We start from the raw sequence: 119,864 nt of genomic DNA, 5'->3' as shown, positions 1-119,864 counted from the left end.
TTTCAGGTGCTACCAACTCCCCCCCCACAACTGGAACAATTTGCCCCCCTGTGCAGCAAAGATGGCCAACTGGTTTTCATAACTTAAGTAGCCCACATGCTCCGAAACCCCATGAGGTACCGTCTGCTTCACAAAACTTGAGCAGCATGCCGGCTAATATGCCTTTCGAGATGCCTACTCCTACGCATAGCTTGAATAGCATGCGCCCCTTTGTGCTGCAACAGACACCGTTAGCTCCTCATGATCCGAAGAGTATGTATGCTCCTGCTCCACCAAGAAAGCCGTCAACTGCCCACAGCATGGAAAGTATGCCCTCTACAACGCCTCATTTTATGTCACCGAACCCGCATTTTCCGAGTAATACGCACTGCCCTGTTTATCAGGAGATGCCGGTACCTCCGCACAATTTGAACGGAAAGCCAGGGACTACTCACAATTGGTCCAGAATGCTTGCTCCAACGCCTTATACTAACCCGGCGATACCGCACTTCCAAACCAGCTGGAACTTGCCTATGTCTCAAGGGTTGCCGATGTCTTCATTCAATCCAAAGAGTATGCCTCCTCCCTGGTTGCTACAAACAACTCCACCACCGTCTCTGAACTTGAATTATATCAATTCTCCTATACCTCGCCAAATGCCGCTGGTCCCTCAATTGCGGGTGGATCATCATGAAACTAACGGCTCTCAAACCAGCGTGACCCAGCAGTTTCGTGAGCCCTATGGCAGTACTGCTCCACACCATGTGGATTATCACGGAAGACCTAGTGCTCAGCAGTCAATCAACCATCTGCACAGGGATGCCCCCGTCCACAACCAAGGTCCCCTGAACATAAGTCGGACTGCGGAAGCTGCCGGTGCGACATCTCCAGATACGAGGAGTGGTGTTCCTTCAGCACATAGGAGGTCATGTCCGAGTACCAATACACATGCCCAGGTAGATATGATAAATGGCAATGGAGTTGTTTTAAACACTAAGCCACACCCTATTTCACAAACTTCCGCCAGACAAGAGGTAACAGCAGAAGTCGAGAGAGCGGCATGTGAAGGGCCAGTGTTTATATCTGGCAGCAGTAAAGTTGATGCGAGTACATCTGCAGCTGACATAACCTGCAAGGCTGCGTCGAGCTCCTATGGACTTACTACAGCTGGTACCGACTTGCCGATGATTCTTACTGGTATGGAAACTCAAATAGCAAAAAACAACACAAAAAGGACTGCTTTAACACACCAACTGTATAGCCAGAGCAGTGCCAGCAGTGCGGATGGCCAGACCATAATAGACACAATTAACGGTACCCATCCTGATGCTCAGAAACCTCATCATAGTGAACATGCTTTCTCTGATTATGAGGGAGTTGTCACCCCTGTTAAGATCGGCTCTGATGGTGAAACCAGGAATGACCAGTCTTTTTAGACATGCCAAGCCTCTTCAAAGACCGTTGGAAATTGGAGGCGCCGCCCCAAGACCAAGCGCCGCAGAAGATCGTCTCAATAAACATTCAGAATGCAAGAACCAATAAGATCTGTTTACTCGAGATCCTTCGTACCCATGACATTGTGTGTGTTCAGGAGCATTGGCTCTTTAACTTTGAAGCCAAATTTCTCCATGAACTCTCCCCTTCACATGCATGCTTTGTGAAATGTGTTGATGATGATGACCCAATTGACCCTAGCCATAAACCTAGAGGTCATGGAGGGGTGGCGGTCTTCTGGCCGCAAGATTGGAACTGTGATGTCACAAAGCATAAGGACGGAGACTCAAGGTTTGCGGTTTTAACAGTGAAAGGAAGAAATGAAAACTTCTGCGTTGTTACAGCCTATATGCCATGCCGTGGTAAAGGTCACTCCAGTGCAGAGTATGCGCAGTGTTTGGATACGTTATGGGAAATTGTCAGCAAGTACTGTACTGATTATACCATCATCATCTGCGGTGATATGAATGCTCGTCCAGATGCACCCAAACACTCTCGGGACCAAATGCTCCACAGGTTTTGTATGGATATTGGTCTTAACACTCCTACCAACTACTACTCAGGTGACTCTTTCGTCCACGCTGGCGGTATGGGATCTTCAAAGATAGACCACTTCTTGACTCTTGTCTGGCAAACGGACACTATCCTAAAAGTAAACATGTTGAAGGATTTCCCAAGTAACACATCGGATCACTCGCCAATCGTGGCTACTGTAAGGAATATTCACTCCACTGTCTCCAAGAATGCCCCTGTGAAAGTTTCGATCAAAAAGTATGACTGGACGAATATGGACCAGGCCGGCTACAATATGAGCCTTCAATATGAGCTAGCTAACTTGAATGATCTCGCCCTCACTCAGCCCCACGAAATTGATAGCATGTTAGCCCACATCAATGGTGCTATAAAGAAGGCATCTCAGGATGGTGTACCCACAAAGACGTTCACCTGTAGAGGACGGAAACTCAGACCCTGGTCCCCTGCTATTAGCAGACTGGTTAAGGAGAGCAAAGATATCCATAGACAATACAAGTATGCTACCACAGAGACGGATAGAGCCTTTTTGCAGACTAGATGCAAGGAAGCAAAATCAAAGCTTCGTAGCGAGCAACGTAAAGAGGCAGCAATCAGGAAGTTGAACCAGTACAATAAAATCATGCAGGCTTCATCAGAAGATGACCAACTTTTTTACAGCATTATTAGAACACACAGGAAAACTGTTGTCAAAATGCTGAGCTCCTCGTCAATGGGGTTCTACTAGCCAAACCAGAGGACATCGCGTTCAGAATGGGCAGATCACTTTGAGGGACTAGCAACACCACATCAACACCCTGCTTTCGATCATAGCTTCAAGAGCGAAATTGACGATGGTGTTCAGGCGATTAAAGATATCATCCAGCTGATGCCTGATACTGATGACAATCCTATTTCCCATGATGAAGTCAGGAAAGCAATTTCAAGGCTGAACAAAAAGAAAGCAGCTGACCTTGACGAGTTGTGTGCGGAGCACATAATCCATGGTAAAGATCAGCTCACCCCCTACTTAGCTACTCTCTTCAATTCCATCATTGCCTGTTCATATGTTCCTGCTGCCTTCAAGAAAGGCATGGTGATTCCTGTCCCAAAAAAGGGAAAAGATGCTAGAGTCACAGACAACTATAGAGGGATAACTGTCACCTCCATCATTGGCAAGGTACTGGAGCATGTTGTGCAACGTCGTCTCCGTGCTCAGATTGACCAGGAGCAGAGTAAGCTTCAAAGAGGGTTTACCGAGGGTGCTTCCTCAGCAAACGCTGCATTGCTGGTGTCAGAGATTATCTCTGAAGCTGATGACGCCAAAAAGGAGCTCTTTGTGGCTTCCCTCGATGCCAGGAAGGCTTTCGATGTAGTTTACCAAAATGCGATGCTGCACAAGCTATACTACTGCGGTCTGCATTCATCGTTGTGGCAACTGCTATTTGAACTTTACCAGGATGCCTCCAGTCAAGTGAAGTGGGATGGTGCTCTTTCAAGGGCCTTTAACCTCACGCAGGGTGTTAGACAGGGTAGCGTGGTTTCCACTGATTGCTACAAGATTTTCATCAATGGGCTCCTGAAGACTCTTGAGAGCTCTAGTATTGGCACTAAGATTGGCGACATTTATGTGGGAGCGCCGACCTGTGCGGACGATGTACTTCTTGCAGCAGAGTCCATGACCGACCTTCAATTCATGCTCCAAGTTGCAGCAAATTATGCTTCCGAGCACCGTTATATTATCCATCCGGAGAAGAGTACTGTCATGATCTACAACTCTCAAACTCCCTCAACGTCTGGCAAGAGTCACAACCTTTCAAACTGGGAAATGATCCTCTCAATGTTTCCACTGAGTGCACACATCTTGGCCTGTTGAGATCTACCACCAAAGGTCAGGCACAGCTTGTTGATGCACGTGTTCAGCTTGCAAGGCGGACAACATACTCGCTGATGGGTGCAGGCTTGCACGGCAACAATGGGGTGCACCCTCTCCTCTCGGCTAAGATGCTTTCTACCTTTGTCATCCCAAGATACACTCATGGGCTGGAGACTACCATCATCAAACAAACTGACTTGGACAAGCTAGACAAATACCACAAGGGTGTGCTTAAGAAAATCCAGCACTTGCCGGATCGTACTGCGGATGAGGCTGTGTATCTATTACTTGGACAGCTCCCTATTGAGGGTGTTATTAGCAAACGCCGCTTAACCATGTTTGGAGCCGTTGCTAGGGGCTGCAGTATTGAGAAAGAAATTGCCCAAAGACAGCTTGCAGTGAAAGACCACAAATCCAGTAGCTGGTTTGTCAAAGCAAATGCGGAACTGCAGAGGTACAGTCTGCCAGATGGACACTCCATCCTTGCCGACCCACCATCGAAAACCAAGTGGAAAGAAAGTGTTGACAGTGCAGTCAACTCTTTCTGGTTCAACAGGCTTCGTGACGGTGCTGCAAGAAAATCTACCCTTAAGTATGTTAACTGGGACCTCCATCCTACTATGGCCCCACATCATGTCTGGTCAACCACTAGCCCAGATGTCATGGACACCCAGAGAGCAGCTGTCAAGGCACGTCTGCTAACCGGAACATACACTCTCCAAGAAAGCGAAGGCAAAATACTACCCTGGCACAGAGGCCACATGTCAGATGTGCAAGACTGAGCCCGAATCTATGGGTCATTTCCTGCTCTCATGTAAATGTCTGGAGCAAACAAGAGACTTTCACATGCAACACCTGCGTCAAGCAGTAATTGATGAATACTCCAGCTTAACATGGCATGACATCACAAGAGAGGAAGGCACCTTGACGCAACTCATTCTTGATTGCACCTGTGATGGAGTTCTGCCCTACCCCCCAGATAATAAGAGTCTTGAAGCCATAGAAAGCGAAACAAGGAGGCTTTGTTTCGCTCTCCACCGGAAGAGAAAGTTCATCATGGAAGAATAAACGCCTTTTAACTTCAGCCTGGGGCTGATCACCTACGTACTTTTCGTCTAGTCTACAAGTGTGATGGTAGCGGGCAAGATGATGTATAATTTTTCGTGGCGGTATTTTGGTGTTTTAGCTAGTCACCTAGATGTTTGTTGGTGGAGGTTTTGTGTGCTGTGTCGTCGCTTCTGTGGATTTTATGTAATTGTTTCGACCCCCCCCCTATTACCCTGTGATTCAGGGGTGCGCCTACATAAAGGCGGGAACTACGATCTACTACTACTACTGGTGGTAAACTCGTGGCCCGGGACTCATGGCAGATCACAAATCACAAATCACAAATCACGTAAGAAAATCAAAACACAAACGAGGTAATTGTAGTAATTAACAGTCATTAAGTTAGACAGATCATATGCGACATATTAAAATCGGATAAACATGATAAATGTGACGTGTCATGTCAAAAGGAGACACTTTTGGGCAGGATCTTCTTCTTTTTGGATACTATGCAACATCCCTCGTACTCTTCTTCTTCTTCTTCTTCCTTAGTAGTACCAACTTCAGAATCCTGAATAATATCGTACTCGTAGGAACAAGACGCAATAGGAATAGTGGTGTGCGCTGTTTGGATTTTTTTAGTCCCTAATGTCATGAATGTTTCGATCCTGTACTCGGACGAAGGGCAATGTGATCTTAAAGTGTTCAGGATCTGGGATGTTGGTAATGTTCGATGGAATGCTATTCCAGTCCCTTACAGTTTTGGGGACAAAAGAGTACTTATAACTGTCGATTCTGGTTTGGTGTTCAATATATGCTCCTTGTGCTGATCTGCGAGTGAGCCTCTGGGTCGGCCGTAAGTAGTTTTGCACTGGTAATGCTATTAGTGCCCTAGATACAGACTTTAAGGTACATATTTCGAGGTGCATAACAGACACAAAATTTGTGTCATAACAAACACCAAATTGGTGTCGATGACCTGACATGCATGCATTCTTTTGTGATGGTCTTTCAATTTGTGCCGAGTGTCCTTGGGAGACTTGACTATGCTTCAGTGGTCATGAAAGGATTCAATAGATAACCTCTGCCCCACTAATCCCCAGCTATTGTCTGAAATTGCACCTCGGAAGATATATTATAACAACTCAGTCCCTCAAATGATAGTCATATAACGACCAAAAGATAAATGACTGACTATCATTGAGGACTGAGTTCCGCAGTCTATTAGTGCCCCCCTATGCCATGGCCTTGTGTAGAATACAGTCTTGATATTTTACGTCTTGTTGATAACATGTCCAATTCGGATTTACGCATGAGTTCAGTAACACTCTCCTTCCAATCGTAGTTGTTGTGTATAAAACGGGCTGATCTACGTTGGATTTTCCCCACCTTCTGTATGAGTTCTTTTGAATATGGATCCCATATTGTAGGTAACCCAGGCAAACCTTAGTTAACACATTTGCTAGTCAGCCAAATTCGCCGACAATGTCAATGCATTTTTACATAGAAATTTAAAACAAGTGCCCGAAGAAAGAAACCTACATAAATATGTTTTCTATACTTCACTTGACCCAAATATGTGATTTTTATGGTGATAAGTCACCGCACATGGAATTTTAGAGGATTTGGATAGCAGTTCCATTAAAAAAAGCTGCTATCATAATGAGACTTAAGATCTAGAAACACCCCCGAAATGCCGTTTTGGGGAATTTTGCTAGCTGAAACTTTTTGATGAAAGTCAATCTTTGACAAGATGTAACTTTGCTATGGAAAGTGCTATGAAAAAAGGTTTTCAGTTTTGGCTTTGTTTACTCAAGGGCTTTAATTTGATATATGAAATGATGCAGTTTGATGGCAAATTTGAATTCACCTAGCATACCTACATAAGTACATATTGCCGAGCAATATTCTAGTGTTGGTCTGATTAAAGCTGTATATGCAGCTTTCTTAGTATCTCTCGTGCATGCCCCTATATGTAGGTTTCTACGCACAAACCAAGTGTTCTACTAGCGGAGGATGTTATCTTATTTATGTGTGAGTTCCATTTCAGGTCTTGCTGAATCTCTACCCCCAGGTAATTGTGTTGAGTGGTTTCTTGAAGAATGGTAGACCCAAGTTTGTATTTGGTAATTATCGGAGCTCTAGATGCTGGTATTCTTAAAACAAAGCACTTGTCTGGATTGAAGCTCATTTGCCAACGGCTCTCCCATGATGATAGTGTCTCCAGATCATTTTGGAGACTATGGGCATCTTGCGACGACTTGATATTTTTGTAAATCACACAATCGTCCGCAAAGAGGCGACTGGTAGAGTGTAGATTATCCGCAGATCATTGATGTAAATAAGGAACAAGAGTGGGCCCAGGACCGTTCCTTGCGGGACCCCAGACTCCACTCTTGCCCAGCCGGAAAAATCTCCTCCCACAGCGACACGTTGGTTGCGATTTTTAAAAATGCAGACAACCAATCCATTACTTTTCCATTAACACCATATTGAGAGCATTTGAGTAGTAAACGATTGTGCGGTACCATATCAAACGCTTTGGAAAAATCCATGATTATGGCATCAGTTTGAGTTTTGTTGTTAAGAGAATATGAAAAATCATGGATGGTCTGAATCAACTGTGTCTCACAGGAGTGGCCCTTTCTGAAACCGTGTTGCGATGTTGTAAGAATGCTATGCTTATCTAAGAAACTCATGATATGCGAATGAACGATGTGTTCTAATACCTTACATGGAACTGAGGTGAGAGAAACAGGCCTATAATTGCTTGCCTTGGTTCTCTCCCCTTTCTTGTGATTTGGTGAGATGTTTGCATTTTTCCAGTCATTGGGCAAGACCCGTGAATCAAGGGATGCTTGATAAATAAAGGCAAGGATGGGCGAAATTTCAGGAGCAAACTCCTTCAAAACACGCGGTGAAATCCCATCAGGTCCTGTGGCCTTATTGGGATTTAAATTTGCAAGTAATTTTGTAATGCCATTCACTGAGACCACAATATTGGAAATAGAGGAAGTGTTTTTGGATTCAAACTCAGGCATCGTGGTCATGTTTTCCTTTGTGAAACCGGATTTGAATTGAGCGTTCAAAAGCTCAGCCTTTTTGGTATTATCAGTCTCCATGACACCCTGGTTTTTGAGGGTGTGAATACCAGTAGTATCATTGCGCAAGTTCTTAAAACGAAGGACCAAAATTGTTTTTTTGATTCCATGCAAAAATCTCTGATATATGTCTGTTGACATATTTCTTTTTGTACAAATCCAATAAAAATGAAGATGTTAAACTCACATTTTAGTGACGTTTCACCACTACACTAGTGGTTTCATCAGACTGGAAAAGACACTCTAAACAAGGACGAGGGGGCCTACTCACTCAACAACATCTTTGACCAACTCATCACGCCCTCTATAGCGGTTCCTGTTGCCTATAAAAGGAAGCAGTCAGATGTGATGAGTTGCCAGTCTGATGAAACCACTAGTGTAGTGGTGAAACGTCACTAAAATGTGAGTTTAACATCTTCATTTTTATTGGATTTGTACAAAAAGAAATATGTCAACAGTGAAATCTAACAATCCAAATGAACTTGTTCAAAGATCTCTGATATATCTTCTATGGGAGGTTCTTGTCACCCGGTGTGTGTCCTTACGTTTTTATGCCTCCACCGGAGGTATTATGTTTCCTGGTTGTCCGTCTGTCTGTCTGTCTGTCTGTCTCTCTGTCCGTCCGAGCTTGCGAGTCCAATTTCTCAGAACTGGTAAGACGTATAGTGATGCAAGTTGGTGGAGGGATGGCCATTGGGGGTCTTCAAATTATAGGAGGTTTTCGTCGCAAAATATGGTAATTAAGTACCTAATTTGCATAATTTATGCGTAATATGCGTAATAAGCAAAATACCTTGTGAACAGATTATCTGGAGATCCGTATGGGGTACAGTGACGTAACTTGGTGGGAAGTAGCGTGGCCAGATGTTCTCGACCTGATTAGATTTTCAGCGCAAAATATGCTAATTAAGTACCTAATTTGCATAATTTATGCGTATTTGATGCGTATCAAGCAAAAAAACCTTGTGAACAGATTATCTGGAGACCCGTATGGGTTACAGTGACGTAACTTGGTGGGGAGTAGCGGGGCCAGAGGTTCTTGACCTGATTAGATTTTCAGCACAAAATATGGTAATTAAGTACCTAATTTGCATAATTTATGCGTAACAAGCAAATTACCATTTTCTCGGAGACTAGGGGTCGCACGTTCCACAAACTTGGTGGGTGGGTGCATCTTGACCCTAGACAGAACAAGTTTGTATTGGTCAGTGGGTCAAGGTCATCCAGGGGTCATCTGAGGTCAAATTACTAAAAATTGTCATATGGGCATGAAACTGGGTGAGTACAGTCAACATTTAGAGCCAAAATTTTGGAAGGTCATTTTGGCGTCATCCGGGGTCATCTGAGGTCAAGTTACTAAAAACTGTCGTATGGGCATGAAACTTGGTGGGTACAGTCAACATTTAGAGTCAAATTTTTGGAAGGTCATTCCAGGGTCATCCAAGGTCACCCAGGGGTCATCTAAGGTCAAGTTACTAAACTGTTGTATGGGCATGAAACTTGGTGGGTACAGTCCACATTTAGGGATGGCCAGCTCCTAGTGAAATTGCACCGGTTAAAATGATACGCCTCAAGGTGGAGGCATTGCGGCCGACGCTTTGCGTCGAGAACCGCGCAAGTCGAGAACCGCTCTAGTTCTTTAAATAAGTCCCAATCCTCTTGATTATTACTCTTTCTGGCTTTATTATAAGCTCTTTGCTTTTGTTTCTGAGATCTTTTCACCATACTATTGATCCAAGGTACTTTATTCCGGCTGGTTACCTCTTTGGATGGAATGAACTTGTCCATGGTGGACGACAGATTTTCTTTGAACTGTGACCAGAGAATTTCTACTGACTCTTTGTGTGTGTTCTTTTTCACAAATTCATCACCAAATTCTCTGAGCTCACATTTCATTCCTTCTAAGTTGGCTTTATGAAACAGGTATATTTTTTTAGGTTTTTGCTTACATCTTTTAGGGCTAAGGTTCATGGTGATAATGGGGATTCCGTCATGATCACTAATACCAGGGAAAACACATGACTTCTCAACAAGAGTTTCATTATTGACAAAGAAGAGATCCAAGATGTTTTGATTACGGGTAGGCTTGTTCACAACTTGTTCCAGGTTAAAATTATTAGCAATGTCAATTAATTGCTGACATACACTCCTGGGGTTTGGACCAGGTCTGATCGATTGATCGGTCCAATTGATATCACCGAGATTAAAATCTCCTCCCAACCAGAGTATCCCTTCATTAGGATTTTCTATCTTTGCCAATGAATCATGTAACTCTTGCAGGTACTGGGACTCCTTCTTATCTGGTGGCCTATAGAAGGAGCATATGGTTAATGTTTTGCAACCTACCAATTGCACTTGAGCCCATAAGATTTCACAATTTGCATCAAGGTCCGGTTTATGGGTAAATACAAGGTCGTTTTTCAGTGCAATTAAAACTCCACCGTGTGAGTCCTTACGGTCTTTTCTGATCACTGTGTAGTTACCTGGAAATAGTTCTTTACTACCCACATCTGGGTTTAACCAAGTTTCAGACCCTAAGACAATATCGGGTTCATGGATATCTAAACATGCTGCCAGCCCGGCAACTTTGTTTTTCACACTCTGAAAGTTTACCACCATGACCTTCAATTGCCTTTTGGGTTGGGGCTTTTTACACTTACGGATGGTGGGTTTCTGTTTCTTCGGCAGAGAGCACTTGGGAGATGATGAGGCTACAGGTGGACTAAGAGGCCCAACATCATCTTCAGAAACATTACTCAAACTTGAGAAACTATTTGATGTTTCAAGAGTCCATTGTGAGAAAAGTGAGGTGGAAAAATTGGGGAGGCCACAATTACAACAGGTCCAGGAGATGCTGCAATTTCCTAACACTTCGTAATTGAGTGTGTTCATTCCCATACAACTTGAGTGGTACCAACCCTCGCATTCATCACATTGAATAGCCCTTTGTTCCCAGGTACATGGTAAATTACAAACAACACATGGAAACTTTGAGCAGGAGTCATCAAAGGGCCCTGGGTTTAACTCACAATCTCCTGCTTGCATAAGCAAGAGAATGGCCAAATACATAATGCCTGATCTGCTCAAATTTTCGACAAGAGGTTTACTACGTCTAGTTATGAACAATTGTGTAGGTAGGTGATTAAATTTAAACACTGTGTGCATGTTCGGTTTCAGACTGTCAACTCCTTGAATCCAGTTTAACAGTAAAATACTCCAGTGTGTATGCTTAAGATTCAGATCATTTAACCATATTGATTTACAACTGTATGCCTGCTCAAGCAGGAGAAAGCTCATGTATGTATAATTTACATTACTACTATCTACACAAGGCTCGTGTGAGATAAACACATCCACTGATGTTGCTAAATTCACACGCAGATTGAGGCTCAATGATAAATAAAATTATCGCAATACTCACAAAGATCCTTGGTAACATGGTGAATGAATAACAGGGCACGTGCCATAGGGGAAGACACTGGGAAATACCAGCGCTAATCCTACTCACAGCACGACCCGTGGAGGCAACTTAGCACGCCATATTGGAATCCATTACCATTGCGCAATTACACTGACTGCAGCGATGACGTGTGAATCAAGATGGCCGACTCACGCTGGACCAGGATGATTTATGAAGTCCAAATTTCACCGTCTAAAGCAATATATCGCAAAACTAATGTTCCCAGTATGATCCAGGATGTTAAAAGCTTCAGAATGTCAGTTTTTGGATGGATATGTGACAAAAAGCCTGACTTTGAGCGGTACAATTTCGGAGCGATGTTGAGGTCCGACCGTACCCCTTCAAGGGCGCACACCACACATCTTCTAAAAGCCAAGCCTAAAAGCTAAAAGCCAAGCCTAAAAGTACACGATCATGTCAGAAATTAATATTTTGTTCTGGGTCTAATTATTCGGACTAGCCTAAATTATTCTCCTAAAGTCTTATTCAGATTTCATTTGACAGCTTAACCATCACGTATACGCGTGCGACGTCAAGCGTGTGCATTTGGACCAGGGCTATGCTACTCAGCTCATTTGCATAGCAAAATGACCCGTCTCCTCTGCAGCCAATTTGGTTTTGCTCCATCGAAATCAAGCTGGTCACGGAGGAGACTACCCTACTTTGTGTTTGTTCATTTGTGTATGGAGAGCCCTTCTTGGAGTCCGTTTGGACTTAGGCTACGCTCTCAGCTAGAGTCCGACGCTGCATTGTACTAGAAACACCTTCTCTGTGAACTCGCTAGAGCAAGGAAAATAAAAACTGGTTTCATTACTATCCTGTTTTTGCAGGTCTGCGACCATGGTGTTACCACAACTGTCTTTGCGTCATAAACATTAACATGTGCTGGAGTCATACATGTGTATAGGCCTACACTATCATACTTGTGTGCCCCCCCGTGTGAAATTTGGGAGATTTGGTCACCGTCCTAAGCGTCCTTACCCACACGAGTCGCCCAGGAGTAGGCCCTACCCGGCATTATTAATCATTAATTAGTTATTAAGTTATTAGTGGTTAGCCCCTAAATACAGTTGCGTATCGTGTTGTCAATTATTCTTGATTATTAACAGAATGTATACACTTCGTTACTTGTGTCCATGGATATGACCCCATGTATTAAGTAGTCTTCATAGAATTCACACAGTCTACGGATACAAAGAGGATAATAATGTTGAGGGCGCCCACAAAATCTTACACCGTCTTACACAATGTTCCAAGGCAAAGTTCAGTTTAATATTTACTAATCGTACAAATACAGACGTTTTATCATGTTATGATGTCGTCTGGATGGGTGGACAGTTGTCACACTGTGGAAAAACAACAACCGGGAATCCGCATTCATTTACAAATAGCATTAAATTAGTATCACCTAGTGGCCTCCGTGCAGTGGAAAACCTTAATTGTTTCATCAAAAAGAAATGAAAATGAAAAAAAAACCGGATCCACCTGTGCGCCTATAAAATGGGCACAGAAATTTGTCTCAAATATGAATGAATTTTAAGAAACATACGGGATATGATGAACCAATGACCTGACGCCATGATAGTAGGATCTATTAGTCGTTTTATATACAATGTATATACCGTGTTGTCATAATACCAATATTTGTCATAATATATAACAAGTAATATTTAGTATTGTAAATATGCAGTTCATATGCACAAACGAACACTGATCTTTGTGATATTCAGGTTGTTGTACATCTCATATAACATGTCATGTAGGAGGTCATATGTGTTGACCTTCTCCTATTGTATTTGTTCATCTGTGTATGGAGAGGATTAGCGCCATTAAACGCCATTAAAACTCCATCAGTATTAGGGTGTAGTTCAGTGAACTCACCAGATTGCTATTCCAAGTACTTTGATAATACAGATAATATGTAATGGGTCGAGGCGATTGCATTGAAAACCTAATAAATTATTCATAACAGTTACGTAATCGATCGATAGTGCGGACACTTTTCATTTGCAAACCACCAAAATTTGTGATCTTTTAGCGTTGGAAAAGAAACCACGTGAATAGAGTGCCCTCTCAAGAATAGGTTCTCTGTGATTTGGACCTTGTGCAAATAATTCGCGCTGGACGGCTAGCAGTACGCTTAATTTGTAGGTATCCCAGGCAAACCGTAGTTAACACATTTGCTAGTCAGCGAAATTCGAATTTTTTTCGAGAATAGGTCGGTGAAGGAAACCTACATAAATATGTTTTCTATACTTCACTTGACCCAAATATATGATTTTTTGTGGTGATAATCAAGTCGCACATGGAATTTTAGAGGGATTTTGATAGCAGTTCCATTAAAAAAACTGCTATCGCCATGAGACTAAGATCTAGAAACACCCCTAAATGCCATTTTGGGGAATTTTGCTAGCAGAATCTTTTTGATGAAAGTCAATCTTTGACAAGATATAACTTTGTTACGGAAAGTGCTATGACAAAAATGTTTTCAGTTTTGGCTTTCTTTACTCAAGGGCTTTAATTTGATATGTGAAATGATGCAGTTTGATGGCAAATTTGAATTCACCTAGCATACCTATAATTTGTATCTGAATAAGACTTTAGAAGAAACTGGGCTAGCTCGAGATACGTAAAATACAGGTTTACATTTACTATCTTACATTATCTTGCTGTATTTCAGCTAGAGCGCCAGACGACAAGCTTCCGGGTTTTTTGGAGAACAATACTGTTACGTACATGTAAGTAAGATGAAGAAGAAACCCCCTCGGAGCCCGCCCTACTCATTATTTCATTGTACTTATTGCAATTTGCCTCCACACATTACGTAATCAACACAAAGCTTTTGTGAGGATTAGTGAGTGGATAAGAAATTGACAGCGGAGGATACGAAGTAGCGCCAGTTGATTCATAGTTGTGTGCCCTTAAGGTGCACTGAGCCTGGATGGGCTCTCTCTCTCTGTCTCTGCACTCGTGGAAGCTACATGTGCCTGGTTGTGATTATCACATTAGATTAATCCCTAATCCTTTTATTGGCGTGGTGACAGCTTGGATTGAAACCAGTCATCTCTGAAGTCTCTCAGCTGACCTTCCTGACGAAATTGGTGGTCATCTTGAACCCTAAATGTGTGATCTTTCACAAGACTGTGAGCGACCAGTAAGCTTAAAACAGTAAGCTTAAGCCTGCAAGGCTGCATATTAGCTTTTATTCTGGTTCACATACACGAGTGTAAAAACAATCAGCAATGGCCACAACACATCGTGCACCGAAGCAATGGCCTCTAACAAAGAACGAAACAATAAACTCATTTGAAAGCTGGAAACATAACCTCCAGTATACACTGTCATTAGACCCAAGCTTTTCTCCCTACTTGGTTGAAGGAGCGGTATGGGGCAAAAAGTCAAAAACTTCCCCTCTGCGAGGTCTCACTAACGACGGTGAGGACATACAGGAAGCCCAAAGGAAAACAGCAGTCCAGAAAAATGCTGCATTGGAGCTTATGCTTGGACAAATAGCCAACTATTGTCCAATTATCTCACGAAATACAATACTCAAAAACTGCACCAGCCTGAAAAAGATATGGCAAGCCATCCGTCTCCATTTTGGCTTCCAAACAACAGGTGGCCACTTCCTAGAGTTCAACAATATTACCCTTGGCCCTGATGACGGCCAGAGGACTTGTACCAGCGTCTAGTAGCATTCACCGAAGACAACCTCATGCGTGAAGGAGGCGGCATCAGTCACCATGACCAAGTCATCGATGAAGATGAGGAGATTACGCCTACACTCGAAAACTTTGTAGTGTTAACGTGGTTGCGTCTTATAAACCCTGATCTGCCCCGATTAGTAAAGCAGCGATGCGGTACAGAGCTAAGATCCGCACCTTGGCTTCTATCAAAGCCGAAATTTCTCAAGCTCTGGATTCGCTCCTGGATGAGCTGAGCTCAAACGATGCTGCTCGCAGCATGCGCACTAGTAGTCAGCGTGAGACCGATGCCTGAATTGAAAGCTAAGAAATCATTTGGTAAATCCGGTCCTCTGTGTGAGCAAGCTGGTCGACATGACCATGCGCATTTCTTAAGCGAGTGCTCGTACCTCCCTGAAAAGGACAGAAAATACCTGGCCCAGCGCCGTCAGCTTAACATCCTTGATGATTGTGACAGCGACTCAGATTTAGCATGCGCCTTTGTTGATCAACCTGACCTTAGTGCGCAGCCCAATGTTCAGACAGCGCTGCGAATTCATGTTGATCAGTCTCCTTATGTAGATGCATTCCACAAGCACCATGCGGTCCGCATCACCATTGACAGTGGATCCACTGGTAATCTCATTCGCGAAAACACTGTCCAACGATTAGGATGCCCCATTCATCAGAGTTCGCAGTCTGCCCGTCAAGCTGATGGGTCATCCCCTCTTAAGGTAGTTGGGGAAACAACCCTCACCTTTACTCGTGACAGACACTCCTTTGTCTTTAAAGGTCTAGTTGTTAGAGACCTTGACGAAGAAATCCTTGCAGGTATTCCCTTCATGAAATGCAATGATGTCGCAATTCGCCCTGCTAAGAACCAAATCATCTTGACAGATGGTACAATTATCACTTATGGCGCCAACAAGAGCCCCAAATCCCAGCACACTGTTCGTCGTGCCCATATACTTCGTGGACCTTCTCAAAACACTACCATATGGCCAGGCTCATACGTTGAGGTAAATCTCCCTGCATACATCGTTGAATCAGATGCTACTTTTGCCATTGAGCCCCGTGTTGATACCCCGCTCGGTAGGTTCCTACCGCCCAAACAAGCCTGGCCCAAGCCTGATGTAATCACAAGTATTGCAGGCAGGGTTCGCATTCCCAACAATACTGGTGTGCCACTTGTCATCAGAAAGCATGAACATCTTGGCCAGATACACACTGTTTTTTCACCATCACTAACTTCTAAGCCATCACACACTGCTGCAGCAGCATCAGTCAGTGTCCCAAAGCCCAGTTCACCGGTTAACTACTCAGCTGCTGTTGCCCTTGACCCAGATGGTATACTTGGCACTTGTGAGCAATCCAACTTCCGCAGTCTTCTCGATGAGTACGATGAGGTTTTTGACCCTAGTTTCCCAGGTTACAATGGTGCTGTCGGCCCTTTCAAATCTGTGGTTAATATGGGACCGGTCCAACCCCCGCAACGCAAAGGTCGTCTCCCATTGTATGCACAGGATAAACTCCAAGAGTTGCAATCAAAGTTTGATCAGCTTGAAAAAGCAGGCGTCTTTGCTAGACCTGAAGATGTCGGTGTGTGTGTCGAATACCTTAACCCGTCCTTTCTTGTCAAGAAGCCTAATGGAGGCTTTCGTCTGGTTACTGCATTTGCTGATGTCGGTAGATATAGCAAGCCACAACCCTCTCTAATGCCCAATGTGGACTCAACATTGCGTTCAATTGCCAAATGGAAGTATTTGATTGCCACTGACTTGACTAGTGCTTTCTACCAAATCCCTTTATCCCATGAGTCCATGAAATACTGTGGTGTTGCAACTCCCTTTCGTGGCGTGCGTGTGTATACACGGGGTGCCATGGGTATGCCAGGTTCTGAAACAGCCCTTGAGGAACTGATGTGTCGTGTCCTTGGTGACCTCTTAGAGAAAGGTGTTGTAGCAAAACTCGCTGATGACTTGTACTGTGGTGGTAATACTGTGGATGAACTTGTTGAGAATTGGCGTCAAGTTTTGCAAGCTTTGTCTAAGTCTGGGTTACGTCTTTCTGCTTCCAAAACAGTCATTTGCCCCCAAAAGACAGTAATTCTGGGTTGGATTTGGTCAAATGGAACCCTTTGTGCCAGCCCCCATAGCATCGCCACACTTTCCAGCTGCTCGCCTCCAAGCAAAGTTGGTGGCATGCGGTCCTTCATCGGTGCATACAAGGTTCTGGCCCGTGTCATTCAGAATTGTGCCAGTCTGGTAGCCCCATTAGATGATGCTATTGCAGGGCACCAATCAACTGAAGAGCTTACATGGTCTGATAGTCTGCATACTGCTTTTCACAAGGCTCAAGCAGCACTGTCTTCCGCTAGGGCAGTCACACTTCCCCATCCCAATGATCAGCTTTGGATCATTACTGATGGATCCGTGAAGAAACATAGCATTGGGTCGACATTGTATATTTCCGCAATGACAAACTCTTCCTCGCCGGGTTCTTCAGTGCTAAATTGCGTGATCGACAGCCAACATGGTTACCCTCTGCGAAATTGAGGCGCTGTCTATTTCTGCCTCCACCAAGCACTTCAGTCCCTATGTTATTCAGTCCAAACACAAGACATGTATCCTCACTGACAGCAAACCTTGTGTTCAGGCATATGAAAAGCTCTGCGGGGTGAGTTTTCAGCCAGTCCTCGCGTGTCCACATTCCTCTCCACTGTCAGTCGTTTCCAAGCATCTGTTCGTCATCTTGCAGGATCAGCTAACACCCCTCAGACTTTGCTAGTCGTAATGCCCCTGACTGCACTGAGCCCACTTGTCAAATATGCTCCTTTATCAAGCGTGAAGAGGAAGCAACTGTCCTTCGTGTTTCCGCACATGACATTCTGTCCGGGAAAGCTAAGCTCCCCTTTGCCAGCAAAGCAGCCTGGCATGCTATTCAGCAGGAATGCCCGGATCTGCGGCGAACACATGCTCATCTAGTTCAGGGCACTCGCCCTTCAAAGAAAGCTACTTCTGTCAAAGATGTGAAGCGCTATTTGCAGGTTGCATCTATCGCTAGAGATGGCCTACTTGTTGTTCGTCGTGATCAACCATTGTCCCCAACTCGCGATTGTATTGTTGTTCCCAGACAGGTCTTAAATGGTCTTCTCACTGCCCTGCACATCCAACTTGACCATCCCTCCAAACATCAGCTCAGTTTGGTGACCCAGCGTTACTTTTATGCTCTTGATATGGACAAGGCTATTGATCAAGTGACATCAACTTGTCACCAGTGTGCTTCTCTGTCCAATGCTCCTAAGACATTGATCGAGCAGTCCTCAAGTGACCCTCCCGATGCAGTTGGCATTTCTTTTGCAGCTGATATCCTGAAGCGTAGCCGCCAGCTAGTCCTTGTGCTGCGCGAAACCTCAACGTCCTACACAGCTTCTTGCATTGTCGAGAATGAACAACATGGCACGTTGCGTGATGCCCTGATTCAATTGTGCATTGAACTTCGTCCACTTGATGGCCCTCCTGCAGTCATTCGTACTGACCCAGCACCAGGGTTTGTTCGACTCGCCAATGACAAACTTCTCACACGTTACCATCTATCGGTTGAGATCGGTCGTATTAAAAATAATAACAAGAATCCTGTTGCTGAGAAAGCCATTCGTGAGCTTGAAGATGAGTTGCTCAGACAAGATTCTACAGGTGGTCCGGCTACAGCATTATCACTTGCCATTGCTACTGCAGCCCTTAATACTCGCATCAGATCCCGAGGTCTTTCAGCCCGTGAGATGTGGTTTCAGCGAGACCAGTTTACCAATGAGCAGGTTCCTTTCACTGATTGTCAAATGATTCAGGCCCAGCATGCCTTGCGAAAAGCCAACCACCCACACAGTGCTCATTCAAAGGCCCCATTAGCCTCTGCCTCCCCAGCAGCAGAGTTGGAGGTTGGTGATCTTGTCTACCTCTACTCAGATCGCAAGAAATCTCATGCTAGAGATCGCTACTTAGTCACTACTATCGAAGGCCCATGGTGCAACATCCGCAAATTTGTGGGTTCTCAGCTTCGGAATACTTCTTATCGTATCAAGAAATCTGAGTGCTTTAAGGTCCAGTATTATCCTGACCTGGATTCTCGTCCCTTTCCCAAGTCGTCTCCACCCACCGAGGATTCGAGTTTGTTGAAGTGGTCCCTGAATGTACTCCTCCAGAGCCTCCTTTCATACCTGGCGAGTTGTCCACACCTGCTACTTGTGACCCCCTGCCCAGGAATGCTAATCACTCACACCCCAGTTCTGAGTCAGATCCTCGCGATCCCTTGCGCGATAGCGGTCATAGCTCCAGCAATACCTCCGGTTTGGTTGCACAGTCTAATCCATGTACCGGTAACAGCAGTGAGGTTAGTGAAAGTATCCACCAAGCTAGTATGGTTGGCCCTGAGATCATGCCACCATTGCTCACACAAAGGCGCAGCGCCTCACAAACTTCCTGAGCACCTGAAAGACTATGTGTTAAACTAAATGGACAGGTCACTGTGTACTATGACATTAATCCATCATCGGTGTCCTCCTATATGGTCACTTCATTGAACTTTGAACTGATTTACGTATGTCATTTGGAATTCTAAAAGAAAACTCTGGAACTGGCGTTTACTTCTTTGAACTTTGAACCATTTTACATTCATGTTGAATGTCAGTTTGTCATTGCAGACAAAAAGACTCTTGAACTGTTGATGTTATTGACTGTTGGCACATTGCCTATTTTGAGTGTTCTAACCAGCAGTGTCTTCATTCACATAAGCTGTTAGATTGGTTTCTGCAAGTCAGTTGTTAGTAGTAGTTGTTTAGTAGTGTTATCCTCACTTCCTTGTGAGGAAAGTGATCCTTTTTTTTCTTAAAAAAAAATAAAAAGAGAGAAAGAGGTATTACGCCAGTTGATTCATAGTTGTGTGCCCTTAAGGTGCACTGAGCCTGGATGGGCTCTCTCTCTCTGTCTCTGCACTCGTGGAAGCTACATGTGCCTGGTTGTGATTATCACATTAGATTAATCCCTAATCCTTTTATTGGCGTAGGTACATGTATGCCAGGCAAACCTTAATTAACACATTTGCTAGTCAACCAAATTCGCCTAGAACTCAATACATATTTTACATAGAAATTTAAAAGAACAGGCTGGTCAAGGAAACCTACATAAATATGTTTTCTATACTTCACTTGACCCAAATATATGATTTTTTATGGTGATAAGACAATCGCACATGGAATTTTAGAGGGATTTTGATAGCAGTTCCATTAAAAAAGGCTGCTATCATAATGAGACTAAGATCTAGAAACACCCCCGAAATGCCGTTTTCGGGAATTTTGCTAGCTGAATCTTTTTGATGAAAGTCAATCTTTGACAAGATGTAACTTTGCTACAGAAAATGCTATGAAAAGGTTTTCAGTTTTGGCTTTGTTTACTCAAGGGCTTTAATTTGATATATAAAATGATACAGTTTGATGGCAAATTTGAATTCACCTAGCATACCTATACGAAGGACTCGCCGATTGTTAGGTGTCAATCATGAATTGCCGCAACGTTTTAATATTTTACTGCATGGCATTCCGCAAGCACCAAGACAAACTATGCCGTATTTTTCCAAAGATCATCTCGTATGAAGTAAGCTGAATGCAATCTGTACTTTTGTAACATTCCGATCGCTTTTGATCACAGGTCTATTATCGTCGAATTTGCTTGAAAACATGTGGGTTCATGTTGTGTAAACATAATTAGCATAGACACAAATGAAACTAGAGCTACTGTGGCTCATGAGCCACGAATGTCAGGCGGTGATTGATTCTGATTAGTATCGTTTGACCTTAGGGCTTAGACCTCGGGTAAACTCATGCTATACTCTCCAAGTGTCAAGGATCATTTTCTGCAAGTTGCAGCTCGATTGGAGCAACTTTAAAATTGACCTGACCTTTGACCTCGGATGACCTTTGCGGTTTTATACTCCTGAGGTATAAGGGACTGTGCAAGGGCACGAGGTAAGTTAGGCGTATGACTGATGACATCATCACGCAGCAATACTGTGCAACGTTAAATTTGACCCGACCTTTGTCTTCGGTTGACCTTTTCGGTTTCATATTGGGAGCAACGTTAAATTTGACCTGACCTTTGACCTCGGATGACCTTTTCGGTTTTACACTCTTCAAGTGTTAGGGATCATTTGCCGCAAGTTGCAGCCTGACCGGAGCAACTTTAAATTTGACCTGACCTTTGAACTTGGATGACCTTTCCAGTTTCATACTTCTCAAGTATCAGGGATTATTTTCCCGAGTTGCAGCCCAATCAGAGCAACTTTAAATTTGACCTGACCTTTGACCTCGGATGACCTTTGTGGTTTAATACTTCCCAGGTGTCAGGGATCATTGTCCCCAAGTTACAGCCTGATCGGAGCAACTTCAAATTTGACCTGACCTTTGACCTCACATGACCTTTTGCGGTTTCATACTCCCCAAGTGTCAGGGATCATTTTCCCCGACTTACAGGCTAATTGGAGCAACTTCAAATTTGACCTGACCTTTGACCTCACATGATCTTTGTGGTTTTATACTCCCCAAGTGTCAAGGATCATTTTCCCGAGTTACAGCCCAATCGACAACTTCAAATTTGACCTGACCTTTGACCTCACATGACCTTTTGCGGTTTCATACTCCCCAAGTGCCAGTGATCATTTCCCCGACTTACCCCGGTACAGCCCAATTGGAGCAACTTTAAATTTGACCTGACCTTTGACCTCACATGACCTTTGTGGTTTTATACTCCCCAAGTGTCAGGGATCATTTTCCCCAAGTTACAGCTTGATCGGAGCAACTTCAAATTTGACCTGACCTTTGACCTCACATGACCTTTGCAGTTTTATGCGGTCATATTTCAACATTCGACTTACCCCCCCCCATCATTATTCACCATTATTGCGTCATCTGTAGAAACTATATAGTGGGAATTATTGATTTTCATAAATGCATCATGCATGGGAAGGCATGATGCAGTTTTAGCCAAGATATCACCCCCCCCCCACACACACACACACACACACACACCCCCCTATTAGCCATCAGTGAAAATTATATAGCTGTTTATATCTCACATACAGGCATCACATCACAAGTTACACTCAAGATATGTAACAAAATTGGCATCTGAACATACCTCAGTTTGTTTCGTGTGAATCACCCACTTGCGGTTTCATACGCCCCAACTGGGCTGTTCCAGTTGAAATTCATACAACCTCTCCGGAAGACATTATCTTAATCTCCCACACAGGGAGTGTGAATTTCGAATGGGCCTACCTGAATGGGTGACTCCGTTTGTAATATTCAATCCCTGTGTGGACGATTCAAGTCATGTCTTGCATGCAGGGTGTATGGATTGCAGTTGGAATAGCGCGCTAGACGACAGTTTCCACGTTTTGATGTATGGATTACGATTGCAGTTGCAATAGCCAGGCGGCGAGTGGCATGATAGAGCCGGCAACTTGTGAAACCGCCCGGCCGTATGACATTTTCCACACGGTTGACGATGGAAATTGACTGAATTTAGAGAATGCATGGCATTCACCACCTGGCAATAGACCAATTCTGACGAAACTTTACACGTTTTGAAGCACAGACAGCAGAACCATTGTCTGTGGTTATCTCTTGTTTATCAAAACACTAGACTAGATGTCTCCATGTTGTTACTGCCCCTAACTGCCTATCAGCCAAATTGCTGCCTCTAATGATAGCTGCTTCATTACATTTCACACAAATATTTTCACAAAATGACCCCTATCAAGCCTTACATGAACTTTGACCCCAATCTGTGGTACAACTTATTTGAAGCTTGGGCCAGCGGTTCTTGGTGACCATGTTTGGTGGTCATAGCATGTCATTTAAAGGAGCAGTAGCATTTTAAAGATTTTCACAAAATGACCACTAATAACCCTTATGTGACCTTTGACCCCTATCCGTGTAGAAGTTATATTAAGCTTGGGTCGGTGCTTCTTGTGGCCAAGTTTGGTCAAAATTGGTGCAAGCGTCTGGCACTAGTAGCAATTTTTGGTTTTACTAAAGAAGAAAGAAGATTTGAGAGCTTCACAGTATATCAGGCGGATAAATCCGCCTGACATAATTACGATGCAATACAATGCAATTTGAATGCGCAGCAGATCTATAGAAATAAGGCTGCCCGGTTTTATGCAGAATTAGACCACGTCTGAACTGGGCTCTATCCAATCACTGTAGCATACATGTAGTAAAGGTTTATTCAGATTTCCTTTTACAAATTAAGCGACTAAGCGTACTGCTAGCCGTCCAGCACGTATTATTTGCACAAGGTCCAATGCATACGCTTGACGTCGCGCACGTATACGCGATGGTTAAGCTGTCAAAGGAAATCTGAATAAAACTTTAGGTTGTGAAATAAGAAATCCACTTCGGACAAGACTGAATTGTGGTTGGAGAACCATCTTGTTTTGTGTGTAATTCCAGAACAATAATTTGGACGTTTTTATCAATTTATTGTTCACTTTCTTATTGCAGGTACTACACAGTGGAAAAGAAGTGTGCTTGAAGGACCAAGGAAAACAGGTTTGATGACAATGAGCTCCAGTGCCGATATTGAAATTCTGTGCAGTGCTCATGGTGACATGAAATATGCATCTGTTGATTATGGAAGTCGGTTACAGTGGAAAAAAGGCAATCTGCAGATTGGAGTGCAGAGACTAGGTGGGGGAACAAGCAGATACATCTGTATTTTGGACTACAAAATTGGACATCAACGGATATTTCCAGTAAGTTATAAGTTCAAATGTTAACTGAAACAAGTCAATTTGACTATTTTAAAATTAGATACGTCCCTTACTTGTCAAGTTGTCCTTGTAACAAATTGAGTCATAATAAAGGCCATTTTTCCATAAAGGTTTTGAACTACTCAAGGCATGACCAATGAAATAAAGGTCTCAGGTTCCAGCAAAACAGATTGAACCAAACAATGAACTTTTGGTTGAATAAATGAGCTATCAAGTTTTTGTTGTTTCTTACTATAATTAAAATTAAATTAGAATGAAAAATGTGTTACAAGTATGTTAATGCATACAAAAATCTAATGTAGAAAAGTGCAACTTTAGTTTAGACAAGTATGTATGTAATTCATGAAATTTCATAAATGGCTATGTTTCTCACTGAACCATATTAAAACATGTTTGGAATGTGTGAAAGATACTTTAACAAAACACGGTTTTCTTTTTGATTACTTTGCTTTTAGTAAAAGAGCCCTCAAACAAAAAGGGATGCATAACAAGCCTATATGATATAGAAAAATGGAACTTTTATTTGGCGGTAAATTTTATAAATTCCTGTTTTTCTCAGTGAAAATGGTAAAATATCTAGCAATAAAACCCACTCACTTGATGTATAACTTTAAAACAAGAGAATTTATCACTACAAGTAGAATCCAATGAGCCAAGTGATGGTCAGAATTCCTTTGGCCATTACTTGGGTCCCCTTCGCACCAAAATATATTGCTTACATCTTGTGAACCCTGTATTCGCTGTCGTAGTGCACATTAGAATATGGCCCTTGGTAGGTCAACTGGCTCATGCTTTTTTTGTTACGAACCACTGATCGAAATGATCACAACACAAAGCCTATAGCATATCAAAATTCGGAACAGATGTATGAGCCCAGGCTTGAACCAGTAACCAATGGTTTACTATTGTCTGTCCAAATAACTTAGACACCCGGTTTTTAGGATATATTTCGAAAAGTTTTCACTTTGGAAAAAAGTCATGAAAGAAAAGTTGCTAAACACGGTCAGACCTAACAGAAATTATTAGTAAAGCGATGAAAAATATTCTTCCTTGTCTACTTTTATTCAATTTTGACCGATTTACAGCAAGATATCTGGGTCCAGCCGAATATTCCTAATGACTTGAAACTTTTGATGGGATAATCTATTTACAGTAAGGGGTGTTTGAACATTGTAATCATGCATATTGATCAGTGATTCCACCCTTTTTTCTTTGATCCTTTTACTAATTCACAATAATGGCGGTCTACTCAAATGCATTCAACAAAAGCATGTTTGCAATCTACCGCGAGAGGTCGTCTCACACACATAATAAATACACTACGATCAAATAGGTTGATGACAATATTTGATTGAATGGACTGCACTGTGCCATGATTTCGGTGAAGGACACCTTTGTTTGGAGCCAATCAATAATTCCATGCACAACCTCTATAACTCAAAAGATGTCACAGTTGGTGCATTATAACAAATGATAGAGCAAGTTACTATGCGGCTGGAGTGTATTGTGAATTATACTCCTCACCAATAACATCAGAACATTTATAGTGCATACAATTGGTATTTTCTTAGAATTGGGCCAAGCCAAAAGCATGCACAGAAGAAGATTCAAATACCGCGCCGAATTGTTGTAATTGGTTGAGGAGGGACAGCTGGGATCACTTATAGTTAATACACTAAGAATAAATGCCAATTAGAAACACTGTCTGCATTTTATGAACTGAATTATATTTTTCATTTTTATAAAATGTTTTTGGTGAGGAGTATAATTAATTTACTATTCATCCATTCACTATCCAAAATCACCATACCTACAAATCTGTATAATGAGACCTTCCAAAATAATGGTACCCAACTTCTACCGGATTATTTTTAAAGTGTTGAGAAAAACATTCCAATTTCAATAGAATTTCTGGTAAACTCTCACTCAATGCTTTGGAAACACAAAAATCCCGTTAGGTCTCAGCGAATGTGACTTTTCTTTCATGACTTTCTTTAAAAGTGGATATTTTTTCAAATAAGTAACAAAAACTGGGTGTCTAAGTTAATTGGACAGACAATAACGTGCACTACGGAAGTGAATTAATTATACATGATTGATGTACAAGCTATGTAAACACAGCATGTTGTGCATTATACACATACCTGCCAACTACTCCGATTTTCGCGGGGTTACTCCGATTTCCCGAGTTTGAAACCCCCGAAAATCGGAGTATTCCGATTTTCTGGAGAAAAAAAATTTTTTTTTAAAAATTTAAAAAATTACAGTTTGTTATCCTTAAGGTTACGGAGAGTGAAAATTCCACTCAACTTGTCTTTTGTTTTTTAATTTTTATTTATGAAGTATATGTATATATTAAACATCTCAGAGATGTAGATTGAAAAAATTGTATCAACAAAGTATTTTTTAAATTATTTTGTGTATCAATATTTGCTCTAGATATCCCACAGCACTAATTCTTTTTTAAAGACAGTTCTTGTTTTAAGGGGACACTACACTAAATCCTTCCGCATTTGGTGTAACTCATGGCAGAAAGAGAAGGTGTGAGGGGCTATCATTTTCTTTGGAAGGGGAATCCCAAATATACATGGGGGCCCGTGGGTTAGATTTTAAAAGGTATGCCAACATTTCCTGTCATCCTCCCCTGGCCCTGCTCTCGGCCAGCCTAACTTTGCCAATGTGGAAACTTTAAATGGCCTAGATATTATGATGCAGATTTGAATGTTTCTGTAGTGTTTCCTAAGCCTTATAAAGATGCACTGTAAATGTTTGCCAAAAACTGCTCCCCCTCCCCATTCTACCCTCCCCAGGACTCATAATTATTATGCACCTAGTTACTTTATTGTATTTTCACATGTATTTCAATGGGACATTTATTTAGTGATGTGCCCCCTTATAGTGATTATTATTCCAGTGCATGAACTGGCAACCGTATCATTTTCATTTTATTGCTAAAATCACTGAAGCATAAGCACAGTGGAGCATGAGTATTCAACCAGCACTATACTAGACAAAATCAATAAAATAAGTACTATCACCTTGGCCCTGGCAACACTAACTAGCATTGTAAACAAGTTAGCACATGGTTTGAACATGACATAGATAGTGTGGAAGTTTTGGCAGAAATTGGTCAATTTCTGCAAGTTTTGTGAAAATCAATTGATACTTCCCATGCAGTAAGGATTATCGGTAGTAATACAGGAGCACTGCACCTGGAATATTATGGGATTGTGAATTGATACTGTAAAATAGCAGAAAATGTGAGTACTTGAAACTAAATGTGTGCATATCTCACAACTCCATTTTGGACCATTTGGCCTGATATGCTGAGATAAAATAAATTATTTTAATGTTTCCCGTAGCTGATTCATAAAATTTTGATATGCATGTGTTAGCTGATACTTCAAAGAAATAATGTAGGGAATAATTGTGTCAATATATTGGCACACTAAATTAATATTGTTATTGCAAAAAAGACGACATTTACCCCATCATTTTCATTGACATTCTGTGAACATGTAAGCTTACTGTTTTAAATCAGGAGGACCTATCGAAAGAATAAATAGGTACATTATTTCATTGGTTTGTTTGTAACACATATGAGAAATCGCAATGAAATCGGACCCTCTCCCCATATTTTCCTGGCCTCTTTCCCAAAAAACCTCATGCTCATGAAATTGAACACAAATTAAAACACTTACAAAGTACATTTGTGTATGAGCTATGACGTTAAAAGTATTACAATAATAATCATTAGAGTGTCAACTTTAAGATGAAGTATGATTTTTAGGCCTGCCATGTTTATTTTTTGAAAAACTAAATATTTTAGGTGGCTACGTGCAGCCAATTTGCCTACACAAAATTTCAAAATCCTGTATAACCTTAATATACAAACCACTAACTAATGTTTACCTCTTCATCTAGCACATATTATAAATGCATGGAAAACCAATGCATGTATAATAATGTGATAGATAAAGAAGGTAAACATTAGTTAGTGGTTTCATAATAAAGATAACAAACTGTATTTATTTGTAATTTTTTTCCAATTTTTTTCAAATTAACTGTGAATGATCCTAGCACTTCAGAATACGTCTAGTGGTTCTCCAAAGTCAACAAAAAATTTGACATTTTTTCTGAATTTTCAACTTTGTATTGTGCATCATATCAATGTCCTATCAGTCACGTAGGCCTTGTTATAAAGCCAAAAAATTACTCTAACGAATGATCGTTATGTACAAAAGTATAGGAAACTGCATTTTTAAAAGCACATTTTCTGTGTGAAGGAAGCATATTTTTCAAACTCATAAAAACAGGTCCCAGAATGTTTTTTCACATTTTTTTCAAAGGTTGTAGTCATCAAATACATGTATGTGTTGAAATTGTTGCTAGATATGGAGTATAAATCCCTCCTGAAAGTGTATAAAGCCTAGGGCTTCATTTTCACCTTGTTCTTTATTGTTGTTTTTCTATAAAATGTGTCTGCTGTGAAGGGGCTTATAAGGGTTTTTACAGTGTAGAAACCCTCTAGCTTTGGGGGGCTTCGCACCCTCAACCCCCACCGGGCCTTTGCCCCTGGACCCCACCAGGGGCCCTTGAGCGGGCCCCTGGACCCCCCACCGTCAGAGGCGATACTACGGGCGCTTCGCGCCCTACGTTCGCCATGTACTCTGTTTTCTAGGTTTTCAATGTTCGCAGGTATGTATATACAGAGCTGCCAACTCTCCCTCTTTTCGCAGGAGACTCCCTACTTTTAAACCTTCAGAACCCTTAATTTTTGGTCATCTCCCTGAAAAGGAAATGGTTTCATCCAAAGATGTACACATTTTGACAAATCTCCCTGATTGCAACAGGAAATCTCCCTTTTCTCAAGATTCAAATGTTGGCAGCTCTGATTATATAATAATCAAGATACCGTAACCACTCGGGTATAATCCTACCTTTGGCTATACATGTAAGCCCACCTCCTATTTTTCAAACTATTCTGGGAACAAGGGTGCTCTCGGGTATACGTCCAGTCTCGGTTCGGTTCCATCTCTGGATAATGTAACAATAAATAATTACATAATGCCCTATGAAAAAAATGCCAAAGTCCTGTAACCCCCCCCTTATTTTCTTCAATGCCAAAACCCATTCCTCTTCATCCACAAATCGGCGCGCCACTAATTACACCCACCACAGTCAACCATGCAGCAATATAGAAATATACTCGTATTATAAGTGACGCGAAAGTCCATTGAACGCTGATTCGAGACTGGTCCAATCTGTTAGAGATCTCCTTCCAAATATTCGTTCAACGAAGCACGTTGTTTCGATGTCAATTACGAAAGCCCGCCCAGTTTCAATTCAAATATGGTAGCACAAAGCTATGCGCGGGATGTGACGCAAGATCGGATGGGACACTTGTCAACTTGCTGAGAGGTATTGAGCTCAAGTGACACGCGTCTGATAGACCCATAGTACGCGCGCAATAATAAAAAGGCAACCACTCGACTCGGACTTAGGCCTATTGTCCATATTATGCGTATATTATCGCGTGCGGTTTGCAAATGTTTGCACATTATTTAGCTAGGAAGCCTTTTCAAATATCCCGCGCTGCCAAGCTGCGTTGATTGGTCGGATACAATATCGTTGTTTAGTCGCTTACACAAGCGTTAATGTAGTGAAAACATGGACGTGGTATATAGAAAGATTGCGTGACTCCAAATCCGTAAAAGTGAACTCCCAGCATTTTGTGGGAGCTGGAAGGCAAATTGCTTACAGACTGGGAGGGTCCATGTATTGGGTTGATTTTTAATGCTATGTAATCTACATTACCAGTCGTTCTCCATGGACCCGAGGGAGGGTCTATACATGTACGTCCAGTAGTAATTTTGGCCAAGTTCTTAAATCATATCAATGCTTTTCTTTCACATTAAGAACAAATATAAAAATATATCAGTTAAAAATGAACATTCCATACCGTACTTATAATTATAAAATTGTCATAGATGATAGAAAAATGGAACATCGGGCATACAAATGGAGAAGATTGTTTTTATTTTTATATTCAACTACCAGCCCACCCCCATTTTTGATGTGAAATTGCGCATATAGGGAGAGGGCTTAGGCCCCTAACAGTCAATTTTGGGTTCCCGTCACATAATTTCTGAAAACAAGTGAGGTAACTTTTTCATTATTCATTATTTTTCTGCCTTTCATTATATGACCAACAGCCAACACGCATGTAAAATGTGTTATTATTTGCCGCCCCGGTTTGCCTCTCACTCACTTGAAGATGGATGTTTAGCCCAAATGAGATTCAAAAGTGTATTAAAAAGAGTCTGCAAGGTTGACAGCAAAATGCATGTTTTAATTTTGATTTTTCCACCAAAAATAAAGGGATATTCATAATTTTATTTGCAAATATAACCAGTTTTTATCAGTATTTTTGGAAAATCACAATAATGAATTCAAGTGAGGTCAGAAAATGAAGTGAGGCGGGTGACGGAAACTCAAAATCGACTTTCCTTGGCCTTATATCCAAGTGGTTATGGTAATAGCATAATTGATTGTTAGCCAATTAAAATCACACTTCTGCCAGATCAGCGCTTCATAGCCCAAAAGGTCATGGGTACGAATCCCAGCTCCACCACATTTTGTTTTTCCTAGTAATTTATTTTTTGCGTGATCTGAGGTCATCTTTTCTAAATGTTGTTTCTGTTGTAGGGGTGTAAATTAACGGTTATTTGTCTAACCGTTTAAACGAACCACAATCCGGTCGGTTAACCGTGTAAACGTATGTAAAAAAAAAATCTTTAAAAAAAAGATTTGTTGGCGACTTTGGAGAACCACTGGACCTACCGTATTGTCTGTAATAAATACTCCCGATCTGATAAACGCCCCCTCCAATTTTTCAATGAAAAATTGACAAAAATGCTAAACATTTCCATGCCATATTGTTTGACTTTGAGTAAGCTTAAAACTTGCATCAGTCATGTCATTGCGATGACTAAATTCAATTGCATGGACAAAACCTACTACGACTCAAACTTCCATCCATTTCATTGCCTAATTATGGTAGAATTTCACCAGATTATTGCTTGATGATGTACAAGTACAGGTGTAAATTTGTTGTATTTACCACGAAAATATCATTAACACGCTGTTCTGTGGGCGCCGCCATTATTAGGTACTTGTGTAAATCCCTCCTTTCTACATGAGCACCTTCGGGAAATTTAACCAGATTTTAAAGGGGTTTTTTTTCACTTTTTTCAATTCATTTCCACTAAAAGGGGCCCCTTTTGGAAAAATACAATGCCTCTGGGGCATTTATTACACACAATACGGTAGGTCCAGTCGAAAAAACTTTTTTTTTTTAAACGTTTAAACAGTTAGTGATTTTCCTAAACTGCATTTTACGGTCGGTTAAACGTGAAACGTGTAAACGTAGACACCCTTATTCTGTTGTGGACTCACACACCTAAAATCGAACTGACAGACTCTTGATTAATGATTTTATTTCTGTTCATTTTTACAGTTGGCAAGCAACATTAAGAAAGTCTCCAGTATTAACACCAACCCTGGTAGAGTCACATTAGCCTTGAAAGACGGCACTAACATCACACTGAACAAGGGCAACATCCAAGAAGTACGCAGACTTATCAGCTGCTTAAGTGAAATCAAGTCTGTAAAACCAGGTACTATAAAGTTTGTTAATTATGTAGACAAAAAAAAACAGGTTCTGTGTAACGGTATTCAAGGAAGATTTTTTATAATATCCTAGAGTGAACAATAATGCACTGTATTTGCCCCAACCTAAGTCAATCACTTTTGAGGGGCACTTATTAAAATGATGAGGTGCAAGTCAAATTTGTAATGTGCACACATTTAATCAAGAAAAATACAGTGAACTGAAGGCAAATTCATCATAAATTCATAATCGCTGCCGGAAAGTTAAGTTGGTAAGACTCCATACACCGGACGATCTTACCGTTTCCGATGTTGATTAAGATACTTCTTGCATCGATCCCGAGATGTGGAAAAAACCAATAGTCATTTTGTCCCACATAAATGAATAAATAACAAAAAAACCCGATCCCCAGGTGGACTCACCCAATTGGTGACGTCACACCAGATGATCATCCCTTATCCAACTTGGTCTCCGACTGACACAGATGTGCCTATCGATTGTTCATAGCACTGAGTATCATTTTCTCGACCAAGGCGAGATAAACGGTTGTAGTTTCACACCTTAGGTAAAACCAAACCGGTATTGTTCAGCTGAGGATAGTTTTGACGACATTTTCTGGCGAAAAAGTGACAAAAACGATCCAAACTTAGCTACATATCGTGCCTCCGTTTGTATACGGGACACACGAGCAATTCAAAATGGCCGCTCGCTAGCATCATGCATTTTGTTTCCCACGTAAAACAACCATTGCAGCCTGTAAGTTACAATAGATGTTTGTACATGCACATTGTATATCATGTACGGTAGGTTATTGTTGCTATGTTTATGGTGATTACTCTATCGTTATGTCTTTCACACCCGTCCGATGACGAGTTAATCAGATATTCATATGGTGGGGCATGGTAGGGACCCGTCTGACATTTTTAGTAATAAAGTTAGCCAGTCCTTACTTTACCACTAACGTTAGCGACCAGCCTCCGTGCTACCACTAACGTTAGCGACCAGCCTCCGTGCTCAGGTTTGCTTACTGGGCTTGAGTCGTGTGTTGGGGGGTAGTGACCCTCTCCCTTTCTCCTCGCTATGCCTCGGCCCTGTCGGGCTTGCCCTTCCCTGGTAGCGGAGTGGGACCCACACCCGCTCTGTTTTTCCCACAGGGAGTGCTCACGGTCTTCTAGATGTCTTTCTTTTGCTTAGGACTCTCCGAGTTCCTGCTTGACGATTTGGACAGTCTCCGTCATCGGCATAAGACGAAGAAGAAATCTACCAAGGGCACTGGTAACGTCGGAGCAAGTAGCAGGCAGCAGAGCGGTAGCCACCTGCAAAAACCCTAGCGGGTTTGTAGCAGGAGGATACCAGTCCTTTGGCGAAAATCCTCACGGGTTTTTAGCAGGAGGACACCCGTCTGTTGCAAGCATATCTACGGGCTCAAAGACGCAGCCACAGTAGTAGCCAGCGACGGGCGGCATGCAAGGGTACCCCGGGCTTGCCTGGGTTGAAACCCTAGCATGCAGCGTGCCAATGGAACCCTGGGCTTGCCTGGGTTGATCCATAGCACGCAGGACGCCTCTCATTCCCTGAGCCTACAAGGGCACGGGTTGAGCGGGGGCGTACAAGGGTTCAGCATAAGGCGAAACTATGGTTAACACCGTGGTATTAGCCAGTGCAGAACCAACTGGGGTGTTCACACAGGGCTGTCCCGTAGCGGGAGCTCTGAGTGATACCCCGGGCCCCAGAGTAGATGCTGGCTGTCCTCCGGGACTGGCTAGCGATTATTCAGGGGTTGGGTCAGCAGTCTCTCACGGGACAGCGAACCCAGTGCATACTGTGGTAACAACCGAGGTAGGCCATGGCCATACTTCAGTAGTATCCACTATGCACGCACCGATATTTGCTGTTAGTGCCCCCCACAGACGGCGACCTTCGGCGCAATTCTCAAGAATAGAGAGGGTAGTGTGAACAGCTAGCCTTTTCACCGACCTCCTTTGTTCTCGAGAACCAGCCTTGCGTGGATGGTTAATTGACGCTGTCAATAGACCTATTATCCCGTTATGCTCAATTACCCTCTGATCAATGAGGTCTGTCCTCACAGATCAGTGCACCCTATTCACTGAATAGGCGTGACGAGGTTTTTGGCCGCGGGTATACACGACAGGCTGCCGGTGTTATAGCACGGCAGGTTTCCTCTAGCCAAGGAACAACCGGTAACACGGGGTACCCAAGCTCGCAGCTTGATCCCCTTGCGGGGAACGCAGTGAGGTAAGGGTACAGCGGTACACAGCTGGGAACCCTCACGAGTACCCACGCTGGTACCGCGCCGGTACCACGCCAGTACACAGATCCCCCAGCGGGGAACGCAGTGTGACGAGGGTACAGCGGTCCACAGCCGGGAACCCTCACGGTACCCACGCTGGTACCACACGGTACCACAGCACCGCCCTAGTCGCCACAGTCTGTGTGGCAACAGGGGCGGTGCTGGTACTGCAGTACCATGGGGTTACCCTGGTGGCGGATCCTTTCAGGGTCAGCTGCCGGCTGGGTATGCCCCGTGGTACCCGCGCAGGGTGTTTTCTTCCACGGTCTAGTACCGTGGAAAGTGTCGCCTAGCGATGGCCACGCAGTACCATCAGCTGTTGACCAGGCCGGCCGGCGTGGGGCTAACCCAGATCTTGATCAGCAGTCAATGCATTTTAAGGCGCGCGAGTGCGATGGCGCGCATAGAGCCCACCTTAAATCACTTTACCGAGTGCGATTTATAGCGCACCTTGTCACCTCAAGGAGTTTCCAAAGCAAGTTGCAGCGGTTCCCGAAAGTGATTTGCATAAAATAAATCGACGTCACGGCCTTTACAAAGGTGACGACCCAAACTATATCTTTTCTACTCGCTGATTGTCCGTTTTCGACAATTGAATATGTAAATTAGCTGACCTTTCTTGTGAGGTCACGCTACCGAAATATGATAACGTGCTGTTCATGTCACAACAAAGACGTGACATGCCATTGACCACCGTAGTAAATGAGGTAATGTTTATGCATTCAACTGAACTGTATAATTATTTAGAAGCTGAACAAGGCTGATTTAATATTTTGACATGACCTACACACGTGCGATCTGTCAGCGGTGAGTGTAGCGCTATGATAAAATTGTACCGAGGTTTGCCGATAGAAATATCAGTTTATACTACTCATCATGGCGGACAAAAAGAACAAATGGGTCCAGTATAAGACATGGAAAACCTACAAGCTTAATGATGTATGGGGTTTGAAAAAACCGAGGCAGACGGGACGATATTTGTGTCGAAAGTTTGGTGTTTGAGTTGTTTGAGTAAGCCCATCCCACGAACGAACTACCCCCATTCACGCTGTACGAAGTTAGAAAAAAAGGAGCCAGTTAGCACGCCAGGCACCACTAAGCATGCAAAGTGCATAGCATCGGACTTTTGGTGATCCCCGTTATCTTTTTTTACCGTGTCGGACAGGAGCGCGCTGCTCATTAAATATTCATGAACCCAACACGTCACAAACACGTGGTCTTATTCGGCCGATGAGCGCGCTGCTCATTAAATATTCATGAACCCAACACGTCACAAACACATGGTCTTATTCGGCCGATCAGAATCGTTGCAATTAACCCGACGTGGTTTTATGAATGAATTTTTGACCTTACTGGGCTCAGACATATGCATATTCATGTATTTTCTAATATTCAAGATGGCTGCTGGGTCCTGGCAAAGACGGAATAAAAATCAATGGTTCCGTTCGGAAAATATTGCCGTTTGAAAATTGACTTTTTTCTGGCGTCAAACGAGCAAAAATTTCGATGACTGAAGATACTCAAATTTCATTTATCTGTAATTTTGGTTATAATTTTTTGTTGGACATGGTATATTTTTTCTGACTTTGCTGGAAGCTTATTTCAAGTGGTCATGGTGGATTTTACTGCGGAGGATCCAGTTTTTCAACGGAGACGGACAATATGCACGAGGTGTTTCTTACCAACTGTTACAAAAATTTCACCGATCCTACGCACACGATTCGTCAGTTCTGTGCACGTGATGTCATGCAGTGGGTGCATGGGGCAGTGCTAGGAAATTTGCATAATTTTAACTTATTAAGAAGTTTGATTGCCCACCTATACATTGTAGTCCCACATTTAACACCAATGCTTCTTATCTGAATATCAAGTGCAATAATTCAAATAGCCCACCTAAACTTCTTACCGAGTGCAAATGATAGCACACCTAAAATCCTTACCGAGTGCAATTAACAGCACACCTGTAGCTCGCCTGACTATTTCCAGGAGTGCGATTTGTAGCACACCTACTTTTTTCAAAATTCATTGACTGGATCAGGGTAGGCCCCGTGCTGCTAGCGCTAGGGCGACGGCTGCGAGAGCATGCGGACCCAGTGGTGCCATGGCGGGTAACTCAGGGTCTTGCGGGAGTACTCCCTCTTCTGCTGGCAGGTAGTCGGCGAGCCACACGGTGGTTATGCCTTCTTACCCGCTTTCAGATGCCCGTCCCCAGTTACCGTCATCATCGGAGCATGATACGGATACTGTGGGCGAGGGAAAGGAGTCAGAAGCTGAGTCCGGTAGTGAGTCTGACGACATCACTACAATCTCCTTCCCCCGCGAGGGGAGCAAAAGCACTGATCTTCCTCCGGACACCCCCTAAGGGGGAGTCCATGGAGGAGGCCCAGGGGATCCTTTCAGTAGGATGCTCAGCTGCTGCTTCCTCACAGGGGACGCCTGCACTCTCATTCCCGGCAAACCTCAAGGGTAGATATCGTAGGGCTGTCGAGCTCAGTAGAGCTATGACGCCGCGTGTTTGCACGCTCCCTCTGCGTGTAACGCGGGAGGACCACTGAGGGAATCCGAGAGGGACCCAGATGTCGTCAAGCGTATGACGCTCAGGCAACATCTGAGCTCTTCCGCGAGGTGAGCCTATTAGCGGTGCTAACAGCTAGCCTCAACGAGAGCTCCATGGGCCTAGCCCATAGGGTGTCCACTCAGCGCCGGGGGCCTGCCACTCCAATCGCTCAACGCGATGGAAAGGCAGGGTCCTTTCTCTTTGGATGCTTTTAGCGCCACGGTGGAGGACCGTGCAAAGAAGCTACCAACGGGAGCACTCTGAAGAAGTCGGAGACTGCCCATACCATGGGTAGGAGCAGCAAGTCGAAGCGCAAGTGCAGGGAGACCAGGTCTTCTAGCGAGAATGCAGCTTCGAATACTCCGACTTCAGCAGGCCGTGCACCACCAACAGTACCCGAGCCCACTACCTCTGCAGCGCCCATTTCTGGGAGGCGCAAGGGTAGCACAGGAACAGCTGGCAAGCCCCGAAGAAGAGCAAGCGCTCTTCCAAGGGAGGCTAGGCGGAGCATTCCTGGGGGCTCGGCGGTCGACGGTCCATGCCGACAGGCACTGGACTTTTTCCACAGGGGGATCTCCCAGTGGACGACCGCTTATGGCTTTCGCCCAGAGGTGGGAAACCATCTCTTTGGGCGCCTGGGTATGGTCAGTGGTGAGTGGGGGTTACAGACTGGCAGCCCAGTCTCCCCACATTCGTCTGCACATTTCAGAGGTCCACAGTAGTGCCGTCAGACGGCCCCCAGCGTCGGGCACTACTGACAGGGATCACACAGCTTCTCACGAAGCGGGCGATTGTCCCGGTCTACTCCCCGTTCTACGGGTGATCTTGGAATCATTGGCTCCAAGGAAGACCGGCGACGGGAGTTCTTCAGGCCCAAGAGGTTCAAGGTGGAGACTCTCGCCTCGGTGCTAGCCTGCCCCATCAGGGGTATGGGAACAGCATCACTAGATCTCTCGGACGCCTATCTGCATATGCCAATCGCCTCTCAAGATCGGAGGTATCTGCGCTTCTAGGTACAGGATCAAAATTACCAATTTTGATACCGCCATCCGCCTGTCCATCTCTCCCTGAAGCACAGGGGTGTCAACATCAGTTGCTACCTGGACGTTTGGCTCATATACGGACGCACTCCACTGGAGACTACGGGTCTCGTGGGGTTGATAGTCCGTAGGGTGCGGGACCTTGGATTTTTTGATCAGCTCAAAAAGACCAGCATGGTCCCGACGCAGACACCACTATTTGTAGGGGCCCAGATCACCCTCACGGAGGGGATCGCGGTGCCCTCACCCGAGCGGGTGACGAACATGGTGCGGTGTGCCCGACTCTTGGCCGAGTCTCGGGCAGTACCCGCTGTGGCATGGATGAAGGTGCTAGGCCTAATGGCCAGTATGGTAGACCTCGTACCGTACTGCCGTTTCTACGTTAGGCTTACCCGACTGCACCTTCTAGCCTGCTTGCAGGCCCAGTCGTCACCCAATATCCCTCGCGGTTCCGATGTCGGAGATCGCGCTAGAGGAACTCTGGTGGTGGACCCATCAGCCCAATTGGCCCAGGGTGTCAGGTTTTCCTGCACCCCCGGTATGTCACGTAGTGACGACCATAGCTTCAAAACGGGGCTGGGGGGTCCACATCCACGGAGACTCTGTCGCGGGCCTATGATGGCCATAGAGACAGAGTTTCACATCTACCTCCTTCGCTTACGAGGAGGTGATCGTGGGATCACATATCGTTGTCCAGACGGACAACACAACCGTGGTAGCCTACCTCAACAGACAAGGGGACTCCAGGCCACCACGATTGTGCCTGCACGCACTGCACCTGATAGGGTGGTGCAAGTTCAGGCAGATTACGATGAGAGCGATACACATCGCGGGCGTCACCAGTATCCTCGCGGACGATCTGTCACGAGGAAGGGTGTCGGGACCAACAGAATGGTCCCTTGCTCCGCAGGTCGCTCAGATGATCTTCAAGGGGATGTACCACCCCTCGATAGATCTGTTCGCATCTCATCGCAATCATCCACTGCCGGTGTACTGCTCGAGGGTCGCGGACCCCCAACCATTCACCATGGACGCTCTGTCCATAGACTGGGGAGGGATGACAGCTTATGCATTCCCCCCGATCTCACTACTCACGAGGGTGGTGGCCAAGATCGGGTGGGAAGACTGCATTGTCATTCTGCTAGCGGCATTCCGCGGGCACTCCCCGAGGTACCAGATCTACTCCGGATGCCCGGAGGGGAGGTACCCAGTCTATCACTGGAGCACCTGCAGTTAGCTGCATGAACCTTACCAGGGAATGTGCAGCGGAGGGATACTTTTCATCAGAAGCTGTTTTTCTCATCGCCGGGGCTAGACGGAAGTCTACCCTCCGTACGTATAGCCAGCGTCTGGCTCCATACTACGCTTGGTGCGATGAGATAAATAGCTCTCCCGCTAGAGCCTATGTGCTGCTAGTTCCGGAGTTTCTGACAGAAAAGTTCCAAGCAAGACTTCAGCGGGCCACTGGGGCCAGCTATAAGTCAGCTATCCTCTCCATTCACTGAGGTTTCGAGACGGGTCGACTATCAAAACCGATGGTTACCTCAGTTTACGCCTCGACGGTATGTTCAACGAGTGTCCGCCGAAGAGGAAAGTGATCCTCCTAAAGGATCCCAGCACAGTCTTAGATCACTTTAAGGGTCACCCTTTTGAGCCTCCGTCAAAAGCGACGCTTAAATACGTAACTCTCAAGATGGCTTTCCGGTTTGGCGTTGGCTTCGGGACGGCGGTGCTGAGTTGCACGCGGTCTCGAAGTTGGCTTCCGTGTTCATAAACACTGGAGCGACACTGTTTCGGCGCTCTGTTCTCGTGACTACGAACGGGCGCGGTGCATACCGGCATTCGTCCCTCTCCATCCCCAGGGTTGGGCAAGGTTCGTCTGGAGCCGAATATGGGCTGGGGTGTCCGATAAGGGCGCTACAGCACTATTTCCTCCGAACACAAGCCTTGCGAGGGACTCACGACCGCATTTCATCACCCTTGCAGAGCCTCTCCGTCCAGCCGCTGTTGCGGTGGCTGGTCCAGGTGTTAGTGGAGTCTGGGCGATCGCGAAAGTTTCGCGCCCCACGGCCCACTCGACACGAGCAATCTCATCATCTTGGGCATACCGTATGGTTGTCCATTGAGGAGATCTGGCAGGCGGTGTCCCGGAAGCCACCATCGCCCTTCTCTTCTATATACTACCGTTTCGTTAGTAATCATAGACGGGGCGGGAGGTTTGCCAGGACATTGCTCGGGTGATCATAATACGGTGGTGTACGGGTACCAGGTTTTCAGACTATACAGAATACTCAGCATGGTAAGAACCAGTGTTTCTATTCTTAACCACCGAACTTAATAAGTAAGGAGGTTTATGTCTGTGATCACATTGTCTTTTTTGTTTTCCCGACCGTTGAGGAAAAATATTTTCTGACCTCGCGAAAACCATCGTTACCTGCTCCCGATCCCTGATCAGATGCTGACCAATCTTGTACCTCCATCCGTCGGTTACTTGCTAGATCGATCTTTCAGATGTTGATGCAAGAAGTATCTTAATCAACATCGGAACGGTAAGATCGTCCGGTGTATGGAGTCTAGTCCAAAACAGAAATGTTTTGTAGACTCCTAACCGAGCGATCTTACCTTTCCGATGTTGATTATTCCCAGACCCCGGCCACCCCCTACAAGTTTGGTCCGAGTAGGGGATCCCAAGTCGGATAAGGGATGATCATCTGGTGTGACGTCACCAATTTGGGTGAGTCCACCTGGGATCGGGTTTTTTTGTTATTTATTCATTTATGTGGGACAAAATGACTATTGGTTTTTTCCGCATCTCGGGATCGATGCAAGTAGTATCTTAATCAACATCGGAAAGGTAAGATCGCTCCGGAGTCTACAAAACATTTCTGTTTTGGACTATTCTATTTCGACTTGTGATGGAATTTAGTTGTACAGATGCATCGAAAAAGGGACGCTTAGGCAGTTATTACTTTAGAATATATCCATGAGGGCTTATAGCAGACTGGGGCTAATTACCGTATTTCGTCAAATAGTTGCCCCTCCCACCACTTTTTTCAACCAAGATGTTTCAAAAATGCCGATATTTCCATGCTATCTTGTGTACTAAGCTTACCAAGTTGCGCACATGGTCGATAATAGCGCCAATAATTGGCGAAAATCTGGATCAGAAACCCGAAGTGAGCCAGAAGTCAGTGTTTCTAGTTCATAGTTCGTCATTTTAGCGTGTGTTTTAGTTTACCTAATGATTTTAACGAGAATTATTGTTCTAAAATTGACCTTGAATAAACGCCCCCCCTTGGGAAAATGTAACGCCCCCGGGGGCGGTTATTTGACGAAATACGGTAGCTACAATACTGTAGCCACATAAAGGATGACTGAGTCATGCACACTGCACAGATATAAGCAAATATGAGTAAATGGGACAATCAGTGGGTTTGTTTGCTTCAAAACTTATGTCATGCAATATTTCAGTAAAGACCTTCAAAAATAAGTGTCCTATATGATACTTTTTTCACCGACAAACATGGACCCTATGAACCCCCTATATATAGTTAACAGTGTAACTGTTGACCTCTACAGACTGACATTTCACTATTGAAAGCAGGGACGTTTGTGGTTACACATGATAATTAACCGCCAAACCGTTGACCTGGTATTTCACCTACGATGGGAGACCTATACCCCATATGCATTGTTACAGCGTTTAGCACCCTCTGCTGCTCTCTTACGACAGAAACAGTGGACATACACACTTGCTGTGGGTCCGCACTTTATAAGGAAAATGTCATAGGTGGGTCCACCTTTGTCGGTGAAAACAAAGACACACACACACCCCTGTTTGTAATTACCTCCAAACGAGGACCTCATCTAACCGAGGACTCACACGCCGTTTTTAATCGACACACCGTGGACGTCACACACACAAACCAGACAACTTACTATCCAACCGTGACCTGTCCTATGTATACCCCCCTATAGTAGACCTATCTTATATATGCATTCTTGCATCATTTATGTTGTCCTGATCATAGTAAGAAACCAAGGATGTCCTCGGTCGGAGGTATGTCCTCGGTTGTATGATGTGTATCCATATGTAGGTCCTCGTTTGGAGGTATTTACCAAGGGATGCACACTCGCATGTAAAGAGTATGATGCTGATTGCTCCACAATTTCACAAATACAGGTAACATAATATCTACGGTATCTCAATATCAGGAAGGAGGTCAATCAGGCGAGGCAGGAACATCAGCCTCATCATCCAGCAGCAGACCAATAGATAACAGAGTTGAGACATTCACTAAACATCAAGGTTAGTTTTAGGTTACATCCACTCCAGTGAGATAGAACCAAAGAGTACTTACTCAGCCATGTTTGTGCATCGCTCATGAAGGGTAAAGTCAGTCCCGGCCCCCAACTCAACACAAAAGTTGACAACCATGAGAGTTACCAAATCTTTCAAAAGCCCCCTTTTGCAATAATTTTTCATCAAATTTACTCCCCTTTTTCATGCAAAATCGAGGACAACATTTGGCCCAAAACAACCCCTTTTTTGTGGTTTTCAATGATTAGAATTTCAAACGCCCCTTATCAATGACACTAAATATTGGCATAAATTTCTAGATTTTTCCAAGTACCCCTTTTATCCAAATTTTGCGGACAGTGCAAATTAAATACCCCCTATTTTGCCAATTTCGAGGTCCTTGCTACTGGTAAAAAAATAACCCCTTTTCCGCGCAATTTGGTAACTCTCATGGTTGTCAAATTTTGTGTTGAGTTGGGGGCCGGGAAGTCGAGTGTACCAGATTATTACGCCATGTGCCTAGCAGACCTTGATTTTAAAAAGTTTGTGGTTGTTTCTGTGTGTGTATAACAATTTGTGCCAAAGAAACATTTGCTAAATAGCAGCATGCACAAATCTTTGTAACGCTCAAGGTTAAAGACAACAAATATTTTTCTATTCTGTCGGTCCAACATCCGGCTATCCCTAGTCTCGGGCACAAACTGCATGTGGCTCACGGTTTGTTATGAACAACAGAAACCGGCTGTGAAGGAGGCTACATAGCGATGTTGTTGGAGTGACATTCAATTTCGGAAAAAACGACACTCGACCATGGAATTTAATTTTAAGTTTGTCAGTATATAAACGGTAAATCAAGTAAGTTTCTTCCACTATGAAGACTTAGAAACCGTTGTTTGATTCCACTGACTATTTGCGATCGAAATTTACATAACACCAATGACAGAAATCATCAACAAAAATCGAAACTGGGACTTGTTTTCACTCAACCGTGAGTCGCATCATCAACCGGAAGTGACGTGACACGGACCGACAGAATTGCCAATGAATGCTGAAGTCTTTCTGATAAATGATATCAAATAATTTAGATTCTTTGAAATTTGTGATAAAATACAAATTTTATGGCAAATTATAAAAAATTGACATTTTTTACATTTAACAGTCCTCAAAGTAAACTTCATGATGTGTACTTTTTTGCTTGATATTGCTACACGCATCATATCTGGAAATAACCCTCAACATACCATCTTAAGAGTATGCCACTTACATTTAATTACTAGGCATATCTGCAAAGTCTCGGGGTTGACATATAATTGATACGTATTGGTCTTATAGGTGCTGGAATTAAACATTGATTGCACAGCCGCTATCAGCGCTGTGCATTCTTTTTACCGCGTTCTTCTTCTTCTTCTTCTTTCTTCTTCTGTCAACATCATGTTAATCAGCCATCGTAGCCACATGCTTTCAGCCATGTTGATCAAAGTTGGTCACTAGGACCATTGAGTGGTGCCACAACTGTCACATGATCATTTCTGGTCAAAGGTTATTCACTTCCGGTCAGTGGCCAAAACGTGATTTTCACTAAAATGCTTCTTCTTCCACATTTTACATAGCACCGTGACGTCACTTGCACACATGCATCGCCTATTACCAGTGTCTAAAAGTCCTTCACAGAATTGGGATCAAAGGTCATTAAGGGGTCACTTCCGGTAAAAGTATGAAAAATTTGTAAAAAATATTCAAAAAATCACTGTCTTTACAAAATACATAGCAGAGATTCGCCATTAGCACATATGCATCGCTACTAGCCAGGGTCTTTAGGATGCCTACAGTTTTGGGGTCAAAGGTCATTAAGGGGTTACTTCCGGTCAAAAACCAAAATTATCAAAAATGTTTAAAAAAATTTTATTTCAAAATGTAAACAGACCAGAGTAATATAACCATCATACATGAATTAGTGTTACCTGATGTATGCATGGTATTTTTATTTTGGGGGTCAAAGGTCATTAAGGGGGCACTTCCTGTTTTTAGCTAAATAACTTCAAGAATTTTTATCTCAACAACTAAACATAGTAGAATTTTTTAATTAAAATTGGAACAATGCATTTTGTCGGTGTACATAAGTTTTTTTTTTTCATGGAGGTCAAAGGTTATTAAGGGGGTCAAAAGGTCAATCAAAAATTTAAAAAAAATCAAAATCCATGTATGTATAAGTTCCGATTAAGCTGAAATTCACCAGGAATATTCCTTATGACATCCTAAGCACTATGTAATATTTTTATGGGTCAAAGGTAATTAAGGGATCACTTCCGGTTCTCACAGATTCGGGTCATAACTCATTTGTCACTGCTGGCTGTGCATGCTCGCGGTCGCAGGCGAACGCAATCAGATCTCGTTTCCTTTTGTTTTTTATCATTTGCATCAATAAAAACTAACAGTAACATGTGTGAAAAATTAAAAATCTTATTTTGTGAAAATGTTACACCATTACATTCACTGTGATGCACAGATCACAGATAATACACAAATAATTATAGGGCTGTATTAAAAAAAATCCTTTGTCTCAAAGCTCTTCAGCTTCTGAAAACCTAATGCGGAATGCGATTTAAAAAAAAAAAATTAATATAGAATTTTGAAATACTTGTCAAGGTGACTGTTATGCAATTTTATACTGTGATATCCAAATATATGATGTGCTGTACAACTGTTTAAAGAAGTAAATCACAAATACAGCCTCTTTACTCTTTAATTGCTCAGTTTTATTTTGTGTAAAACTCGCAATGCTGAACATGTTGAAATAAAAAACAACAACTTTGAAAAACTTTTTAAAAAGCAAGAAAAAAAATTATGACTTTATATTAATACCTAATGCGCACGATTTTACTAACACGCGCGGGAGCTTTGAGACAAAGGATTTCTTTAATATAGCCTAGTCAAAATATATATAGTTGTGAGAAGTTTCTTAGATACAAAAGTTCCTATTTCAGCTGTCAATGAGCTCCTTATGTTTGCTGCAAATTTATATCTTTTGGACCACAATTAAAAATAAGTATGAGATAATTGAGACTACATTTGAGATGTGATAATAGAATGTGGCTATATCTACTATGTATACTACCACTTCAGGTTGTGACAACACAAAGCAGGTACCAGAATGGATTCCAGACCAGCTCATGGCAGACCCTGTATACAAGTCTCAGCTTACTCAGCTCTTCAGAGCCTTCAGTGGACTCCATACATTGCAGAAGGATAAGACACTGTGTGATGTTAACATAAAAGTCTGTGACATCACCTTCCAAGCACACAAGGTGGTTTTGGCTGCCTGCAGTGAGTTTTTCAATGCGATGTTTACGTCTGGTTTTCAAGAAAGTCATAAATCAGAAGTTGTAATCAGTGGCAACCCAGAAGCTTTTCAGGTCTTGCTAGACTTTGCTTATTCTGGCAAAGCAACCTTCTCCATGGAAACGGTTTTGGATGTCTTAGAAATGGCTCACTATCTGCAATTTGACATTGTAATGGAACTATGTGAATCCTTCTTAAAAGATCAGATAAGCAACCAAAGAGCAGATGTTGTAGGTGTAATCAAGGTACTCAGCGTGGCTGATAAGTATAGCCTGGATGAGCTGGCAGAAAGTTGCAAAGGAAATCTGGCAGCAAATTTCAAGTCTTCAGATGAATTCTTGGAACATATGACTGTTGAACTCATGGATGAGATATTGCAGCGGACGGATCTCAAGGATGAAAAAGAGGTAAGGAAGTTTTACTTGGTAGATGTTTTTCAACCATGTTTATGTGGTAAAAAACTTGCAATGTTTATTGAATCTTAATACTCAATCAATGTAGCCAGCCAATTAAATACAGAAATGTTCTGAGTGACTTCAAACATTTCAGTAAGTGTTGCAGTTGTTGAGTTAAGGTAGAACATTTGATAGCAGGAGAAAGAAAGGTATATTGTATATTTAGAGATTCAATCATGTTTCAACGTTGTTCATCACCGATTACAAACAATGCGTCCTGGTTTACTTCGCGAGGGCAGCTTTAGCTGCCCGAGAGAAGTAAACCATGCAGACGCGCTAGTTGTTAATCGGTGATGAACAACGGTGAAACATGATTGAATCCCTTTCAACAACGAAAAACAAGCTAAAGATCGTATAATTCACATGATTATTTCATGAGGAATGTCAGTTAATCATTGTGATTAAGTGATTTCTGTTGCTATCAGCAATAAAACCGAATAAAACGGCAATAATATCTTTATCTGATACTTCCAAAATACTGAATTCAACTTGTAAGCGTGATAAGCACACAGATTCCAGACATGACAAATTTTACGCGCTGATACTTTACATTGATCTTTGTACTAATTAAGTGAGTGACAAGCCTGGATTGATTTTGGGGTGAGCAACTTTGGACCTTTTTTTAATGAAAAATTTGCATGTGCAGATTTATTTGTAAGAAGTGGATCTAAAAACCCCCTAAAAATTGCTCTTTTTGGATTTTACGAATACCTCATCACCAACAAGTGAACCTTTTGTCAATCTTTCTCCCACTTTTGGAACTTTTTATTTGAAAATAATAGCAAAAAGTGGCCTTTTTTGTGGATCGAGCGACCATTAGATGCATACATGTACAAGAGATGCCTGCATGTGCCATTGTCCAGAAAATGCAAGCTTCACATCAACCTAAATTTAAAATATCAGACTCACATAACATAATTTATCAAAAGAAAGACTGCTGTTCTGACTTGTAAATCAAGAACTTCAGTGTCATCTGAAATAAAACTTTGAAATGAGCCCTACCAGTGCAAGTTGTACAGCATACATGTACTCTATTATTGTTTTTTTTGTGGCTTACAGAATATACAAAAATATTTGACAAAGGGGACCTTTGTTGGTATATTCACGAAAATGTTTTTATGTGGCAAAAGTTCATATTCGAGTGTTGGTTAAAATATAATCATGAAATGGGGAAAAATCAAATCCTCAAAGAAAATTTTCACTTATTCAGCATTTACTGTGGAATACAACTTACATGTACAAGGTGCGGTGCAAATTACCAGCTATTTTGTTGCACTTCCAATATTCCCTTTTTGTTTAACTACAGTGAAGTTTGAAATCTTATTATTTTGAGACCTTAAAGATTACTAAATACCTGTAATTAATTTGCCTCTTTCTCTTCATTTGGAAGGTGTTTGACACAACCATTGCATGGCTACAGCATGATTGGGAGATACGCAAACTCTTTGCACCTGCATTGTTCAAGAGAATCCACCTTGGAAACGTGCCAGTAGGCCATCTGTCAATGACAGTATTTGACTCGCCAGAAATCTATACCATTCCAGAGTGCAAGGAGATGATTCGGAGTGTGATGAAGTTATCTGATTCCCAGATGCCTGGTGACCCACCTCTGTATGCCAGCCATCCGAGTTTGTTTGCTACAAGGACAACATTCACTGTAAGTATACAGTAAAACACTATGTCGAGGGTTGAGAACCAGAAAGCCTTAACTCAAAAAATGCCATTTAGAAAGAAAAAACAAGTTTTAATATTTTCACGAACTAAACCTTTTTTACAACTAACAAGGTAAGTGTCTTCATTAACTCAAATTTGGTCCTATTCTGTCGGTCCATGCCACGTCACTTCCGGTTGATGATGCGACTCACGGTCGAGTGAAAACCAAGTCCCCGATTCGATTTTTGTTGATGATTTCCCTCATTGGTGTTATGTAAATTTCGATCGCAAATAGTCAGTGGAATCAAACAACCGTTTCTAAGTCTTCAGAGTGGAAGAAACTTACTTGATTTACCGTTTATATACTGACAAACTTAAAATTAAATTCCATGGTCGAGTGTCGTTTTTTCCAAAATTGAATGTCACTCCAACAACATCGCTATGTAGCCTCCTTCACAGCCGGTTTCTGTTGTTCATAACAAACCGTGAGCCACATGCAGTTTGGGCCCGAGACTAGAGATAGCCCGGATGTTGGACCGACAGAATAACCGGAAGTTGTATCCTATTCATTAGAACAAATGTCAATTATGTAAAGAATAGTGGAATTTAAGATATTCTTCAGTACTTACTCCTTTAAGTACTGAGTTATGTTTTTCTGGCGATAACTGAAATTTAGAATCTCTGAGTTACGGCTTCAAACTTTCAGTGCTGTCAATGGTGAATGGAATGTGTTATTATAATCTCTTTATATAATGACCAGTTAATTATCTGTTACAGTTTTGTAACTACACTCAAAATAAGTTCTTTTAGATGTATTAGACCCGGTCCATACGAGTGTTTTTTCCTGTCGATTACGACCATGTCGTAATTGTATTGTATTATAATATTAGTACCGTGTGCCCGCTCAATGTCGTCGGCATACTACAATTGTGTCATTATTCGCGAATGATGAAAATTTCCATCATTGGGCCGGTTTCTAGCATGATCGTGTCGTAATTAATGATGAAAATTACCTGTGTGTACGCATTTTGTCTTTGTATTTATGTTTACTCAATGGGCTTTGCAATTACCGTAGCGTGAATTTATTATGACATGATGACGAGTTGCTGACCGTGTGGACGCTCTCAACATTTATGTATCATAATCATGTCATAATCGGGTAATTACGACACAATGACAAAATATACTAGTGTGGACTGGGTCCCGGGGTACTCAAGTTTGGTTTTGGTTTAACACTACACATGCTAAATATAGCTCAGATTTTTAAGTGAAAACAATTTCACCTCTAATTCCCCTTTGGGGGCAAGGGTGTTAGGTTAGTTGGGCTTGGGTGTGTTTGCTTTGTTATAGTAAGGTTTGGAAGGTGGGTTAGAGTTTGTGTAAGGTCAGGGAAAACATTTTAAATATTAAAATACAAAATACATTTCATTTTGAAATTTGAAGAAAAAAAAGTGACTAATTTTTAGCTTTCTTGGGTCAGTCGGGAAAGGGCAAACAAACCTTTTTTTTTTGGCCTTACTAAGAAAATTATGATTTGAAAAATTTCTTCTTTCCCTCTAGGCACTTTTTTGGTTTGGAAATTATGGTGCAAAATACTATGATCCGAAGAAGAAAGGAGTATGGAGAGACTTACATAACTATCCCCCAATACCTGAAGAGGATTGTGACGAATGTAATGGCAGCTGTATATTCAGAGAGGGTAATCTCTATGTTGCAAGAGGTACAGCACTCTATCCACGAACACTGAGATGCCCACAGTTTCTCAAGTTGGATGTTGTTAACAAAAGGTGGCGCACTTTAGCACCTATGACATGGAGACGGTCCGACTTTGTTCTTGTCTATCTGAATGGCCGCATCTATGCCATTGGTGGCCAAATTGGGGATGATCCTTCAACAGCATGTGAGGTTTATGACACCAGTGACAATCACTGGCAGTCAATCAATTCAATGGGACTCTGGTGCAACTTGGATCCTATTTCTTGTGCTGCGTATGACGGCAAGATCCTTGTCTATTCGAATTCGTCCGATTTCGAATTATCGTTAGGTCAAATGATCCGGCACGTCCTGCAGATGTACGATCCTGCGTTGGATACTTGGTTTGAGCTGATGGCCAGTACACATACTATATCAACAAGCAGGAATTCATTTTATTCCGGGTTGGTGGTGCATGATGGGAAATGCTACCGCATCGTAGATGGCTGTGACAAGTGCACTTGTAAAGATGAAGGATGTGAGTGGCATGCTGGGATATGCATTCAGGAACTGCTAATTGACATTAGCAACCGGAGGGCACTGCTGGGTGCAAAGCAAGATCAAGCACCGATTCCTGCAGAATTCAAGAAGCTCGCCTTTCGCATCAATCAGGATGTGTTTGTGATCATCGGTAGAAGGTATCACAGGATTGAGCGCAAGATTAGGACCAATCAGATAGGCCGTGTCAATTTAGATGTGTGGCAGAATTTGGATGCTTATTACTGGCACAACAGCCCCAACATCACACAGTTTGTGTTCAACATGAAAGACTGGAAGTGAACAGTGTCCAAAGACATGTAAATTTTGGTATCGAAAGATGTAAACAAATCCACAGCACAGCAATCTTTGAACAGGTTCATTTGGATTGCAATATACCGTATTCATTCCAATAAGCGCCCAGGGTGCTTAACAAAGTGGGTGGGCGCTTATTTTTTTACCTGGTTTACCTAATTTTTTTGTAAGGGGCGTTTATTAGAGACAAATTTGCGTATGTTATAAAAGGGTCCTGACTCACTCGTGAGACATTCCAGTAGCTTTTCTGATGCAGAAAATGTATTGCAAGTTTACACAGGACTTGTGGTCCTCCAGCTATTTCACTGTATCAATGTCTATCTGTCACTTCAAAATTAAGTTCCCTTTAGCAAATTAAAAATACCCTGGGTGGGCGCTTATTGGGGCATGCATGGGCGCTTATTGGAACAAATACGGTAGTTTATTATTATTCATTTCAGCTCCAGAGACACCTCATTAATTTCCCTGGACTTTTTGATGTATTGTACTAGGTATCAGCATTTTACTTTGAAAAATCATTATAACAGGGTTGTAGTATTAGTTGCCAGGGGGGTATGCAAGTTTAATTTGGGTAGGGGTGTGCCGCTGAAAATTTGAAAGTGGACCCATCAATGTATCATTTTTTTTGCCAACAATGTACCAAAATTGAACATTTTCAGCCAAATGTAGCACAAATTGTCTTACTTTTTACAACATTTTCCCCAAAATTTTGGCCAGTAATAATAGGACAAAAATTGGGCTATATTTTCCTTTTTCAAATTTTTTTAGAAAATTCTGAAAAAGGACCCATCCATATATACATGTACCAAAATTGGCCTAGAAAAGGGGGTCATGGATATATACCAAAAGGTGGAAAATGCTACCCATATTTGTGGCATGTCTCTGCATGGTCATTTGTACTGAGTACCCCCTGGTGCTAGTTATCTTGCCCCTCCAGTGAACATATGCCTGAACCTACCCAGGGCGATATGCATGAGGTGTCACCAGAATTAGAGCAGATAATAGTAAAAGTAGTAAAATCCAAATTTACTATTTTTATAGTAGTAATGTTTCACATCCTTTCACAATGTATTCTCAAACTGAACTGGCAGCTGCATGGTCATGGTTTTGACTGGGTGATGTAATTTCCTGATAACGTCCACTATCGCAGAACATGCCGCATATCAATGAATTGGGAGGAATCAGACGTTCTTGACAAAGGCAATGAGAGAGGGATCAGATGGATTAGAGAATCTGTCTGGTTATGAATTAGGAAAGGAGGCAGAAACATCAAGCAGACTCTCATAAATGCAGATGAGGGGGCTTATCAACTCAGTCATCTTTACAATCTGCTGTTCCAGAATGAGAGAGCTACCAGTTCAGTTTGAGAAAACATTGTTATAGTGTGTAAAACATCACTACTATAAAAATAGTAAGTTTGTATTTTATACAATAACTCTGTATACTAATGATATCCAAAGCAGTATTTTAGCTAACCATCAGTCCAATGTCATTTTTGATTATCATAATGTATTTGACAGATGTTAAATAATTATAGTTGTTGAAAACATTCTGTGAACTGAAAAGTAGACTAGATCACATCAATAAAGTAAAGTCTAAAAAATAATAGAACTCAAGAAACCCCAACTGGGCTGCAGAATTCTGGCTGATGTGTTCAAGGTCAATTTGATCCCTGGAACAGGTAGTTGTGTGCAAAATATGTGTTAAAAAGGAAATGGGTTGGTTTTTTTCTCCCCATCCACACAACATCCACTAAAGTCAACACAATGCCCAAGAGTTGGCAATTCCAGTTATGAAATAAAAATCAAACAAATTGTCACTCAAATGCAAAATATAGTTGATGTAAAATCTTGACTAAATCATGTGAAAAACTGGTAAAAAACTTGCAAAGGGTTCTAAAAGTTATTCAAGATCACAAAGAACATAAAAAATAGGTTAATAATTCAGGTGATTATTTAACCAAAACAACATTGATTTGTTCATAATTAATCAAATAAAAAAATCTATAAGGGGTGCTATATATTCAACATATTCTGTGTGTTGGCTATTGAAGTGCCAAAATTGCTTATATGTGACACGATCAAGGGGAATGAGTCGGATGTCGCTAATATTGATTTTGAGATATTGGCAAAGAAAGTGTTAAAATTCTTTTGTTTTATATTGTTTTAAGCGATTGATAAATTGATGTAACTTCGCAAAGAAAAGTTCAACCAGGGCCGACATGTGACTCGTTGCACTTGATCATGTCACATATATGCTTGCTGTTTTTTATAAGATACAGTAGAGGTAGTAATGTTTTCAGAAGTTGAAAACAAAAAACAAAAACAAATTTGTTTTTGTTTATTATATAGCTTTAAGGTGCATTATTTTGTAAAATGTAGCAGAGATATTGTTTTAAAAAGTTGGCAAGTTTTGCTGTTTATTATATAGCTTTTAGCTTATAAAGTGTATTATGTTTTATATGGTGCAGCAGACAGTGTCCGAAATGGACAGTGTCCGAAAAAAAAGAAAAAATGGTGGTTGTCCTGAGGACAACTAAGCATAGATTCTGCTTGAAATCCACACTACCCCTGTGGAATATTTAGCTCAAATGTTCCACAGAGGGAGTATAAGTTTTAAATAGAATACACAATTGGGTAACTTCCACTTGAAATACTCACTCCATTTGTAGAAGATATAATACCGGGGGAGTATGGGTTTCAAAATAATTAACTCTGACCAATTACATTTGAAAAACATACTCCCCCTATGGAAGATATTTCCAAAATCTTCCACAGGGGTAGTGTGGATTTCAACTGGAATAGCCCAATGTTCGGGGGACCTCAAGTTTCATGGTGTACATCAGTTCTGCATGTTTAGCAAAAAAGTGTCTTTTCATTTCAGAGAATGAATTTATTTATAGTGATCTCGCTATTTCACCCCAGTGGGCCACTCAAGTTTCACAGTGTACACATTACATGCTTGACCAGAGATTTTCAAAACATACCCCCAAACAGGACTTGCTCTTTTTAGCAAAACACACCCCTAAACAGGAATTTAGTGCAGTTTCGCAATAGATTTTACCCCTAAATAGGATTGTACCTGAAAGATACCCGTAAGCAGGATTTTATCTGAAAGGTACCATCCTTAAGGTTTTTGATAAAATAAACCCTAGTACATGTTTTTGTTTATAATTTTCTAATATTTATGTTTGGGCAGTGCTGCTCCGACCCTTAGGCCAGGTAATGCGGTCGCCTAGGGCGGCAAACGCAGAGGGGCGCAAAAAAAGAAAAAATCGGGAATGGAGAAAGAAAAGGGAAGAAAATGAGGGCGGATAAAGAATGAAAACGGTTGTGGGCAGTATACAAATTGTCAAAACTGATGAGTTTTCAAGGTGGTACCCACCCCCTTAACACTTTTTTGGTATGCTTTGGTGGGGCGGCAGGGAGAGGCTTTGCCTAGGGTGGCAAAATCCCTACAAATGGCCCTGTGTTTGGGTGATCCGGATGCAAAACATGCCAGGGAAACACACTTTGTGAAATAGCGGGATCATTAAAATGACCCTTATAAACGCACTAGATAAAAGTTTAAATATAGCCCTTTTTCTTGAAAATGAGTTTTTTTGACGGGATTCGCATTCATTGTGTTTTTCTGGTCAACCAAGTGTACACTTTGAAAACTTTAGTGCCCCCTCCCCCCCCCCCCCGGGTATTTCACAAAGTGTGTTTTCTCGAACTCCTTTTTGCATCAGAACCATCACCCTAAAACATGTAATAAATCCTGTTTAGGGTACATTTCAGAAAAATTTCTGTTTAGGGGTAATATGTTGCAAAACCATACTAAATTCCTGTTTGAGAGTGTTTTGATCAAACAGGCAAATCCTGTTTAGGGTATGTTGAAAATCTGTGGTTGTGTATATGAAACTTTTTGCTTAATGTTCAGGCAACAGAACATGTGACATGCTGACTACTGAAGTTCCATGGCACTGGAAAACACTTTGGTCATATTATAACCTTTAAATTATTTAAATAGTGTAGATTAGATACAGTACTTATGATCTCCTACATGTATATGGCTCTGTATCAGGGACCGTGTTTGAAGAAACTGGAAACGACTTCCATTCATTGTATTATGCGAGTTGCTGGTTTACAATCTATCCTCAGTTAAGCAAGCAAGCATAATACATTGATTGAGAGACCCTGGTACGAATCCCAGCACAGTTATAAGATGGCGCGTGGGTTGTTCTAGCATTCTATATTTCCCTAAAATTATCACATTTTGTCTCCAAAATCTATTGTAGTGATTTTACACAATTTGACATAAATTAAGAAAATATTGGAATATCTTGATGATTTTTTGGCATTTTGAAGGGCAACATGAGCAAATATTAAGAAATCAAACATCACGCCCGAGGGCAACTCGCATGTAAATGAAGGTCGTAAAAGATAATCCGATAACAAAACTCATCAAAAATTCATTTCCAGTCTCTTCATATACATGATCCCTGGTTGTATGTATAAGCTTTAATATCATAAATATGTATCATGTTCACATGTTCAAGTTTTGATGTGTCAAACTGGCTCATACAAGTAGTTAAATTCGAGTTGTTTACCACTTTAGGTAAGTTTGTCAAAGAAACATAATAATGTAAATAAACAAATATGTTATCAAACAGCATAAATAATAAATTGGTTGGTTATATTTTCCAGTTCTGTGACTTTGTTACATGTCTTATAAACTTTTTTAAACTGCTTCCAAACATACTGTATTCCAAAGAGCATTAGCGTAGCCAGTAGGGTGCAGGGGAGAAGAGTGCTCCTCTGACAAAATATTAGATTATAAAGTGCCCCCTGACAAGTAAAATGAAAGAGAAACTTGTGAAGGTAAAGGAAAAGAACATAAGCACAGAGCCTGTTTTCTACCAACAGTCACCCCGATCATGGGCCAAAATAGTGTAAAATACCAATGCCTTTTTGGAAGCTCAAATACTTTACATGCACAGTCTCTCTAAAAAAACTGTATATACCCCACCAATAATAGGGTCAAAATGATGTAACATGGAATTCTTTTTTTTGTCTTGTCCCCCCCCCGCTCCATCATGGCCGTCAGTGCATGTAAGGCCGTCGGTAGACGGAAGGCGTTGGTGAAAAAAATTGGGTTAACAATAGACTATTTTTTACTCAGGGTGACAGAAAAAAGGGGAGAATTGTGAAAAAAATGATGAAAATCACAACTTCCGTCGGCAAAAAATATTTCCGTCGGTACATTTACAAGTTGTTCCCCCTCGGTCCCAAAATCCTGGCTATGCCACGTTCCCCCCCTCCTTGAACAAGAAAGCTGGCTACACCCTTGCCAAGGAGGTGCTTTCTCTGCAGGCATTCAATTTATTTCAATTAACTGCTCAAGGAGAAGGGTATAGCAATGCTAATCATAAGGCCAAAAAAAAATTGTTTGTTTGTCCTCCACCGCCCGCTGCTTAGATGAAGGTCTGACCAATTTTTTTTTTTCAATTTTTTTTTTTTTATATAAAAATAAGTAAAATTCAATTTTTTTTTCAGATTTGGAGTATTTCTGGACCTAGCTAGAGCTAAATACTAAGATCTTTCATGGTTGAAAATTAAAAAAGCCCCCCCAAAAACATTTTGGGTCTTCAATATGCAAAGTTATAACTTGTGTGCATGTCATAGTCTATTATTTTTAGTGACTTCAAAATACATTGGATTTGAAATCATTAAAAGACTATGACATGAACACAAATTATAACTTTAACTGCATATTAATGAAACAAAATGTTTTTTTAAGTCACCATGAATGATTGTAGCATTTAGCTCTAGCTAGGTCCAGGAATGCGTCAAATCCGAAAAAAACGCCTGCCCGCACGTCCTCTTTCAAACCTGTGGAGGACAAACAAACAATTTTTTTTTGGGCCTAAGGGATCGCTATTAGCAAACCAGGATGGATTACACAGGAACAGCCTGGGGTAAACATTCTACTCTGTTTGAAATTGACTGCGAAATTCATGTGCAGGTAAGAAAGAAAGAACAATTTGCCAACCAAAACAAGACAACAAATAAACACAAATCCTAACCAGCACATAATGACATAACCCAACTTGGGGGAAAAAAGAGCAAGGGAATGTTCCGGCATCGAAACCATGACCTTATATCTAGACAGATGCTCTATCTGTTTTATTGTCAGGCTATATAAGGTTATATTTAAATAACACTACTTTTTATTTTTCTTAACTTTGTGATGAGTCCCTGAATGAATAAATTAGAATGTCCCTAGGCCTATTTAAATCTTTAAGGTTCTTTATAGAACTTATAAAGGTTCTTTTTAGAACCTTATCACTGCTTAGGGCTATACATATAACCGGACAAAAAAAGGTTCAAAGAGTTTACAATGGAAAACAACAAACATGGTTATATTAAACACTGGTAAAATCCAATTAAATCCCCATTTCCCAAACTTTGAGGTAAGGTGTAAAACCAGTGGCCAGAGTTTCTCCATGACTCTTGGTCATATCATAGTCTATTCTTACGAAAATTGCTTGGGGGAAAAAATACAAATCTGGAGACGGAGACAACTTTTACTATAGTCTACAGTGACCAGTGGCTGCACTACGGGGGGGCAAGGGCATTCCCCAGTTTTGAGGCAAAAACCCAAATTACGTAAATTTCCACTTTTGCAGCAATTTTGCGCACAATTTGTAGATTCCCCCCTGAAATTCACTTTGCTCTCCCCCCCGAACAAAAATTCCTGGTGCCACCACCATGGCCACCACTGAAAGTGACATTTTCAATAGTCACGGAGGAACACAAACCGGCTGGGAACTAGTCTCCTACACAGCCAGTTTGCGTCCTCCTAATCCTATGTTCGTGATAGCCACATACAGTCTGGCCGCGAGACTAGCTGGGAACGAGACAACTTTTACAAATTCTTTGCTGGAGACTATAAAGTTTTACTAATTATAGCCCGTCGCCAAATATTCGTCCAATCAGCGCTCCGAAAATTGTTGATTAATTGATTTTTGACCTGTCCTTGACTGCATTGACCCGCCGGTCAACCCGATGTGACGATAGAGAAAGGTAAACATCAAAAGAAGATTATACCAAATAATAAGCGTAGATTTATACAGGGAATGGATTTATAGTTTTGATATCATGCCAATGCAGTGCAGTGCCAGCGTGCATTCCTGTTGAAGTCGAACAACTCTGAGTAATAGGTCGAGGTCTAGTACATTCTCATGATTCTGGATTTGCAGCTGCGTCCCCTAGCATGCTAGCCGCTTGTATTTGCAGAGGGAAATTCCTTCAGCAAAGACAACAAGAAGTAGTCCGAGGTGCTCTGACGATAACACTCCGATCGCCAGGCAATCTACGTTTAAGTGGGACAACAAAACCGCTACGTGAACGAGCTAAACAAGAAGTTGCGTGGACAAAGGATGTAAGCTTACCATATCATATGCTTATTCATGACATGTAAAGTTTTATTCAGATTTCCTTTTACAAATTAAGCATACTGCTAGCCGTCCAGCGCGTATTATTTGCACAAGGTCCAATGCACACGCTTGACGCCGCGCAAATATATTTGCACAAGCTCGCGCATAGCAACCAGCTCGAGAAAAGGGAACTGCACATGCGCACACTGGTTTTACAAGGCTATTTCCCCTTTGTGACGTCAGCCAGGGGTGGAATTTCGGCGGGAGTCCAAGAGTCGACTCTCGCAGAGACTCCCGTAAAAGTCCTATTGTGAGAGTCCATGTGGACTCGCGCTGGAAATGATCGGCTCAGCGAACTTATGTTTAAGTTCAACACGCCTTAAAACGCAAAGTCTGCAAAATATAAAGGAAAAGTTGCCAAAGTGAGAGTATGATGACACATATTAAAAACTTAACTTTGTTAGTTTATTTGTTAGTTTGTTTGTTTGAATGCATTTTACGTAGGCCTACATATAATACCTTTTGGACTCCTGCAAGATTGTACAACGAGAATCCATTTACGGGAATCCATGGACACTCGCAAAACTCTCTTGCGAAAATCCACTTGGACTCCTGTGGCACTTTACGAAATTCCACCCCTGCGTCAGCCCGACCAAGAGAATGACGGTTGTAATTTAGTGACATCTGAGATTATATTCATCTCAGATGACATCAGCATACCAAGTTAAAGAAATGCTAGTTGATCGTCCAGCCTTCTTGAGAAAAGGATGAGGGAGGTATTAATTTATTATTTTAAAAATATTTTTAAGATAGCCGCCTTTTTAAATTGAAGGTTGACACACTTGTTGTGCAGTGCAGTTATCGGTTCTGTATTTCGAAGAATCTAAATTTCACAACATATCGATAGAACAGAAAGAGAGTAAATATGCTGAAAACCTGGGATAAAAAATGAAATAATAATTAACAACTTTTTTGATGCGGCTTCAAAAAAGGAAGTTGGCGGGGACAATCAATAGAATTATCTTTTACTTGGCCTAATGCTGGTTTCATACTGTCCTGCTGCTCTGGCAACGATTTTGCTTCACTGCGCAGTCAATCAGAAACATTAGCGGTCATCTAGGTATAAAAGGTGAATTCAAATTTGCCATCAAACTGCATCATTTTATATATCAAATTAAAGCCCTTGCTTTAGTAAAGAAAGCCAAAACTGAAAACCTTTTTGTCATAGCACTTTCCGCAGCAAAGTTGCATTGTCAAAGATTGACTTTCATCAAAAAGATTCAGCTAACAAAATAGCATTTTGGTGGTGTTTCTAGATCTTAGTCTCATGATAGCAGCTTTTCTATGTGGAATTGCTATCAAAATCCCTCTAAATTTCCATGTGCGAGTGTCTCATCACCATAAAAAATCATATATTTGGGAAGTGAAGTATAGGACAACATATTTATGTAGGTTTCCTTGACCTAGCTGTTCGTTTAATTTCTATGTAAATATGTATTGTGTTTGGGCCCCGGTCTAGGCGAATTTGGCTGACTAGCAAATGTGTTAACTATTAAAGGTTTGCCTCTCATACCTACTATATCTTTGTGTCAAAAATTGCTGTGATAGTACGGCGAATCCACTCTTTCTTCAAAAACTATGTATGGCGATTTTGTTCGAGATGTATATGTAGGCCGAGCTACTCAGGCTAAGCATATCACTTACACTTAATGAGATACCGCAGCACCTTCCATTCATATACGTTTAATCGTTTATACGATCTGCACATGTTCAGTACCCCATATGGCGTTGCCATTACAAGAAAATTTGATTTGTTGTCAGGTAAAATGCAGGTTTTGTTTTTAATACACTAACTGGAAATTCAATACACTCAGCTGCGATTTCTGTTTTTTTCAAACACGCATATTTTACTGCATTTTCACCATAACGTTTTTAAATCGTACATTAAAAATGTGATATGTTCAACTGCTTGAGAATAATAGTATCAAAAGAATTCGACACCGCCATGCATAGCCCATTTCAGCTCAGAACCGCACCATATCAACATACATTTGTCATTAGGCCTATATACATGTAGCTGGGAATAAATACCAGAAATACTTAAACCTTCAACATGCTATGAATAAAATTATCATCAAGTGGCGATCTTTTCAAATCATAAGCTCTTTTATGTATTGTATGAATTAAACTCTGTGGTGTGTGGCTCAATCAATTCTCGCTATTCGCAATAAGGCGCCGCCAGCAGTTTGCGATGTAATCGTGATGTATCATGGGAAAAGTCGACATCAAGTCCAGCATAATCGAATATTACCATGCTATTACATAGGAACACGTGACAATATTTTTTTGTTTATCAAAATAAAGGTGTTACACGCGAATCGATACTCAATAATACTTAATAATGTGATTTGAAATGTGCACAATTAATTTTTTCTCTATCGATTTGCGTGTAATACCGTTATATTGACAAACTAAAAAATATTGTCACGTGTTCCTATGTAATAGCATGGTAATATTCAGATTATAGCGGACTTGATGTCGACCTTTTCCCATGATACATCACGATTTTCCCATGATACATCACGATTACATCGCAAACCGCTGGCGGCGCCCTTATTGCGAATAGCGAGAATTCTATAGATAGAATGAGAGAGTACAGGCTTCAATTATCCTGGTCAATGGGATTACATGTATGACTAAAAATGGAATGGAAAGATATCTCTAGAGGTGAATTTTGAATTCAGTTTATTTGCAATGCAGCGCCTGATGGGGCGTTTACATTTTCATGTGATTTCATCTGTACAAATGTAATTATTTACGTCATGGTGATGCTGTACAGCGCGGCGGCTAGCCGATATATCGATCGATCAATCCACCGGTTTGCCCAACCAATCAGCAACATCACCACAAGTTGAATTCTGATGTACGTATGAGAACATGATACTTTTTTGGTCAGCTTATGTAGATTATTTAATGTAAAAATTTTCTTTAAAAAATTGGTGTCATTAGGCATATTAAATACTTCCTGCCTCATCAAACCATTATGTTATCAAATGCTATAGAAAGAAAAATGGTTAAAATGGAAGTGGAAACAAGATAATAAAAGAAAAAGGGGGAAAAGAAGAAGACTGAGGAGAGGGAAGCAAAAAGTGAGATGACCTCATTTTACTGTTTAGTTCTTTGTACCTGGTAAAAAATGGGCTGACCCCAAAAAAGGGGGCACTCAACCGTAAAAACTCGATAGTTAGCATATGTACTTACTATCGAGTGCTTTTAAAACATGCAAACATGAAGAGCCCCATCCACAAAAGTGTAACAGGTTTTGAGCAAATCATTGACATCGATACACATAGGTATATACTGAGTAAGGGCTCATATTGAAATACCCTACCACGTTTTCACACAGAAAGAAGGCAGGATTCCCTCGCTAAGCGCGCCTCAGAAAGCTCGGTCATAAAAGCGGATGGATTATATGCATCAGTGATACACCCTGCCCAGGATTTTAACAAAAGAAGGCTAGCACAGGAAAGCTGCATGATGGCGCACACCTTCCTGTGTAAGGGAATTTCAATATGAGCCCTAAGTAAGCCTGTAAATGTGTGTCTCAACCCCATTAGCTCAGTTGGTAAAGCGCCAGACTTTGGTACAATTTCATGTTTTCAAAAGTGCTCGATAGTAAGCACATATGCTAACTATCAAGTTTTTACGGTATTTGATATTCACACTATTCATTTTATTACTGTACTTATTTATTTGACAGTGCTATTTTGATGAATGATCCCTATAATCCATTCTGAGGACTCCTACAATGCAGTCTACATTACTTGGTTCAGTCAGATGGTTGCGACAGAACTGGCAACTAGGACACCTCTCTACGCTAAGGAAAACGCCAAGAGGTCATCATTTGTCAACATCAAGTAGTCATGAGTCAAGCATCAACAATGCACAAGTAGTCATATGTGGAGGAGGCATTGCAGGGACATCGTTAGCTTATCATTTGGCAAAGAGGGGGTGGCAAGATGTTCTTCTTCTGGAACAAGGAAGGTAGGCCTAGTACCAGTGGCGGCGCCAGATATTTTTTTTTTCGGGGGACAAATCAACCAATTTTAGCAAAAATGGCGTAAACAGTGGACATTTTCGTAATTTTGATATTTTACGGGGCAACGGGCACAAGAGTTCTGACTGGGGGGAATTTTCCCCCTCACGTCCCTCCCCCTCCATGGCGCCGCCACTGCCTACTACCACAGCATATCCCACCGAGAGTCATTTGTGACATGATCTGATCATCTCGGACCAGTGTCAGATAACAGACCTTATTTTTCTGTTAGTTTATATGGCTCTATAGTGGTTCCACCCTAGTCCTTCAGTAGCATGGAGACAATTTAAATTCCAAGATCGTCCAGGGTGCACAAATTTGCAAAAAAGGGTAGTGATTTCACCCAACATTGTGGACCCAATTTCAGGCTCTTTTGCTGGAAAGGGGTAGGCTAATGGAACAATTGAATAGGAATTGCAATGATATGGTTTTATTAAACTCTTCTTTTATTGTTCACATACCCCAACTTTTACACATATCAACAAAAACAACAAAATTTTTATCCAAAACAATGGTCAGTGAAAAGAGTCCCCTATTCAAGAAGACTTCAAAGAAGTCTAGGCCCTTATGAAAAAACGACAATCAAATAATGATCGTCGCAGCGATCAAAATTTTGATCGCCAACAATCGTACGACCATGATAGGGCAGCTGTGATCTCATATAGAATGGTCGTAGAAATTATCGTAACACAAATGTTGATCGTATTTTTGGTTGTAATCCAAATATTGATTGTAATTGTTGTTTTTTGTATCAACTATATTTGGTCGTTATTATTACTTCGATCGCGACAAAATTTGATCGTATTTTTGGTTGTAATCAAATATTGATCTTTTTTTTTTTTTTGGTCATTTTTCATTCCACTAAATTTTATCACAATTTTGATGGTTGTAATTCAAGATGTTCGCAGTCATGATACTTTTACGATCCAGAAACCTTCAGCCCTGGGGTTGGTATTTTCACATGAAATATGTTATTGTTTTGTGTTGGAAATATGAGGGACTGCTTAAGGATGGTATCATGGTAACACATATAATAGTATATGGTCAATACCCCCACCCCCAAAAAATTCTCTGCTCGGTATTCCATGAATCAACATTGTGTTAGATACAATTCTCTGAAGTAAATTGTTATAATATTGAACTCTTAAAAGTATTTATTAAAAGTCTTTTAAAGTACTGTGCAAATAAACCAATTGAAAATTTATTTCTTTTATAGTATGAATTTGAACCTGTAAGTTTAATGTGGTTGTATTTTCTACTTTGCAATAAATATTTATATTGGTTACTATACATTAGTTGTGCATGTAATTTTAATAATCATCAAGTTTCTCCCTTTTCTTTATCATCACCAGCTTGACTTGTGGAACAACATGGCATGCTTCAGGTCTGGTGGGATTAGTTAAAGGAGATTCAGGCCAAGGGGAACTAGCTAAATATAGTGCCAATCTCTATGAAACGCTGGAACAAGAAACTGGATTAAGCACAGGTAAAACAGGTTTAAGCATATATGTAATCCAAGTTAGTTATAAGTAGTAGTGGGCTATACTCTGATCAGCTTGTAATAGGCGGGATTCATAACGTCGTGGATTGATACAGAATGGCGTACACACACAGCTACACAGCTGGGTGCAATACGCGAGCTGCGTATTGCGTGACCAACACATGCTTTAGTGATACACAGGCAGTGGCGGTGCCAGGAATTTTTTCAGGGGGCATTAGGGGGAAAAGTGAATTTCATGGGGGAAAAATCAACAAATTTTGCGGAAAATTACCGCAATTTTGGGTTTTTTCTGGGGGGGGGCAAGAGGTCTGACTGGGGGCATATGCCCCCTCCCCCATGGCGCCGCCACTGAACACAGATGTAAGTTGGGACTTTATTAACTCGTGCAGTAACAAAAACCGAACAATCTTGCCTATTTCGATCAACTCAATGTCAGTGGCTGTGCTTTTTTAAGTTAAATCCTATTACAGCACATCCAAGGTCCAAGGAAATGAATGAAGTGACATCGTGACAGTACAGGTGCAAAGAGGGAGGGAGAGAGAGACTTCTTGCACCAAGGGCATAGCCCTGCTCCCTGAATATTTTTAGGAATAAAATGGGGATAGCAAAGAGTAAAATGATATTAAAATGACTAAAATGGGACAAAACAATTGATAAATGGGGATGACAATTTGGCTTTGCCCCCCTTTCCCACTAAATTCCTACCACTATTTTATACCCTTTTCAATAGGTTTATCTACAGAATAGTTGAAATAAACAATGATGGCTCATATTTTGTGTGTTTTGAATTTGCAGGATACAAGCGTACAGGTGCTCTGTTTCTGGCCACAACTGAGAACAGAATGATACAGCTAAAGAGGCTTGCTGTTAGAGCTAGGTAAATTGATTGATTATTTGCCTGCTTCTTTGCTTGATTTTTTTCTTTGTATGTATTGCATCTTTATCAACATATGAGTTGGTAGTAGATTGAAATTGATGAACTCTCATCTCAAGAACTAAAAAAAGCGACTGAACTTTCGAGAGAGAGAGACCTACTTGGAGAAACTTTATTGATGGCGCTACATGTATGTCAAACTGCTGACGAGAAGCGTTTATGATGATGATATATGCTTTGAAACCTGGTCAAAGTGTTTCTAATTATGTTCTAATGTATTATATAGTCTAGCCGCCTTCCAATTTACATATTTGCATAATTAATTAGCATTTATGCAAATTAGCTTATAAATCTCTTCTGTTCTTGCTGCATACCTGATGGGAGGTGTGGGGCTGCCATTATCTTCTTAACATCAAACTTGAACTACGCCTTGGTAACGGCATCCACGATGGCATTCCGGTCTTTCATTCTCAGGAACTTGGCAATTATTGGTTGTGTGTAGATCAAAGCCTTGGTCAGAAGTCGGTGTACATTTGCGAACATAATATCAGATTGGTTTGGGAAGATGTTATCCAATACACTGCGTAGAACAAACTCAGAGTCCTCAGTCTTGTTGGTTTGGGGCACATTGAAAAACAAAAAATTAGAATTCTTGATATAAAGCTATGCTGCATGTCTACTGTGGTTTAGTTCCTCTATTTTTTCAGCAAGTGTTTTCTCAAGTTGTGGTACCATTTCCTCCTTAATTTCATGCATCTCAGTATCTATATTTCAGTCCTCTGTCAAGCTCAGATACATCGGATTTTATTGATGTGATTTCCTCATTTACCTTGATTATTTGGCATTCAAGTCCGTCAAATCGGGTCTGCATATTACTATCTAGCTTCATTAACATGTCATAGAGGGTATTCATGCTTACTTGGGTGGTACCATGCCAAACAGTGTTTTTGTACTATGTGTAGTCATTGCTCCCTGTGCAACATCGTGGTGGCACAAGGTTCAAATATGGTCCAAAAACATGTGAAATAATTATTATAATCCAACTTATGTGATCCAAAAACACATAGAATAGTGTCCAACGAAGATTAGTAAACAGGTGATAAGAAACTGGTGTAGAATAGTCCAAGTTTAGATGAAATACTTGGCAGTTTCGCCACAGCTCAGAAATTAAACGTCCTCATAGAACAACGGCCATATTGGAAAAATATAAGTGTGCTTTGCTCTACTCAATTAATCTGTTTTAAACATGCACAGAGCACTTCCAAAATGCCACCATAACCCTCTACACACAAGTGTCGTCTGCAGATAACAAGTTTCAAATTTTCTTTAAAAATTCAAAAATTTCAGAATTGTACATTTTCATGGCCTTATTTGAAATTAGTATGAAAAATGCATTAAAATGAGTACCAGCAAGCCTGCTATTAATTCAGTATTTCTTGAGATAGATCTTGATATTTTGAGAAAATATCTCAAAACATAGACTTTTAATGTTGAAGCCTATGACCAACACTCAGAGTATTAATTTGTATCCATTTTATCTTGCAGGTGTGAAGGTGTTGATTGCCATCTCTTGAACCCTGGTGAGCTTCAAGATGTTGTACCATGGATATCAGTAGATGATGTACTAGGAGGAATCTACTCCCCTAGAGATGGGGTAACAGAGCCTACAAATACTGTTATGGCATTAGCAAGAGGGGCAACGAACAAGGGTGTGTATTGGTTTGTTTTACCACATCCCTATTGTACACTAGTTTTTGATCAATGTCGTATTGATCAGTGGCATAGCGTGGGTCATCATATTGGGGGGGCACCGGGTCCGAATGGGGGGAACAAGCCCTTTTTTGGCAATTTTCTAAATTTTGCAATCGATTGATGCTACGCCACTGGTATTGATCAATGTTATATTGGTGAAGCAATGATACCTATCTTTTTAGCTTTTGGTCATGAAGGACATTTTTTCCCTCGACCTCTAGCCAAAGTTGGTCTTTGCCACCAATATAATTTTTTGGGTTTCAACCCCCATAAGATTCCAACCCCCTCAAATGAAGTAGGGATGGGTTATTCCGTTTATTTTCCTACACGTTTAACGCATCAGTGATGCGTGCCTTTAACGTATTAACATGCATTGATCCAGCCCTGTCTGGCGGCAAGATTTCATGAATAATACGATAGGTGCGGTGCACCTCACAAAACCGGAATTTCTAACAGAATATGCTTATGATAGTACCAATGGCGCCGAACATAAGGTAAAATTCACAAAGTCAACAGCCCAAACATGTCAGAAACTATGCATTATTTCGATATATTAGTATTAAATAATGAATGTTTTGAGCAAGTTTTATGTAAATTATTAAGGTCGTCTTCAGATTTTGTTACTTTCAACTGTTGATTAGCATTTAAAAATTGAAGGTTGAAAATGACTTGCATGTTACACGTTTACCACAATTGCTAAACATTTAACGGATCATGCGTGCGTTTAACGGTACACACGTTTAACATTCCCATGCCTAAAATGAAGCCTTCACCCCCAAAATGAAGCCCTACCCCCATGAAGTCCTTATTTTTGTTTGTTTTCGAACTGTTTAACCCTAATTGACAACCTCAACCCCCCCTATGAAATTCATCAAAGACCACCCTGCTTCCCAGCATTATATATATATGCCGGATCCCATTATACACATTATTATGTGTGATGAATCCAAGAGTGTGAACATTTTGGATCCTAAACATAATAATAATTGGATGCTTTACACCCATATGGGCTTAATCGATCCAATTTTATATCATAGGTGGAAGAAGAGACAACAGAGTTAAGGGCCTTGTCCAGTGGCGTAACTAGGGGGTGGGGTGGGGGAAATGTGCCCCGGGCGCCACCCTTAGGGAGGTGCCAAATTGACCAATTCAGCATCGATTCTGTGCCCGATGAAAGCACAAAATCAATTGAAAGAACATTTTAAGACCGATATTCAACTTCTAGTAACAAAAATTAATTAGTGGGCCTTATTTGTCTAAAATTTGTCCAATTATTTCAAGAATTGGGAGGCACCATTATGTATCCTTAGCACTGGGCACCGCAACCCCTAGCTATGCCACTACCCGCGTCTACGATATTCTCGGGTAGGGGCACAAATTTTGTTTCTTGCCCGGGCGCTACCAACCCTAGTTACGCCACTGGCCTTGTCTAAGGGCTTAACACGATAGAAGTGCTTGGTTTCGAACCAAAATTCTTTTAATCAGGAGTCAGAGCCCACACCAGATTGATACTGTGCCTCTCTCCGAGTGCTTCCAAAGAGTAGTTGTAATAGAAATTTGTATTTCATCATATACAGGTCTTACCATATTGGAGAAAGTTGAAGTAAAGCAAGTGTTAACAGAGAGTGGCAGGGTTAGTGGTGTAGAAACAGAGGATGGCCAAGTCATTCAGTGTCAATACTTTGTCAATGCTGCTGGATTGGTAAGATTTTCTTTGCCTTGACAGAAAGGCAGGGGTAGCACTAGCCTCTAAAATTTAGGAGTCCTGGAAGGGGTCATAGAATCTATTCTACATAAGAAGTTCAATTTTAGGGGTCCAAGTAGTTAAAATTGGGGGTCCCGGTCCCCGAAATGTAACTTAAATACCAACCTTCCAGAAGAGTATGTATCTTAGCATTGTAACTATAACCACTGACTCAAACTACAGGGTGTCCCAGAAAAAATTACCAAGCGAATACAATTGAATGTAAGTCGAGAAATAGACATTAGAATCAAAAAATTTAAAATGTAGCGCATAGCTTATTTTGTTGTGCATCACATACAAAAATTTTATTTGATTCGGTTGACTGGTTGCGAAGAAATGATCGATTACATAATGCGTGCATCAATTCAGTTCATTCCAAGTTTGATCAACAGGCGCGTTTTTCTTACTAGCTCACCGCTTCCTAAAGTTTGAGTATCTCATTAAATTTAGTCCACATTATCTATTTTATAATCGGACGGTGTTATGTCATTCATGATTTCACTGAAGAAGAATAACAGTTTGTCCGAGAAAACTTTGATTTCTGTAATTAGAAGCTTTTTAACTTCAATTCTTTATGTTGTGCAAACATGTTATATTTTAACTTTCCAAAGAACATTTGAGCCAAGAATGACAATGATCAAGTGCTTTACAGCTTTACGTGTGATTTTTGATACCATGCAACATTAATGTTTTAAAAGATTTAAACTTTGCATTTAGATTTCTTGAAAATATTCCAAAAACATTAATGTGTGTGAGAAATTTTTATGCAATAATTCTTTATGCAACATTTATATCAACATTAACGAAAAAATATATTTAAAAGTACCGAGCATCATCTTACATGCAATGATGCAAGCTTTCATTTTTAATATCTTGCAGGTTTTCAAATTTGAACAAAACCTAATTAAATGTTTTGCAAGAAACAGATTGTTTAAAAAGAATGGAAAGGATTTCACAGAACAAAATATGAAGCCCATTGACAGTTAACCACTAGTGTGCATTGTGTTGAATGATCTTTCTTTCAAACTTGGAATGAAGTGAATTGAAGCATGCGTTATGTAATCGCTCATTTCTTCACGATCAGTCCACCGATTCCAGTCAAATTAACGTATAAGATGCAGAATAAGATGGGCTACACGCTGGTGCTTAGAATTTTGGATTTTGATGTCTATTTCTCGACTTACGTCCAAATTCATTCGCCCGGTAATTTTTTCTGGGACACCCTCCACTTAGGCACAGATAAGTTCCAAAGTGGGGTAAAAATTGCATATTTTTGTGTGATTCCTGTTTATTTATTTACATGTATCTTTCATAATCAAGTAATACTAAAAAAGGTCTTCTGCACTGTGTTGATCAAATCATGTATAGGCAGTGTGACTAACATGACCACCATGCAATAATGAGCTTCAGTCTTCTGTTTGCCATTACATAACATAACATAACAACAAGTATTTATATGCGCATTTGCCTAGGGATTCAAGGCGCAAGAGAAAAGAACACCAAACAATTTAAACAAAAATACAGAATGCAATGGCAACAAAAATTAAGGTAATAGGTGAGTTTGATCAATGACTTAAATGACTCCAGGCTGATGGCATTCTTGATTGTAGATAAGCCATTCCAAGACCTTAGGGCAGTCATTGAAAAGGCTCTATCCCCAGCACATTTCCTGGAGTGAGGAATGATAAAATTAACACTCTCACTGGACCTAGTGCTCATAACATGTATGGAGCTCTTGACCGTGAGACAGTTGGAAATGTACTGAGGAAAGAGACCATTCAGGGACTTGTACACAAGCGTGAGTGTCCATTACATTTCTATTTCATTCGAGGTGATATCTGGATTCGACGAATGCTTCATTTATTTATTTATGTTTGAGTTATTCTATATGGATATGAACATTTCAACACTAGATGCATAATCATGCATTACTTCAAACTTTTGGATTCTCATTGCTATTTTCACCTTGAGATCTTGAGTTTATTTTCAAACTTGTGGATTTTGTTACAAATTGTTGCTGCATCTTAAACTTTATGTTTCACATGCAAATCAATAAGCTTTGGAATTGTGTCAAAATCATAATTTTGAGAACAATTAAAGACTTGTATTTGAGCAAATCTGAAAATGCAATAATCAGTTTGGTTGTTCATTACTTTTATTATTTATTCCAGTGGGCACGAAATGTGGGTCAGAGAAGTAATCCCTCAGTATCAGTACCCCTGCAGGCCAACCAGCACCAGTATGCTGTGTTCAAACCCAAGCAAGGAGTAGATTTCAACACACCATGTAAGTAACTCCCTTTCCTAGTATAGGCCAACCAGCACCAGTATGCCGTGTTCAAACCCAAGCAAGTAGCTTTCAACACACCATCATGGATTCACAGTTTATTGCGTTTTCGCGTCCAGGACGTTTTTTAAACTCACTGGACCAGGAAAAAGTAAGATTATGTAACCTGAATGGGTCCAGCGGTCTGTGTTTGGACCCGGAAAAAATCCCATCCAAGAAATCGAATATATCATCATAGATCGTCATTGTACGATAACCCAGCTCAATCAGCTCACAGCACATTTTTTCAACAACTTTTCATTCATAAATTACATACAATTTCAAAAATCGCTGCAACGTGATACACACCTCATCGCTATTTCATGCACAGATATTTGATCAGCGATAAGAGAGGGAACTATGGAAGAGGTTGACTTACGATTTTTTTTTTTTCGGATTGTGCAAATATTATGTTATAATAATAATGTCAACAAAACACGGTCAATTCCTGGTGACATCGTGAAAACACGTTTTTGCGGTAGTTGTATTTCAACCGAGCAAATATAACAAAATAACCAAATAATTAGATGATTAAAGTAGAGTATGTTATTAGGTAGTAATTGTAGTTCTTTATGAGAAAGTTGGCTGATCGTGGCAAGTCGTCTTTTACCCAGTAATTTGACTGGACTTTGGTAGGTTTCGGGTGCCGAATTCGGCATACTTTAATATTTATCGTTTGCGCCAGTACTGAAAATACATTTCCGGGTGTTTCTGAAGTTTCGTACATAATTGCAATTTGGACCCACAAAAATCAATTTGGGACCCGCAAATTTCAACAAAATGGGATTTGAATGGGTCCAGCGTAAAAAAGAGGACCCGGTTATTTGAGAGCAAACTGTGAACCCTGCACACCATGTAAATAACCCACCCCCATCCCAGTAACAGGACAGTCAGCATTATCAGCACAATAAGCATGAGCTCATACATACATATCTAAAAACTGGGAGTTACATGAATAGTTTTAGTGTGCATTCATAAGATGCTAATTTTGTTCATATCAATTGTGGACTAACATCCTGCTATTTCCGTCATCTGAAATTGAATGAATAGAACTGCTGTGCACCAAACTCAAATTGTTAAAATTATGTTAGTACATCATATCATTATTAATTTGGCTAAATTTATGTTACACATGAATTCTTTTGAATAATAGAACATAGATCAGAGTGACACTGCACTGTGAACTCTTTTGCTAGCTTATCACTCTGAATTACTAAAAATAATTGGCATACTGTCCAGTGGTATAGCCAATGGGAAACTATCCCTGGCCCTGTGGAATGCTAGTAGCCAGTGGCGTGTCCAGGGGGGCTTTGGGTGCTGAAGCCCCCGCACTTTGTTAAAAATCATGAATAATCAGCCATTTTTTGGTGATTTTAGCCATTAAGCCCCCGCCAAACTCTGAAAGCCCCTCTGAGCCCCCCGCAAGAAAAGATCCTGGACACGCCGGTGTTTTTGATAATTTTTTTTGTCATTCCCATCAAATTATGCTCCACAAAGTCACCTTGCCTCCCCCATAGCCCCCTCTGAAAAAGTCAAGTCTATCATTTAGCGGGATTCGAAACCTCGGCTTTTCCCGTACAAAACTAAACAATTGGTATTCACATCCGAACATCTACTTTTTTATTGTTCTAACATTTTCCCGATCGCCATTTCGCTGACTGAACACGATCAATGGGCATTGAAACTATACAACTCCTAGACGTACAGCACAAAATCGCGGGAAATCATATTTACTGGGTAAATATTTTCACGGAACTCAAATCTGACTTGACAAAAAGTCCTGGCTCAGCCTCTTACATTGTACTGTCTAATTCCCTAGTTGCTAATGCAATTGATAATACCCCATACTTTGTGTTTCTGAGTTTGAATTTGATTATCCTTGCAATTGACCAAAGGAACCCAAACTGGCTCTGTGTGATAAAATTTTACAGATTTCCACTTTTACATTAATCACATCATTATTATTAAAAGTGTTTGGTAGAATTGTTTTTTATTTTTTACATGGTGCTTTAACATTTAAGCCTATCACCAAAATAATCTAATTCCAATTTGGAGTGGAATTGTTCTGGATATGCATAGCAGATATGTATATTGCAATGGAACATCGAAGATAGGGGGACAATGCTATCACATTTTGTTTATACCATCTAAAGGAAACATATCTCAGGCCTCAGATGCCAAAATCTTAACTTTTATAGGGTAAAGAAAAGGGGAAAAGGAGGAGAAGAGACTCAGTCAGGTCACCCACCTGTAACAAGGAAGTGTGGCCACTTCAAGATATTTACAACTTTTGGAATTATGCCTGTTTTATCAGAACAGAAGAGTGTTCTGTTAAAGTGGAAATTTTCGCGTTCCAAGCTGCTACTGCGAAAATAACATCGCGCAAATACTGTAACCACCCGGGTATAAGGTCACCTTCAGGAAGAAGCCCACCCCCTATTTTTCAAAACATTCTGGGGACAAAGGTGCACTCAGCTATAAGCCCAGTACTAAATTTTGGCCAAGTTCTTAAATCAAATCAATGCTTTTCTCTCACATTTAAGAACAAATATAAAAAAATATCAGTTGATAATTAACATTCCACACTTAGAATTTTAAGAAATTGACATAGATGATAGAAATTACTAGTACATTGGGCATAAGCAAATGGGGATGATTTTTCTTATTTCTAAATTCAAGTACTAGCCCCTCCCCGGTTATAAGCCCACCCCCATTTTTGAAGTGAAATCTGCCATCTATGGGGATGGGCTTATACCCGAGTGGTTACGGTATATTCCTTTTGTGTATAGGTCAATGTAAGGAAACTTGCGAATTTAAAAACAAGTGAAACAGTTCAAAATTGGCAAAACACAAAAAATTAATCAAACAAAAATTTCCACTTTTACGGTACTATGATATTTCCTTTCAGATGTACGAGACCAGGATCATGGTCTTTACATAAGGGAATGGAGTGAAGGAATTATGGCGGGAATATTTGCACAGAATGGGAAACCAGTGTTTCTAGATGGTAAACCACCAGTGTCTGAGTTTATGTCACTACCTGATGATTGGGATGCATTTGGTAAGAATATAGCATTTAAAATGAAAATTGCATTCTTATACTAAAAACACTTTTGGTGTTACTCTACAGGATTGTTTGAATATACAAAGATGTAGAAGCTTTAAGTTAGATTCAATTTATTCAATTGAACAAGCATACAATACACTTTTCAGATGTTAAATTTTATTATTAATTAAATAAAATTAATAATAGCAACAACAGCTTGTTCTGTTCTAAACATGTTTAAAAGTTAAAAATGTACAAACTCTTGAGAATTTTTTTAAAACATTTGTTGCAGGTTTTCATCAAGTTCTTCCTTCTTTAATTCATCATCATACTTAAAAATTGTAACTTATTTTTCTTTTTCTTCCATTTTTAGACCCTCATTTTCAGTCATTTCTGAAGCGTGTACCCTGTGCTAAGGATTTAGAATTGAGACAGTTGTTTAATGGTCCAGAAAGTTTTACTCCGGACATGCAGCCTTTAGTTGGTCAAGCCCCAGAGGTATGATCTATAGAAATAGAGGGTAATGCATTATCCTTTACACCCAAATAATTGTGTCCGAGGCAGTAAAAACATTATAATGGGCGAGGTGCAGCCGAACCCATTATTTAAACATTTTTACTGATGAGGACACATTATTTGGGTGTAAAGGATAATTCTGCACCTTTTATTTCTATTCTGTTACTAAAAAGAACATATAGCTTCAGAAGATACATTATTTAGTTCCCATGCATAACAATCACATATGGCAAATTGACCATAGTATTAATATCATGACTATTCTGGGACTCAATTTTATTCCTCAGTTATTCCAGATCAAACAAAAAGCCTTCCTTGTAGAGTTCTGTGTCTCAAACCAAAGTCTGATATACCAAAGCAAATTAGAATAGATTTATAAACTTTTGTTGATAGTTTCATTTGTAAAACACAGCCCTGACATATCATTATGAGTTTTGCAGACGGCCGAATCCAGATTCACCTTTGTATTAAATTCATGTTACATAATTTTGAATTAGAAAACAAGGGATCGGTGCTTTAGCTCAAGAGGGCAGCATGTCAATTTTTAAGGGTGTATGCCGACTTCTTTTGCTTATACTTATTACACTGCACACCGTTAAAAATTGATATGCTGCACTTTCGAGCTTAAGTGTTGATCCCTTGTTCTCTAATTAAAAACAATTCATGCGTATAATTAAAGACAGAGATAAAAAGAATTTATCTCGTCTAACGTCATCTGTCAATCAAATTCGAGCACGGTTTGTTTACAAGTGTTGTGATGACGACTTGCTGAACGTGGCGGTACAACCGGGTGGCTTATTGTTAATTTTGCACCTTAAAACCATCTCAAAAGTTAGGTCTTGATAGTAGGAAACTTTCTTAGGCGAAGGCACCATGTCAACAATGCCTAGAAAAGCTGCTTTTTGCCTTGTAAAAGTACGTAATTTTTCGCCATTTGCTGCTATTCCTTTTCTCCGATCAGCACCAGATAGATCGGTCTTCCTTTACTGGCGCTATTAACCTGTGTAAACCAAAGATCGTAATTGACAGTGACATCAGACACGATAAATTCTTTTTATCCCTGTCTTTAATTATAGAGTCAGTCCATGCCAAAACAGACTGAGTGTACACCCACCCTCTTGGATTTTGCTCTCCTTTGGCTCAAAGTTACTTTTCATGGATCCCTAGGTGAGGTCAAAAGAAAAAAATTCAAATTCCATTTCGTTTGCGAATGACGGGCCGTCAAAGTTTGGCGAGCTTGACCAAAATTGGGAATTTAAGGTGTCCAAATGACAAAATGCTCTCTTTGAGGGGCATTTTCTTCTTAATTGAATCAGTTGTGACCCTCTTGGTGAATGTTGTCACTCACTGGTTGTGTCTGAAATGCCTAATGCCAAAAAAGATAGATTTCTGAATTTCGTTTGGATTTCAGGGAGTGTCAAAATCAGCACTTTGTACTGTTCAATCAAATTATCTTTGATTTTGAAGGACCCATGATAATGTCACAGTGCACTTATAGGTCCTAATTATATTCAGAATGGATTAAGCATGTGCCAATGTCTATGAGCAATACAAAAGAAGATAAATTTCTAGACCCCCTACAGAATTTTAGGCCCCCCTAAAGTGGTTCAGCCGCAAATGGCGCCTAAAAATCAGCAAATTTTGACCCCTAATAACTTTAGGTGTACACCAAATATGAATTTCTAGTCTTTTGCATCTGAAAGAATGCAGTCTAACGTTACTAGGAACATAAGATTTGTTTTGTAATTTTTTGTTTTGACATTAAGTTGATGCTTTCAAAAATGGTCATTTTTGCCTAGCGTACAGGATACAGGTACAAAATTCCAATTTTAGTGTGATTTTTGAAAATATTTTTGAACATTTTATAGCAAATTGTCCTTATCCTGATATTTCAAGTTGCTCTTGAGTCAAATACCGGTAATAAGAAATAACTACTTTAAATCCTCTGTATGGATTTTTAAGGGGGTCAAAAGGCACTTCCTGGAAACGATGCACATGCAAAGTACAGGTTATGATCGATGTACCTATTTCCATGATATCAGTGTGCTATTTTTTCTCTGTTTTACACTTGTATTGCAATTTTCTTATTTATTCTGACATCTATTCTTTACGTAAGTAAGTAAAGAAATTGCAATAAAACTAAAAAACTGGAAACATTAGCACAGTGAAATGGGTATTTTGTACCATTACCTGTAATTTGCAAGTGCATCGTTGCCAGGAAGCACCATTTTGACCCCCTTGAAAATCCGTATAGAGAATTAGAAATGAGTTTTTTCTTATTTATTTGAAATTTGAAATAGAATGATCAAAAATAGAAAAAAAAGGCATTTAAAAATTGGCATTTTGTACCTGTAACCTGTACGCTGGTCAAAAATGGGCATTTTTGAAAGCGTCAACTTAGTATCAAAACACAAAAAATACAAAACAAATCTTATGTTGCTAGTAACCAGTGGTAACATTAGAATACATTCTTTCAGATGCAAAAGACTAGAAATTCATATCTGGTGTACACCTAAAGTTATTAGGGGTCAAAATTTGCCGATTTTAAGCACCATTTGTGGCTGAACCACTTTGGGGGGCTAAAATTCTGTAGTGGGTCTAGAAATGTCTCTTCTTTCGTACTGCTCATAGACATTGGCACATGGGTAATCCATTCTGAATATAATTAGTGTTAAAAAATAGAAAAAATGGCATATTAAAATTGGCATTTTGTACCCGTAACCTGTATGGTAGTCAAAAAATGGCATTTTTGAAAGCGTCAACTTAGTATCAAAACACAAAAAATACAAAACAAATCTTATGTTCCTGGTAATGTTAGACTGCATTCTTTCAGATGCAAAAGACTAGAAATTCATATCTGGTGTACACCTAAAGTTATTAGGGGTCAAAATTTGCTGATTTTAAGCGCCATTTGTGGCTGAATCACTTTAGGGGGCCTAAAATTATGTAGGGGTCTAGAAATTTATCTTCTTTTGTATTGCTCATAGATATTGGCACATGGTTAATCCATTCTGAATATAATTAGTGATCAAAAATAGAAAAAGAGCATATTAAAATTGGCATTTTGTACCCCTAACCTGTATGTTAGTCAAAAATTGGCATTTTTGAAAGCGTCAACTTAGTATCAAAACACAAAAAATACAAAACAAATCTTATGTTCCTAGTAACGTTAGACTGCATTCTTTCAGATGCAAAAGACTAGAAACTCATATCTGGTGTACACCTAAAGTTATTAGGGGTCAAAAGTTGCCGATTTTAAGCGCCATTTGTGGCTGAACCACTCTAGGGGCCCTACAATTCTGTAGGGGGTCTAGAAATTTCTCTTTTTTTGAATTTCTCATAGACATTGGTACATGGTTAATCCATTCTGAACATAATTAGGACCTATAAGTGCACTGTGACATTATCATGGGTCCTTCAAAATCAAATATAATTTGATTGAACAGCACAAAGTGCTGATTTTGACCCCCCCTGAAATCCCAACCAAATTCAAAAATCAATATTTTTTGGCATTAGGCATTTCAGACACAGCCAGTGAGTGACCACATTCAACAAGAGGGTCACAACTGATTCAATTAAGAAGAAAATGCCCATCAAAGAGAGCACTTTGTCATTTAGCCCACTTAAATTCCCAATTTTGGTCAAGATCGCCAAACTTTGACGGCCTGCCATTCGCAAACGAAATGGAATTTGAAATTTTTTCTTGTGACCTCACCTAGGGATCCATGAAAGGTACCTCTGAGTCAAAGGAGAGCAAAATCCAAGAGGGTGGGTGTACACTCAGTCTGTTTTGGCATGGACTGACCCTATAGCATGAATCTGGATTTGGTTGTCTACCGAACTCATAGCAATATCATCCTTTATATCCACAGATAAGCAACTACTTTGTAATGGCTGGCTTCCATTCACAAGGTGTAACATTTGGTGGTGGTGCAGGCAAGTATCTTGCTGATTGGATCATTGATGGCAAGCCTTCCAGACACATGGCATCTCTTGACATCAAAAGATTTGCACCACATCATAATAGGCTGAGGTATCTACAGGAGAGAGCAACAGAAACAGAGGGTAAAGTTTAACCCCCTGAGCACTACCTGCCAATCTAACATTACCACTGATTGGTCAATTACATGATATCTTCACTTTAATCACCAATCAGAATGCAGCTTTACAAATAATTCACCTCAATTTTTTGTGTGGTGAAATTATTCTAACAATGTTGCTGATTGGTCCAATTGGTAATGAAAACTTCTTTTTGGCCAATCGGCAAGTAGTTCTCATGGGGTTAAAGATGCAATTATGAATTTTATGACATCATACCCTTCCAGGTTCCTATTGCTGCTAACCCCAGATGTACACTGCTGCCCAGCTACTTTGTGCCTACTGTAGAGTACCGGTGTAGTACCAATCCAGTACTAGTATGTGTTTGCCGGCAATCAAGGACACACACAAGAGTTTTCACCCTAAACTGCGGACTTACCTCCAAATTCTCGCGATTCCAAATACAGCGCGCCACCAACGACGGCAGTGAAAATTGGCATTTCCCGTGTCTGGGGTCGACATCCTTTTTCATCAACCATAGCTGACCATGTTTGTGATTATTACTCTAAAAACGCAATGTTTTGTAGTACTTTTTGAAATTTTTTGAGATTTTCTGTGTTGAAGTGAAATATTGCAGTTTGATATTCACAGATGTCCTTTTCTAAAACCCGCAAACTTGATGTTGACTTTTTGTTATCCCATTTTCTAAAACCGCCCTTTTTTGTTTTTAAACTTTACGATGCTTTTCAGCCCGACACGCTTGAGCTTAGTCAATGCGAAGTAGGCCTAGGCCTGTCCTTTTTTTAATGGAAAACGCATAGGTTTTATTTTGGTTATTAGAATAAATTGTTTTAATTCTTTCTGAATGTATTGTTTGTTCAATACGATAATAATATAACACCAGCATACTTAAGAACATCCATACTATAGGTGTTGCGTTTTTGTAATCGGCCTACATTTTCTAAAAATGGTGGGTTTTTTTTTTTTTTTTTCGCTTATGCGGCCCGCCGCGCGGGATAGGCCTACAGCAAAGAAATTCAAGTAAATTTTAAAAAGATTCTTAATACTCATTACTTATAAACATGCATCACATTGGTTTGCCGTTTTTGTTATTATTGAATTGTTTGATTTGTCCTTATTTTATTTTTAGCCTAAATTTGTATTTTTAATTATATTACTATCAAACATTAAAAAATTACGATCGTAATAAAAACACTTTGTAGGCATAGTTTATTGCTTAGTCTCTAAAAATAACATTTATTTTTTGTTAATATTTCAATTTGAGACTTTAATGCATAAGTTCAACAATACCTCATAGAGTTCTAGCATTATAATAAAGATGAAGAAAGTTTCAAACTGCAAAAGAGTACTACATGAATTTTAAAAGATCATTATTTTAAGGCATATCAAGAAAATATGCATGAAAAAACTTCATAACTTTAGAACCAAGTATGCTAGACCTTTGGTGTTTTCAGTTTAAAATGATAGCCTGTTGTACGTATAATGTATAATAATTACAGTAAAACAATTTTCGAAAATGCCTCCTTTGGCCCTCATGAACCAGATCGTGTCACAATTAAGGTTTAAATTTGACAATTGTCATGCCCGATTTTAATTATTAATTCATGTTTCTTTTTCATATTTTATTTTTACTTCCGCTTTCTTGCATGTCATACCATCTTTATTTCATCTTTCCCCCGTTAATAATTCATAACCCAAGGAAATTTACTCTTAATTTAGGCCTAGGCCTACTACCAAATAGCACACGTTGGTTGGAATGAGTTTCTTTTTAGTCATATTATCGGTCGGCACAACATTGAAAAATCAAACTTTTTCGACTAAATATTCAATTGGACAATTTTAAACACCTAGGCCTAGGCCTATACATGTTTTAAAACTTTTCCCATCTTCTTTTTCTTTCTCATGAAATTATAAGTCAACACTGTGAAGCAGGCCTAAACAATGCGTACAGATTTGTACAATAAGGGACAATTTGCAGTTGATGTTTTTGACAAAAACAATGATAACTTAACATGCTTAACAATGTAGTTTGGAGGCCATTATAGGCCTAAATGAAGATGAAAACGTGCCTATTCATACAGAAGGGTAGGCCTATTCGAGCCCCCGCACCAAATTTATTGAGGGGGCTGAGCCCCCAGCCCCCGGTTCATAAGCCTATGTAATTTTGTTGACAGAATTGCACCACGAGAGTTTATTTTAAAAATTAACACGTTTATTTGTTTAGCGCAAGTATATAATTATTTTCTCCCGACATTATACATTGGGGCCAAAGTACGTTTTGTTTATAGGGCTATATAATAAGGAAATGGCTTCTAAATTTACGACCTTTCGTGATCATACAGTAGGCCTACATCATGCTACAAAGAGCGTTTCAAAACGTAACACGAAGAATGCTTTAAAACAATTAATTCATATCTATTCGGTTTGTAAAAAGGTTATAGGCCTAAATATAAAACATCTATAGGCCTAGGTTAGGAAAAAAAATAAAAATAAAAATAAGACAAGCGTTCAAAACATTTATGAAACCAAAAGCTTTTATCTTTATCATGTATCACGCATGGTAATAATTATGGGAAAAGTTATCCAAACTAGAAATAAAAAAGGCCTAGATGGTCGATCAGAGACATCAACATTTTTGACATCGCGTTTTAACCGTAGATGGTTGAATAGGAATAGAGTACATTTGAAATTCGAAAACGTTTTAATCGTATTAAAAAAATAAATGCTTTACGCTGTCCATGCTGTTAAAATATGTATTGAATATTTCGTTATTCTAAATATTGAGAATTAGGCCTACTTTACTTAAAACAAACAAGGTTTAAAAATTGGGTTTTTTTAAAAGGATATATTCATGAGGGTCTAGTAGGCCTATCCCCAATCATATTTTTCAGTGTTTTCTTTTCTTGTAAACGAGAGCCTAAAGTATTTTCCCAAGCGCCTCGGATCGGGTTCGGAAAAGTCTGAAAATAAGGGTTTAATTGATGCCCATTATTTTGTGTGGGAATAGGCCTAACACTCTGAACATTCACAGAGGTAGGCCTAAACCATGACTGTCGAAATTAACTTTAAAAAGGAGGCAGAAATGAAAAAAAAAAATCGCCGGAGGGTTGAATCAACAGCTGATCATCATCAACGGAAATAAACAAATTTGAGTAATCGATAGCAACACTCGTTTCCGTTTCCAGGGTCGATGGTTCATCGTCGACGACTCATGGATGTCGACTTTTACCCATGATGCTCTGCGCGAAGTAGATCAGCCAGGCGTGATCGTAGGTGGCGCGCTGTATTTGGAATCGCGTCAATTGAGGACAGTCCTTAGTCTCAAACTGCTGCAAAAGACCTCAAATGCATGCTAAATGCATTATAGTAATATTTGCTCAAAACTGCAGACCATACGTGTAAAAACTACAGTCAGCAGTTGATGGATAAAATTCTGTTTCATATCATACACACACAAAAATCCGCCATTTTAGTCCACGGTTAGGCGATGAAAACATGATACACACGTCCACGGTTAGATAGCAATACACACTGTCCTCGGTTGGCGGCAGACACACACAGGGGTGTGTGCTATACATGTGATTCCGATGTGTGTACTCTAGAGTACTCTAATGAAGTAGCTGGGCAGCGGTGTACCTCTGGTGCGACAGCAATATGGGAATCTAGTAGTGTATATTGTCTGACTCAGGCTCCCAATTTATTTGTTCGCAGGCCACAGAGGGCCAAATACATTTCAAAGATCACAGTTTGCAGGCCAAATACATATTGTTTTGCTATGTTTACTGTACATTTCAGAGCTGCTTAAAGAGGAAGCCCCACTTTTGGTTCAAGTTCCTAGGGGAAATAGTCAAGGTTAAAATTTATCCATATAAATTCTGTACTGTCTGTGATCAAAGTAACAGGTGTAAGTCAGTTCTTCTGTGGCGAACTGGCCAAGCAGGGCTTCCTGTTTAAGGGCCAACTACCATTGATCTGCACAACAGATCTGGCCTGGGGACTGCATATTGAGAACCCATGGTCTAACTGCTGCACTAAATGATTATCCCTCTCCACACTGGTGTCGGCTGCAGACGACAAGTTCCAAATTTTCTTTAAAAACTCAAAAATGTCAGAAACGTACATTGACATGACCATATTTGGAATTAGCATGACAAATGCATTAAAATGGTTACAAGCCCAGTATAAATATTGGTTCAGTGGTTCTTGTATTGAGATAGCGCTTAATATTTTGAGAAAAAATTTCATAACTTGGATCTTTTATGTTGAATTGCATGGCCCTAGCATGCAGAGCACACACAAAGATCAATTGGATCCTAAAAGATCATGCTTTCTTTTTATATACAGAATGCATCAGTGTGTCTTTCAATACTCAAAACTTCATGATCACATTTGACAAGCAGCATTAATTATTAATGACTCATTTTGTGATTACCAGTAACAAATATTTTCCTTGTATTATTATTTATATTTCTTCAGGAAGATCATACAAATTATCACCGCCAAATAGTGAATTTGAGAAGGGTCGCAAGCTGTGTTGCACTGCACTGTATGGTACTCTGTCCAGATCAGGGGCTGTGTTTGGGGAGACTATGGGCATGGAGTTGCCTCTCTACTTTGACAAGAAAGGTATATACCATTAATTATCACCCTGATGTGGCAATGACGTCAAATTTCATTTGCCGTAGCCTCAATGCGTTGACGTCACTGCCACATCAGAGTGGAAAATGGTTTAATGTGTCTTTATCTCATGTTGAGAGTAAAGACATTTTGGATTTCAGTGTCAGATTGGAATCAGTGCATTTACATGTGTGTATACACCCCACGGGTGTAGGTTAGCATGCATGATTCGAATCTGCCACTGCAAATCTGCTGTATTCTCAGTCAGTCGCAATTTTCTTATCAACATGTAGCTGACGCTAAAACTCGAAATCAGAATTGGTTGAGGAAAATCAAACAATTTTTTTGAGGGGCCTGATGGCAACCACCTGATGGTGCTACCATTGTTGTTGTCATTGATATTTATTGTGCTAATTATCAACTTTAACATCACCACAGTAACAACAACCACCATCACTGCATGCATGATATCATTCAACTGCTATAAAAATTGTAAAAGGCAGCAATGAAATGAATTCTTAAACACTTGAGAATATTCTTGCAATCTTATTGGTTCTTTTAGTTTTACCCGTGTGATATGACACAGTATCACACGTGTCAGCGCGTGTACGTCGACGCGATATTTGTACTCACTATTTGAACCAATCGGAGGCGCATAGCAACAACGGGACTGATCGATTTTAAGCCCTAGGTAAATCCTTGCAAAATGTAGAATTTAATTTGATTAAAATTTGTAATACTTATGATATTTTTAGTTGAATTGAAGTGTTTTAGAATGATAATAAAGCTATTGTTTTTAGCCGCTGATGTGCATCTATCGTCTCATATAACGCAGGCGACATCATTATTTTTGGCGTAAAACAACCCGGCTTCACCTTGTTGTTTAACTTAAAAAATAATGTTGCCCGTGTTATATGAGACGATAGATGCACTCCAGTATAAAAACAATACATTTATTCTCTAAATAATTAATTGATTTACAGAATAAGTTTTGTCAGCCAGATAACATAATATATTATATTAAGATACAGAAAAAAAAACCTACTATCTATAGGATTGATTTGGTTATCAGAAAATTATTATGTAGACAAATCCAGATTATTACTCTTTCGTTATCTTGGATTTATATTATAGCTACTTCGCAAACTGACTAGAAACTGCTAGTGTTCATGCATTGGCACACATTAATGACAACAAGTATAAGCATAATTTGGATGTGAACATGTTTTAATGCAATTTATAATCACAGGTAACCAGCCTGATACACCGGACAATGTGTGGGGTAAGCCTACCTGGTTTGATATAGTGTTAGCTGAATACCAAGCTTGTCAACAGAATGTAGCAGTTGTAGATTTATCAGCAATGGCCGTATTTGAATTACAGGTAGGACGTCAAAAATCACACGCTATGATACGCAATAATACCTCCAAACAAGTAAAAACTATTTTTCCCTGTGCAAGGTTTTGACCAAAAGGTTTTGACCAAAATAATCTAAAAAAAGTTCAAAACTACTTTTTTTCTCAAAAATCTGGTTTTTGAACTCCTATACATGTCATGCATGTGAACCTACCTGACCCCCCTACCAAAAACCCAGTACATTTCTCAAGGGCCATACCTGTAGTTTGTAGTCAGTTTCAAAAAGAGTAGGGTGTTAAATCCATGACTGGATCAATACATCCCAGTGCTGTATGGATATACCTAATCTAAGTACTAACATAGAGGAAGCCCATGGAAAACATGTAAAAATAGTGTTTGTCCTTCTGCATAATCCAAATGTTGCATCTGATATTAAAGCAGATCCGTGGTCTACTACTGTGAAATAGTTGTATAGTTTAAAAAGGCACATTTTAGTTGCATATTTTTTACTTTTGTTGCTTCTATTTTTGACTATATATTTTTGACTTCTAATTTTGATATCATTGACAATGACCTACTGTCAGATAGTTGCACATTGTTGCATTTTGTTCTTCTGGACAATTAAACCTTGGCTTTGTCAAATCTCAGTCAGTAGCCTGAATCCTACAGACCTCTAATTTGAGGTGGTGTTTTTTTGGAGGGCCACATCAGCAATGCAAGAACTATGTGTAGATGTTATATGAGTCTAGAGCTCTACCTCAGGAACATCACAGCCACAGTCAAAATGTCAACTTAAAATTAAGTGTAATTTATTTGAGTTTTTTGTGGAACAATATGAATTTAAGTGTGAATGTGTTGGCTACATTTTGTTACACATAAATATTCATTTTAGAGAGATTTTCTTTGCCAATGGTCTCCTTTCATATGCTATATACAGTAAGCCAAATAATTAAGGTACCAGTTACGTTGACCCCCTGTATATCCTAAACAAAGGCTGCATCTTTTAGCTTGAATTTAAGACCTCATTCGTTGAAATTGTTCAAGAAATAAAGTCATGACGATAAAAAACCCAAGGAAGATTCAAATTTAAAAGTTGCAGTTTGCCACATTGCATGCCCTATTGATTTATACACAAAGTGTTTGTGAACAAGAGCACTAGAAACGTGCTTTCATTGATTAGCACAAAAAACTAGCGTTGTGCTTTCATTGATTAGCATAAAAAACTAGCGTTGTACTTTCATTGATTAGAACACAAAAGTGCAACTTTATATTTGATATCTTCATTAGGTTTTGGATCACCGTTTCTTTATCAGAGCTAAAGAGTACCGGCATCGGCTGCTTGTTTTAATTTTGACACATTTGTCTTTATTTATGATATACAGGGGTGAACACAACTGGTACCTTAATTCTTTTGCTTACTGTAGTTTGTTTCATACCCCTCTGCCTGTTATTTGCATGACAATAAGAATTGCTTTGTTCTGACCATGTAGTCTAGTAGCGCAGACTGCCTCAACCCATTCCTGCAGAAGTTGTGTGCATCTAGGCTTGGTTCTCCTGGATCTTGTACTAATACGTGGATGCTAAATGGTGATGCTAATATTGTCAGTGATTGTGTGGTGACTTGCACTTCTGATAGCAGGTGATTAGGCTATAAAAAGTTGATTCCAATTTTCCCATCACCCACCTTCACCTTCTTCGTTTTGGCCAAAAGTAAACTATCTGAAAATTGAGATTGAAATAGCTATAATTGAAACTCTCAAAAATTGGGCTATTCCATTTAAAATCCACACTACCCCTGTGGAAGATTTTGGAAACATCTGCGACAGGGGAGTATGAATTTCAAATAAAATGAGCACATTAAGGGCTGGGGTATGAACGTTTGGACAGTATTTATTTTGGGACATTAGAGCACATCAGACATATCGAATTGCATTCTGAATACGAAGAATGTCATTCTGATATCAAATAATTTTGATTTTTGAAATTCGCAATTTAATACACATTTTATGGCAAATCATTAAAATTGATATTTTTGATATTTAACAGTACTTGAAGTAAACTTTATAAATCTGATGATTTATACTTAAAGTGTATGTAGGTGGGATAAAAAGCCGACGGGTCAATTGAAAATTTTGACCTTTCGTATTGAAGATATGGATTTTTTTCCCCAAAACACCAACAAAAATTAGGTCTTTTTGGGAAAAAAATCCATATCTTCAATATGAAAGGTCAAAATTTTCAATTGACCGTCGGCTTTTCCTCCCTGCCACATACACTTTAAGGATATATCATTAGATTTATATAATTTACTTTGAGGACTGTTATATATCAAAAATTTGAAAAATATCAAATTTGTCATAAAATTTGTATTATATTGTGATTTTCAAAAATGAAAATTATTTGATATCAGAAAGACATGCTTCATATTCAGAATGCAATTCGATAGGTCTGAGGTGCTCTCATGTCCCACAAAAAATACTGTCGAAACGCAATAAACGCTCATTTTAGATCCCTTAAGGGCTGGGGTATGAGCGTTTGGACAGTATTTATTTTGGGACATCAGAGCACATCAGACATATCGAATTGCATTCTGAATACGAAGAATGTCATTCTGATATCAAATAATTTTGATTTTTGAAATTCGCAATTTAATACACATTTTATGGCAAATCATTAAAATTGATATTTTTGATATTTAACAGTACTTGAAGTAAACTTTAGAAATCTGATGATTTATACTTAAAGTGTATGTAGGTGGGATGAAAAGCCGACGATCAATTGAAAATTTTGACCTTTCAGTATTGAAGATATGGATTTTTTTCCCAAAACACCAAAAAAAATTAGGTCTTTTTGGGAAAAAATCCATATCTTCAATATGAAAGGTCAAAATTTTCAATTGACCGTCGGCTTTTCCTCCCTGCTACATACACTTTAAGAATATAACATTAGATTTATATAATTTACTTAGAGAACTGTTATATATCAAAAATTTGAAAAATATCAAATTTTTATAATTTGTCATAAAATTTGTATTATATTGTGATTTTCAAAAATGAAAATTATTTGATATCAGAAAGACATGCCAGTATTCAGAATGCAATTCGACAGGTCTGAGGTGCTCTCATGTCCCACAAAAATACTGTCCTAAAGCATAATAAACGCTCATTTTAGATCCTTAAGCAGCTCCATTTGAATTTCATTCACCCTCCTTGAAAGATTCAACCTGAATCTTCCACTGAGGGAGGGTGAGTTATAAATGGAGCTTATAATGTGTTCATTCCATTTGAAATTCATACTCCCCCTGTGGCAGATATTTCCAAAATCTTCCACAGGGGTAGTGTGGAATTTAAAGGGAATATCCCAATGTCAGACATGCCCTGCTGGTGATATCAGCAGTTTGTCTTAGTTGTAGTAGGATGTAATCAATAATGAAAATTGAAAGATTCCCTCATCATGTTCGGTGACAACTCTCTGGTCCGAAGGTTCTCTAGTCTGAAGGCTCCTTAGTCCGAAGGTTCACTAGTTCGAACATATAATTTACCATTCGCTAGTCCGAATTCTGAAAAAGATTCGCTAGTCCGAATATCGGGTTCTCTAGTCCGAAGGTTTCGCTACTCCAAATAATAAATATGGTTCTCTAGTCCAAATATAGAATAAGGCTCGCTAACCCTAACCCTAGCCCTAGCCCTTATTCTATATTCGGACTAGAGAACCTTCGGATTAGCGAATTAATTTTGTTTTCGGACTAGCGACCCTTCGGACTGGAGAACCTTCAGACTAGCGACCCTTCGGATTAGAGAGAAGTCACGATCATGTTCTAGATGATTACAAAAATTGCAGATTTCGTTTCATTTCACTAGCAACAAACTCAATATTTGAATCGTTTTTCATTCTGTTGCATAATATCTGTTAAAGATGATCTAAGCATTTATTCATGTTTTGACATGGTCTCCCATCAAGAATAAAGGTAATAATGAAAAATAGCCGAATCATGAAAAATGACAGATTCGCCTCCTAACTCGGCAAAAATATGTGAAGGGAAACTTAACATCAACTTTCATTAGCCTTAAATACTGTATAAACTTGAATGATTAACAACAAGCGGTTGAGCACCAGGTACTCTTATTCCTCAGATCAGAGGAGGGGGGGAAGTTGCACCCCAGCTCAAAATACCATGACTAATTTACCCAAAGTTGTAATATGTGACACGATCTGGTCCATGGGGGCCAAAGGAGGCATTTTTGACAATTGAGTTACTGTAATTATTACATTATACATGCAATAGGCTATCATTTACTGAAAACACCAAAGGTCTAGCATACTTGGTTCTAAAGTTATGAAGTTTTTTGATGCCTATTTTCTTACGTATTTTATTGTTTTTTTACTCCATATTTTTACCTTTATCTCAGTTTCATATTTGCCGCCTTTGGCCCTCATGAACCAGATCGTGTCACATATGCACCTTATTTTCAGTTTCGGTCCTCATTTTGGCCCATTTTTGCATAAAAATTGAACATTTGTGTGCGCTTTCCATGCATTTGTCCATCTAAAGTCATTTTAGTTTTGTGTCAGTGGGACAATTTGGAAATTTGGTTCTCCCCCCACCCACACCACTCCACGCCAAACATAAATTCTCCCAGTCACATTTCCCCAATATGAAATTTAAAAAAAGTTAAAATTTAATTTTAATTTTACTTCTTTTAAAGTTTGGCAGAGGCGGGGTTCGAACTCACGGCGCAGCACGCCGCTTTGTATATGCTCTATGAGCCTAGCGCCTTAGACCACTCGGCCACTTGTCTTGATGGAATCCATTTGAAACTTATTTGAAGATATAATCGCAACTTTAATATAGGCCTACCACGTGACAAGCAAAAGCAGAAAACGTACCATATTTTGGAATTTTATTTCCCTAAATTGAAATAAAATTCTCTGCATCATAAACGACATCAAATGTGCCACAATTGGGTATCACGAATCGTTATATATGATGTGCAGTTAATATTCATATTTTCTTTTATACAGAGGATGCTTCAGTTTTGACAGGAAAAATATTTTCTTGAAAACCCTCTCACTCGGTTACTTCAAAACGGTAACCACGCTTCCCTACAATGTGCAATAATTTCTAACAGCAAGTGTTTCTAGAATGAATTATGGCGAAATGTGGTGTACCCCCCACCAGGGCGGTGGTGCTGATATGTCCCTGTATGTGATAAAAATCATTGAAGAGCAAGAACAAAGCCCCAATTAAGCTCATTAATTGAGCATGAAGAAAATCACAGCTGAGAAAACCATGTCACAACAGGGAACAGAGAAGTCTGTGTTTGTCACAGTGGAACAAACTTGTGAAAAAATGGGATTATTTTAATACTGGACCTCAAAAAATATTCAATATGCCTTTTTCTGTTAATCACAAAAGTTTTTTTGCGATATAATCTATGCCAAAGGTATACATGTAAGTCCAACCAGTTCTGCTTAACATTAATTTACATTGAGATACCAGACGTGAATAAATTCTTTTAAGGTCAAAAATATATAGGCCGGCTGCTTTCTTCATAATTGAATCCAACTTTCTAATATCAGAGCTTGTACCCATTTCAGGTATATCATCATGTCATCTGCCAAACAATGGACAGCTACTAAGGCTTGGCTAACCAAGCATCTTCCTGAAGACCAATCTATTGTATTCAAGGATCTGACACCTGGAAGTGAAGCTTATAAGATGGGATGTTATAGTATTCTTGGAGTTATTGGGCCTAAGGCTGAGAAAGTGTTTAAAAAGCTCACTGATGGACAGGACATGAACAGTGATACGGTAAGAACTGAGGGGTATTTTAGTATTAGAGGTGACGTGTATGGTAGGCGGGACCCCTTTTCATCATCGTTTGATTTGAAAGTGGACCCATCAATACAATATACCAATTTTTAAAGAATTTGGACCCATCGATATACCAACTTTTAAAACTTTTCTCCCAAATTTTGGGGAAATTTCAAAAAATTTTGCTACAATGAGGCAAAATTGAGATATTTTCTGAAAAATTCAGAAAATTTTGAAAAAAAAGACCCATCCATAAACCAGAATTGGCCTAGAAAAAGGGGTCATTGATATACCAAAAGGCAGAAAATGCCACTCATGTTTGCGGGCACGTCCCCATATGGTCTTTTGTACTGAGTACAACCTCTACCTAGCCCACCCCCACCCCCGGGACTCAGCATGGTTATTTTATCATCATACGTCATTTCAGATATTTTTCTGCCTTATTTTTTGCAGGTTGGTTGCTACAAGTATGGGTCAAATGGTCACATAATAACTACTACACTATGTGGAGCCAAAGGATTTCTATTGTTACTTCCTCATCAGGTACTAAATTATATATCAGGAATGTAAAATCACATGTAATGTGCTTTTGAAATAGTTATTTGTGCCAGATTAGGGCATGTGGCAAGTGAGTACCATAAATCACCACAATCTTTCAAAGAAATTATTGGTGGTAGGCCCAGGGGGAGAGGGGGTACTCAAGTTTGATTTGGGTAGGGATGTGCTGCTGAGAACTTGAAAGTGAACCCATCAATATAAATGTAGCAATTTTTGGACCCATCATAACAAAAGTCAATATTTTCGGCCAAATTGCCGAAGTTTTCATTTCAGAACTTTTTGCAAAAATGTTGGCAAATTTCAACAGTTTGGCACAGTTAAGTAAAAAAATTAATCCATTAATTTACCAAAATTCGGATCATTGATATATAACATGGCCAAAAATGTGACCCATGTTTGCACATTCGTATATGGTAATATGTAGTGAGAACCCCTCCCACCGGTAGCTACCCTTCACAACTTTGTTTTAAGGCTATGTTTCACTATGGTTTGGGTTGAGGGTCAAGTGGAGAGAGTATTATGTTATTGTAAAGAGGGAGCAGTGCAATTGCAGATGAAGACAACTTATATGCTGAACAAAAAGACCAAAGTTATAGTCTTTATATCTACCTCCAGTCAGCGGCACTAGCTTTAAAGTTAAGCATGTGCTGCATTGGCGTAGCGTAGTTTCTTGTGTGTACATATGCGGCACGTCGATTGCGTGCGTAAAAGTATGTACACTAGAGGTAGATATATGATGCGATCAAGCAAAATCAGTCGAAACTCAGAAATATTGATTTTGAGATATAGCCAAACAAAGTAAATATTTCCTTTTGTTTCCTATTGTTTTGGAAACTCTTTAATTGCTCATATCTTTGGAACTGGTTTTTCTATTTCAATGGGGTTTTCTGCAAAATCCAGCTTTGTAAATGCTTTTTACTATCCTATAAAAAACTGAAAAGGTAATATTTCCGACTGATTTTGCTTGATCGCATCACATATAGACTGGAGGTATTATAGACTATAGCCCATTGGGAGGACCACTTGCACTTTGGTGGCAAACTTTCATTTTTATTTAAAATAAATAGGTTCTGAATTTTAATCATCCCCTGGGTCAGCTTGTGGCGGCCCTGAAAATATTAATGAATGTGGGGAGGGAGGCACGGACTAAGAGACAAATGGATGGAAAGTAAAATCATTTCCCTTTTTCCCATGATTATTTTTACGCAGATTGCGGAAGTGGAGTACAACCAATTGATGTCATGCAATCAAGATTTGAAGATAAAAAATGTTGGTCACTATGCATTGAGATGGATACAGGCAGAGAATGACATGCCTTCTTATGGAACAGACTATAATGCCAATAATACTCCTAGAGAAGTGAAACTGGCAACTCATCAAATTGATCTCCAAAAGGTATGTATTTATAAATTGATGTATTTGATGCTCAATTATTTGATGTGATGATGTACAAAATGTATTAAACGATTGGTACCAAATTTTGATGTTTATTGAAAAGCCTGCCTTTTCCAAATGCAACATTTATTTCAATACTCTTGAAATGTCCAAAATGTATAGTTTACGACTTGGTATACAATTAATCTACAAATTGTGTGGATCATAATGTTGAATGTTGGTATGTCAGACTCATCCACTATGAATATTGATAGGTACCATTTAATGGTATGAATTCCCATCAATTTTGATACAGTTTGTTGTAAATGAGGGTATTTAACCAAGGATTGCAAAGCAAACATTATATTTCTAGCTAGGGGTTTTAGCGCCCGGGATCAAGGATACATAATGGTGCCCCCTCCCCCATTCTTGAAACGATTACGCACGTAGCAAACGAAAAATTAGTACAAATACCACTAAGTCATTTCGGTTATAATGAGGTTCAGTGAATTTTGGTCTTAAATTGATCTTTCAAAATGAGCGTGTGAAAGTTTTGACATTGATCACTTGCAGGGGGCACAGAATCGATGCTGAATTGGTCTAAGGTGGCACCCAGGAATTTGGCCCTTTCTGTCAAAAAAATAAAAAAAACATCCAGCTATTTGTATTTTTTTTTTTGGCCTTATATACTCACCTAATTACCCAGCGAAGTGTGTTGGAGAGCAAAGGCCGGAGGGGTCACTCCCATTGTGGCCTGTACACTATCCGCGATAATGAAAGCAGCGTAAAAAGGGTAGTTTTTTTGTGGGTAGGCACGACACGCTCAATGTCGTGTTTAGGGTGTCAAAAACATGAAAAATTGGAAAAAAGGTAGCAAAATTGCAAGTGCTAATACGCGGAAATGAAATTTAGGGTATGAAATTTGATGCAAGGAATGAAATTCCTGTTTAGGGTGTTAAATCAGGCGCTTAGGGTGTCGTTTTAACCAAGGGTTAAATCCTTGTTTAGGGTGCTTTTCAAAAGTTGATTATCGCGGATGGTGTACAGGCCACAATGGGAGTGAACCCCCCAGGAGCAAAGGACAGTCAAGCCTACCAAATATTCTTTTGGTGATGATAAATAAAATAATTTCTCTGGTTATTATTACAATCAAGTTGTTTTTTACTTTTTTTCAGAGCTTTGAATTTATTGGACAAAAAGCAGTAGCAGCTACAAAATCTGAAGAAACTACTCGGCAGTTGATCCATCTTGCTTTGAATAATCACGTCAATTCAGACATTTGGCCATGGGGGTCAGAGCCTATTTATCTCAATGACAAGGTCGTTGGCATGACAACCAGTGCATCATATAGTCCAGCAAATGAGAGGATATTATTTTGGGGACAAGTTGAGACTCATAGAGATGATATGGTGAGCTCAGAAGAGGCTGGTTATGAGGTGGATATTGCTGGGAAGAGATACAAGGCTGAACTGTACAGTAATTCAACTTCATAAACTATCAAATTAACATCAGAAATCTGCGGAAATTCAGGTCACATGCAGCAGGTGCTGATGAAGCATAATGAAGCCTACGTGAACATCCTGACGCTCACGTATATTCACATTCACATGGCCACGGCAGGGCTTGAATCCACAATCTCACGATCATGAGACCTGTGCTCTACCTCTAGACCGGGTCGCTAGATCACAGTGTAATAAAACATGTGGATTTTATTTTTATGCTGATGAATTCAAAACATTCAGCCATAATTGTATTTGATTATTTACACTAAGCCAAATCGGTACTAATGTTAGGACCAAACATGTAATCTGCAGTGGCAGCGCCAGAAAACATTTTTCGGCAGGGGGCATTGGGGGAAAGTGAATTTCAGGGGGGGGGGGGGGGCAAAATCAACAAATTTGCCAAAATTGCTGCAAAATGTGGAAATTTTTGTTATTTTTTACTGAGGGGGGCAAGAGTTCTGACTGGGGGAATTTTCCCCCATGCCCCCTGGCACCGCCACTGGTAATCGGGTGACCAAAAGAAACCCACAAAGTGATTAAGAATTTGTCACAGTATTCTTGGGAACCGGGAGTGTGAGATAAATAAACAGTAACGATTTCAGAGATGAGAGCATATTTTAAACTTTACTAATAGTAAAAAAAGTGAGAAAATATGTGGGCAACAAAATATTAGAAACTTTCAAGCACATGTACATGGTAATTATTAGTGATTATAACCAATCCCACCTAACAGAAATGACTAAAATAATGTGTTGTAATTAAGCAAAATGAGTCAGCTGTTGGGAATATTGATTTTGAGTTATAGCCAATAATATTATTCAACTTCCTTTGTATTTAATTGTTCTGTGCAACACTAAAATGACCATCTGGAACCGTTAAGCAAAATATAGCTCTGAGAATGGCACATATACTGAAATTAAAAACTGAATTTTGATTTTGGTCAACATCAAGACTCATTTAAGCTTGATTGAATCACATATTTATTTGCATTTCTGTAACAAATCATCCTGATTGCCATAATACTGGTGAATGCCAGACATAAACCCTTCAATTAACATGTAGCAACCATGGGCAAAATAAAAGCTTTTAGGCCAAAATAAAACACGTTTGTTTCCTGTAACGCGCGCATTACGTTTTTGACATCTTATTTTGCGCATTAGAAAAAATTTTAATTTTCAAAGAAAAAACAAAACAAAAAACGGAAAAATCACAAAAATTAATATAAAACACTACTGAAGTAAACATTACACATAACACAACAAACAAGCGTAGTGAAAAACTACTGGAGAAAACATCACAGGTCGAAAGGGGATCATAGATATTCTTGAATATGAAGAAATGTGATTTTTGTGTGTGTGTCGGAGAGACCCACTGTAAATTCCCATTCCAATTTTCAGCAAAAAAGCTAGTTTTTGTCATTTGAAGACATGGATCTAAAAAAACAAACAAAAAAACACATTTCGTATTTGACTTTTTTGACCTGCTACATTAAACAAACATGTTTTTTTGGCCTTATAGTCAATATACAAAGGGATAATTTATAGTTACTTTGGAGTTTGACAGTATGAGAAACCATGACAACAAAAATGATATCTCTATCATATTTGTTATGGTGGGCCAGCCTTAATCCCTCTGTGTTTATTTGACATCTTGACATCACCCCTTCATATATATTCCTCTTTGTTTTCAAAATTTTGATTCATTCTGATTAGTGAGCATCTTTATCCCCATAGTATGTCTAAACACTTTGTACAGTATGTATCGTTAATTGACTTTTCATATACTTATAAATTTTTGTATAATGCTTCAGCCATATTTCTGTATGTAAATATTAAATATAGTTTTTTTTAAATATATATGATTTTGAAAATTGTGATTGTAATCTGTTATCTAATTATATAATTTTGTATTTCTCTATGTACGTATTTAAAACCCTAATGTATGATCTTATAATTTGATTTTTTTTTTCAAACACAATTTTTTTGGCATACTTTTAATATTTACACATGTCCAAACTTACAACTAATTCCTTGTGTTTGTCAGGTAAACACAGCAAGTTTGACATAATGTCATAATTCACACTTTAATTCAAGTCCATGTTTAATGGGTAAAATACAGTGTAGTTTCTATCACATTATCTTATTGTTTCGGCATACATTGGACAGAAACCTTACTGAAGTTATTACTAATACAATAACAAAATTAAAATATGATGGAAATTGTACATTATGGCTTTAATATAAATTTGTTATACTGTATAAGTGGTAATTTTCGTGAGGGTTTTATTTTCGTGGATTTCACGAATGGAGTTGCATCCGCGAAATTAACACCTTGCGAATGTATGTAATAATGTATTGCAAGTATAGGGCAAAACAAGGCAATCGCGAAAATAACAATTGCAAAAATGTCTCTTTAACTCCAAATCGCAAAAATAACTGTATGCGAAAATTACCACTTACCGTATTTCGTCAAATAAACGCCCCCACCACTTTTTTCAACCCAGATGTTTCAAAAATGCCGATATTTCCATGCTATCTTGCGTAGTAAGCTTACCAAGTTGCGCCTGAGAATACTAGTCTCAGGTTGCGCACATGGTCCATAATAGCGTCAATAATTGGCGAAAATCTGGATCAGAAACCCGGAAGTGAGCCAGCAGTCAGTGTTTCTAGTTCAAAGTTCGTCATTTTAGCGTGTGTTTTTAGTTTACCTAATGATTTTAACGGGAATTATCGTTCTAAAATTGACCTTGAATAAACGCCCCCCTTGGGAAAATGACGAAATACGGTATACAGTATATGATTTTGGAAATTATGATTATCACAGGTGTGAAAATTGTGTGTGAATCAATAATTGAATATATGAATGAATATGATTTACAAAAAAGTCAGACTTATGTGTGTGTCTGACTTTGAAGTGCAAAATTAAAATTATATATAATAATGTTGGACAAATCAGTAGTAGTGTGATTTAGATACAAGGGATTTGATAGGGATAAAGATATTTTTTCTTACTGCTGAGATTCAAATATATATATATATATATATTTAATATTATAATAATATAATTACACAACCACATGTATATAATCTGCAATTCTACACTTGTAATATATTTTTTAATAATCTTAATTTCAAAATGTATTTTAATATGGACATACCATAATATGGATATACCTCATTGGTGCCCCCTGGACTTATCTAACATACAACTGTAGAACGTACATGTACATCCCTTTTGATATTGGACATTGTATGGAATGTATAATGACCATATAATTTATAATTATGTACTGATTTTTTGTATTATATTTCAGACAAATGAATAATAACAATTGTTTGGAGTAATGTACACACTGAATGAGCTGCCCTGTTCATTTGATAATTATTTTACTAAATGTTCTGACATACATGACTACAAGACAAGATATGTAAATGACCTAAATTTAACCAAAAATAAGAAAGTCTTCTGATCATGCCAAATATACCTCACCTCACCTCACCTCACCAGGCTGTGTTCGACCATTGTTGGACATAGCCCTCTTCATGATTCTTCCACTGTTCTCTGTCTCTAGCATTTCTTATCCATGTAGGTCCCATGTAGGCAGTAATGTCGTCACGCCACATATACAAGGTGTCCCATTCTTTGGGATTCTTTAGATAAAAATCTGAAAGCTTCAAAATCTGTCCAACATTTTCACAATAAAAAAAACCCACTTACAGTTAATCTTTTCCGTGAGCATGTGCTGCACATCCCCTTCCCTTGTCTTGTCTTTTGGTTATGTTTTGTTTAGCTAATTTCATTGATTTTAGGGAAAGCCTAACTTTTTGGTCTTCCAGCCTTTTCCTCCATATGTATCGTGTTTGTATATTTTTTTGATGTAATTATAATGTTCTTGATTTTTATGAAAATAAAATATGAATGAATGAATGAATGAATGAATTTTAATATTTGTTATTTTTGTGTTTTTTTAATGTGAATTAGTGAATTTTTAGTTATGTTCGCAGCAAGTTTAAGCCATGTAACATTTCCATAAAAAATTGATTAGTATTTCTTTTCCATAAAATGTTAGCTTTTACTGTCAGATATGACCCCTTTGAATTTTTGGTCTAAAAATTCTATGACCCCCAGTATATTAATGTAAATGATATGTACTTAAAGTGTATGTAGCTGAGAGGAAAAGCTGATGATCATTTGAAAATTTTGACTTTTCGTATCAAACATAATACATTTTTCCCCAAAAGACCTAAAAAGTTTGGGAGGAAATGTTGTCCATCATGAACATTTTGACCTTTCATATTGAAGATATATATTTTCCACAAAAAAAATCTTTAAAATGTTAGGTCTTTTTAAAAATAAAAAATTGGTGAAAATCATGTTTTTGTGATTTTTTAGTGCAAAATTGAGTATTTTTAACCATTTTTGGTTGGTCATAATTAAATAATAATAATAATAAATAAAAACACAGGGCCTAGACATTTATATATCTAGTTTTTTTTTGGGGGGTGTTTTTTTTTACTCAAGAATTTTTTTTTGTTAAATAGTGTTAAAAAAACACCTGTTTTTTATTTTGGGATTTCCCAAAAACTGAGCATTTCATTGATGCATCAAGTCTTTACCATATGTATATATACTGAATATGAGTAATTTCGCAGTTATGAGGTCCAAGTTCCCTATTTTTGTGGTGGAAAAAAATTATGACCGCATATTTCTGGTGGAAAAAAATTATGACCCCATCCTCTTCCCCCATTCCGAAGAAAATGACAGTCATGTCTGTGGTCATTACCGGGTTCTATCCCAATTTTTCAAGGAATTTCCCATTTCGCCCAGATCTGCCCTGCAAAAAGTTAGAGCTTATGAATATTCATTGCCAATTTTGACAGTTATGTCACCATCATCTAGCATGAACCCGATTATATGATTGGTGAAAAACAATCACCCTATAGCGGATAGACCAATTAGCTACGTTGTAAGTAAAGCTGGCCTTATCCTCATCACCACCGCAATGATGGAGACCAAGCCTTCCGAGAAGTCCGAATGTATGGACGAATTTCAACTAAAGAAAGAAGCTAATGGTAAAGATAGCAAGAAGAATGGTGTGAGATGGGGTCCTAATCATGCTGGTGCGAAAGAATTGAAAGATCTGTATTCCGGTGGTAAGTTACAATGCGTAAACATGGGTGTGACTAGTTTTGTCAAGTGTGCCGAATTCGACGACATTCATGCATTATACATGTTATATGTATTGTAATGTAAAACACATATGACATGATCATGATGAACATGAAAAGCTTACCTTCGGCCTGTTGTAGAAATGTCATCTTTAAAGGCCTATAACTCAAAAACATGCTAGTAGGGATTTATACGTTTTCAATATTACATTCGCATAGGCATAGACAGTAATTTTTTTGCGAGCTCGCCATGCGATTCTGCCTTTTCTGGCGAGTCACTCAGTCTCAACTTCAAGTAGATTTCTTGCAATTTGGCTTTACCATCCAATTTATATCCTTCAATGTACCTGTATATCTTATTGAAGCATATCCAGCGCGGTCAAAAAAGTTTTTTGAGGTTTCTGATCGTCATGATGAAACACTTTTTTACTAAAAGGACACAGTTTTCCCAGCCATTATTAAATATTAATCAGATTACGGTACCGGTACTCGTTGTTATCGACGTGACCCGGTCACCCGGAAGTAACTGATTAGTCTCCACCCCAGAGTGCAACGTGGCTGTATCGCGAACATACATTGACGACAGAAACCGGCTGTAAATGAGGTGGGTCATTTTGTGACTTGCATTGTTTCATCACTAAACACGCTTGTCGGATGTAGGGGGGTCGATGGCTTGGAAAAATTATCAGAAATTCCAAGTTTAATTTACTTCGATACATCGAATAAGATTTATATGATTTGGATGTGAGTACCGGTACCAGGGGTCACACATTAGCTCATTAGGTGTCTGCATACGACCCATAAATGAACAATGGCATGTTTTGAGCATAAAAAAATATCAAATTGTTTTCTTCATAGAGACCTAAACATTTTCAAATATTTATTTAGTATATGTGTAGTTACAAAAAAATATTTTTAGGTCTATTGACCTTTTGAATTTTACACGGCGGCTCTGTGAAAGCACCAGATTATTTATCAGCAAAGACCAGTGTCTGGATCCGCAGAAGAAATTAAGAAATTGCCTTTAGAAAGTGAGTTTTTCGACCCGATGCCAACGATGTAGTGAATTTTAAAGTTACTTTTTCTGAACCATGAGAAATGTATCTTTATTTTGGCACAACTTGTTTTTTTTTATTTTAAATTTGAAAATTTGATGTTTTTTTTCTCGAAATGTGTGTATTTTCCCATAGGAAACGCTGTCCAAGGGTGAAATTTTGATATGATGACTGTAGATGATGAGTTACCCTACTGTGTGCCACATGTGCAATCAAATTGAGACTCCTTTTTCCTGAATCTCCACAAAAATATCTTTCTTTTGACGTAAACAAGAAATTTCTAGGATGTTGGGTTAAAAATGGCAATATATTGAAACATTTGTTTTTTGGCCATTTTCCTGTGTATTTTCCCATAGAAATTGTTGACCTTACTTGTGAAGTTTTCATATTTTTCCATTTCTGGAGTGTAGTTATCAACATATTATGACCAACTTGTTGTTTTTATCTGCTGCAGTGGTCCAACTTGAAGTCCTAGAGTTGTTTTACCTTGAATATGGATGTACAAAGTTGATATTTTTATTCCGAGGGTGTCCGTAACTTGCTGTTTCATTCTGTAGCACTTTTTTTACATTGAGCGGCAATTTCCTTGATTTTCTAGATTTTTCCCACTTTGGAGGCAATTTCTCACAATATTTTGATGCACATGAAGCTTTTGTTGTTGTTTTTGTGTTTCAACCCAAGGGTTAGAGTTGGCTTAGTGTAAATGCAGCCATTCACAATTCATATTTTTAATCGGAGATTGTCGTAAATCTGCAATTTTATTCTGCAAGGGGTTAAAATGAGAGTGCGACGATCCTTGATTTTGGTGTTTTAGTCCATATTTGGAGTAATCTTTTTCAAAAACTGAAGCAAATGATGTACCTCTTGACATATCTATGTTGAAAGACTCAGTTATACAGCAACTTTAAGTGAAAACCGGACATAGGAAGCATATAATTTTGATTTTTTAAGTCTTCAAACATGCCATATTGTCGAAAACATGCGTTTTTATCAAAATCATGCTGAAAAACAGCCATTTTCGAACTTTTAAATTGGCGTAACTCTAAAAGCGCTTTATCCAATTTGAACCATTTAAATTGCTATCTTCATCATTTTGCAAGATGCTTCTGAAAAACTTAATGCCAAACATTTATATTGTAGATAAAAGAATGATGTGACCCCCCTAAATTTGCCAATATCATATAAAATTCACTGAATTACCGTACCAAAAAAATTGTTGACATGTATGATGTTTGAGTTGCGCAAAATGTTAAGTGTGTAAATCCCATTGACACACAAAATGACATAAGCCAGTCTCTGTGTACAAATGGCGTACACGAGACTGGCAAGCGAGTCTAAAAACATGCCTGGTGACTTGCTCCGAGTTTTGTTGGAGCTGGTCACATTTAGGCAAAATTTCTAATACTTGAACATCAAGCAAACTTGTGTACGCACAGACATTTGCGTTGAGCGAACTATGTCAAAGACCACACGCTTATGAGGAATATGACGCAACAAAGCTCATGAGGATTGATCAATCACGGTTCAAATACAGTCGTTGCTAGGCAGGGGTAGCGTTAACCCCGATCGGGGTGAATGACCCCTAAATTAAAAAAAAATATTAATTTTTCACCTCTATATTGGGAATATGTGCAAGCTCGGGGTGAACTCTGACCCTCTACTTTTGGACCTTACTCCTACCCCTGACTACACTGCAAAATATTTTTCACCCCGAGATTTAATTTTCACCCCATGTATTTGGATTTTCTGCAAGCTCGGGAGTGAAAAACACAGGAAAACAACCCCCGACTTTCGGGCCTTAATGCTACCCCTGTTGCTAGGTAAGGTTGAGGTTGGGTGAATGTAGGTCACATGATCCTGTTAATCTGTTATTCCACAAAAAGTACGCTGACGCAGAAGGTACATCGTCTCATGATCTAGAATAAGATATTTTGCCTATGTAGATATCTTACATTGTGTATAATCTTGCACTGTATTTCAGCTAGGGCGCCATGGGTAAAAAGTGAGCGCAAGACATGTACAAATACATAAACTTCAGTGATGCAACCTCAGTGGCCATCATTTGAATAGCTGCATGTACTACGTCACAACAGAAATTAACACAATAGAAATTAGCATCTCATGAAGGGATCTGGAATGAGTGTTTTGAGCGTTTCGACAGTATTTTTTGTGGGACATGAGAGCACATCAGACATATCGAATTGCATTCTGAATACGAAGAATGTCTTTCTGATATCAAATAAATTTTATTTTTGAAATTCACGATATACAAATTTTATGACAAATTATTAAAATTTGATATTTTTCACATTTTTGATATATAACAGTCCTCGAAGTAAATTTTATCAATCTAATGATATATTCTTAAAGTGGCATGTAGCTGGGAGGAAAAGCCGACGATCAATTGAAAATTTTGACTTTTCATATTGAAGATATGTAAGCCCCGGCAAAAAACGCAATCTCGGTTTTCTCGCCGCAATTCTCGCTATTGAGTAATTATCTCGCTTTTACAAGCAATAAAACAAAATCATTGAGTTCCATGCCGTGTTGACAATTCATGTCATCAAGTAAGCTTTAAAATGCACTCACCAGTGTGTAGTTTCAGTGCTTTTAAGCAAATTGGTCTCTAAAATGTCATGTCAAGGTAATTGAATACCAAATTATAGTAGTTTATTGTTAAATTTATTAAACTGAGAAAGGATTTATAATGTAAACAACATATTGAGGTGGAAATAATTGAATTTCTGTTTACGTTTTTTGTCTTTCGATCGTGAGTCGGGCGCCATGTTTACATACATTGGACTGCTTAGACTCCCAGAGGGCAGTATTTTGTTTTATTTAATTTTTAATATTTCTTTTTTTGGCGGCGATTTTCCGGGAAAATCTCGGTTTTTAAAGCAAATTTGGGGTAAATCTCGCTTTTTGTATTTTCATATCTCGTTTTTTGCCTTTAAAAATTGCGTTTTTTGCCGGGGCCTAAAGATATGGATTTTTTTGGGGGGAAAAAACTCCTTATCTTCAATACGAAAGGTCAAAATTTTCAATTGATCGTCGGCTTTTCATCCCACCTACATACACTTCAAATATAAATCATCAGATTTATAAAGTTTACTTCGAGTACTATTAAATATAAAAAATATAAATTTTTAATCATTTGCCATAAAATGTGTATTACATTGCAAATTTCAAAAATTCAAAATTATTCGATTTCAGAAGGACATTCTTTGTATTCAGAATGCAATTTGATATGTCTGATGTGCTCTAATGTCCCACAGTAAATACTGTCCAAACGTTCATACCCCATCCCTTAATGCACAACCATTCATAAAGATTGACCTGCTTTTAGACGTAATGAGCTCATACATACAGATGGTTCAGGGGGGTGAGTTTTTGTGGCACTGGATGCGAGATTCATGTGTATAAAACTTTTTTTAGTTGTTGTGGTGTCGTGAGAAAGCTGGGTAACTGGCATTATGTTACGTACTGGTGCGGTACAATAAAATTTCTGCTGTGTTTTTATTTTGAGTTACCGTACTATTACTTGCATATTTTTTTCCAAAATTTTACAGTACAAGTGACATTGGACCAAGTGGGAATAAACCAGTGCATTGAAGAGTTAACCCAGGTTAAAGCAGAATAAAATTTAACAAATTGTATTTTTATGGCTTTCAGGGAAGCGTGTGCAAGAGTTAATCTCAGTGTCAGTGACAACCACCTTGTGTATCTATATAGGATTCAAACTTGTGCACAACTTCAGTGCAGACTACTGGCTTTCTTCCGTCCTTGCAGCCTGTAAGTATAGCATAAAATGTGTTCAAAACTTCAAATCATATTAAGAGTTGAAAAATTAATCAGGATTAAAATACATCAGGAAATTCATGTGTTCATTCTCAGTGCGCTTGCGGCACAATCGATCATGATTTTCCAGACAGCTGTGTGGCCTGTGTTACAAATAGATTTGCGACTTGCTTTTCGAGATGGAATTTTCCAGCTAAAAGTGTTACTAAAAACAGATTGGTGACTCCTTTTTCGAGATGGGCAAAACAGCATTGCCACTAGCAACAGAGTTACTAAAAATAATTTGCCGACCCTGTATTTTCTCGAGATGTATAATTAGATCTCATTATAATTGAGGTTGGCCAATTTGTCCATGTGATGGACATCTACGGTGCTGATCTTGGGCTGGATCGACCAACACTAATTATAACACCTCATAAAATATTCATGAGCTAATGAAGCCAATTTATTGGTCAACCGCAAGCAACAAGAACTATAGTTTTGATTGTATGATTGTCTTTGCAATGATGTAAATATATACAGTCCAACCTCTCTTATCTGGACCTCTTTTATCCGGATCTCTCCGTTATCCGGCTTTGAAATCTTCACTGGAAAACATGTTTTTGATAATTTGACACCTTAATTCCATGTTCTGAATGCCTAGAATGACATATCTTTGTTTCATAAAGCACTCAAATGTCATCTATTAGTGCTATTACCCCATGTTGAACCAATCTTTTGTTGTCACAATTTCAGTACTTGGCCAGTCAATGCAGAATTACATCTAATTCACTTATCTGGATTTTTCACTTATCCGGACAATGCTTGGTCCCACCATGGCCGGATAAAAGAGGTTGGACTGTATCACTGTCTTGAATTTGGCCTTTTCCATTTCATTTTCCTTTTAAAGTTGTAAAAAGTGTTGTAATCGATATAATTGTGTTTTGTTACAGTGGGAGGTATTCTTTTGGCTGACTTTTTCTCTGGCCTTGTACATTGGGCAGCAGACTCTTATGGCTCTGTCACTTTGCCTATTTTTGGAGCAGTAAGTACATATTTTATATCTCTTGTCAGGAATGCATAAATTTATAATTGAGGTATAGCAGCGCTTTGATGTATTTGTGTTGTAAGAAGTGATGATGTGCAATTTCCATAAAGAATACATTGTAGATTCTTAATTGTGAAATTCCACAAAATGTTTGTTTTCACTATTATTATTCCTCCTTTAAATTTCGAGCTAAACAAAGGGGCAAAACCAATCAATAATTTCCTTCCAGCACCAATAATTATCATCAACGATGGTTATTAAGCAGAGCTTCATGCAGTGACGTATTTTAATAATCTTACGTATAACTAAATACGACTAACTATGACTTATTTCAGAAGCAAATTCTTGACATACATGACAGAAATAGTCTGAAATAAATTCAATAAATGTATGTACATTAGTACAACAATATTGGTAATGTCAATGACAAAGAAACCTTTTGTCGGCAGAGTACTACACCATCGTAAGTGCAGTAGAATGTAATAGCTGCCTTTTGTAAAACACCTATTATTTGCAGCACATCCCCTCATTGTAAAGTGTTGATGTTCTGTATTATTTGCCTGATGGCCACTAAGCTAACCCAAAATATCACCTTTACATGTAGTTGGGTGTTTTTCTAGTGTTATTGGATAAAAGTAGGTACATTTATTGAAATGTTGCAAATGGCAGCTATTACATTCTACTGCACTTACGATAGTGTAGCACTCTGCCGACACTTTGTAAACATCAAAAACATATAGTAATAAAAAGTTGGATAATGCTGCATACTAATGACAATTTTTGCTATTACTTTCCCAGGCTTTCATCCGACCATTCCGTGAGCATCACATAGACCCAACAGCCATTACCAGACACGATTTCATAGAAACCAACGGTGACAACTTCATGCTACCTCTGCCTTACTTGGCCTACCAGGCCTATAAGCTTACCACCTACAGCCCCGATGAGGTCCGGCAAATCTACTCCTTTGAGTGCTTCATGTTCCTCCTGGCTCTCTTTGTCATGGCAACAAATCAAATCCACAAGTGGTCTCATACATATTTCGGTCTACCCAAATGGATAACTGTTCTACAAGACGCACATATTATTTTACCCAGAAAGCACCACCGCATTCACCACGTAGCGCCGCACGAGACCTATTTCTGCATCACCACGGGGTGGCTGAACTATCCGATGGAAAAGTTTCATTTTTGGACTTGTGTGGAGAGAGCTATAGAGGTTGTAACTGGTATAAAACCGAGGGTTGATGATTTGGCGTGGGGAAAGAAGAGCAACTAGCAGTGGTTAAGTGTCGGTGTCTGCAAAATGAATATCATAAGCAATCTCTGTAGTACTGTATCGATTTGGGAAATTTTTGTGAGGTTTAATATTTTTAGCATTTTTGGTGGTTAATATCAGAATCGGCGATTTAGAAGCCCACAAAATATTTTGACCCATATGCTTGAATGTGCATTGTGCAGCTGTTTGAAACTCTGAATAAAAGAAACCGAAAAACGCTTCAAAATAATTAAAATCGCGACAAATTAAATACCGCAAAAATATCCCGTTATACAGACCTGTATGTCTGTTGTTGTAATATGTGAATGAAAGCTGTAATAAGCTAAGTCAGTAATTCAGAACAGTGCATTGTGGGTAAAATCTTGGATAAGAAACTGATACCCTGACACAATCCTCCCATAAACAACTGTGGGAATGAACTTTGACCGATCAGAAATTCCAGTTTTATTTTTCATATACAAATTACAAATCTGGTACGTCTATTTGCTTCAATTGATCTTTGTTAAAAATATGAAAGTTCTGTGGGGACAATCAGACCCAACAGTTGGTAAAAAATATTTCAAAAGGTTTTTAAAAAGTGCAAAGTTTGTCACCATTGAAATACTGTGTGAGCCTGGCCACAATATACCACCAGATTTTTACCCAGAATGCACTCTGTTCTGAATTACCAAACTAGCTTATTCATGCAGGGGTGTGATTTTTCTGGATTTTTTTTTAATTTTTTTTTTTTTTTTTTTTGTCGCTTTTGGAGTGGCCCTGAACCAAGAGCTAAATGCTTAACAGAGATGGGAATTTTCAGTTTCCGGATATGAGAAAATCTCCAATTTTAAAATGAAAATTCCTTAGAACCCTGACTGGATGATTTATAGACACACTGGACTGTGCAAAAATGGTGATGCAATTGTGTATGTGAATGATATGATACTGGAAGTATGTATTCACAGATAATAAATGTTTTTATACTATAAAGTGAAGTATTTTAACAGTTTCTCATTTTGCATTTTACCCCATGAAATTGCATCTCCAGTGGTGCTCAAGTGTGTAAAACCCCTCTGGCTTGAGGGGCTTCGCCCCTCGGCCCCACCGGGCCGTTGCCCCTGGATTCCCACCAGGGGCCCTTAAGCTGGCCCCTGGACCCCGGCCTGATTCATGTGAGGCAAGTCAGTAGGCCTTTTCAATGAAGCCCTGAGTGTGTAAGGCACTGTGAGTTATCAGTCTTCTTGTTCTGCCGCTGTAACAAACACAACTCTGCATTCATTTTTACTAAGCATCTGCACTTTTATGGTTTTAAAAATAATCATGTACAGCCAGCGGCTATCAAATTTCAAACAAATCTTTGTCCAGAATCAACACATTCTGCATTTGAGGTGAATGAAATTTAATACTTGTGTCAATATTTGATTTATGGACAATATTTCCACTATTGTCAAATTAATGAATTGAAAAATCTTAATTGGAGACATTTGGTATAACTTGTGCAGATTTACAGTTAGCTTCTGGGTACCAGTAACAGACCTTATGCACGTAAGACTCAACACATAGAACGTATTATGAAATCAGTATGTTTGTCTGTCTGTCTGTCTGTCTGTTAATATTGTGAGGTGTTTTTTGTAAGAACATCTGAGGGCTGACATTTTATTGATATTATGTTGAATGTTACTGTGAGACACTGAGTACCATAATCATGTCATGTAAGATATATATATCGTTGTTCGTTGCTGGGCAGAAAAAACCTTTGTATATTTTCACTGTTACTCATTTGGCAAAACAGGGAACAGTACAAATTGTCAATTAAGTTTGAAGGTATTGCCATTTTACTTTCTAACTAACAAAAACTGTCTAACTGTTTAAGGATATTGTTTTTTATTTAATAAGTGTGTTTGACTGTGATATCCCTGCAAAATGAAAATATCTTCAAAGTTGACATTTTGTAATGTTCCGTTTTGCCAAATGAGTAACTATGAGAATTTACATATCTAGCTTTTCCTGCGCAGCAACGATATGTAAAACTCTATGTATTAAAGATATGTAATTATCTATTTTTTATCATGTAAAGTGTAAAAAAATTGAACAAGATCTGTGTATAATTGTTTGTAATTAAAACCACTTTCATTTTGATGAATGGCTTGGGTCATTTGATCATCACAGACATCACATCAGTGGGTTCACCCATCCATACTTGTCTGTTTTGCATGCACGCATCATAAATTTGGGCAGAATTTTCAAAAAGTGTGGTGAAGGCATACTCTACAAGCTTCAGACAGGTAAATATACTCCATACATGTATTTGGACATGCTTGAAACTAAACCCTCTAAGGCTTGGTAAGTTCAAGCAAACCTGGTTAAAAAGATCAGGAATAGAAGAATAACTAAAAGATATTAAGGATGATATTTTCTGATCCAAGAAGGCTCACCTACACTTTACATTCCAAGACAGTGAAGCGTATTCCATTACACTGCAGACTGCAGCCTTGTATGGTTGCTCTGCCTCTGACATCAAGTTTATTTGCAACTCTCCTCAGAGCACCCAGCTTCTGCTCTGCTCTGGATAAGATGTTAGAAATGTGCTTTGTCCAGGTCAGCTTGCTATCGACTGTCACTCCCAGGATCTCCTCCTTCTCACCCAGTTCGGTGGTACCTACCCACTTTTCAACACAAGGTTACTTTCAGGTTTTTAAAAAGCAACAATTATCCCTAAAAGATGCACAGCAAAAATGCTTTCTCTTGGATCAGAAAATATAAACCTTGTATTTGGTTGATTTGAAATTGTAAACTTGTAAATACAAGAAAATGTTTTATTTATTTTCAAATTGGGTTATAATTGATGGTGCTCTGGAGTGGAGTGGATTGTGTTCATTTTGTGCTTATGATTTGGTTTTCGGTGTTGAATAATAAATTAGGCTAATCTATTTTAAAATCCACACTACCCCTGTGGAAGATTCTGGAAATATCTACCACAGGGGGAGTATGAATTTCAAGTACATTAACCAACTCGCCCTCACTGTGTTGAAGATTCAGGTTGAATCTTTTATTAGAGAGCATATTTTAAATGGAATGTGTGTGCAATCATCCAATATGATCAGGTCATACAGGGTCAGAATTTCGGCGAGAATCAAAGATTTGCACGAATCAAAGTTTGATTCTCGCAAACTTTTCAAGTTTACACAGAAGTTGATTTGCAAGAATCAAATGATTGCCGCAAATTTATTCTGCAGGAATCATGATTGAATGATTCTCACACAGTGAAACGAAATTCTGACCCTGATGTAAAGCCAGACGTAAACTTTAGCCCAGAACACTATTTTATCCCTGGATTAAGTATACATGAAACGCCATTGTTTTTAAAAGAATAAACATTTTGACTGTTCTTTTTGTGGGTGAAGAAAAGTATATGTGGAATTTTTGAAGATTGTTAGCGAATTTATGTACCTAGCTGTACTCAAAATAAATTTATATTATTTGATGTCATATTAATATGCACATTTTTTTTTGAAACTGTTTATTTTTCGTGGAAGTACAAGTTCCATGGTCAGACCCACACCTAACCTGTCATTGCATTTACATCACTTTACGGGCCTCGGGAGAATACTGTATTATCAATTTTTGGTGTGGCCTGAAATAAATTGAAGATCCTTGAAGTAAATAACAAGGACGTTTTTAAAAATGTTTTACAGAAAAGAAAATTTGTAAATAGATGAAAAATGAAGGAGAGCTATAATTTAATAACGCTCCTGAATTTGTGTTTAGGTGCATGGAAGGAGCTCTGGCTCTTTAGAAATGAAGGGCTGATTGTATGGTTTTAACTTCAAGCAAAAAGGTCAAAAAGATTATATCAAATCAGAATAAGAAGTATGTCTTTCAATCTATTTATCAACTAATGTGCTTACTATGCGTACAGCTCAAATGCACACATACTCGTATGTCATGCTATGATGGAACTAATAAGGTAATAATACTATGCTTAATAGTAGTTTTAGTAGGCTGAAGTAAATGTTAATGAAATTGCATATTTATACAAAGCCATGGACTTTTGTAAATTTGTATTCATGTTTTTGTTTTCTGATAACTGAAAAAACTGTATTTCAAAAACAAGCAATTTGTAAGTCAAAGTTGTTTTGTAGTTATAGGTATTAGGCCTGGGCTACATGCATGGTAGATTTTGAAACCATTCCAGTTGAAATCCATACACCACTAAGTAGACATGACCTTATTCTTCCACACAGGGAGAAATTCAAATTGGGTTACCTGAATGGGTAACTCCATTTGAAATAAACGCTCCCTGTGGGGAGATCATGCCTGTCTGGATGTCAACTGGGATGGCACATTTCCCTAACCCAAATATGATTGTTGGGCGTGACACCAGGGGGGTAGGTTGTTTTGATAGGGAGGTACACGGGTAACTTCCAGTGCTGGGCAACATATGCTGGCACGCAATGGACCAGTCCAGCTAAAATAATACTTACCATAAGGTGCTTTGCAATGGGCCTCATCAAGCAAAGATAAATTTGTAAAGTGAGCACCAGCATTTGGCAACACGAAAGTACGAGTCCAGCCAGAACTAGGTAAGTTCTGGCTGCAATAGGAAGTCTATAAGCGCCACACCATATTGGACCAAATATGGCTGACTTTATCAAGTCCAGTGCTAGCGCTCGCTTTATCTGGCCCATCCCAGGGCCAGTTATATGACCTTTTTGTGTGGTCCAGTATTGGTGGAGATATACTGAGTACGTGCCTCTGAAAGTTTTAAGTAGACCTCTATTTATACCAACTATATGGGATCCATATTTATATCATAACAACAGAGAATACAAATTTGATGAGTAAATTGTAGAAAAATTAAATGCTTTATTATTATATCAGTAAAATTCTTCTAACCCTGCCCTGTCTGCTAATTTGCAGGTTTGGGACCAGCAGGTCCTATCTGCGATAGCTGCCACATAGACATTTTGATAATTTCTGCATTTTATATTGTACACATCTATAGCTAAAATAATAGATTCTCGATCATGAGTGTTCAATTTGTACGCAAAAGTAAATTGCGTCGAGCGCACAATGCTTGCCACTCATGCTTACCGTAACGCGATCGACAGTAAACAACATTCCAAACCAACCAATCACAGCCTTTGGGGCACAGTATCGCTAGGCAGCTGACTCGAGGTCAAGGGCATGTCACACTAGCGTGTTATTCCATGAAAAGTGCAACATACGCAGTGCACACAGTAAGTAAACAAGCTCATGATCGAGAAATTATTATTACAGCTATAAGAATATGACACCTTGCAGCTATTGTTTTCTTGCCCTAAACATAGCATTCTGAATGAGTGGATTTTTTTTTCAGTTGCTTGCAAGATTTTTTCTCCTTGCTACAAGATTAGTATCATTGTAGTGATGAAAAATATAGGCCTTATTGTGAAGCTAGCTCTGCGTGAGATAGCAAACTCCAGCCATATTATGCCTTAAGCTGATTGCAAATAGTGATTCAATGTACATATATATAATATTTTGTATCATTTGTTATGTTTCTATTTAAGATTGGCTATACTTTCAATGGTAGTAACAAGTCAAAAGCTGTTAGCATAACATTAGAAAATCGAAATGTATTATTATGTTTCAAGTTTAAGTAAAATATGTATTTTACTACAGGAGTAGAATCTTGTGTGATGGTAATTATGTATGGCCCTGTAAAAGAGTGTATCTTATATTTACTTCACTGACACGTTACTTCATTTTATCATAGCTTTGGTCAATATTTTCATTGATCCTCAAAAGGCGATTCGCCCTTTGCACAGATCCGCCATCTTGCTACCAAAACAAGGTTTTCCTGCAAACGCTTGCGCAAAATGTGCATTTTTGTTTCTCGCACTTTTCTAACAACGCCCCAGAAGGCTTTTGCAATGCGTAAGTAGTAATTTAAGCATGCGTTTGACAGGCGTACGCACATACTTTGCGGGTAGAATAGGGACAGATCCAGGTTGTCAAATATGGGAAGGCGCACAGGCTAGAAATTGGGCTGATTTGGCATGCATTTTCTTGATTTTAGCTTAATTTCATATTTTTAGGGGGATTTTCTCTTTAAAATGTGGATTAGATCCACCCCCAAAGAAGGTACTTTCTTTTGGTGCAACCTATCCTTTTCCATGTGAGTCAATAGAAATGTTAACCTCAATCATGGCAAAATGAAGTATATTGTTAGTGATGAGAATGTTAGATATATTGTTTTACCATACAAGGGCTGTACTAGCATAGTGTCTTCATTTATGTGTCAGATTATGGGGGTGGGAAGGGTATTTATTTTTGTTAGTATCATATAATATATGATTGGTTGTCAAGGCCAGAGATTGAGTGGTAGTGTGTTGAATTTGTATATGAAGAGCACATATTAAAAGCAATCATTTTATTGCTTGTTTTGTTGGATGTGAAAATGAAAGTTCACAAAATAAAAATTATTCACTACATGATAATAGTATGGTATATATTCTTTATATTATTTATTTGGTGTTTTTGTACTACAGGTTCCCTCCTTTTGCATATGTGGATGCACACCCGGTTGTTGCTTCAAAAATATCCTGGTCAAATTGCAAATTGTTATTAATTCAGGAGAGGTCACCCTTCTTATACGTTCCAGCTACGATGACCGTGTACTGTCACGCTGGTCAAGTTCCATTCACTGTCAGAGGAGGTTTGTGGGTGTAAATACAATGGGAGTAAACAAGTAATCAATATGCTAAGAATAGTGTCTGTTCAAAATCCAATCTACTAGTACACCACTATATAGCATGATCACAACGTGAGAGCAAACGTACATGTTGACATTGGTAGCAGTTGCCCTGGTCAAATTGAGATAAAATGATATTATATGAAAATTTATGCTTTGGGGCAAATTTGTTATCAAATCATAAACAAGGGCATATTCCAGGACTATTTGAGTTGAAATTATAGGAAAATTTGAGGCTTTTTAGAGATAACAAATTTGCTCAATATAGTAATGTGGAAATATTGATCCCATTCAACAGGTTGTATTTCAAAATACACTTTTTCATCTTTTATGGCTACCTTGGTCTTCAAAGACAATGGACATATAGCATTTGAATAGCTACCAATTTACAAAGTAGCATATGTGACTGGTTCTGACAAAAACAGTAACAAGTCACATTTTTGACATTTCATGATTTGAATAAAAATGTAGGCACTAGACAATAAGCTTTAAAATGATAACAAAGTTATATACACAGCATCAATACTTTTCAAGATATAATTTTGTAAATTTTTGCCAAATTACTCTTCTGAGTAATGGGCTAATTAGTTTCCTGCCATCATAGATACTAAAAAGAGGTTTTTTATAGTTCAATTGTTAATTATTGATTAAATAAACCTCATTTTAGTAAGTACTTTCAATGATTTGAGAGTCCACTTAGTTCCACAGTTAAATATATACCATGAAATTAAGAATTCCAAAATATGCCTGACGACTTGTTCCGGGTTTTGTTGGAGCTGGTCACATGTAGGAAAATTTATTTGTGGTGTAAACCCACAAGTATGCGAAACCCATCAGAAATCCCAAACACCCCACCCTAGCATCCATACTACAAGCACACAAGTACAAGTACAAGCACAAGTACACCACCAAAATAGCTTGATATCACAATATTAGAATAGCTTTTATTGTATGACGCAAAGTATATACATTCTTATAGATAAAATCATACAATTATTTCTTATGTACAAAATATGTATTTTACGTACAAGTACGATATTAATCACAAAATTTGAATACTAAAAGTAAATGAATGAAAGTAGCAGTGCATACCCTGTGTGTAAAGTAATACAATTATTAAATACAAGGGTTTTTTTTAATTAAAAGCTTTGGATATGTGAAAATCTCAATTGGTCATATTCCTTTCTACAGAGTGTCCCAAAAAAAACAGGCGGTGATGGAAGCGATATCGCCAATTTTGAGGTCGCCATTGGATTAACACATAATCATGAAATCTTCACAAACAATCTAAATTTGTTATGTGGTGTCAAAGCAAAATTATCTTCCTCTAAAACCGTTGGGGTTCGACAAAGTACCCCACTGCAAGTATGACTATGTTAATTTTCCATTTGTAATTGCTAACCGTGTATTTTGAATGGGGCTGTCAGCCCTGTATCTTCGCCAGCCTCGACGTCACGTGTTGCGTTTCCTATGCCGCCCTCTTTTTCTCCTATTTCAGAAAAGTTGACCAAGCATATGTTGGTATGTAAAGAAGCCTTTACCCGAAACAATTATTTCAATCGTCTCATAACTTTTGAAGATATGCCCTTTTAAAGAAATGTATCCATTTTTCACTCTGTCCACGGAGGAGGTTTGGCTACTTCAAAGATTGAAAAGTACATATACCATGCATGAATATAAAACATTCCTCGAAGATAACTTTATAAAATAACAACTTTATTTTAGGGAATGGGCTTTAATTACCAGTGGGCTTATGGGTTATGGATTTTGTTAAGTGTCATTAATTTGGGAGAAATTGATGTGGGATGGGACTTCTTTTGCTATACTTGCAATTACTTATGTTATCTTGGTTATTTTATGCCTTTTTGTTTTATTATGTTTCTTACTTTATTGTTTCTTGCTTTCTTTTCATTGACAACATAAGTCATTTCTCTTTTTGGAATAAAAGGTAGCCCTGAAAAGGGCTGTTTAGTTTGTCTTTGGTTCTTTTGAAGTGAGTTTACTGTGCTGCTCTGCCCTCTACCTGGTTGCCTCCTTGACGAATACAGGTTTCAGCCCTAGTCCTCATTGCATCAATTGTGTTGCGTAACAACCTTGTGCGCCGGATACTTGCGAATATAGCAGTAATACGTATGCAAAGATCTTGGATTTTGCCACAAATGAAGAAATCTAGTGGTGTGAGGTCTGGTGATCTTGCATGCCACTCCACAGCATGACCCATCCCAACCACTCTGTTTGCTATCCGTGGACAGTGAAAAACGGGTACTTGTCTAAAAGGGCATACCTTCAAAAGTTGTGAGCGGATTGAAACAATTGTTTTGGTTTTTTAAAGCTTACAATCAAAGGTTTCTTTACATACCATAATATATTTGATCAACTATTCAGAAATAGGCAAAAAGGAGGGCGCAATGAGGGGCCTCTTTTTTTTGGACACCCTGTAGTAGAATTGCCATATGTTGCTCAATACAAGTTTTATTAAATTAAAGGCACTGTTGGGCTTTTCCATGTATTCCATACACCCTATGGAATACATGACCTTAATCTTGAACTCTGGTATGGGAGCATGAATATCAAATGGGGTTACCTAAATGTATGACCCTATTTGAAATCTATACTCCCTGTGTGTGGGAGATTAAGGTCATATCTTCCATTGGGGTGTATGGATTTCAACTGGAACAGCCCCTTGGTAATTTCCTAAATTAGAAAATCTAAAAACAATCATCAAATATCAGATTTTTGCAAAGAGTAAAGATGAGATAACCTACTTTGAAGCTGTAAGGCCCAAAACTATCTAATATGGGCACAAAATATTTTTTATATATTAAGAGCTTTTCTGCACGGACATTTGTAGCTACATCTAATTGAATGGAGCACCATATTTATCAACATACTCTTTTTTGACAATTTTTTCTCATTAAAAAAATACCTAAAATACCTAATCACTTTTAAGCTCCTCCTACTAATTTTAAATAATTGTTTGCTTTGCAGGGATTACTTATAGTGCATTCTTAAAAGAATTAAAGCTATTATAAATGTGCTGAATAAAAACTGTGGAACCCATTGATAACCAAAATAGCAATAGCAAGCACAGAACTTAAGAAACCCTTAAACAAGTGGTCAAAAACTTGTGCCAACACTCCCCTGGAAAAGTCCCCCACCACCATACCCACCCATAAACCAGAACTGAGGAAGGACTGTGAATGTGACTTAATAAAATATACACATATTTGTTTAAATACTCTAATGATGCACGATTGTTTGGCTGGATATTTACAAACTTCATTTTCACTATAACTTTTAAAGTACCGTACTGACGCGAGTATAGTCCCACCACGTTTTTTTTTTGTTTTTTTTTAATTTTTAATTTTTGTTTTTTTGGTTTTGTAGTGTCCCTGGAGGTATGAACATGAATGAAACAGGTTCAAGATTTGTTGGGTGTATCGGCTTAGACCAATTAAAATGTAGTGAATTGATGTCATGATGGTGGATACTAATAGCTCGTCAAATACTGTTGTGCCTTTCGAGTCTAGAGTTCATGTAGCCTTAGGTTTGGGGTTAAAGCAGCTTTGTTTTATATCTTTACATTGAATTTGTTTGACACTTAGCTCAAGTGATTTTTCCTTTAGCTGTGTTCTTAAAGCATTTTCCACCCTGATGTGGCAGTTACTGTCAAAGTCAAAGTGTTGAGGCAGCTGTTTTCGCGCGCGCACCTATGCCGCGTCTTCAATGCATTTTGAAATCATTAATAGAGTATGACATGAATACAAATGATCAATTTTCATATTAAAAATACAAAACATCTTGAATTTTTTTTAAAATTTTTTTTTTAGGTCAACCATGAATGATCCTAGCATTTAGGTCTAGGTCCTGGGACACTCCACTTTTTTTTAATTTCTGAAATTTTTCGAAAATTTGGGGTGGGACTTTACTCGAAGGTGGGACTATACTCGCGTCAGTACGGTATATATTGAAAAAGGTCCAACCAAATTTTCTGATCCACCATAACTATCATACATTTACATTTCCAAATAATACATACTAGCGGGAGACCCGCTAGTTGAGTAAACGGGAGTGGTTAGTAAACGGGAGTGGTTAGTAAACATGGTAAACGGTGATGATAATCATGGTGTCTTGTTGTAGATCATCTTATTCAATAAAGTAATGATCATGTTAGCCTGATAATCATAAATATCCAGACATGTGATAATGTTGCTCACTCAATACCTCAGATTACTTTTGAAGCAGCTTGTGACAAAATGATTGATTTTAACTTTTAACCCAACAAACATATTAAAACATTAAGGTGAGAAGAGATTGCTAAAAAACGTTTCAATTTCGGGTTATAATAGTATAAAACATGTTTAAAAGTTGCTGCAAAACATTTTAAGCGATTCTGTGTTGTTAATAGCCAGGATTTAATTGCGGGGCGGGCCGCAGAATTTCCAAAATTTGGACTTTCACTCACCCCCTAACATTTCACCTTTTCGGGCCGGCTATATTGAGCAGTTGAACGACCGTTCTGTCCCTGTTGGCTACATTTTAACATTCCCTCTAAAAAGTGGACTTTTGTGCAAATCTGTCACCCAATGAACCCCTTTTTCATCAGCTTACACCCATTGATCCCCCAAAATGGCTTCAAGGCCTTTACTTTGACCAATTTCCAATTCTGAGGGGACACAACCACCTGCACGGCGCGCGACACAATGGTGCTTTGTGGCCATTCAAAAAGGTGGCGGCAAAAACTTTGAGTGTGCCCCCCCTTTCCCAAATGCCTGATCCGCCACTGCCTCAGAGAAGAAGTCAGTCACGTACACATACGTAGGCCCATGTTTGTCTGGGCGTAGGCCTACTCGCGGTAAACCAACATTAAGTGCGTCCATACCATGCGCGGCAATGCGCGTGAAACCATGGTGCCGTGTATGGGCAGGTGGGTGACTCGCCACTTACCGCGCCTGTTGGGCACCGCTTGCATTTGACGCGTTTGCTGTCATGACCTGACCCATAAGGTTATTGACCTCAACGGCCTAGCAACCGGACATTTTTTTTGTTATTTCCATAGTGATTGAATAGTTTTGCAAAAATGCACGTCAGATGGTTTAATGGCAATATGTACCCGATCAATGTACGAATAAATCAGAGCTGAAAGTCAAAGCATCTCGGAGCCTATTCGCGAACAAGATTTAGCGACTTCCTTTTATTTATATAGATTACAATTAAATATAAAAAATGCAAATTTTGAAATATATTTTCAGGCAATATTTTGAAAAATAGGCAAAATAATTTTATGTACAGCTCAACTGATCATACTTTTCCTACATTCGACCTTTCATGATTTTTTGAGTTGACACAGTCATGAAAATAACTATAGATACTTGACAGACCATTAGTAGCCCAGTTCTGAACCTTTACATTGATCATTCATAACAATAGGTATCTGATGGATCAGTGAAGATAAGAAGGGATTATAATATATCCGTAACCTTGATATTATAGTATATCTCGAGGAAAAAGTGCAATGGACATGTTTTCATTTTATGTTTCAAATATCCCAGCAAGATGAAAATTGAGTATTTAACCCAAAATGGAAAATGGAACAATTTATTGACATCTTTTTCTGCACTGTATTATACCTAAATTAAGAATTTGTTATAAATATTCAAAGAAAATATAGGTCATCCAAAAAATTGTGATTTTTACACATTTTGGGGCAAAAAAAGGAAAAATAAGCAAAAATATCAAAATCTGTTTAACAGCTTCATTCATCAAGTCATAACAAACGGCCTACATGCTTAATTTCTAATAAAATATTGAAATTGTGAAAAATATAGGTATTTATTGATTTTCATGTTTTTTCTTGCAAATATGCTAATAATATGCAAATTATGAAATTGCAAAATAAAGTTTCTACATAGCATACATCTTTCAAGTGTGATGTTCAAAATGACAGACATCAAAAAGAGATTCGATGAAATGTAAAGGTGTAGTAACAATTTTGGCATGGACTGTCTGGTCAGGAAAAGTACGGTAAGTTGAGCTGTAGTAATTTTTGGATATTTGTCAAATATGGGTCATTTTTGACAAACTTAAGACACAGTTGCATTCCTTTCATCATTTCATTTAAGTTTGTTACTTGAAAAAGTTAGAGTGAAAATAAAGTTTACAAATATCCCACCATACATACATCGTTAAAATTACGTTATCTTAGTGCATTTTAATATACCTTGTACAGCCTCAGAATTATATTGAATACAGAAACAACTAAAATACCCGGGATAATAGATATTGAGGTTCATATAATATAATATTCCTGGGATAATATATATTGAGCTTTATATACACTTGAGTTAATGCAGTAAATATATAAATAATAATATCAAGGTTTATATGGTACATAATTATGCAACAAGACATACTCCCCATACCATCACTATCCAAATAATGGACAAACACACTCATAGAAAGGAATTGAAACACCCCTTGTTTATGTAAACAATATTTCAATGAGTACCCTGAATGAAGATGCTGTGATGGTGTCGCAAGCTAGGTCTCTGCTCTACTCAAGACTCTGAAAAGGTAACTTTTTAAGCTTATGTCAATATGACAGAGTCCAATATCAGTCTACATGCTGCTAAGTTCAACTTCATTCAACTGCCTAAATTATTTTTCACTTTTATGAACCTGAACCTTCTGAAGTTGTAGTCAGCAGGGCGAAAACCGCAAATCGCTAACTATGGAATGCTTTCATTAGTTCAACTAGTGTCTTCAGCAGATGGTGATGATTTTATACATCTTGTTTACAATCAGGATAGTCCTTTCTGATAATGACATCATATGATTGACCTAATGATGTTATAGGATCCAAGGAGAAGGATGTCATGATGTTGCACCCTATCCTACGGATATCTCTTGATCCCGATTGTAGACAAGATAGTATCACAGCATCACAATCTGCTGAAAACACTAGGCAAGCTACTGTCAGTTCAACAGTTTGTTGAACTTCTGTTCATACAGCATTCATTGCGCAAAATGTGTTTGACTTACAAAACAATTACTCTATTCATTCCATTAAATGCCCATACCCCTATAAGCGCCCATCCAGTTACTTTACAACAAGCAAATTGTGATATTAGTTTATGATCGAACTACCGGGTACAAGCAAATCTGAAACATGGTTGGAAACATACACTGATGATGATGGATGAATATTTTGCCCCTTTTTTACATATTGTAGGCCTTAACAATGTAAAACATAAGCGCCCACCAAAAATGACTTTGTTAAGCGCCCTGGGCGGTTAATGGAACGAATACGGTAGTTACCAAATCTTTGCTGTAACTTCATAGTTATGTCCTAGCTATAACTAAGACCCTACAAAAAGTAACTGAACAGAATAAAACAGCCTCATTTACCAGTTAATATCATAGTTTATAATTTACTTTTTACCTACACTTATTTTGATGTGCAGTTCTAAATTTATGCCACTGCTTGATTATTGATTCAGAAGGTGCTTCAACAAAATAATGTGATCACTTAGCGACACAAAGACGTATCTCCATTAGCTGTATGTATAACATTATATATGCAATGGCGCAGTGGATAGGCTCATAATTTGAAGGTTTTGAGTTTGAACCCTAATGGTGTAATTGTGTTGTGCACTTAGACAAGGTGCTTAACCTTGTTTGTCTCTCTCCACCACATGTGTATAATGGGTACCAAGATATAGTGCTACAAAGGTATAACAGATTCATTGTTCGGCAGGAGTGCCAAACTGCACTACAACTAGTCTATACCAAACTCCAAGAAAAATAAGATGGGCACTTTAGTCTGTGGGCAATGCTCTGGTACAATCAATACAGGGCATACCGCTCATTCTACAAAATCCGGTGCCAATCCACTAAAAAAATTGAAAAAATAAAAGTTGTTCAAAAAGACCTGCTTTTTGTGTTTTTTAAAAGTAAATGTATCACTACTTTCAGATGTAAAAATTGCCAACACCACTTGCATATTTTTCTTTCAGGAAGTCATGATGTTTTTAACACTAAAACTCAATGTAATGTGAGCTACGTTACCGACTATAAAATGGGCTTTTTTACTCAATCCAAGGTCATAAAAAGCAAATTAAAGTTCACTTGAGTGAAATGTAAAACAGATTTTACCATTTCATAGAAGTTTTGAAGATGCGTAAATGAGTGTATAACGTAGCTCACAGTAACGTAGTTCACTGGTTTTTAATGTTTTTAATGTGATTTGCGAACGTTAGAACGTTATGTCGGTTAATTCTAATATAAATGGGGTGCGACCACTGGTAGCTTTCACATATTATTAGGAAGTACATGTAATACAAGTGCATACTCTAGAATCCTGGTAACGTAGCTCACCAATCTTAACATGGTCGGTCGAAATTTCAATGTTTACAACATTTC

At 39.0% G+C, this 119,864-nt stretch overlaps 4 protein-coding genes across 6 annotated transcripts; 3 read left to right on the top strand and 1 right to left on the bottom strand.

The window, feature by feature from the left end:
• Window positions 1–5,242: 5,242 nt before the first annotated feature.
• Window positions 5,243–54,528, top strand: LOC140135769 (kelch-like protein 26). 3 transcript variants are annotated; one of them, XM_072157386.1, is made up of 7 exons: window positions 5,243–5,280; window positions 23,708–23,958; window positions 31,496–31,655; window positions 41,740–41,865; window positions 44,980–45,602; window positions 47,041–47,307; window positions 48,864–54,528. In XM_072157386.1, the coding sequence occupies exons 2-7, from the start codon at window positions 23,761–23,763 to the stop codon at window positions 49,833–49,835; spliced, it is 2,346 nt and encodes a 781-aa protein (XP_072013487.1). In that variant the 5' UTR covers window positions 5,243–5,280; window positions 23,708–23,760; the 3' UTR covers window positions 49,836–54,528. The 3 variants fall into 3 exon arrangements, with proteins under 3 accessions (XP_072013487.1, XP_072013489.1, XP_072013488.1); XM_072157388.1 differs by lacking the exon at window positions 5,243–5,280 and adding an exon at window positions 14,131–14,205; XM_072157387.1 differs by lacking the exon at window positions 5,243–5,280 and adding an exon at window positions 14,238–14,357.
• Window positions 5,414–11,076, bottom strand: LOC140172508 (uncharacterized). Its single transcript, XM_072195652.1, has 2 exons — window positions 9,635–11,076; window positions 5,414–5,477 (listed from the first exon to the last, which is right to left on the bottom strand). Exons 1-2 carry the CDS (start codon window positions 11,074–11,076, stop codon window positions 5,414–5,416), a joined length of 1,506 nt encoding a protein of 501 aa, XP_072051753.1.
• Window positions 54,529–57,130: 2,602 nt separating the features above from the next.
• Window positions 57,131–92,750, top strand: LOC140135768 (pyruvate dehydrogenase phosphatase regulatory subunit, mitochondrial-like). Its single transcript, XM_072157385.1, has 17 exons — window positions 57,131–57,272; window positions 61,028–61,311; window positions 62,716–62,849; window positions 63,660–63,741; window positions 65,284–65,447; window positions 67,068–67,192; window positions 69,406–69,520; window positions 72,468–72,620; window positions 72,979–73,103; window positions 76,994–77,186; window positions 81,657–81,806; window positions 83,047–83,180; window positions 84,644–84,792; window positions 88,752–88,965; window positions 89,422–89,511; window positions 90,736–90,921; window positions 92,076–92,750. Exons 2-17 carry the CDS (start codon window positions 61,076–61,078, stop codon window positions 92,391–92,393), a joined length of 2,568 nt encoding a protein of 855 aa, XP_072013486.1. The 5' UTR covers window positions 57,131–57,272; window positions 61,028–61,075; the 3' UTR covers window positions 92,394–92,750.
• A 4,612-nt stretch (window positions 92,751–97,362) lies between these two features.
• LOC140135767 (plasmanylethanolamine desaturase 1-like) lies at window positions 97,363–105,408 on the top strand. Its single transcript, XM_072157384.1, has 4 exons — window positions 97,363–97,555; window positions 102,298–102,417; window positions 103,356–103,447; window positions 104,249–105,408. Exons 1-4 carry the CDS (start codon window positions 97,405–97,407, stop codon window positions 104,726–104,728), a joined length of 843 nt encoding a protein of 280 aa, XP_072013485.1. The 5' UTR covers window positions 97,363–97,404; the 3' UTR covers window positions 104,729–105,408.
• The last annotated feature ends 14,456 nt before the right edge of the window (window positions 105,409–119,864 follow it).

Source organism: Amphiura filiformis, chromosome 16 (assembly GCF_039555335.1).
Source record: "Amphiura filiformis chromosome 16, Afil_fr2py, whole genome shotgun sequence".
Lineage (NCBI taxonomy): Eukaryota > Metazoa > Echinodermata > Ophiuroidea > Amphilepidida > Amphiuridae > Amphiura > Amphiura filiformis.
Note: the sequence above shows the minus strand (reverse complement) of the source record. Positions and strands in the feature narration are given on the sequence as shown.

Coding starts and splice junctions, on each gene's coding strand:
- LOC140172508 (XM_072195652.1), bottom strand. CDS start 11,076: ATGTATTTGGCCATTCTCTTGCTTATGCAAGCAGGAGATTGTGAGTTA. Junction 5,478..9,634: donor TTATTTAAAGAACTAGAGCG/GTTCTCGACTTG, acceptor GATATTATTCAG/GATTCTGAAGTTGGTACTAC.
- LOC140135768 (XM_072157385.1), top strand. CDS start 61,076: ATGCAGTCTACATTACTTGGTTCAGTCAGATGGTTGCGACAGAACTGG. Junction 84,793..88,751: donor ACTTGCACTTCTGATAGCAG/GTGATTAGGCTA, acceptor TACCCATTTCAG/GTATATCATCATGTCATCTG. Junction 89,512..90,735: donor TATTGTTACTTCCTCATCAG/GTACTAAATTAT, acceptor ATTTTTACGCAG/ATTGCGGAAGTGGAGTACAA.
- LOC140135767 (XM_072157384.1), top strand. CDS start 97,405: ATGATGGAGACCAAGCCTTCCGAGAAGTCCGAATGTATGGACGAATTT. Junction 102,418..103,355: donor TTCTTCCGTCCTTGCAGCCT/GTAAGTATAGCA, acceptor GTTTTGTTACAG/TGGGAGGTATTCTTTTGGCT. Junction 103,448..104,248: donor CTTTGCCTATTTTTGGAGCA/GTAAGTACATAT, acceptor TTACTTTCCCAG/GCTTTCATCCGACCATTCCG.
- LOC140135769 (XM_072157386.1), top strand. CDS start 23,761: ATGACAATGAGCTCCAGTGCCGATATTGAAATTCTGTGCAGTGCTCAT. Junction 31,656..41,739: donor AATCAAGTCTGTAAAACCAG/GTACTATAAAGT, acceptor TCACAAATACAG/GTAACATAATATCTACGGTA. Junction 41,866..44,979: donor GACATTCACTAAACATCAAG/GTTAGTTTTAGG, acceptor CTACCACTTCAG/GTTGTGACAACACAAAGCAG.